The 144179-nt window shown below is 35.8% G+C and overlaps 4 protein-coding genes across 9 annotated transcripts; 1 reads left to right on the forward strand and 3 right to left on the reverse strand.

Moving 5' to 3' along the window:
* Positions 1 to 2329: 2329 nt before the first annotated feature.
* On the reverse strand, positions 2330 to 19677 carry LOC123563844 (dynein intermediate chain 3, ciliary-like). The gene is made up of 13 exons (XM_045356915.2): positions 19579 to 19677; positions 12551 to 12782; positions 11831 to 11992; positions 11363 to 11481; positions 10498 to 10640; positions 10065 to 10178; positions 9237 to 9499; positions 8734 to 8957; positions 7983 to 8118; positions 6931 to 7077; positions 6053 to 6157; positions 5027 to 5173; positions 2330 to 3279 (listed from the first exon to the last, which is right to left on the reverse strand). Exons 2-13 carry the CDS (start codon positions 12731 to 12733, stop codon positions 3220 to 3222), a joined length of 1803 nt encoding a protein of 600 aa, XP_045212850.1. The 5' UTR covers positions 12734 to 12782; positions 19579 to 19677; the 3' UTR covers positions 2330 to 3219.
* A 181-nt stretch (positions 19678 to 19858) lies between these two features.
* Positions 19859 to 94636, forward strand: LOC123563842 (AP-5 complex subunit zeta-1-like). The gene is made up of 19 exons (XM_045356908.2): positions 19859 to 19899; positions 25866 to 26003; positions 26649 to 26835; positions 27446 to 27486; positions 27900 to 27997; positions 29846 to 30013; positions 31931 to 32211; positions 35081 to 35486; positions 37362 to 37399; positions 38216 to 38378; positions 40934 to 41112; positions 85634 to 85923; positions 86527 to 86613; positions 86977 to 87099; positions 87630 to 87762; positions 88604 to 88792; positions 90123 to 90274; positions 92497 to 92544; positions 93834 to 94636. The coding sequence occupies exons 1-19, from the start codon at positions 19859 to 19861 to the stop codon at positions 93904 to 93906; spliced, it is 2835 nt and encodes a 944-aa protein (XP_045212843.2). The 3' UTR covers positions 93907 to 94636.
* LOC123563843 (uncharacterized) lies at positions 45161 to 76800 on the reverse strand. Of its 2 annotated transcripts, none has more exons than XM_045356913.2 (3): positions 76594 to 76800; positions 56788 to 57117; positions 45161 to 47134 (listed from the first exon to the last, which is right to left on the reverse strand). In XM_045356913.2, the coding sequence occupies exons 2-3, from the start codon at positions 57114 to 57116 to the stop codon at positions 45781 to 45783; spliced, it is 1683 nt and encodes a 560-aa protein (XP_045212848.2). In that variant the 5' UTR covers position 57117; positions 76594 to 76800; the 3' UTR covers positions 45161 to 45780. The 2 variants fall into 2 exon arrangements, with proteins under 2 accessions (XP_045212848.2, XP_045212849.2); XM_045356914.2 differs by lacking the exon at positions 76594 to 76800 and adding an exon at positions 60771 to 60918.
* Positions 94637 to 99522: 4886 nt separating the features above from the next.
* LOC123563839 (ADP-ribosylation factor-binding protein GGA1-like) lies at positions 99523 to 134228 on the reverse strand. 5 transcript variants are annotated; one of them, XM_053536464.1, is made up of 18 exons: positions 134081 to 134227; positions 121107 to 121267; positions 119709 to 119807; positions 118990 to 119148; positions 118510 to 118584; positions 117686 to 117766; positions 117309 to 117446; positions 116801 to 116885; positions 116204 to 116305; positions 115763 to 115777; positions 114284 to 114403; positions 110099 to 110214; positions 104839 to 105127; positions 104251 to 104389; positions 103502 to 103761; positions 102296 to 102459; positions 101392 to 101502; positions 99524 to 100542 (listed from the first exon to the last, which is right to left on the reverse strand). In XM_053536464.1, the coding sequence occupies exons 1-18, from the start codon at positions 134121 to 134123 to the stop codon at positions 100450 to 100452; spliced, it is 2250 nt and encodes a 749-aa protein (XP_053392439.1). In that variant the 5' UTR covers positions 134124 to 134227; the 3' UTR covers positions 99524 to 100449. The 5 variants fall into 5 exon arrangements, with proteins under 5 accessions (XP_053392441.1, XP_053392442.1, XP_053392439.1 ...); XM_053536466.1 differs by lacking the exon at positions 114284 to 114403 and having other exon boundaries at positions 99523 to 100542; XM_053536465.1 differs by lacking the exon at positions 115763 to 115777.
* Positions 134229 to 144179: the final 9951 nt, after the last annotated feature.

Below are 144179 nucleotides of genomic sequence, written 5' to 3' on the forward strand. Positions count from 1 at the left end.
CACGAGTGAAAATAACTTTTGGTGTTCACGAGTGAAATTACCGTGATATTACATCGATACCAACAATTTTTCTGTTTATTTTATGTCTAAAACTCTACTTTTGTTGTCTTTATTTCAATAAAATGTCGAAATCTGTGGGAAATTTTATCAGGAAGCATCGCAAAGATGATGTCATTTTAACGACGTCATCGTCATATTGTTTCTGGCTTTCAGTACGCTCGGTAAACTTTTTGACGTTAATCTGGGTATCAGATTTGATAATTTTCACTGAGTGGCCAGTGAGTTTATCAGGATATAATTCACCATTATATTTCGATAAACCACCGAAAAACATAAAATAAAATTACTAATAATTTATACATTTAATGAAGTTATTTACATTTGATGGGGACTTTCTGCATTTGTGAAGTAAATTCTGAAGATATATAATTTAGTGAAAGATTGGTATTTGATATCGAGTTAATCAATTTCAGTGTGATGTGTTTTTTGTGTTGAATATTAGTAGATGAAGAGCTGATGTATTAATATATTGTTTTCCAAGATTGTTTCAAAAGTTAAAATTTTATCATTATACAGAAAGACATTTTTAATATTAAATATCACATCCAAGTGAGGATGGCATGAAATTTGTTCACTTAACCCTTACCCTGCTATATTTCTATAATGGACTGGTCCATCTTCCAATTTGGACAGTGCCACTAATTACTCAAAGGGGTTTTCACTAAAAATTTACTGACTGAATAGCGAACAGTGCAGACCATGATCAGACTGCACGGATGTCAGGCTGATCTTGGTCTGCACTGGTCGCAAAGGCAGAATCATCTGCCGCCAGCAGGCTAAGGGTTAAGGGTGATATTCTGTTTCTCAGCTTGACAGTATTTGTGTAACTATTACTTGCATGTTATATTTAATGAATCATTTTCTGCAAATAGTTAAAAAGTTGTTTTTAGATGAACTAATATGTTTTTTTTTTAAAGTTACAACTAGTAGTCTGCATAGGCCACTCCTACAGAAGACTGTTATCAATTTTAGTGGGAATCCTCCAGGATTTCAAGGTACAGAAAATGTTCCAATTTCTATGGTTCTTTAGCATGGAAGATGTAAAGAACCTATAAATGGGACTCTTATCCCAATGTGAGTAATTTTTAGTTGGAAGGACGGGGACATGTACTTTCAGTCCTTGGTCAGTGTCACTGTGTCCACTCTTATCTGTGTCACTGCTTGTGATCTTTTAAAAGGACTTGACAGCAGATATATGTAGAAATGTTTGGAATTCCAGAAATACTTTTTATGCAGTGTGTCCTGGATGTTTCTGCCCATACTTTTTTACAGAACGTTGTTGCAAGTTGTTATTTCATAGTTTCGTGAAACAAATGATCTCTTTACCCTATTAATGAACTGAGTCGCAGAGGGAGAATGGTGTTAAAAGCAGAAGAATGTAACTTCCATTTATTATAAATTAAAGGTCACATCCAAAATATAAACTTGAATCATATGGATATGTAATATTTATAGCCTCCATGGCCGAGTTGTTACAGTCACTGATTTCAGTCCACTTCCATGTCACTGATGTGTGTTTGATAACTAGCTTGGGGTGAAGACTTCTTCATGTGAGGAAGTTATCTAGCTTGCTTATTGAAGGTCTGTTGTTCTACAGAGTTTCCTGCTTATGCCTGAAACAAAGCTGGGAGGGGCTCCATCAAATAAAGCTGAAAAAGTCGCCATATGAGCTACCGGTAAATTGTGTTTGTGTGACTACTGGATAACCAACAAAAATACTCTACAGAAATATTTTTCTGTTTTTAGTTTGTATGATGTTTTGACATTATTCTATCCCTTAAATTGATTTCTTTCTACTGTGATTGTTTTAACTGAAAGAGGACTTAACAAATTGTTCATGTATTTTAATATGGATATGTCAAATGTATAAATATGAGGTGTTCATATTTCATTATTGTATCTATAACTGACTATAGTATTTTGCCCCTTCAAGTTTTCAAGATTTGGTATAAAGATAATGACCAGACTTTCCTGCTGTCAAGAATTTTTGCATTGCATTTACTCATATTTCAAGAGAAAATGTTTATAATATTTGCAACTTTTTAAAAGTCCAAACTCTGGACATAATTACTGCTATAATCAAACTTGGAAGAGGTTTTACCTGTACAAAAGTATACATTCTGTGTATTTGGATGCTAGTGCACTATGAAAGTCACTGTGGATGTTGGACACACCTCACCTACAGTTCAAATTTTAAGATTGTGTCATATAATTTTCAATAAAATCAGGAAAGGCAACAGTGGACTTTAGACAAAAGTCAAAATGCAAGTTGTTATTTCAAAATTTCTTTATTTCACTTTTTTTTTTCAGTAAATATATTTGTAACAGTTGTAAACATATAACATCATAAGATGTTTATCACAATCTTCAAAGTAAAATAGCAAAAAATTATTTCATAAATTAGGAAAAATAAACAAGAAGGAAAAGTAAATTAAGATTTTGGTTCATGGGTTTTATACAGAATTAACTTTATGGAAACTAAATAAATCTCTTACATAATCCATAGAACAAATAAATGCTTAAATGAAAGCAGCCCATGCAATACCATGAATTGCATTCTGGGTAATTAAGTCATTTTTCTTTTTTCAAAAATGGTTAAGCTGCCTTTTTTTTTAGAGAACTAGCAAATAGAGACTCAGCTAAAGCTATCCTCCTTTTTGCCATAGGCATCATGCTTGCATTCTGTTGTTATAACTTGCAAATTCAATTCACGAAAACAGAACATTTTATTTAGAAAACTGAAAATTGCATTCCCTGCTCTACACCCCCCACCCCAACACTCCCTTCTGTCAAAATGGTAAGTAAAATGAGATGAAATTGGAATGAATGAGTAAATCACAGTGTTTTTGGTTAGGTGGACGATTCATACTGTATTTTAATGAAAATAGCAGATACAAATTCAGCAGTAAACACTATTTAATGAAAATAGCCAAACTCATTCTTGCAAGAAAAACAAGCCACACAAGCTTTCATCATTACAAGAAGATCCATTATTTAAAGTCCATGATTATCTCACTGAAGTGAACCTCCGTTGTCTTTCATATCAAACATAAGTCATGGTAAATGCTGAATTTCCTGGGTTTTTTTTGACTGAACAAAACACTGCTAGCACATGTTAAACAATGGTAACCAGTCACTGTTGCAAGTTTATTTCATGATTTATTTCTTCTCTCCTTCACCCGCTGCTTCTTGTTCCTGGTCCTCGGGTATTGGTGATTGCTGAAATAAATAGAAAATATTTTGAGCTTCATCTTTCAATTAAACAAAGATATTTCTATGTAAGAAATAGCAACTCTACAAGATAAGTTGTTATTTCTTACATAGAAATAGGCAGTAGCTGTAACATGCGTTAAATGTGCGTTAAATGTGCATTTTCCAGCTGCGTTCAATGAACGCTTGATGCCCCCGGTGGCATCCTTGTCGATACAAAGCAACCTAAGTCCAAAACAAGGTCAAGTTCAAGGTCAAACTGAGGTCAGGTGATGTCTGAAGATGAGGAATGGTCACAGGTTACATCTGCATTAGTATCAAGCCATTCTAGTTAGGGGTACTGATGCTAGATGAAACGGTCCCATTTGGTTAACCTTGCACGGACGGACAGGACAATCACTATATGCCTCCCGCATCAGTAGATGCCTGGAGCATAAAAATTAATCTGAAAGCATTGTCACGGCACTTGACCAATTCCTATAAATTCCTCCCCCCCCCATAAGAAACTTGTATCCTGTATTTCTGAGAACCAATTCTTTTATATTCAAGGATGATGACAAGCACAGAAGCATTTTTCCCCAAACTCATATTAAAGGGAAAAATAATTCTGATTTATTTTTTTAATGGATCCATATATATGACACATTAGCTTGTTATATTCCATGTATACTGTATGCCAAGTTGTTTGAATATCCATGCATGCATAAAAAAAAGTTACAGACTGGACAAGATAAATGTCCTAAAATCTTTGACTTCTAAGTTTGACCTTTACCTTTGAGCTAGCATCTAGGTCTTGTGTGTGATACATTGTCTTGTAATGGGAAGCAACTGTGCCAAGTAACTTCCTTGTTGAGTGAAACAGTTATAAAGAGGACACGGAACAGACCTTGTTTACTTTTATTATAGGGAACATTTGCACCAAGCAATATCAAAATCTCTTGATGGATGGTACATTTTGTAGTTAATGAGCAGACATGAAATAAACCCTGTGAGCCTTCGGTTTTCAAATGTGACCTTGACCACTGACCTAGGGGTCTTAAGACTAGAGTTCAACATTCCTATTAAGTTCCATGTCTGTAAGTCAAATATTTCTGGACATAGGTGTGACACAAATTTTAGGCCTTTAAGCATATTTTTGTCAAGGGCCATTAGTGTAGTCTTGCCATATATGAAATTCCAAACAACATCTCTAAACATCACAAGCTAAATGACATTCCTATAAAGTCTTGTGACTCCAGGTCAAATACTTTTTGAGATAAGAACAAAACATATTTTAAGTCCTTATCATAATGCACGTTTTCATCTAATTCAAGGGCCCCAACTCCAGTCTTACTGAGTGAAATCCAAAACAAAACCTTAGGTGCATAATCCCACATGTTGAGTAACAATCCTGTAACATGTGATGACTCTAGGTCAAATACCTTTTGAGATACAATACTCTAGAGAATACAAATACTATAGAGTATACTCAACAATACTCCACAATCTCTAGAGTATACTCTACAATGAGAGCGACAATCGTTTGATGGATGGACATCTATGCAAATGGATACACGTGCTGCTACCCTTTTGTTCTCTCTACTGGTCTTTTAGCCTCGTTACAGAAATTGAATTAATAGATTTACTGTTTACTGTCAGACGGAAGGATGAAGGCACATCTGAGTGTCCCAAATCTTGCCCCACTCAGATTTTTGCACAAAAAAGGTACCACTGTGGCACGTTATGGTTTAGAAGTATTCATCTAAGGATGTTATACCTTTCCAGGATCAGCCTTGTCCATTTCTGCATCCTTCTTTTTCTCTATGTTCTTTTTCTCTTGGTTGATTATAGACCAAAACTCGTCCTCAGCCTTCTGGTACAGATCTTCATCTCCCGCTAATGGTTCCTCACCTCCCTCCTCTTCCTACAGGTTATAAACAAAGATGATGCTAACAAACAGAGCTGATGCTAACATAATGAAGTTAACACGCAGAGCTGATGCTAACATAATGAAGTTAACATGCAGAGCTGATGCTAACATAATGAAGTTAACAAACAGAGCTGATGCTAACATGATGTTGCTAACAAGCAGAGCTGATGCTAACATGATGTTGCTAACAAGCAGAGCTGATGCTAACATACAGAGCTGATGCTAACATACAAAGCTGATGCTAACATGATGTTGCTAATAAACAGGGCTGATGCTAACAAGCAGAGCTGATGCTAACATACAGAGCTGATGCTTACATGATGTTGCTAACAAGCAGGGCTGCTGCTAACAGACAGAGCTGATGCTAACATGATGTTGCTAATAAACAAGGCTGTTGCTAATAAACAAGGCTGATGCTAATAAGCAGAGCTGATGCTAACATGATGTTGCTAATAAACAGGACCGATGCTAACAAGCACAGCTGATGCTAAAAAAAAAAGCTGATGCTTAATATTAAAGTAGAACTAAGCTCAAACTTCATTCTATTATTTTATCATTAGATATTAAATTTAAAACTCCATTTGTCAAAAACAGGCTTGTGCTGGTACAGAATCCAAGAAAGGTGAAAAGCCTGTCGTTAATAAGTGAAATACAGCCATAAGCTCAAACAAACATAAAGCTAGAACATCTGAATAATGCTTGCCAATAGAATGATTTTACATGACACAAATTCATTTTTCCAAAAAAGCTGTTTTTGAACAAAACACAATTTTTAACCTATAAAATGAAACGAGTTCACCCTACGTAATTGAAGGATTATTCTGTCATTAAACGACTTCTGTTCTGGACTGAATCAACAAAAAAATATCAAACCTTTTCTTTTCCTCCATCAGCTGAACTTTTTGCTCTTTCTTTCAATTTCATTTCTCTATGTCTAGCATCTAATATCTTTTCTCTTCTAGTTTCCCTTTCAAACATCTGAAAGTAACAGAGAATACACCATGCTTATATCAAAATGTGAAATCAGATCACTAGGCTAAACTTTTTTCCCCGTTTTTGAAACTGTAATCAGTTTGCGTAGATATATAGCCAACTTGTTTAACATATAGGACCAACTGTAACAATAATTTTGTTATTATAATAGCACTTTTGTGAATATTTATTTTCATTATCATGGAAGCGAATACAGCAAAACTAATCCTTTGCAAAAAGTTCTGATTTTATAGTACATATCAGTATCGACTGCTGCAGAAATCTGACCCTCAAAGATTCCAGTAGATCTAGTTTCCTTGGATCATGGATCCGTAAGTATGTTTAGTATTTTTCTGTCCTAAAGCAATAATCAATTGTTTTTATAATTAGTTATGCAACATGGGGCCATGACTAATAAAGCTAATTATAACTTGTTCTCAATATCTTGCAACTTCCTACCTACATTTATGAACAGGTGAGGTTTGAAACATCAATGACACGGGTGCTTATTAGAGTATGGACTATAATAAGACTATGTATAGTAGTTACTCTGTAGGGTGTAGAACTTGTGGCGAACTTAAAACTTCTTAAAAATGGGAAAACGAGTATGGGCGATAATTAGAATATTTACAGGAGAATTTTTGGTCCCAGCATAAAAACTTACTAAACCTGCCTCACATGCAGATTACTTAAATATAAGTTGTCTGTGTTCTTATTACCACTGACTCAAGAGTAGATAGCAGAATACTACAGTAATACTGCCGAAATGTCGTACTTACAGCAGTTACTAAGTTCTTTTCATTTCTCTGTAATGTATACAGACTATCTGAAAGTTCTAACAATGTTGTAGTTCCTGTGTGTGAGCCACACGCCACCAATCGTCCTTGTTCTTGTACACGTAAACTGTGCAGTGGTTCATCACACACCTGCAATCATAAAATTTGCTACATATATTGCTGTACATTCAGTTTTAATTTAAAATCTTTTGGGCCATTTTGAGAACATGTGAATGTTACAGAAATATTTTTTTGAGACTGGGGCATCTCTTTTTAATGTTAAAACTTCATCTATAAATGGTATGAAAAAATGACGTGACAATGGCGCATTCACATAGTTTCAAAACAGTATGTATTCCTTCTTAAAATTGAATACGAAAACTCCTGACTATAGAAAGCTTAAGGTTTAGGAGTATATCTTCAAAACATAGAAATATAAACGACAACATCTTTACCAACAATCTACCTGACCATTACATGTTCTGCCGTACTGTGCTGTACAATGGATACTTAATATTCTCAAAAAGTTGTCCCCCTTTAAAAAGAATACCATTTGTAAAGAAATAAAAATTAACAATTGCTGAAAACTACGTTCAACCTAGTTATGTGAAATTTTAGCACTGGGACATTATTGCAAATGCAGCGAAACGAAAATGTGTAACAGTTCTTTGAAAATGGTGTGTTTTTTTTTGTAATAATTAAAGGCGCTGAACTGTCCAAAAGTGTGGCCCATTTATGCAGCCCTTTTCAGGAATTCAATGTATATATCAGTCAATTGACAGTTGTTGTGTAGAGTAATATACATGTTTTTTATGCTGTTCAATTTTCATGTGAAACAACCTTTCCTTTCTATGATTTGGTGTTGTTTGAATTTTTTGATTTTTTAAAAAAATGTAAGGCTAAGTCTTAAAATGTTGAACATAGGGTCATAGACCACCAAAGGGGATTTTCTACAGACAGTGACTTTAGCTGTGGATTCTTACATGTCATACCGTCTACTGCTCCAATATTTGCATCTTTTTTAACAACCTTAAAATGGGGGAAAACAATCTTACCTGTAAACTGAGTGTTGGATCATTCTGTTTAAATATAATATCCCAGACATCCAAAGTACCGTCCATTTTGGTAATAAAGAACACGGAGGGTCGGATAGGACTCCAGCAACCATCTGTGAGATATGACTGATATTGTCTGAAATAAACATTTGAGCCATGCCATGAGAAGACCAACATAGTGGGTTTGCAACCAGCATGGATCCAGACCAGCCTGCGCATCCGCGCAGTCTGGTCAGGATCCATGCTGTTCGCTTTTAAAGCCTATTGAAATTGGAGAAACTGTTAGCAAACAGCATGGATCCTGACCAGACTGCGCGGATGCGCAGGCTGGTCTGGATCCATGCTGGTCGCAAACCCACTATGTTGGTTTTCCCATGGCACGGCTCATTTTAGGTTAATGAATCAACTTATTATACTGGCTCAAAATATCATTATTATATAAGAAAATCTTGTCATTTAAGTATCCATTGCTTTGTGAAACTATAAAGATTTTAAGGGTAAATTATATGTAAAACTTAATTTTTTTTTTTGAAAGTTTTATGGGCTAGTACTTCACAAAGAGAAAACTACATTTGTTTTTGAAAAAAATATCATTAAAGACATATTATTTTTCAAGCCTTCTACCCCTTCCCCAGTGACTTCTAGAAAGATGGATAACTTATATCCATATCCTGTAAAATAAATTTGAACTTCATGAAAAGCCCTATTACTGATTTGGTGAGTCAAAGTTGTAATTTTGAAACTTCCTTACTTTGTCCACATAATAGAAGATTCTCTGATATCTTCTGACCAGATTCTTGCCTTCCAGTCTCCCACACTGAGGAAATTTTTCGGGAAGAATGGATTTCTCTGTAGTGAGTATACGGGTCCAAGATGACCGGGGTAAATGGCAACAATTTTCTCCGCTGGTGTCTTAGCTTTTCTATTACATGACATCACTGTACCCTGCTCTGTACCAACCATGAATTTTGTTGGCTGAAATAAAACAGTTTATTGAATCATTAGATAATATTTTGACCAAACCTGATTGACTACACAGAATCAAGTAAAGATATAAGAATATACATAGAAAAGTAATCTATTTGCATTAGTACTCAACCATATATTCTAAAGCTTTTTGGCCTCAAATTAAATTTTTTGTAGATATCGCACTGATCAATACAAAGCTTTAATCACACCATATTTATAGATTTAACTAACATGACTAACAATATCAAACTCTTTTTAAAGAAGTTAGTAACAGAAATAATTTACCATAGTTGCTTCGTATTCTAATGCCATTGCTCCTTGTGCTTTAGTCATATCAAGTTTCTTTGTTGGATCTAAGATGAGCTTTTCAGTTGGTTCCCCCATTTTTCTGATATCCCACCAGAGTACCTGACCATCAGAGGAAGCTGAGAAACATTCGGTACCAGTCTTAGACTGGATCCACATTGCCTTGTATGCTGGGTCCCTGTGACTGTGCTCTATTGGTGACATTTCTACAGGCTGAGATCCCTTACGTACATCCCAGTAAGCTGTGAATAAAATAGATGTATATAAATAAGCTGTCATAAATTGTATAGAAAAACAAGACATACAGTCTTTCATTTTAGAAATACAGTGGCTGCAACCGATCTATAAAGCACAGATCAATGACCTCAAAACCATACATATTCTCTGAAGAAGGCATGTAGCTGTAACGTTCGAATATAAGTAAGTTGTAAATTGATTGCGTGTTTGTTTTTTTATCCACTATAATATTAAGTATTAGTTCAAACTTTAAAACTTTGAATTAAATTAAATGTTTTTTTTAATCTTAACATCTGCCTATTTATCTATCTAAACACCTTTTATTATGATTTGTTGGGTTTAAGAGCCACATGGACACAATTTAAGTCATGTGATGACTTTTCAAGCTTGATGGAGGAGGAAAATCTGCTAGTTCAATGCATGGTAAGCAACTGGTAAAACCATCAGCCTTTTGTAAGCCAGCTGGATGGCTTTCTCACACAAAAAGTTGGCGACCTTAACCATTCAGCCAAAGAGGTCCCTAAAAAACCTTTATAAAAAACAACTCCTATTAACAGAAATTAAAATTACCAATTTGTCCATTGTAACAGCCTCCTAGTAGAACATGTGAATCTTTGGGATTGTACTCGACACACACCAACGGAGATACTGGCTTCAATGTCATCTCTGGTTTGTTTGGGTTTTCTAAAAATAAGAATATGATATTATTAATTACTTATAAGTAAAGCAATAATTTACCATAGAGAATTCACCAAATTTCTGATTTTAAGAAGTTTAACACTTTATGTCATGCAATTTGTAAAGATGATACATTATTTGAAGTTAAATTCAAAAACACTCAGGGGAATATGAAAACTGGCATTCTAGATGTTTCTTTTGAAATGGTATTTCTGCTCACATATATGGACCTGAAATGGATCGTACTGCATTTACTTAATTGAAAAACATTATTTTCTGAAGTGGTTTTGCCAGACAAAATGATTGTAACAAATTAAGAACTTACCAACATCCCAGATGTATGAGTCCATGCTGGTATCTGGTGAAGATCCCTGAAACTCAAGATTACAATAGGCCACTGCCAGTTTTCTGGGACCATCTGGGAACCAGGATATATGTGTGGCTGTTCTTTTGATCTCATTGGGATCTCTGTAATAAAATGCAGATTTTGAGATAAACATTTTGTTTCTAACTTATTTATGAACATACAGTCTGCTTTCGTTTTAAAAATACCGTGACAGCAATGGTTCTATAAAGCACAAATCAATGACCTCAAAACCAATTACATATTCTCTGTGTCAAATGCATGAAATTCCATAAACTATAAGTCAGACATTTTGAAGACACAAAAGTCCCTTACATAATAGTTAAAAAATTGGGGTTTTTTTGCAAGCCTTCTATTTGCAACTTTGAGAAATATCTAAGAGATTCTGAATTATTATTTTGAATGGTTAGTTCCATATTTTGAAATAAATTTAAACAAGAATTTTTTACACATATTCATTTTGATTCATTTGCAACAATGTCAAAGAGCTCTCAAAATTGCAACAATTGCTTATCTTTACTTATGTTCAAATGGCATTAAAGGGGGACAACTTTTTAAGAAGATTTCAAGTATCCAGTCATATGTGACAGTACAGTAAAACTTATATCTATATAGACAATGTCTATTTACCAAATATTTCCGTGGTTTGGTGATACACTGCTAAACCTTAACTAGTACAAAATTACCAGCACTGGCCATTATTTCCAATAATTATTCCGACACAATCCCCCTACCCCACTGGAAATACACTGCAAGCCTCACTGATCATGATATCATTCATAAAATCCTTAGAAATCTATTTATATTCGCATCAACATAAACATACCTAAATACATTGATGGTTTTGGCTGATGGTGATTCTTCTACTTCATCCAAGTGAACGTGTTCAAAATATTCTTCATATATATCTATAGCATTATTTTGTTTTATACAGTGTTCCATTATCTGAAAGAGAAAGAAAATTTGAACAGCATGTAATGATAGCTCTAAGACTTGTGTTGTTACATCTGATCAAAGTCTAACCAAATTAAACAACAAAGTACCAATATACAAAATGTAAAGTACATATTATCATAATCTCATGTTTTTCTAGTAACTCTTTAAATCTCATTATTACAGAATAAACATAAATACATGTATTTAAAAATACAAGGTAGGTTAAATTAAACATAAACATTTTAAAGCAAACAGCTAAAGGTTGTATTAAATAGGATAAAATGAAAATCAAGGTGTTCTTCATAACCACTGCATCATTGTTTATAATAACAGGTCTATATGAAACACTTAAACATACCGTTCCAAGTTGGTGTATTGTGTTGACATACATTTCATCTTTCTCAACTTTCTTTCTGAATCTGGTGACCTGCTCCACTTCTTGTGGATTGATATCTTTAGGCCAGCCACCCTCTGTGTGGTTAATACCGCGAGAACCAGTTTCAAATCTCTCTGTATTGACCTAAAATACAAACAATGTATGTCATATGTTCATCACTTTAATAAAAGTCTTTCATAATGAACTGAAGTTACCGATTAATACTGAAACATTTACTTATCATACAGTGAAACACTGCTCCTTAAAGCGCCATATTGGCTCAAAAATCGGGAATGACTCCTGAGTGACTCCAGCAATTTGTTTTGTCACTGGCCATTTTACTAAATCTACATCTTGTACGCTCAAAAACTTTACTCATCCTCTTTGGACTTTGAGTGATTGGTGTTTTATTGTATATATATTTCCTGCAGTCTTTTTTGTTAACTTTAGACAACAAAAATTAAAAGATGAAATTGAATGTACCTGTCAAAATGATCAAATGAATTTTAATTTAAGCAAAAATAACTGTTCACCAAACTGAATAAAAAATCAAGTCTGAACATTGTAACAATGAATTCTTGAATTCTGAAAGTATATCAGTGTTAGTGTTCTTACATTTAATTTATAGTGAAACTACATGTTTAAAACTATGATCATGCAATCAAATTTTCAATGGTTAAGATTCCAATCAAATCTGCCCACCTCATGTTCTGACATTTCTTGGACACATTGTATTCCCGAGTCAACTGGATTCCTCTCAATAAAATTTTCTGCAAGGCTTGGATCTGGCAAAATATCAACATGCAATTCAGCTGATCGATCAGTGAAATTGCACTGCCGGCCAAACTCGGCCCTCTTCTTAGTGTATACATATACTATCTCCATTTTTGTTGCTGTTAAATGCTCTTTACAAAGTCATCAGAAATATCTCCGCCTGAAAGAAATGAAAGGTACTTTAAAGCTGACTTTGTTAAAAATAAAAAATTATAAAAGTAAATGTCTGTCCAAGAGGCAACATGCAGTAAATGTTACTATAAACACTGACTATCAGGGCTCAACAAATTCTTTGGAAGCAACTCCTCCTGCTACAATTTGTACTCATCCTACAATTCACTTAGAAAACTGTCTTTAGAGACAGCGTTTATTTTCTGTTAAAACCATTCATTCATACCTGTTCTGGACTACTGAGCTTCTAGCCAATGTGATCATGTGGGACCATAATGGAACAGGGCAAATTTTAAAGTTACGAACAACAAATTTACTTTTTAATAGGTTTTATAACAGTTTTAGTAAAAAAATTGCACTCGTCGTGACGAGTAATACTGCAAGTTCCAGCTGCATAGAGTCAATTTCTCAGATGAGTTGCCACTTGAGTTGTTGGACACTGTTTATATATGATTTACAGAGTATAAACAATAGAGAATGCACTTTATAATTAGCGTTTCTTGGAAGGTTACAATGCACTTGCGTAGCAAGCTGGGGTGTGGGATAAGGTGTGAGTGTGGGGACAGTACTCCCCAAACATATTCATCTAAAATTAAAGTTACCACTTATAAATTTTAAGACACAGATGTTTTAAACTACTATTATAGGCATCGCTAAAGTGCAAGAGCATTATACTCAAATGTAAAGTAACAACTGACATTCATTTGGGACATGTTTGTCAGTATTTAGCCTTTCTAAACTGACAATACAAAATATTTTGAAATTAGATCTGCTATGGAATAGATCTCCGAGGTTACCAATTTATATATAATGGGGAATTTTCTCAGAGGGTTGCAGGAAGAGTTGCAAGCAACTGCACCTATTGTACTAGCTGCTCTGTCCTTATTAGAGTCTCAGATCTGTTTTAATAAAGCTTTGAATTTAGTCATGGATATCAAACCTGCAAACAATGAAATTGTCATCCAGTTGATCCACACGAAACCAAATTATAGATATAAGGGTAGGGATAGAGTGCGAAATGGACTCCATTTCGCAAAATGGACTTTACGTCTACGAAATGGACTTTTATTTTCTTAACTGTGACTTTAATGAAAAAGTTATATGTATTTTCTTCCATAGACATGATAGATAATAGGTAAAACTAAATATTGATCACCTTTGAAAAATCATTTTTCTAATTTATAACCAAAATATTGCAATTTATCAAGACCGCGTCCTCCGCAAATTCTACAAAATGGACTTTTATTTTCTTAATTATGGGTTTAATTTTGATGAAATATATATTTTTATAAAACGATATGATAGATTAGAGGTAATACTAAATGTTGGTCACTTTTGATAATATATTTTTCTAATTTTTAACCAAAATATTACAATTTATTAAGACCACGTAGTCCGAAATGGACATTTTCGTGCCAAAATTCAACGAAATGGACTTTTATTTTCTTAATTGTGGGTTTAATTTTTAAGATTTTTGTATTTTCATAAGAAGATATGATAGGTTAAAGGTAAAACTAAATATTGGTCACCTTTGATAAATTATTTTTCTAACTTATAACCAAAATATTACAAGTTATTAAGGCCGCGTCCTCCGAAATGGACATTTTTGCGCCAAACTTCTACGAAATGGACTTTTATTTTTTTTAATTGTGGGTTTAATTTCTATGATTTTTATATTTTCATAAAAGGATAAGATAGGTAGAAGGTAATACTAAATATTGGTCACCTTTGATAAATTATTTTTCTGATTTATAACCAAAATATTACAAGTTATTAAGACCGCGTCCTCCGAAATGGACATTTTCGCGCCAAACTTCTACTTTTATTTTCTTAATTGTGACGTAAATATCACTGTTATCAGTATTTCCATAAGAAGATATGACAGGTAAGATTAAATGTTGGTCACTTTTGATAAAATATTTTTCTGATTTATAACCAAAATATTATACTTAATTAAGACCGCGCTAAAGTTCTGTGAAAAAAATTACGAAATGGACAATTATTTTCTTAACTCTGGTTTTAATTTCAATGATATTTAAGTTTTACTTGCCATTGGATAAAAAAAAATTCGAGGGAGGCGCTTCTTAAACAGTGGTCATTTTAATTTGTTAGTGGGCGGGATTGAATAAAGCCTTGAAAATTAATCCGTCATATCTTATAATAATAAACGTGTTAGGAGAATTGAATGGTACTGCATGTGAATATCGAATATTTCTTGTATAGATTTTTTTTTTCACAACTCGGAGGAATCTTATAAGTAAAATTATATTCCATACATCTACAAATTGATAACGTGTAATATTTAAGGACGATATATTTTGTAAACACATATCTCGAACGACAGTGCTAAATTACATATAATATTAACGTAACTAATAGGTAAAAAGGAACATTGTCTGTACTATTTGAATGTGTGTTCTTACTTTTTTTTCTCAACTATATATTGAGGAAATATATGATGTCGGTTACTAGGGTGATCAGTATAAGCTGCCTTGATACGGGGAGTACTTGAGGGCTTTAATAAAAATAAAATTTGTAGGGAAAATTAACCATTTTTCGCGTGAATACCCCTGGATTTAATGTGCCATGTCTTACAGCTAAAAGGATTGTCATTCAAAGACTAGATTAATGAATAAGTCCGTCCGCTTTGCTCAGTAGGGAGAGCGTTTGTCTAAACCCAAACAAACAAAGAATAATGAATAACACTTGTTGACAAATACGAAATAAGAATACACTTCTAAAAACAATAAATTAATCAACATGATAATTTTAATGGAAGCGATCAGATTATTTTTTTTTTCTCTTTTATATGTACAACAAAATAAAGAAATATATCATAGATATTCACTTGTTTGTTATTAATGGCACGTATAACAGGCGGACTATTTTTACTAATTCTTACCAATGAAAATTGAAAAGTGTTTGTAACTGGACGAAGACTATTTTGATTATAAATTCTATATATTTAACATACTAAACTCAATGTCTTCCGTGGCAGCGGGAAAGTTTTTTACGGCTAGCATTTTTATGATTGTTCATCTTCTGTTATGATTTTATTTAATTGGCATTTCTCAATTTTATAATTGTTGTTATTAAACTTACCTTTGACTGTTTTGATGTCGGAGTGAACAGACATCCATGCCGCTCTAATCAACGATAATTAGTAAGGTGACAATAGTAAAGATACACATGTGGTCATGCAAGAGGCACTAATAATATACACGTGCATGCACTGATTAGTAAGGTGTGATAATCCAATCATCGGGCAATTAACGCGAGAAAGGAAAAAGAAAAAGAAATAACTGCAGCAATTCAAATTAATAGTAGTTTTTATAATTACAATTAAATAAACTCTTTATGACTTGGAAAAACACCGTCGATAAATTTTGAAAGTATTTCTTTGTAACTTATAAGGGACATATCTATATCATAAAAAATAAAGTCATCATTTAAACTATCTAAACTGTTCCGTATAAAATACGAATATCATTGAAATTAAAACCACAAGAACACTATAATTTGTACAATATTTTGTAAAATAATTGTCCGTTTCATATGGTGTTATTGATATATGTGGGCTTTACAATATGAGAAGATAATCTGTGTTTTATTAAGGTAAAACCGATATATACTTGAAATTAAAACCAAACTTTACATTAAAAATATATTTTTGGCACACATTGCGTGATTCAACAAGAGCTGTCCGTAAGACAGCCAAGCTCGACTATTCGAAATATTGTCCCAGAAGCAGGAAAATATTACCCAAAAAGGTTAAATATCAAAAGAGTTTTAAGTTCAAAAGGGGGAATAATTTGACCAAAATGCATATCAGTTATGGGACTTGCTGCTATCAACTAGTTTTATAACCCCGAAGGCACATGTGAAGTTTCAATTCAATATCTGCATTAGTTTTGGAGATAGAAACTTGCATGTAAAACTTTAACCAGAATTTTCAAAGTCCAAAAGGGGGCATAATTTGCCCAAAATACATGCCAGAGTTATGGGACTTGATCCAGTGAGGTTAGTAATTGATCTAGAAAAAGTAAAAATAAGTTTCAAATCTATATGCCTTTTAGAAATAGCTGTATGTACTTGCACGCAAAACTTTAACCAGAATTTTCTAAGTCCAAAAGGGGGCATAATTTGGCCAAAATGAATGTCAGAGTTATGGGACTTGCTGCTATCAACTAGTTTTATAACCCCGAAGACACATGTGAAGTTTCAAATCAATATCTGCATTAGTTTTAGAGAGTAACTTGCATATAAAACTTTAACCAGAATTTTCTAAGTCTAAAAGGGGGCATAATTTGCTCAAAAAACATGTCAGAGTTATGGGTCTTGACCCAGTGAGGTTGGTAATTGATCTAGAAAAAGAAAAAGTAAGTTTCAAATCTATATGCCTTTTAGAAATAGCTGTATGTACTTGCACGCAAAACTTTAACCAGAATTTTCTAAGTCCAAAAGGGGGCATAATTTGGCCAAAATGAAAGTCAGAGTTATGGGACTTGCTGCTATCAACTAGTTTTCTAACCCCGAAGACACATGTGAAGTTTCAAATCAATATCTGCATTAGTTTTGGAGATAGTAACTTGCATGTAAAACTTTAACCAAAATTTTCTAAGTCCAAAAGGGGGCATAATTTGCTCAAAATACATGTCAGAGTTATGGGTCTTGACCCAGTGAGGTTGGTAATTGATCTAGAAAAAGAAAAAGTAAGTTTCAAATCTATATGCCTTTTAGAAATAGCTGTATGTACTTGCACGCAAAACTTTAACCAGAATTTTCTAAGTCCAAAAGGGGGCATAATTTGTAAAACTTTAACCAAAATTTTCTAAGTCCAAAAGGGGGCATAATTTGCTCAAAATACATGTCAGAGTTATGGGACTTGACCCAGAGAGGTTGGTAATTGACCTAGAAAAAGAAAAAATAAGTTTCAAAGCTATATGCCTTTAATTGATGGCTGTATGTACTTGCATGCAAAAACTTAACCAAGGTGTGACGCCGACGCCAGGGTGAGTAGAATAGCTAGACTATTCTTCGAATAGTCGAGCTAAAAATAATCAACGTATAGGGTTATTTTTTATGTTTCATATCTATTTCATGAATTACCAATATAATTGCAATTTAAGACTAGGGTTGACTATTGAGGCCAATTTTGACTATTGCAATACTATTGATATTGCTTAAAAACTATTGCGATACTATTCTATTGCAGGTTACTATTGCGATACTATTGCAATAGTTATCGACCATCATATTTTATACAGTAAAGCTACCAACTGGCATTGTTACACAGTGTAAGAGACGACACTGTTTATAATTGCTGTTAACACACATTGAGATGTTTGTATAACTGAAACGGACAGAAATAATTCTAACATTAAATATTTCTTGCCTTCCTTGGCTTTGGAACAATAAGTAAAACAATAAACCTATGCAAGGTATACTCAAACGAATCGGCCATTTTGTTGCGAATGTCAACATGTTTAATAACCCAAAGCATCGAAAAAGACGAAAATTAACGGATCGGATTAAGGTGTACCAGCACTAAATGAAGGGCCCTACCGAACAGTTTGCTGTATAATACAAGTAGCCTTCTTTCTCCATGTCCATAGTACATTTTCTCATCTAAAATTAACAGGTTATTTAAATATATTTAATCAAAGTTTCTAAGAAACTAAATTTATTAATTATCTCCCAGACTTCTCAGTCCTTTATGGTAGTTTAATTCCGTGAGGGTAATTATTGTAATGGAGACGTAAACATTTTCCGAGGCGCAAATGAAAGCTGGCTCTGTTTCTTGGTTTATAAATTTTAAATTATTTCTGTATATACTAAAATTTCAAAACTATCGAACCTATCGATTGTTGAAGGAACTATCGGCGATTGTTATTGGATCGTGACTTTTCTATCGATGCATGCTATCGGGTCACTTAGTATCGCAATGCATCGATAGTTCGATGTATCGTTACACCCCTATTTAAGACACAATGAAGAATATATAAGTCCATTTCGTAGAAGTGTGGCAGGAAATGTCCATTTCGCGAGGAGTGGTCGCAATAAATAGTAATATTCCATTGAAAAAATAGATCGACATATTATTAACAGAGTCAAACATGTAACTTAAACTCCAATCTATCATATCTGTTAAAGATAATACCGATATCATCAACATTAAAGTAACAGTAAAGAAAATACAAGTCCATTTCGTACAAGTTTGGCACGAAAATGTCCATTTCGTAAGACACGGTCTTACTTAATTGTATTATTTTGGTTATAAATAAGATAAATATATCATTTAAAATGACCAATGTGAAGGTCTATCTATTATTTGAAAAATATCTTCAAGAAATTTCATATATCCTTGAAATTAATGCCGCAATTAAAAAAAATAAAAGTCCATTTTGTATAAGATTTTGCATGAAAATGTCCATTTCGTAGGACGCGGTCTTGATAAAACGTAAATTTTCTTTTATTAACCTGACCAATATATCATCAAAAATAAACATCACGTAGGTTTAACTCCCCTCTATCATATTCATTTAAGAAAATACAGATATATTTGAAACTAAAGCCGTAATTTAGATAATAAAACTCCATTTCGTAGACGTAAAGTCCATTTCGCGAAATGGAGTCCATTTCGTACTCTATCCCTACCGTAGATATAACACACGATTTTAAGTAAACATCTATAAAATAAAATGTCATAAATGCTTGAAGTCCATCCTGCTAGTATTCTGAAATTGAAATAATCCGAAATAACTCTAAACAAACTGAAAATTTACCGTCTGAAAATTGTCAACTTTCTTGGAGACAGAATCAAATCGCTACCAGCGTTGCTAATAGAAACATTGAACAACGCATGCGCACTACCGATGTATTTCCGGTCCTGGAACTTCTAAACGAAATATTTCTTGATATAATTTAAGGGTATCTTTAAAAAATTTAATTATTCCAAATCTAAAACTAAAATCTTTTTTTTGGTAAAAATCACTACTTAAACTATAGTGGCAATAAACATTTCCCTTTAATCGGAAATTAATAAATTTCGTTTAATGGTAGAAAATGTCTCTCACCCTGATTGACAAATTACACACCCAGGCGAAGTAAAATTACTTGTCTTGCTTATAGATTGCATTGTCATTTGATATCAATAGTATAATCTGGAAGAATACATAGCCGACAATCTATAGAGTGTTTATAACCATAATACATATGTTTAATTTACAAAATATCAGCTTTGATATTCCCTAAAATTTCACTTCCTATATGCAAAAATAAAGGTCTTTCGGACATGTTTCATTCGGACGATTGAGTTTATCTGTTTTATAGAGACTAATATCTTGAGATTGGAGACTAAGATCGTATCTCACCGGCCATTGCATTATAATTAGTCTCTCTGTCTCTCTTTGCTTTAAATTATTTGCTGTTTTTAGGCAGTTGATACAGATTTTATAAGTTTGTTTGAATTAGGAAGTGTCTAGGGGTACGGATCAGTACCTGTAGAAGCTGATTCTTGAGATATAGATTTGTACCTCTAGACAAGCCTGTTAGGGGTTTTCTAGAGGTATGTACTTCCGTTTTTTTCTAGAGATTATGGGTTATTTACTAGTGATGGGCCGATTAGCGGATATAATCGATTGACGGCTAGAAAAGTCCAACCGATATCGATAATCTATTATGTTTTCTCAGAGTCGATAGCGGGAACGAATCTACACGGGTATGGATGAAGGTTTCCGAAGGGAAATACGGTGCGTGAGAATTTATGTTTACCTGGAAATATCCGAAATATGGACTACCTGCATACATAACGGATAAAACAGAAGTATGCCGACAATCAAACGTTAGTATTTCGTTTCAGTTATCCAATGAAAATGGATTTAACATCTTACAGTTAGACACAGCTGTTAACATGGCGGCGTCCTTAGCGTCAATAAAAGTGGGGCAAAATAAATTAGAGAAACTTTGATAAATTTTCGTATTTTACAACGGTATGCCCAAGGGAATTTATCTGTTGAAACTGGACACTAATGCCATTAGATTTCCGTGTCCATAATGTAATTTCAATGGAAAGAACTTTGGTGTTTTTATGCAGTTGCAGTTGTCATCGAGTTGTCATGATTTTTTTCTGCCGAAATTTCGTTTACCCAGTACCGCTGACCAGTGTACATATGGAAACAGATTAAACTCTGATTTTTATCTGATCATTTTTTACCAAGCTTCATGACATTGTTATATGCCATAGCAACAAGCAGTTGGAACATGGTGCTACTCAGTAGTGTCAGGCTATGGTAACCATTGTATGAAAATATTTATATTACTGAAAAATAACTGAATTCATTTAATGATTTTCTACAATCACTATTTTTGTCAGCCAGAGAAAGACTGAAATATCTGTACTTCCTTGCTGTATGCTAGATATGTTACAGGTACAGGTATACCAGTCAACTGTCACAAATGACAGCTATGAGTCTATGATACATGTACACCAGATTGCAATTTATTGTTGTTTCCCTGTCTGCAACTAATTAGTCATTACTAAACAAGTTTCTGTTTACCAGGAACCAGCTTTAAAACATCTGATTAATGGTAGTTCTTTATTTTTCAAAAGAGCATATGAATTTTAAGTAAAACAGTCATTTTAAAGACATGACTATCTGAATAAACAAGTATGAAAATAAATGACATTCAAACGATTATTTTTCCGATACATCGCATCGGTTTGCTAACCGATTCCAACCGATAATCGGTTGGAGTTTTCCAACCGATGTCCCATCACTATTATTTACATTTCAGATTTTGTGAAAATGAAATAACAGGATTTATCATTTATCATCAGTATTCACCGTAAACTTGGATCTAAATGGTTTACAGATACTAACGTTCACCCGCTTGGTTACATTTTCTCGAAACATAAATGACCAAGGAACACCAAATAAATCACAAGGATTCGAACTGGCAGAATTTAAAGATTAAACAAAATAATGATAAATTATGTTGTGAAAAAAAAACTTAATTTTTAATAATTAACCCTTAGGGTATTTATGTTTTCCACGCATATGCATGGTAGCCATTACGGGATACAAGGGATGTTTTCACAGACAGTTTCTTTTACTTAATGTTTGTTAATTGATTATTATGTCTCCCCACCTCTGGGGGAGACATATTGTTTTTGCCCTGTCCGTCCGTCTGTCCGTACATCACACTTCATTTCCGATCAATAACCGGAGAACCATTTGATCTAGAACCTTCAAACTTCATAGGGTTGTAGGGCTGCTGGAGTAGACGACCCCTATTGTTTTTGGGGTCACTCCATCAAAGGTCAAGGTCACAGGGGCCTGAACATTGAAAACAATTTCCGATCAATAACTAGGAACCACTTGACCCAGAATGTTGAAACTTCATAGGATGATTGGTCATGTAAAGTAGATGACCCCTATTGTTTTTGGGATCACTCTGTTAAAGGTCAAGGTCACAGGGGCCTGAACATTGAAAACCATTTCCGATCAATAACTTGAGCAGTGCTAGCCCTGGCCATTATAAATTAATAGCCACTTTTTTTTTCAGGGAAAAAATTATTAGACAAACTTGGCGCGCGAGTAATTCGCATGCGCTTTCGCATTTCAATGGAAAACATAAAACAGGGTATTTATAACTTTTTTTTTTTTCACGAAAAACTTAAACACATTTTATTTTTCAGTTATCATTTTTCATGTTTATCATAGGCTTTGAATAGTCATACATTTATGCATATCTTCAGTTGTTTGTATTCAGATGTCACTGAAAATACCATTTTAGTATGTGACATGACCCATTGTGAATTCTTGTCAAGAATGATCATTACTTTTTGTGACGAAAGTCAGGGCTTTAATGCTAGGCTAAGATTTTAGGGAGAAGTCACTACTCCCTCAGCTAAGATTAGGGAAAAGGGGAGAGATTTTAGGGAGAAGTGACGAGATTTTAGGGAAAATGTGGAAATATTTTAACGCCCTGACATGCAAGTTGAAAAAGGAACTAAATATTAGGGGTGCGTACCGGTTCTCGATATGTATCGAATACCGGTATTCAGGGTTTGATTGATACATCGGATCGAACGTTCCTGTATCGATCAAAATATCGATCAAAAGCTAACTACATGGTAAATGGCCTCATTACCGTAGATACCTATGTATAATGCGCAGTTTTACTCCCGGGACCACCCCCGAATGGTGTGTGCGCAGATTATACACAGGTATAGACGATTTTCCAACTTCAAAACAAGTTTGTTTCTGGGTAAAGGGAAACTACTCTCCGCGCTAACTGTCACCACTAAAATCTAAGATTGCCGTTATGTTCCGTAAAAGATCAAATGGTTTAATTTTCTTTCAAACAAAATTAATTTCATATAAATTTATAAAAATTTTGATTAAAGAAATATTAATAAATCACAAAATTTATGATACTAATGAAAGATCGAGTATTATCTTTAACCGAAATCAAACTGTGAACAACAAAATTGACAGAGGTGACATGCTAATTGCCGGTAATTACTAGCTATTTGATCGTAACAAAAAACTATCACACCTTTTGTTATAGGTTTGAATTGAGAAGCTCATGTCATTTTGAATGATACCATTCCGAAATATTGAATCAGCTGCTAGTTATTTCCTCAAAATAGTTAATTAAAAAAGGTAAAACAACAAAACATGCTTGCCTCTGTTTCCTAAAGAAAAATGTATCAGAGTCCTGTGATTTTGTCTCAGAATAGACCAACCTTAAAAGTGATAAATCAATACTAGTAATAAAGTTCATATTGCATTACTATAATGGTCTTGTACTCTGTTATTATTCTGTTAGAAAATATCATATGATATATCGAATATCGATCATTTTGTATCAATACAAATATCGTATCGATCATTTTGACCGATACGCACCCCTACTAAATATGCTTAATATAATGTTACTATTTTTATTATTTCCTGTCTTTGTTTATGTCTATTGATTTAAAGTAAATAACAAATTCACTCAAAATGATTCTGTTTTCTTATCCTTGTAAACCTTGTGAATTTAATGTGATTTACTTGAAACTGCAAATTAAAGTTTTTTTTTCACTCTTGCAATGATTGCCCAAACCAAGAAAACCCTCTGAATATAAATACAGTTTAAAAAAGTTAATTCCATATCAGCAAAAAATAAATCAACTCCCAGTACTCAAAGTCACAGTCACTTTTAATAACAGGTGTGTATTGATGCTTGTTCTCAATTAGATACATGTCAATAGCAGTGAAATCACTATTACAACACATGGAATAGGTCTTCTTTGATCTGTGGGTGTCGGCACACATTAAAAGAAATAGTTGTCAAACAGGTTAAACCCAGTTTCTGGTGGCAGGTGTCAAAAATTTGGGTAAATTTAACTAAATTAAGTTACGTTATTTAAGTCACAGAAATTGTCAGTGATAATATTATGCTTCTAAAGTCTTAGTTTTGAAAAATACGAGTAAAATTAAATGGATTAAAGGAAATTACTGAGCCAGTCAAGGTAAGATACTTTCTAAAGGTCAAAAAAGAATGTGTAAGCTAATGTAATGTAAATCCCTACTGTTAATTTGTGCTTGTCCGCGGACAAGCGGAATGCAAAAACGCACTTGTTATTCGCCATCTAAAAGTCTCGAGTCAGTTTTAGGAATTCCACATCTGAAGGAATTATGTTTAATTAATTTGTTTGTTTAGTAATTAATGACGATTAAATGATCAAGGAGAAAGTGATGATAATTGTTGCTTTAAACTTCTGTACGATCAATAGTGCACACATGCGGATCAATTAGTGAAGTACCTCGTACGCATGTTGGCGATAAACAAATCAATTAAGCGTGTCACCGTTTAGAAGGGGTAATTATGCCTCTGGGCAAATACGCTTCCTGCTACCGACTTCGCATGTTTTTGTCGATAAAACTACGTATGTTCCAACAATTTTTTTAAATATTTTTTTTTGTAGCATTTTTATAAATTAATCGTCATTTTCTATTGCCAAAAATTGCGTTTTAATCGACACTTTAATAAAATAATCACCATTTGGCGATAATGTCGATTGGCAGCGCGAGCACTGACTTGAGTACCACTTGACCCAGAATGTTGAAACTTCATAGGATGATTGTACATGCAAAGTAGATGACCCCTATTGATTTTGGGGTCACTCTGTTAAAGGTCAAGGTCTCAGGGGCCTGAACATTGAAAACCATTTCCGGTCAGTAACTTGAGAACCACTTGACCCAGAATGTTGAAACTTAATAGTATGATTGATCATACAGAGTAGATGACCCCTATCGATTTTGGGATCACTCTATTAAAGGTCAAGGTCACAGGGGCCTGAACATGGAAAACCGCTTCCGATCAGTAACTTGAGAACCACTCGTCCCAGAATGTTGAAACTTTATAGGATGATTGGTCATGCAGAGTAAATGACCCCTATTGTTTTTGGGGTCACTCCGTTTAAGGTCAAGGTCACAGGGGCCTGAACATTGATAACCATTTCCGATCAATAACTTCAGAATCTCTTGATCCAGAATGTTGAAACTTCATACTATACTTCACACAATGCTTCCCCGTCATCAAACCGACTGAAATAACTAAGTAAGACAACTTTTGATTGAAATTTATTCAAATTAGAGCCTTTTTTTACTAAGAAAATTTGGTTAGGGTTTTTGATGCAATTTGGATTAAGTTTTGTATGCAAATAACTATCAGTCTGTGTTCTAGTAATGATTCCACGTATTCAATTGAAACTTCACACAGTGTTTCCCAACCATCAAACCTACTGAAATAGTCCAGTAAGATAACTCTTGGTGTAATTCAATTCAAATTATGGCCAATTATTGAACTTTTGTTTAAGTTTTGCATGCAACTAAGCGTCAGGTTGTGACATCTTGATATTAAACTACCACATAATAATTATATTGATTGAAACTTCACTTAAAACATATTTCTCTTCCAATACTAGTATATTCATAACTAAGAGAACTTTTAGTAGAATTAAGTCAAATTATGGCCATAATTTTTGGACCATTATTAGTAATCTAAATGTTTGCAGAAAGGCCTCACCGGAAGATGTTGGAAAGATCACTTCAGGCTTGTTGGACGTCTTCCATGTTCCAGACAAGTCAGCGGAAAGCTTGGCACTTCTTAGACAGCTCTACTTTATTCTTCAAGCAAAAGATGCTGATTCGAGGTACTTAGTGAAAACTAACATACTGCTTCCAGTATGTACTGTGAAATCATAAATATTCGTGGGGGACTAATTTTTATGGATTTCGTGGTTGAGTCAGTCCACGAAATTTAATCCCAATGAACAATTTAATTCCTATTTGTTTCGAATTTATATCCCCACGAAATTGCCGTTTTTACCAAAACCACGAAATTTCATGCCCACGAAATTAAATGATTTCACAGTATTTGAATGAAAATAAGGTTCGAAATCGATCATCTGTTGTAGATATCTGTTTTTCACAGACTCAAATGGTGCCATGCTTTTATTGTTGTTTCATGTAATACTATGCCACTGGTTGTAGATGCAGATGGGAATGTCTGGTTGGAGGTACAGTAACTGTTTTGGCAGTTACAACTTCAGAACATGACCCCTAGGTTGAGTGGTTGGCACCTTAACCAAAACAGCTGCTCCTCCTGTCTACAGAATTGATATGTTTAATTGTTACTCTTAGGGAGATAATGTTTACCAGTGCAAGTTACAGTGTCATTAAATCTGTTGTTCCGAATTACCTGTTACATCCAAAATATGGAGTGAAATAATTTGCTAAGTACGGTGTATCTTTACCTTGCTAGTAGCTAATTGATATGACTATCTTTTTTGTTTTAGCATGCCAAAACAGCTGATAATTAGAATGATTGAGTCTGTGGTTGGTACAGAGAAAGGGAAAATCAAAGAATGCTTACTGTGTCAGAGGATTCTACAAGAGTTACTTCCCCTCAGCAGTGACTATGACTCACATACAGCAAAGATGATGGAGAAAATTCCAAGCGTTTTACATTTACAGATATTTAAGGTAATTTGCAGAATTTTGATATCACAGAATCTTTAAAACCATAAACATATTAAAAGTTTGAGATGATAAAACTTATAATAAGATCAGACAGAGAAATACTTGTGTATAGGGTCACTTGATGCAAAAAAAAGAGTATGTAGGTAATTTATGTTTCTATCCATTTTCTTTTCAGATTAGCTCACCTGAGCATGAAGTGCTTGTGGTGACCTTTTAGGATCAGTGAGTGACTGTCCTCTGTCTGTCAATCGTCCACAATTTCTTTAAAAAAGCAACATTTTCTCCTAAACCACAAAGCAGATTGAAACCAGATTTGACAGGAATGTTCCTTGGGTTGTCCTGTTTCAAATTCATTAAAATCTAGATCATCCATGAAAAATTCTTGTTTGTATGGCATCCAAAAGGAAAAACTTCAAAATGTCATGTTTGTGTAATGCAATACATATTTGTATGGTTAACTGTTTAATGTTAATATATTAACATGAGGTCTCAGTAACCGTTGAAGGAAATGGAAATTTGTAATTTAAAGTAACTGTAATACTGGTATCCCTAGATTTATGGCAGGATGAACCACTTTTTATTATTTTTTACAATAAAATCCATTTCTTTTCAGGATGTTGGGTGTATTTCAAAGCTGATCAACAATGCCATAAGGTATTATAATTGCATTATTGTTATATTTAATATAGCGGACCGGTAATGGTAGATTATGTATTCTCTGGATGCAATTTTGGCATTCTCCGGGTTTTTTTTGTACGGAAATCCATGTGCAATTTACGTCCAAGAATGCCTAATTGCATAACAAGAGTATGTAATCATAAGGGATTACTGGCCTAGTGTCTAGAGTTATTTAATTAGTATAAACTAATACCTTAAGTTGTTAATTGAGAACATTTAATTTCTATGAGTAACTTCCTCACTTTATTTTGAATTCTCTCAGGTATTTTATTTAAAATAGCTCAACTGTCAGAGTAAAGCATCTTCCAGAGTATTGGACCTATATATTTTAATGGTTCCAATGAAGTGAAATATTTTTACCTAGCTTGGATAATCTGTTTGTTTTTCAGATGGCTTCAGACACAAGACTTGGAATTTGAAGTGCAGCGTAAAGCTTTTACATTCCTCATTGGTGTATCCATTCTACATTCCGAGCAGCTTGTTTCAGGTAATTCCTCATTGGTTTGTCCATTCTACAGTCCGAGCAGCTTGTTTCAGGTAATTCCTTATTGTTGTGTCTAGTCTACATTTGGAACAGCTTGTTTCAGGTAATTCCTCATTGGTGTGTCCATTCTACAGTCCGAGCAGCTTGTTTCAGGTAATTTCTTATTGTTGTGTCCAGTCTACATTCGGAACAGCTTGTTTCAGGTAATTCCTCATTGGTGTGTCCATTCTACAGTCCGAGCAGCTTGTTTTAGATAATTCCTTAATGGTGTGTCCAGTCCACATTCAGAACAGCTTGTTTTAGGTAATTCCTTATTGTTGTGTCCAGTCTACATTCAGAACAGCTTGTTTCAGGTAATTCCTCATTGGTATGTCCATCTACATTCAGAACAGCTTGTTTGAGGTAATTCCTTAACATTTTGTCCATTCTACATTCAGAACAGCTTGTTTTAGGTAATTCCTTATCGGTTTGTCCATTCTACATTCAGAACAGCTTGTTTCAGGTGATTCCTTATCGGTTTGTCCATTCTACATTCAGAACAGCTTGTTCCAGGTAATTCGTCATTGGTGTGTCCAGTCTACATTCGGAGCAGCTTGTTTCAGGTAATTCCTTATTGGTTTGTCCATTCTACATTCAGAACAGCTTGTTCCAGGTAATTTGTCATTGGTGTGTCCAGTCTACATTCGGAGCAGCTTGTTTCAGGTGATTCCTTATAGGTTTGTCCATTCTACATTCAGAACAGCTTGTTTCAGGTAATTCCTTATCGGTTTGTCCATTCTACATTCAGAACAGCTTGTTCCAGGTAATTCGTCATTGGTGTGTCCAGTCTACATTCGGAGCAGCTTGTTTCAGGTGATTCCTTATAGGTTTGTCCATTCTACATTCAGAACAGCTTGTTTCAGGTGATTCCTTATCGGTTTGTCCGTTCTACATTCAGAACAGCTTGTTTCAGGTGATTCCTTATAGGTTTGTCCATTCTACATTCAGAACAGCTTGTTCCAGGTAATTCGTCATTGGTGTGTCCAGTCTACATTCGGAGCAGCTTGTTTCAAGTAATTCCTTATCGGTTTGTCCATTCTACATTCAGAACAGCTTGTTTCAGGTAATTTGTCATTGGTGTGTCCAGTCTACATTCGGAGCAGCTTGTTTCAGGTGATTCCTTATAGGTTTGTCCATTCTACATTCAGAACAGCTTGTTTCACGTAATTCCTTATCGGTTTGTCCATTCTACATTCAGAACAGCTTGTTCCAGGTAATTCGTCATTGGTGTGTCCAGTCTACATTCGGAGCAGCTTGTTTCAGGTGATTCCTTATAGGTTTGTCCATTCTACATTCAGAACAGCTTGTTTCAGCTAATTCCTTATCGGTTTGTCCATTCTACATTCAGAACAGCTTGTTTCAGCTAATTCCTTATCGGTTTGTCCGTTCTACATTCAGAACAGCTTGTTTCAGGTGATTCCTTATAGGTTTGTCCATTCTACATTCAGAACAGCTTGTTCCAGGTAATTCCTTATCGGTTTGTCCATTCTACATTCAGAACAGCTTGTTTCAGGTAATACCTTATTGGTTTGTCCCCTTTTCTTGTGAAAGATTGCTTTAACTTACCTTTAAAACCCTAAAAATTATCTTAACCATAGCTAGTTTCATTACCTGCAAGACTTACTTGTGTGTATTTAGAAAGTGTTAAGGTCTTTTAAGCTTTTCTTTAGTCTTCAAATTAAGCCAGAATGTGGCAACTTTTAAGTGACATGCTTTTTAATCCTGAACTTATATTTAATATTTACATTCCAGTATTGGTGAACACTTTCTTGAGTAATATATATTATGTAATCTTAATATCAAACATTGTAGGAAAAGTTAAGAGTGTGAATGACAGACTGGGTAGTTGGTTGATGGATGCCAGTCTGTTTCAAGCCCCAAACCCATACTCCTCGAACCCCTTCAGGAAGGACCAAAACAACATGGTGACTGAGGTGGATGGGGCGCCTAGCAACAACTTCTTCACAGTTCTCAGCATTGGTAAGTGGAGATCTTTTATTAATGATATTACATCAAACACTCAAGTCGATGAAAATCATGTTCTGAAAATAATTATGTCTTGCACACCTCTATGGTGGGAGTCATATTGATTTACTCCTTTCTACCCGTCCATCTGTCCGTCCATGTGTCTGTCTGTCACAAATCTTGTCCGCACTCTAAGTCGAACATTTCTCGTGATCTTTACAAAACTTGAACAAAATGTGTTTGTCAATAAGTCCTTGGCCAAGTTCGATAACTAGCCAAAATGACCTAGGCATTTCGGATTTATGGCCCTTTAATTACCTTAAATCGCTAAAAATCTCTGTCAGTATCTGCACTTAAGTCATTGGTATATCTTGTCCGCACTCTTAATTCGAACATTTCTCATGTGATCTTTGTCAAACTTGAACAATATTCTTTTGCCAGTAAGTCCTCAGCCAAGTTCGATAACTAGCCAAATCGGCTCTGGCACTTTGGAATTATGGCCCTTGAATTACCAAAAATCGCTAGAAATCGCTGCCAGTATCCGCACTTTAAGTCATGTATGCATGGTTGATGCCAGTATCCGCACTTTAAGTCATAGGTGCATGGTTGATGCCAGTATCCGCACTTTAAGTCATTGGTGCATGGTTGATGCCAGTATCCGCACTTTAAGTCATAGGTGCATGGTTGATGCCAGTATCCGCACTTTAAGTCATAGGTGCATGGTTGATGCCAGTATCTGCACTCTAAGTCATTGGTGCATGGTTGATGCCAGTATCCGCACTTTAAGTCATTGGTGCATGGTTGATGCCAGTATCTGCACTCTAAGTCATTGGTGCATGGTTGATGCCAGTATCCGCACTTTAAGTCATTGGTGCATGGTTGATGCCAGTATCTGCACTCTAAGTCATTGGTGCATGGTTGATGCCAGTATCTGCACTCTAAGTCATAGGTGCATGGTTGATGCCAGTATCCGCACTTTAAGTCATAGGTGCATGGTTGATGCCAGTATCTGCACTCTAAGTCATTGGTGCATGGTTGATGCCAGTATACGCACTCTAAGTCATTGGTGCATGGTTGATGCCAGTATCCGCACTTTAAGTCATAGGTGCATGGTTGATGCCAGTATCCGCACTTTAAGTCATAGGTGCATGGTTGATGCCAGTATCTGCACTCTAAGTCATAGGTGCATGGTTGATGCCAGTATCTGCACTCTAAGTCATTGGTGCATGGTTTACTCAGATACATAACTATTCAGATGATTAGGCAGTTGTTGGGAGACATACGCTTTTCTTAAAAGCAGCTCTAGTTAAGTAGAAAATTGATGGCTCATGATGGAAAAAAGAGACGCAGTCTATTGTGGAATCATTTAATTTTGTAGGCATGAGATTTTGTGGTTTAGGTCAAAACAGCTGTTTTGCTGGGATATAAATTCATGGGTTTCAACTTTTGAACATAAAAGGAATGGGAATTTTACTTGTTTGGATTTAATTCTGTAGACTGACTTAACTGCGAAATCCACAAAAATTAGTCCCCCATGAATATTCATGATTTCACAGAATATTAAACACCACTTGTTATATGAGCCGTGCCATGAGAAAACCAACATAGTGGCTTTGTGACCAGCATGGATCCAGACCAGCTTGCGCATCCGCACAGTCTGGTCAAGATCCAATCTGTTCGCTAACAGTTTCTCTAATTTCAATAGGCTTTGAAAGCGAACAGTATGGATCCTGACCAGGCTGCACGGATGTGCAGGCTGGTCTGGATCCATGCTGGTCGCAAAGCCACTATGTTGGTTTTCTCATGGCGTGGCTCATATCACCTTCGGTAGGCTAAAATTATAAGTTTTATCATTACAAGGTTTTGGCATAACAGTTGACTTTAACAACATTTGTGTACATTGTATATAAACCTGTTATTCTCTCTATTCAGGCCAGTACTACACAGATGACCAGCTGGCCAACATATTTTGTTTCTCCATGCTATATCAGTGGATACAGCACAGCTATGATTCGCTGTCCATGCAAGAACCAGCAATGTTAGAGGAAGGAATCCAGTCTGAACTAGAAGTTAGTGGAGGATTTGAGTTGTCTCAGCCAAGGTCAATTGATGCAAGGTCGAACACAAGTTCAAGGTCAGGTTCACCAACAAAACGTCCAGTATCTATGTCGGCAACGATGGGCTGGGTTTCAAGTCCTAAAGCAATTTCTGAGGTATGTGAACATAAGTATATTTTAGCAAACATGAATAATTGATCTCATTAACTTAAAAGAATAAAAACAAACTGACCATTGGTATGCATATGTAGCTGATTTGAAATCTGGATGAGTCATAGACTTATAAATGGCAAATATTCAGTTTTGCTGGGATGCCTGTGGCAGTAGAATGCACATTTCTGCAAAGTTTTGTGAAAATCCATACTAGTTTAGCAATGACAGAGCCTAAAGATAATTTTACATTTTAACCACTATCATGCCGGACACGACTGAGTCTGCCTTTCGCGACCAGTAGATCATGATCTGCACTGTATGCCGTTCAGTCCATATCTTTTTAGTAAGCACCCCTTTCAGCAGTTAATGGTACTGTCCAAATTGAAAGATGGACAGTTCATTATAGAATTTTAGTGGGGTAAGGGTTAAAATCTAAGAAAATACATAATTTCATTATGAGGCCAGGTGAATGTTTTCTGTGATGATCTGACAAAAGACAAAATATCTTACTAAATGTTTTATCTTTCATAAAATACTAATTCATCATAGTATGACTTACAATGGTTGCCGATGAAAGCAAGGATTCACTTTAACCCTTAGCCTGCTGCGGGCGAATTTAACAGCCTTTGCAAACAGCTTGGAACCAGATCAGACGCCGATTAAATCGGCGTCTGATCAGGTTCCAAGCTGTTTGCTACTCTGACAGTATTTCTTCCAATTTTGGAGCAAATTGAATGAACTTTACAATTTTAGCAGACGACATTTCCAGCAGACGACAATTTATCTAGCATGCTAAAGGTTAAGATACTTTCTTTCATATAGCAGTCACACGGGCAGAGCACCTATGTATTTAACAGAACTGCTTACAGAGTATGTTTCTAGTAGACAAGGTTTGACATCGTCAGAAAATTCTGAATGTCCTTATGTTGTTCCATACAACAAGTGCAAAACATTTAATGATAGAAGTTTCTGTACTTTCGGTCCAAAACTGTGGAATGAACTGCAGTTAGCATTACGCAAAAGTAAATCACTTGATACATTCAAACAAAATCTTAAGACACTGTATTTTATAGACTTCATGGCATTGTTTTAAATTTTTTGATAATTGTTTTATATGCGATAACATCAGGTGTTAGTTTTTATGTCTCCCACCACACAGTGGTGTGAGAGACATATTGATTTACTTCTGTCTGTGTGTGTGTGTCTGTGTCTGTCTGTCACAAATCTTGTCCGCACTTAAATCGAACATTTCTCATCTGATCTTCACCAGACTTGAACAAAATGTGTTTGCCAATAAGACCTCGGCCAGGTTCGATAACTAGCCAAATAGGCCCAGACACTTAAGAATTATGGCCCTTGAAACTTGTTAGCTCATCTGATTTTTTGAAAAAAAATGATGAGTTATTGTCATCACTTGAGCGGTTGTCGGCGTCGGCGTCGGCGTCGGCGTTGCCTGGTTAAGTTTTATGTTTAGGTCAGCTTTTCTCCTAAACTATCAAAGCTATTGCTTTGAAACTTGGAATACTTGTTCACCATCATAAGCTGACCCTGTATAGCAAGCAACATAACTCCATCTTGCTTTTTGCAAGATTTATGGCCCCTTTTGTACTTAGAAAATATCAGATTTCTTGGTTAAGTTTTATGTTTAGGTCAACTTTTCTCCTAAACTATCAAAGCTATTGCTTTGAAACTTGGAATACTTGTTCACCATCATAAGCAGACCCTGTACATCAAGAAACATAACTCCATCTTGCTTTTTGCAAGATTTATTGCCCCTTTTGGACTTAGAAAATCAGTTTTCTTGGTTAAGTTTTATGTTTAGGTCAGCTTTTATCCTAAACTATCAAAGCTATTGCTTTAAAACTTGCAACACTTGTTCACCATCATAAGTTGACCCTGTACAGCAAGAACCATAACTCCATCCTGCTTTTTGCAAGATTTATGGCCCCTTTTGGACTTAGAAAATATCAGATTTCTTGGTTAAGTTTTATGTTTAGGTCAACTTTTTCTCTTAAACTATCTAAGCTATTGCTTTGAAACTTGCAACACTTGTTCACCATCATAAGCTGACCCTGTACAGCAAGCAACATAACTCCATCCTGCTTTTTGCAATAATTATTGCCCCTTTTAGACTTAGAAAATCATTTTCTTGGTTGAGTATTATGTTTAAGTCAACTTTTCTCATAAACTATCAAAGCTATTGCTTTAAAACTTGCAATAGTTTTTCACCATCATAAGTGGACACTGTACATCAAGAAACATAACTTTATTCTGCTTTTTGCAAGAATGATGGCCCTTTTTAGACTTAGAAAATCATGGGTAGGACAATATTTCTAATACACAAAAAAAATCAGATGAGCGTCAGCACCCGCAAGGCGGTGCTCTTGTTTTTGATAATCAAAGCACTCAAAGTCTGATAAGGCAGTTGAGATCTTGGTGCATGGTTGACTCATATACTACTATTCAGATGATTAGGCAATTGTGGGAGACATGCGCTTTTCTCAAAAGCATCTCTAGTTAAATTTTTGTGAGTTTTTACATTTCATCATTTATATTTTCAAGGTTTGTTAAAAATACAACTCCATTGATTTTGTCATTGTATAGATATAGTTGTTTAATCAAATTAATCAGTTTCAGTTTCAGATCAGTTTACATACAGAGAATGAGTTAGTGCTAAAACAGAATATACATGTATACAGGTCAAAAGAGCAAAAATATGGGTTTTTTTTCGCCCTGAAAATAATGCAAATACAATGTATAAAAATGGTATGTTTACCTGTTTTTATCTATAGGTTAACTGACTGTCATATTTATAACTGAAAGTCTGTTTAGGAACTTAATAGTTCTTTCTTAAATAATCATTTTGTTTCAGAAACAAGCTGTTCAGAGGGCATCTTCAGTTGGTCCGGTAAAACAATCCTCATGGGTGCCAAGGGTGCCGACTCCTTCTAGTCAGTCATCAAGGGAGTCAACCCCAGTTGGTTCACTGGGCTCCCTATCTTCAGCAGGACCAATGAGTCCAGAAATAGAACAAAGGGAAAGAACTTTTTCAGATTCTCAGAAATCTTCGGCATCAGATTTATCAAGACCAATATCTCCTACAAAGTCTCACAGATCTGTTACACCGTCTACTGTTTTGCGAGCAATTTCCTCGGCTTCTTCAATAGAGGGAAGCTTTTCAGCACAGGATGGACCGTATGTGATAAAGAAAGTTTTTGAGTCGTTGGTTGGAAGGACAATAGACTACTGTTTCAGATTACTGGACCAGTGTGATAGAAGTAAGGGCATTTCATTGAAAATTTGGCTTGGTAATATGGGAGGCTTTTTTAATCAGTGTCTAAGGGTGATAGAAATTTCAGGTAATGGTCTTATGATTTGTAACATCTATGATTATGTGGTCTTAAGTAATTTTTAGGTACCAAATTATTTACAAGGAAGAGAACTCAAATGATTGTTTTGTCATTTATGATACTGCTTACAGGTACATGTATGTTGTCAACATACCATCAGCATTTCTAGTTGGACTACTTGGAATTGTCCGAGTTGGTATCCATACCACATAAGTGGGTGGGAGCAAGATTCTCAAAAACAATGACGCAGAATGCTTTTAAACTAAATACATGCCTTTAGCATCATGAGATAACCTAAAAAAAGACAAATTACACAACTCTAGCTTAAATTTTTGTAGAAAACATGCACCTTTTCAACTTAGCAATTTCGGTGGAAGTTTTGTATGTAAGCAGGTGTCTCAGAAACAACCTTATCAAATGCTTTCAGACTCACACAAGTCTGTGGCATTACATGACCTCATGAGGACAAGTGACATTACTTTACAGGTCTCACATTTTGTCAAAATTATGCCCCATTTTTAGCTCCACTATTCGGAGAAAAGGGGGGCTATTCTACTCGCCCCGGCGTCGGTGTCGGCGTTGGCGTCTGAGTTGGCATGAACCTTCTTGGTTAAAGTTTTTTGGCAACCTTTGTTTTTCTGTCATATCTTTGTTACTACTGCTTATATCTTACTGTAACTTCACATAAACATTGTCCAGCATACAAACAAAGTATGTGCAGGGGCTGGGCCCATTATACATAAGGTCAAGGTCACCAAGGTGTTATACTTAGGTTATTTTTAAGGTTAATTTCCTGGGGCTGGGCCCATTATACCCGAGGTTTAGGTCACAAAGTTGTTATACTTGGAATTATTGTCATGTTAAATTTTTTCGAAAGCTTTGTTTATAGACATATCTTTGGTACTTTAAAAGATAATGACTTGAAATTAAACATGTTTCTTTATAATCATCATCTGCATGTGTGGTTACAATCCCCATAACTCTAATTGATTGTATTTTTTACAGAGTTATGCCCCTTTCATACTTTAAGTTTTTTGGCAATCTTCGCTTTCTGGATATAACTTTAGTAAAATATAAGATAAAGACTGGAAACTTAAAATGTATCTTTATCATCATCATCTGTATGTGTGGTAACAATCCCCATAACTCTGATTTGTATTTTTGACCAAATTATGCCCCTTTCATACTTAAATTTTTTGACAAACTTCGTTTTCTTGACATAACTTTGGTACTATATAAGATAATGACTTGAAACTCAAAACATATCTTAACCATCATCATCTGCATGTGTGGTAACAATCTTAATAACTCTAATTTGTGTTCTTAACAGAATTATGCCCCATGGTGTATCTTCCTTTTAAACTAGAAGTCTCTTATTGAGACATATATTCATTTTACTGTCAAATCGCCAAATAGTGGAGCACGCTGTCTTATTGACAGCTCTTGTAACATACACACTTTGTTGAAAATTTTGCATTAACTTGGGGTTTCTCGGGGACTGTTGGACAGAATGTGTTCCAACTCGTCACAAGTTCTTGGCATTATGAAATGAATGCTTTGAACAAGGTTTCATAACTGACTTACATTTTACATAATTTTTCCCCTCAGTTAGATTTGGTTAAAAGTTTGTAAGCTAGAAATTTGTGTAGAATGGTTTTAAGTAGTTTGACAGCTTATGTTATACTTCCTGACAACTGAAGAATGTACATACTGGCCAGTTGTGAGATGTACATGATTGTATTTATTTGGAATTCTGGCATACTTTGTTTATAAAATTTTGATGTTAATTTTTTATCATTTTAGAACCGAAGAATTCATCAGATGCTGATCTACAAAATGCTGTAAGTGTTGAACATTTCATTTATATTTCATGGCTATAAGTATACTACTAAATATTCTTAATTTCATTAAGATTTGAATTACATGGGGGACATAATTATGTGGCCATGTGGTCACTGACACTAAATCACCTGCCCCTCACTGCTTTGGGTTCAAAACCTCACTTAGGATGTAGAACTCTTTCATGTGAGAAATCTGTTCAGCTTGCTTATGAAAAGTTGGTGTTCTTCAGAAAAAAAGGAAAAAAAGGAAAAAACCTGTACATGGTTGACATGAACTTTAAAATAGAATTAAATTTTAATGATTGATGATATGAAAACTACATGACATTACATCCATTTTATATGCATTTATTTTCAGTGTATAGTAATTCAAATTTTGGTAGATTGTCATTTGTGCATTGTAATTGCATTCATTTATTTGTTGCTGAAGTATTTTATTGAATGAAGATTTTATGTAAAACTAGATGTGACATTCATGAACATTTATCTGTCCAAAGTGTGTAATTTAGTGACTATGACTTCTTTCTTACGCCATTTTTGGCTTAAATGTATGAGCCGCGCCATGAGAAAACCAACATAGTGGCTTTGCAACCAGCATGGATCCAGACAGCCTGCGCGTCCGTGCAGTCTGGTCAGGATCCAAACTGTTTGCTTTCAAAGCCTATTGCAGTTAGAGAAACCGTTAGCAAACAACATGGATCCTGACCAGACTGCGCGGATGCGCAGGCTGGTCTGGATCCATGCTAGTCGCAAAGCCACTATGTTGGTTTTCTCATGGCATGGCTCAAATATATATAGATAATTATGTATTTCAAGTGTTTGCTAGAAACAGTCAAGCTGCTAGACCTAATATGTAAAATAGACAAAGGACAGATTCCAAAGACTTTCCGGGAACTGAAGCGACTGGTTACCATGACAACACATGATAACAATAATCCCAGATTACTCATTGTGGTCCTACAATTTCTCCTGAACCATAGTAAGTACAGTTTATGGAGAATGCACTATTTTCATCAGTAACTGTTAAATTACTATAAATGTACTTACTATATTATAGTCATTGATATTTGTGGGGGACTAAATTAAATTTTCATGGATTTTTAGCTCACCTGGTGAGCTTTTGTGACCGCTCAATGTCCGTCGTGTGTCATGTGTCCGTCAACATTTTCTAAAAAAAAAATTTCTTGAAAACCACTGGGCAGAATTACACCAAACTTCACAGGAATAATCCTTGGGTGGCCCCCTTTCAAAATTTTTCAAAGAATTGAATTCCATGCCGAACTCTGGTTGCCATGGCAACCAAAAGGAAAAATTAAAAAAATCTTCTTGTCCAAAACCACAGGGCCTAGGGCTTTGATATCTGGTGTGTAGCATCATCTAGTGGTCCTCTACCAAAATTATTCAAATTATCCCCCTAGGGTCAAATATGGCCCCGCCCCGGGGGTCACATGGTTTATATAGACTTACATAGGGAAAACTTTGAAAATCTTCTTGTACAAAACCACTTGGCCTAGGGCTTTGATATTTGGTATGTAGCATCATCTAGTGGTCCTCTACCAAGATTTTTCAAATTATCCCCCCTAGGGTCAAATATGGCCCCGCCCTGTGGGTCCCAAGTTTTACATAGACTTGTTTAGGAAAAAAGTTTAAAATCTTGTCATAAACCACAACACTTAGACCTCTGATATTTGGTTTGTAGCATTGTCTTATGGTCCTCAACCAAAATTGTTCAAATTGTACCCCTGGGATGAAAAGAGGCCCTGCCCTGGGGGTCCAAAGTTTTATATAGACTTATATAGGAAAAAACTTTAAAAATCTTCTTGTCTGAAACCATACGACCTAGGCTTTTGATATTTGTAATGTTGCATTGTCTAGAAGTCATTTACCAAAATTGTTCAAATTATGCCTCTGGGGTTAAAAGAAGCCCCGCCCTGGGGTCACTTAGTTTTTATGAGTTATATAGGAAAAAATACTTAAGAAATAATTTGATCCTATTTCCAAGACTGTTTAATTATTATTACCTGATGACCTTAAGTAATATGATGTCACTCAACTGTGACCTTGACCTACTGACCTACTTTCTTGTTTTTTAAGATACAGCCTTGAAATTTTGATTACATACACAGTTTTGCATACCAGTCGTAAAACTGAATTCCATTGACCATGAATATGACCTACTGACTTTCTTAATATTTTATCATCAGTTTGACATTTGAAACATGTAGCTCATATTACTCAGGTGAGTGATCCAGGGTCATCATGACCCTCTTGTATGTTTGTGTCAGTTCACAAAATTAAATCCCAACAAACAAGAACAATTTCCAAACTTTTATATTGATAAATGGAAATACATAAATTTCTATCCCAATGAAATTAGGACTGGGATGATTACAAAGTTTTGAAACCGGATAATCACATGAAATCCAATCAAACCGGTTAATCGGCCTCCAGTATGAAAGTACTCCTTTCTTCTCTGACGACCTCATCTAGGTACTTTGGCAGCAGACTTCAAATTCATTAGGCACTTACAGACTGTATTGTTTGTTAGCTGTCATAAGTCAAATTTTGCTGAATTTTATCATTCAGCTTTGTTAAAATATCACGACACGCAAATCGGGGACTACTCTTGTGAAAATAAAGGGGTTTCGCCCACTAATCAAATCGGATCCAATTAACCAAGTAATCATCCCAGCCCTAAATGAAAAAGACTTTTTGAGTAAAACCACAAAATTTACATGCATTTACATCGAAATCATGTTTCTTCTTGAATGTTTATCATGTATGAAATAGGTCTTATATTTCTTCAGGATTTCCCACTTGAATGATTATAGGAAGTGTTAAGGATTTCTGATATATTTGATTTAAAAAGCTAAACTTTTTACCAACTCTGCTTGTGAGTATTTAAAGCAAGAATCACTTATGTGAGGCCTCTGTTGATGAGCAGTCAGGGTCGCTAACTTCTTTGAATTACATGACTCTCATGCCCGTCTGCTTAGCTCAGTAGGGAGAGCATTGGTCTATGGATCATGGGGTCGCGAGTTTGATCCCAGGGCAGGGCGTATGTTCCCCGTGATGATTTGATAAAAGACACTGTGTCTGGAACCATTCGTCCTCCACCTGTGATAATTCATGTGGGGATGTGGGCAGTTACTTGCGGAGAACAGGTTTGAACTGGTACAGAATTCAGGAACACTGGTTAGGTTAACTGCCCACCGTTACATGACTGAAATACTGTTGAAAAACGGTGTTAAACCCAAAACAAACAAACAAACATGCCTCGCACCTCATTTGATTTGAACTCTGCTTGGAGCATCATACGAAGAAGCCATCAAGTTGGCTTGCTGAACACTATTGTGTCTACCAAAATGGTGTATGTGCCAAATTTATGCCCCGATCGGCACAGTGTCATATATATTGTGTCTTTTGCCATCATTAAAAGCTAGAAATATGACTTTATGTATCAGTGTGACTTAAATTCAACAAAACAAACAGACTGATCACTCATGTATTTTCTTTGAACTTTATTGATATCAGGTAAAGCAGTAGCATATGATCCCAGCGAAGAACTGAAGGTGCTGTTTCATCGTGTTCTAGCACATAACCTCAACACTGCCAGTGTGTGCTTCAACATTATCATGTTTATTCTGGACAACCTGGAGACACTGACACATGAGCACAACATTATGTCTGCTTACTTCCCAAACATATTTAAGGTGAGTTTACATGAGCACAACAGCATGACTACTTATTTTGCTAATATATTTAAGGTGAGTTTGCATGAGCACCACATTATGTCTACTTACTTCCCTAACCTATTTAAGTTGAGTTCACATGAGCACAACAGCATGACTACTTATTTTGCGCCCCCATGAGTGGTGGGGGCATATAGATTTGGTCTTGTCCGTGCGTCCGTCCAAAGTTCGTGATGTGCCTAGCTCAAAAAGTATTTGATATAAATTGATGAAACCTTGCATGAGTCTTTATCATGATATGAACTTCGCACCTCCTATTTTTTATCTGGCCCTGCCCCCCTATTTCCAGAGTTATGGCCCCTGAAATAGTCAAAAAAGTGCACATTTTCACCTTGTGACACGCCTAGCTCAAAAAGTATTTGATATAGATTCATGAAACCTTGCATGAGTCTTAATCATGATATGATCTTGTGCACCTCCTATTTTTGATCTGGGTCCGCCCCCTATTTCTCCAGAGTTATGGCCCCTGAAATAGCCAAAAATGTACATTTTCACCTTGTGACGCGCCTAGCTTAAAAAGTATTTAATATAAATTTATTAAACCTTGCATAAGTCTTTATCATGAATGAACTTGCGCACCTCCTATTTTTCATCTAGGTCTGCCCCCTATTTTCAGAGTTATGGCCCCTGAAATAGTCAAAAATGCACATTATCACCTTGTGACGCGTCCAACTCAAAAAGTCTTACATATAAATTGATTAAGCCTTGCATGAGTCTTTATCTAGACATGAACTTGCACACCTCCTATTTTTGTCTGCCTCCGCCCCATATTTTCAGAGTTATGGCCCCTGAAATAGTTAAAAATGCACATTTTCACCTTGTGACACACCTAGCTCAAAAAGTATTTGATATAAATGGATGAAAACTTGCATGAGTCTTTATTGTGATATAAACATGCACACCTCTTTTTTTGGCTGGCTCCACCCCTTATTTTTAAAAGTTATGGCCCCTGAAATAGTCAAAAATGTACACGTTCGCCTAATTATGTGCCTAGCCTAGTATTTGATGTAAATTCATGAAACCTTGCTTGAGTCTTTATCTAGATGTGACCTTGCACACTTGGCATTCTTCTTGAGAATCTTAGCACTTATTACAGAGTTATGGCTCTTGAAATAGCCAAAATAAAGGATTTTTTGTTTGTGATGCTCATAGCTCAAAAAGTATATGGCCTAGAATAATGAATCCTTTTCATAAAATGTTTGTTGAGGCTATAGCCCCCTTAAGACTGAAAACATTTGAATTATTGCCCCTTATTTGTGACAAATGTACCAGTGGGGGCACACCCTGTGTCCTACAGACACATTCTAGTTTTGCAAACATTTAAGGTGAGTTTGCATGAGCACAACATTATGTCTGCTTACTTCCCTAACATATTTTGATTTTGCAACCATTTGCCTCAGATCTGCTGCACAATCTTATAACATTCCTCAGTTATTTTGTCAAGCTCTTCAAGAGTGTATTTGAACTCAGTGCTGTTGATGGTGTGTCCAGATATATCAGGTATGTAGTCAGAGCCGCTGGAGCCAAAATTACAAATACCTTTAAACAACTTTTCATGAACTGCTTGAAGGATCTTCATTAAAGTTGGTCTATGGCATCATTATAAGGTCCTCGCTCAATTTTGTGCAAATGGAGGCAGTTCCTTTTAAGGGGCAACTAGAAGTAAAAATAGACATGCCTTTAAAAGGCTTCTTCTCATGAACCACTTATTGGATCTTCATCAAATTTGATCTATAGCATCATTATAAGGTCCTCTCCCAAATTTGTTCAAATGGGGCCACTTTACCCCTTTTAGGGGCAACTAGAACTAAAGATATAAATGCCTCTATGAAACGCTGAATGGATTTCATAAAATTTGACCTGTAGCATTATTATAAGGTCCTCTCCCAATTTTATTCAAATGGGAGCACTTGGCCGCTTGAGCCAAAATTAGAAATACCTTTAAACGATTTCTACTCATGAACCACTTGAAGGATCTTTATCAAAGTTGGTTTGTGGCATTTTTATAAGGTCCTCTCCCAATTTTGTTCAAATGGGGATACTTGACCCCTTTTAAGGTCCACTAGAACTAAAAAAGAAATGACTTTAAAAGACTTCTACTCATGAATCGCTTGATGGATCTTCATCAGACTTGGTCTGTTGAGCATCAGTATAAGTTCCTCTCCCAAATTTGTACAAATGGGGGCAGTTGGCGCCTCTTTTAGGGGCCACTAGAACAAAAATTTAAATGCCTTCAAAAGACTTCTTCTCATGAAATGCTTGATAGACCTTCATCAAACTTAATTTGTAGCATTTCAATTGGGGACACATGGCCCCATTTAGTGGTTGTTAGTGCTAAAACTAGGAATACCTTTAAACAACTTCTAATAAATGGCTCGATGGATTTTCATCAGACTTGGTTTTTAGGATTATTAAGGTCCTCTTTCAAATTTGCAAATGGGGGCAGTTGGCCCCTTTTAGGGCTAAAAGTAAAAATACATTTTTACGAATACTTATTGTGAACCACTCAGTGGATCTTCATCAGACCTGGTCTGTGGCATCAATATAAGATCCAATATAAGGTCCTCTAATGAATTTGTTCAGTTTGGGGTGTTTGGCCCCTTTTAAGGTCAGATGGTTAAGGTCCTCTTCAGGTGAGTGACTTAGGCCCAAATTTTATGTTTCACATACCAACTTTTTTTGGCATTTTTTCCCTAAACCTGTGCTACCAGTTGATTTACTATTATGAAATAGTGTTACCACTTGATTCACTACCACAAACCAGTGTTTTATACAAGTTCATTTCTACCACAAATCAGTGTTACCGGTTCATTTCTACCACAAACTAGTGTTACCAGTTCATTTCTACCACAAAGCAGTGTTTTATACCAGTTCAATTCTACCACAAACCAGTGTTACCATTTCATTTCTACCACAAACCAGTTGATTTACTGTAACACACCTGAGTTTTGTACTGGTCAATTTACTACCACAGACAAGTGTTACCAGTTGATTTACTGCCACTGAAGCTGGTAATTAATACCAGTTGAATGCACTGAAAGTTTGTCTTGATATCTGTAGGATAGGAGGCACTGACAAAGAAGTTTTAAAGTATTTCTGCATTTGTCATATTACAGTTGTAATAGAGACTGTTGTGGAGACCTGGGTAAAGCAAGTCCCTTTACATAATAGTGTCTGCTTACCTTTTCTGATAAATCTTATTATATTGTTGGCTACAAGTAGATTTTACACCCTTCAAAACTTCAGAATTACATTTTGACACATACAGCTTTACTGTGTGAATAGGTTGCAGTTGTCTAAATTTTATGTCTCAGGAGTTTGAAATAAAGATTCTAACATGGCTCAATTTGATTGCCAGTTAAAAAAGAAGAATTTCAAGCACTGTATATTTGGCTATTAACAATGGTTGACACAAGGACCAGTAAGAGACATTAGGATGTCAGTTATGATGTCAAATTGCTGCATGATGTCCAGTTCTTTTCTATTCAGATAAATGAAGTACAGCATAATTTTTTTCAAAATATTTCAGTGAACATGTAAGAATGAAAATAATCAAGGCCTTCTTGTGGTTTGTCATCTAATTTATTACATTTCATCATTCAGATGCATAGATATTAAACCTCTGGTGGTTCAATTCATGCATATCTGAACTGTGATAAATTAGACAACAAAGCACTTGGAGGCCAGGTTTATTTGTTGAATGAACCCTTTCAAATATTGCTTTATATTGAAATGTTGCAGTAAATTTAAGATTTAAGATTTTGCTTGGTTGCATTCTGTGTTCTTATAGATTTTATTAACTATCACAGCAGCAATCTTTAATTGCCATGTGGTGACTATAAAAGGTCTCCCTGTACTTGGATTCAGTGTTGTTATATTTTCTGGTCCTTCTGGATCAGGCGTAAAAAAAAATTGTTTGTTCCTGGTATCTTAACCTACCCTAAATTTTTGGCTCGACCCTAAATGTTTTTATGGCCTTGGAGAATATTTTTTTCAACTTTTTAAAATTGCACTTTTTCTGCTTTAAACATGGTCAGTTATGTTAGAAGTCAACTTACTGATGCTTTAAAGGCATAACCCCCTTATTTGTATTCATTTTTTGACTCAAAAATAATTTCCGAAAGTCTCAATAAAAAAACAAATCCAAAAAAAAAAAAAAAAAAATTCTGACTTACCTACCTTAATTTTTTTAGCATGTTACTGGAAACAAAGAAATTTTTTTTGGCCTAATTTAACTTGTACTGAAAGCGGATATAAGTTTATGTGAAATACTGTTTAATACATCAATTAACCCTTAGCCTGCTGGCGGCAGATGATTCTGCCTTTGCGACCAGTGCAGACCAATATCAGCCTGCACATCTGTGCAGTCTGATCATGGTCTGCACAGTTCGCTATTCAGTCAGTAAATTTTCAGTGAAAACCCCTTTGAATAATAAGTAGTACTGTCCAAATTGAAAGATGGACCAGTCCATTATAGAAAAATAGCAGGGTAAGGGTTAATGAATAGTAACGTTTTATTAATCAAAGTCAACAGCATGAATAGTGCCAATCAAACATGTATATACATTCCTTTGTAAAAGTCTCTCAGACTCTGTGATATACTTTTTTGATACAACAAAATTGTTTTTATCAACCCAGGCCAACAACATGTATAGTATCAGACATATGGCATGTTGTGATTATACAGTGTTTGTTACTATCATAACACAGACTGATAGGTTTCTTCAAGCCGGCATCTGCAGCTATCAACTCTCCAAGACATTTCCCATCACTGCTGAACATCACAATATTGTTGGAGTTATATCCGCAAAGAAACACGGTTCCATCATCAGATACACAGAGACCGCAGCTGCCTTTCAGTCTTTTATCTCGTAGTTCCATCATAACTGTAGCATCCTTGTTTATACAGATGGCACCATCACTCCAATCTGTAACGATTATGTTATTACCACTTGCAGTCATATGTTGAGTCACTGAATTAAATATCACCTTGTCATTCTGATCTTTGTCAATAGATTTAATAAGTGTTCCTGTAGTATTGTACACGTTAACACCATCACCTGTAGATATCCATAACTCTTCAGCATATAAGGCCATTCCGTGCAAGTTCCCACCTACAATTGTTATACATCTCGTTTTTGACAAGGTCGAGCCAACAGATATAAACAGAATTTTGCCGTTGTACAATTTCACAGCTACTTGACTCTTACCAATACAACAGATGGCCGTTGGTATAGCATCTAGGCCAAAATGGTCCTTCATACTGTAGTTCAAGTCCAGTCTTTTAACTTTGTTATTACTGAAGTCAGTCAACAAGATCGTACCATCAGGAAGCTGGCAAACATCAGATATTACGCACGTTGATTTGTCATTTGCCATTCTCACATTTACCTCTTTCTTCGATTTCATTTTGTATTGTATTGGTTTGGATGGTTTCTTCTCTTCAGCCTCTGTTCGCACTTCTCCAAAAGTATTTGCGCTCATCACGGAAGTTATTAAATCTGTGTTTTCTGTGAAACAGACTGACTTTGTACCATTCGACTCAACATCAGCATGTAACTTGTTGGCTTCAGTTACAGTCTTCTTCATCAGTTTCATCTGAATGAACTGTTGAACTGCGTCCATACCAGCAACTGACTGCAGTTGCTCAGAAGTTTTCTTCAGGTTTTGTATCATGTTAGTAGATACGCTGATTTCCGACTCAATTTCTCCATTTATCTTGGCATAACTTTTGTCTAAAGATTCAGATGTCTCCCTTTTTAGTTTTCTGATATGTTCTATCAATCGTATTTTATCTTTCTCAAGCTTCTCTTCAATCTTGTTTCTTTGCTCTTCAAGAGATGTTTTATTCTTCTGTTGTTTAATGATCAGAGCCATAATGCGATCTGTTGCATTTCTAGTTTCATCTAACACGCGATTAATTTCAGTTTGATTAACACATGATTTTGGCTCGTCTTCTATTCTGATTACTCCCTCACATGATCTAAAGCAACACAAAACTAACAATATCATTTATGTAATGTTACAATTTTAAAATTACTTCTTTCCTTAGAATAGCACAATTAAACAATTTCGTCTTTATTGACTAAAATAGATATATTTTCGATATTGGTTGTGTTCAATTTATGGCAGTATTATTTGCCAGTGTCGTTTATCCGCACCTATATTCAACAGCTTCTCTAACTCCATAATTAAAAATCAAAGGAAAAGCTTGTTAACACTCTAGAGGCCACATTTTTTACCCTATCTTCATGAAACTTGTTTAGAATGTTTATCTTGATCTTTAGACCAAGTTTGAATCTGGGTCATGTTGGGCCAAAAATTAGGTCACTAGGCCAGATCAAAGGAAAATCTTGTTGACACTCTAGAGACCACATTTTAAGTTTGAAACTCATGAGAATTAATCAGAATGTTTGTCTTGATGACCTCTGGGTCAATTTCAGATCTGGGTCATGTTGGGTCAAAAACTAGGTCACTCAGTCAAATTAAAGGAAAAGCTTGTTAACACTGTAGAAGCCACATTTTTGACTGTATCATCATGAAACTTGGTCAAAATGTTTATCTTGATGATCTTTAGGCCAGGTTTGAATCTGGGTCATGTCAGGTCAGAAACTAGGTCACTAGGCAAGATCAAAGGAAAATCTTGTTAACACTCTGGAGATCACATTTTAAGTTTGAAATTCATGAGATTTGGTCAGAATGTTTGTCTTGATGATTTCTAGGTCAAGATTGAATTTTGGTCATATGGGGTCAAAAACTAGGTCACCCAGTCAAATCAAAGGAAAAGTTTGTTATCACTCTAGAGGCCACATTTATGAGTGTTTATCTTGATGACCTCTAGGCCAAGTTCGAATCTAGGTCATGTGGAGTCAAAAACTAGGTCACCCAGTCAAATCAAAGAAAAAACTTGTTAACACTCTAAGAGGCCATATTTATGACCCTATCTTTATGGAACTTGGTCAAAATGTTTATCTTGACGATCTTTAGGCCAAGTTCCAATCTGGGTCATGTGGGGTCAAAAACTAGGACACTAGGTCAGATCAAAGGAAAAGCTTGTTAGTCCCCTTCTGGTTGAAAACCAGTTTCGGGGAAGATAGGAATGCGCTTTTCCGTCATTCTGTCATTCCGTCATCCATCGTCCGCAATTCCGTGTCCGGTCCATAACTCTTTTATCCATGAAGGGATTTTAATATTACTTGGCATAAATGTTCCCCATGATGAGACGACGTGTCATGCGCAAAACCCGGCCCCTAGCTTAAAGGTCAAGGTCACAATTGGAGGTCAGAGGTCAACAGGGCTTTTTTCCCGTCCAGTCCATAACTCTCCCATCCATGAAGGGATTTTAATTTCACTTGGCACAATTGTACCTCATAATAAGATGATGTGTCATGCACAACTTTCAGACCCCTAGCTCAAAGGTCAAGGTCACACTTAGCAGTCAAATGTTAACATGGCATGAACAGGGTCCGTTTTGTGTCCGGTCCATAACTCTTTCATCCATGAAGGGATTTTAATATTACTTGGCACAGATGTTCCCCATGATAAGACGATGTGTCGTGCGCAAAACCCGCACCCCTACCTCAAAGGTCAAGGTCACAATTGGAGGTCAACGGTCAACAAGACTTTTTAGCTCGACTATTCATAGAATAGTAGGGCTATTGGACTCGCCCATGCGTCAGCGTCCGCATCGGCGTCCGCGTCCCGATTTGGTTAAGTTTTTGTATGTAAGCTGGTATCTCAGCAACCACTTGTGGGAATGGATTGAAACTTCACACACTTATTCACTGTGATAAATTGACTTACACTGCACAGGTTCCATAACTCTGTTTTGCTTTTTTACAAAATTATGCCCCTTTTTTGACTTAGAAATTTTGGGTTAAGGTTTTGTATGTAAGCTGGTATCTCAGTAACCACTTGTGGGAATAGATTGAAACTTCACACACTTATTTACTGTGATAAACTGACTTACATTGCACAGGTTCCAAAACTCTGTTTTGCTTTTTTACAAAATTATGCCCCTTTTTCGACTTAGAATTTTTTGGTCAAGGTTTTGTATGTAAGCTGGTATCTCAGTACTCACTAATTGGAATGGATTGAAACTTCACACACTTGTTCACTGTCATGATCTGACATGCACAAAGCAGGTCCCATAACTTTATTTCACTTTTTTACAAAATTATTCCCCTTTTTCAACATAGAATTTTTTGGTTAAGGTTTTGTATGTAAGCTGGTATCTCAGTACTCACTAATTGGAATGGATTGAAACTTCACACACTTGTTCACTGTCATGATCTGACATGCACAAAGCAGGTCCCATAACTTTATTTCACTTTTTTACAAAATTATTCCCCTTTTTCAACATAGAAATTTTTGGTTAAGTTTTTGTATGTAAGATGGTATCTCAGTACCCACTAATGGGAATGAATTGAAACTTCACACACTTGTCCACTGTCATGAACTGATAAGCACTATGCAGGTTCCATAACCCTATTTTGCTTTTTTACTAAATTATGCCCCTTCTTCGACTTTCGTATTTATTCAATCTACAAGGCTGTTGGATAGTCGAGCGTTGCTGTCCTCCGACAGCTCTTGTTTCCTGTCCGGTCCATAACTCTGTCATTCATTAAGGGATTTCAATATTACTTTGCACAGATGTTTCCTATGATGAGACCACATGTCATGCGCAAATCCCAGAGCCCTTGCTCAAAGGTCAAGGTCACCATGGGGGGTCAAATGTCAATAGGGCTTTTTTCCTGTCCGGTCCATAACTCTGCCATCCATGAAGTGATTTTGATATTACTTTGCACAAATGTTCCCCATGATGAGGCAACATGTCATACACACCACCCGGACCCCTAGCTCAAAGGTCAAGGTCACAGTTGGAGGCCAAAGGTCAATAGGGTTTTTTTCCTGTCCGGTCCAGAACTCTGTCATCCATCAAGGGATTACAATATTACTTTGCATAAATGTTCCCCATGTTGAGACGACGTGTCATGCACAACACCCAGAACCCTAGCTTAAAGGTCAAGGTCACACTTTGAGATCAAAGGTCAATAGGATTTTTTTCCTGTCCGGTCTATAACTTTGTCATGCAAAACAAGATTTAAATATCAGTTGGCACAAACATTTCCCTGGATGAAACAACATGTTGTGTGCAAAGCCCCGGCTCTAGGTCTAAGGTCAAGGTCATACTTAGAGGTCAGAGGTCAAATTCAAGAATGACTTTGTCTGGAGCATTTCTTCTTTATGCATGGAGGGATTTTAATGTAACTTGGCACAAATGTTCACCACTATGAGGCACAATTTTTTTAGAATTATGTAACTCACCACCATGAGAAGAATTGTCTTGCGCCAGAACCAGGTCCCTAGGTCCAAGGTCAAGGTCATACTTAGAGGTTAAAGGTCAAATTCAAGAATGACTTTGTCGGGAGCATTACTTCTTCATGCATGGAGGGATTTTGTTGTAACTTGGCACAAATGTTCATCACTATGAGGCACAATTTTTTTTAGAATTATGTCCCTTTGTTTTACTATAAATAGATTATATTGTAACTTTTTTATTTCTGGCCGTAGGGAGATATCGAGACCACTTTTCTGTGGTACAACATGCATGGTACATACTTATATTTTATAGATTTTCTTTTTGTTGTTACTATAAATACTTTTATGATAACTTTTTAGCTCACCTGAGCACAAAGTGCTCAAAGGTGAGCTTTAGTGATCGCCCTGTGTCCGTCGTCCGTCCGTCCGTCCGTCCGTCGTCAACAATTTGACTGTTAACACTCTAGAGGTCACATTTTTGGCCCAATCTTAATGAAACTTGGTCAGAATGTTACCCTCAATAAAATCTTGGACGAGTTCTATATTGGGTCATCTGGGATCAAAAACTAGGTCATCAGGTCAAATCAAAGGAAAAGCTTGTTAACACTCTAGAGGTCACATTTTTGGCCCAATCTTAATGAAACTTGGTCAGAATGTTACCCTCAATAAAATCTTGGACGAGTTCGATATTGGGTCATCTGGGGTCAAAAACTAAGTCACCAGGTCAAATCAAAGGAAAAGCTTGTTAACACTCTAGAGGTCACAATTTTGGCCCAATCTTAATGAAACTTGACCAGAATGTTAATCTTGATGATCTTAAGGTCCAGTTTGAATCTGGGTCATGTAGGATCAAAAACTAGGTCACCAGGTCAAATCAAAGGAAAAGCTAGTTTACACTGTAGAGGCCACATTTATGACCATATCATAATGAAACTTGGTCAGAATGTTAATCTTGATGATCTTAAGGCTAAGTATAAATCTGGGTCAGGTGGGGTCAAAAACTAGGTCACTAGGTCAGATCAAAGGAAAAGCTTGTTAACACTGTAGAGGCCATATTTATGACTGTATCTTCATGAAACTTAGTCAGAACGTTAAACTTGATGATCTTTAGGGCAAGTTTGAATCTGGGTCATGTCGGAACAAAAACTAGGTCACCAGGTCAAATCAAAGGAAAAGCTAGTTAACACTTTAGAGGCCACATTTATGACCATATCTTAATGAAACTTTGTCAGAATGTTAATCTTGATGATCTTTAGGTCAAGTTTAAATCAGTCGGGTTGGGGTCAGTTGGGGTCAAAAACTAGGTCACTAGGTCATATCAAAGGAAAACCTTGTTAACACTCTAGAGGCCACATTTATGACTGTATATTCATGAAACTTAGTCAGAATGTTAAACTTGATGATCTTTAGGTCAAGTTCGAATCTGGGTCATGTCGGGTCAAAAACTAGGTCACGGGGTCAAATCAAAGGAATGGCTAGTTAACACTTTAGAGGCCACATTTATGACCATATCTTAATGAAACTTGGTCAGAATGTGAATCTTAATGATCTTTAGGTCTGTAGGTCAGGTGAGCGATACAGGGCCTTCATGGCCCTCTTGTTGTATAATTGGCCAAAAAAAATTCCAAATGTAAAAACTGTATGTTTTTATATATGCAAATTTTAATCCAAGTGCTTTGTTATACACCCGAAGGGACGTATTATGTTATGGTCTGTGCGTGCGTCCGTCCGTTAGCAGTTTCGTGTCCGCTCTGTAACTCTTGAACCCCTTAAAGGATTTCAAAGAAACTTGACTCAAATGTTCACCACACCGAGACGACGTGCAGAGCGCATGTTTTGGATGTCTCATTTCAAGGTCAAGGTCACAGGGGTCAAAGGTCATATGAGTGTGTTTCGTGTCCACTCTGTAACTCTTGAACTGCTTGAAGGATTTCAAAGAAACTTGGCACAAATGTTCACCACACTGAGACGACATGCAGAGCATTTGTTTCAAATGACTAGCTTCAAGGTCAAGGTCACACTTAGGAGTGAAAGGTCATATATGACTTTGCTGTGTCCGCTCTGTAACTCTTTAACTGCTTGAAGGATTTCAAAGAAACTTCGCACAAATGTTCACCACACTGAGGCGACATGCAGAGTGCATGTTTTGGATGACTCGCTTCAAGGTCAAGGTCACACTTAGGGGTCAGAGGTCATATATGACTTTGCTTTGTGTATATTGCTATGCATTGCAGTGCTCTTGTTTTTATTTGGCAGATCCCTTTTTGTTCTCTTACAATAATTTTTTTATACGCCCGTTTGAAAAACGGGACGTATTATGGGAACGCCCCTGGCGGGCGGGCGGCGTCCACAGACTTTGTCCAGAGCATATCTTCTACATGCATGGAGGGATTTTGATGAAACTTGGCACAGTTGTTCACCATCATGAGACAGAGTGTCGTGCGCAAGAACCAGGTCCCTAGGTCTAAGGTCAAGGTCACACTTAGAGGTTAAAGGTCAAATTCAAAAATGACTTTGTCTGGAGCAAATCTTCTACATGCATGGAGGGATTTTGATGAAACTTGGCACAGTTGTTCACCATCATGAGAGGGAGTGTCATGCGCAAGAACCAGGTCCCTAGGTCTAAGGTCAAGGTCACACTTAGAGGTCAAAGGATACAAGAATGAAAACTTTGTCCGGAGCATTTCTTCTTCATGCATAGAGGGATTTTGATATAACTTGGCACAAATGTTCACCACCATGAGACGAAGTGTCATGCGCAAGAAGCAGGTCCCTAGGTCTAAGGTCAAGGTCACACTTAGAGGCCAAAGGTCAGATACAAGAATGATTTTGTTTGAAGCATTTCTTCTTCATGCATGGAGGGATTTTGATGTAACTTGGCACAACTATACACCATCATGAGACGAAGTGTCATGCACATTTCCTTTCTTTAGAATTACTTCCCTTTGTTGTTACTATTAATAGCTTATATTGTAACTTTTTCATTACTAGTCGCAGGTCCCTAGGTCTAAGGTCAAGGTCACACTTAGAGGTCAAAGGTCAAATTCAAGAATGACTGTCCGGAGCATATCTTCTTCATGCATGGAGGGATTTTGATGAAAGTTGGCACAATTGTTCATCATCATGAGATGGAGTGTCATGCGCAAAAACCAGGTCCATAGGTCTAAGGTCAAGGTCACACTTAGAGGTCAAAGGATACAAGAAAGAAAACTTTGTCCAGAGCATATCTTTTTCATGCATGGAGGGATTTTGATATAACTTGGCACAAATGTTCACCACCACGAGATGGAGTGTCATGCGCAAGAACCAGGTCCCTTGGTCTAAGGTCAAGGTCACACTTAGAGGTCAACGGATACAAGAATGAAAACCTTGTCCGGAGCATTTCTTCTTCATGCATAGAGGGATTTTGATATAACTTGGCACAAATGTTCACCACCACGAGACGGAGTGTCATGCGCAAAAACCAGGTCCCTAGGACTAAGGTCAAGGTCACAGAGGCCAAAGGTCAGATACAAGAATGACTTTGTCCGAAGCATTTCTTCTTCATGCATGGAGGGATTTTGATGTAACTTGGCACAATTATACACCATCATGAAACGAAGTGTCATGCGCAGTTCCCTTCTTTAGAATTACTTCACTTTGTTGTTACTATAAATAGCCTATATTGTAAGTTTTTCATTACTAGTCGTAGGGAAAAATCGAGACCACTTTTCTGTAGTACAACATGCATGCTACATCCAATTTTGAGGAGTATTTTGACCAATCTCTACCTGATAAAGATTTTTATTGTGGACTTAACTTAAGATTAACTTCCATTAGTTGTTACTATAAATAACTTATATTGTAACTTTTTTATAATTGACCCTAGGAAAAAAACAAGACCACTTTTCTTTGGTACAACATAGATGTTACTTTCCAATTTTAGGTGTATTTTAAGGTATCTCTACCTGGTAAGGAGTTTTTTGTGGACTTAGAAAAACAAAAGACTTACAATGATTACTAAACAACCACAAAATTAAAATTCCATTTGCAAATACAGGTGCTAGATTAAAGAAATTTGCTGTGACGGGGTATATTGTGACATTCTGGCACTCTTGTTGTTGTTCCTGTCCTTTGGGCTTCAACAGTCAAGTTCTTTAAATTTTGCTCCCATCCTCTGATGTAACCTTTCAGGCATATATTGCCCCGCTTGGCGGCGCTCTTGTTATATTATATTGTATATATAGTACAATATTGTTTATACATCATTGACAGATATCAGTTCATTATGTTATACTGCAGTAGAGAAAATTAGGTGCCTTCCAGTAGGGGACTTTGTATTGCATGGCAGTACTTCATTCACTTGTTAACACTCTAGGGGCCACATTTTTTATTTAATCTTCATAAAACTTGGTCAGAATGTTTGGTATCATGAAGTCTTTTATGATTTTGACTCTGGGTCATGTAGGGTCAAAAACTAGGTCACTTAGTACAATGAAAGAAAAAGCTTGTTAATACTCTAGAGGCCACTTTTTTGCTCCAATCTCGAAACTTTGTCAGAATGTTTGTTTTCATGAAATCACGGATGAGTTTTAATCTGGGCCATCCGAGGTCAAAAACTAGGTCGCTAGGTCAAATGAAAGAAAATGCTTGTTTACACTTTGGCCACATTTTTGGTCCAATCTTAATGATAATTCATCAGAATATTTGTCTCCATTAAATTTCGGACAGGTTAAAAATTAGGTCCGGTTAGGTAAAAAACTAGGTTACTAGGCCAAATGGAAGAAAAAAAACACTAGAGGCCACATTTTTGCTTTAATCTTCATGAAACTTGGTTAGAATGTTTATCTCCTTGAAAACTCAGACGATTTTGAAACTGGGTCATGTGATGTCAAAAACTGGGTCATTAGGTCAGACATGTTTGCTATGGTGTGTTACTCTGGTGAGTGACCTAGGGCCTTCATGGCCCTCTTGTTTACCCTTCATTACCCAGATTCGAAATCATACAGGACTTCATAATACAAAACAGTCTGACCAAGTTTTATGACGATTGAATAAAAAATGTGGCCCCTAGAGCGTAAACAAGCCTTTTCTTTGATTTGACCTGGTGACCTAGTTTTTGACCCCACGTGACCCAGATAAATACTTACTTGAGATTTCATAGAGACAAACATTCTGACCAAGTTTCATGCACATCAGATGAAAAATGCAACCCCTATTGAATACACAAAGTTTTTCTTAGATTTGACCAGGTGACCTAGTTTTTTTACCCAAAATGATCCATATTCTAACTTTAACTGGGTTTAATTAGGACAAACATTCTGACCAATTCTCATGAGTTTCAAACTTAAAATGTGGTCTCTAGAATGTAAACAAGATTTTCCTTTGATCTGGCCTAGTGACCTTGTTTTTGAACCCAAATGACCCAGATTCAAACCTAAAGATCATTAAGATAAACATTTTGACAAAGTTTCATGAAGATAGGATCATAAAATGTGGCCTCTAGAGTGTTAACAAGCTTTTCCTTTAATTTGACCGGGTGAACTAGTTTTTGACCCCACACGACCCAGATTCAAACTTGACCTACAGGTCATCAATACAAAACATTCTGACCATTTCTCATGAGTTTCAAACTTAAAGTGTGGAGTGTTAACAAGATTTTCCTTTGATCTAGCTGAGTGACCTAGTTTTTGACCCCACATTACCCATTTTAGAACTTGGCCTAGAGGTCATCAAGATAAACCGTTTGACAAAGTTTCATGAAGATAGAATCATAAATATGGCCTTTAGAGTGTTAACAAGTTTTTCCTTTGATTTGAGTGGGTGACCTAGTTCTTAACCCAACATAACACAGATTCAAACCTGGCCTTTAGATCATCAAGATAAACATTCTGACCAAGTCTCATGAAGATAGGGTCATATATGTGGCCTCTGGAGTGTTAACAAGATTTTCCTTTTGATCTGGCCTACTGACCAAGTTTTATAAAGATTGGATTACAGCTGTGGTCTCTAGAGTGTTAACAAGGTATTAAATGTTGACGCACGACGCCAGACAATGACTGGTCACAATAGCTCACCTTGAGCACTTCATGCTCTGGTCAGCTAAAAAAACAAACAAACAAATAAAAGAACAAGTGTGGAGTTTGAATAGTTAAGTACCAGTATATGTTTGGAGTTTTAAAGCTTTAAGTATGTCTGGAGTTTTAAATAAATATGCACAGAACAGTAGATTCTACCGAATCACTCTGAAAAGAGGTCTAGTTTGAACTGTCAGAAAGTGTAACAGCACAGCTATACATTTAAATTTACTTTAAAAATACAATATAGGGAAGTTACCTATGTTCTGTGGCTATACACATGACACAGTAGACCATATCGTGTGTTCCACAATACATTTCAATATCTTGGTCCGGATGGTAATAGCATTTCGTCTTAGCAATCAAAGGACCCTGTTTGGCATCATCCCTGTCAAGAAGTTTATGTGCTCGGGTTGCCTTTTGCCGACCATGATGCCTGGTGCACGTTGTACAGAGATATTCTTGACATTCAGGGCAATATTTGAAAGCTTCTTCTCTGATATTGTCTTCTCCGCAAGGTGTGCAAGGGAACTCAATGTCCACATCAGAACCATCTTTTAATGATGGTAAGTCACCCCTTTCAGCCATTCTGCAGATATTTTAAAATTAGGATTATATACCGTGTAATTCAAAATTTATTTTAGCAAGCTAATTTATTTCATTATATGTTATTTGTATCAGGAGGCAGTTCGGAGTACGGTTATTTATCAAAAATGCATCTAGTACGACTTAGCATTGTGAAGAAGGCTATTAACTTATCGAGTAACGTAATACATGACTATGTTGTTGATATTTGCAGAGAAAATATAATTTGCAGACCAAATTATCAAAAAGAAAAAGAACTTATAATTATATCGCTTAATTAACAACAGTTACTTTTATAACTACAATGACTGCCAGAATTTAAACATAACTTGAACATGAAGCTTAAACACAAGTGTTTTGTAAACATTAAATTGTGTTGTCATCAAGAAAGTAATGTAGAAGTTACTGATAAGTACGTACATGCTACCTTGTCAGAATTGTCAGTTTTGTCACAAAATTAATTAAAAAAAGATACAAGTATAAATTTTGAAATACACTTCCTTTATGACTCTAATGATTTAAATCGCATGCTAATATTGAACATGTAATAGAAGTTGTTTGTAAACATGTAAAAAAGCATACACCCTGTGATGGCATGTCCCGTTTACAGTCCCAAGATCACTATGACCTTGACCTTAGACCTACTGATACCCAAAACATGAGGGATCATTTACTGACCAAATGCAATCATTTTATGAAGTAGATGGACTGTACACAAAAGCGTTTTATAGTTATTGAGCTGAAACCATTTTCACTTTCAAAGGCAGAGTGACACTGACATTTGACATTCTGCCTAAAACAAAAAATAGACAAAAAGATCACTTGCCACTCATCGATGTGGGTTTGAGCCTCACTCGGGGCATTGAATTCTTCCTGTGAGGAAGCCATTCAGCTGGTTAACACTCTAAGTCCACAGTTTAAAAAATTGGTCAGAATGTTTGTCTTGATTACGTCTAGGTCAAGTTTGAGTCTGGGTCATGTGGGGTCAAAAACTAGGTCACCCAGTCAGATCAAAGGAAAAACTTATTAACATTCTAGAGGCCACAGTTGTGACGCTACATTTATGAAACTTGGTCAGAATGTTTGTCGTGATGATCTCTGTGTCAAGTTTGAAACTGGGTCATGTGTGGTCAAAAACTTGATCAGTAGTTCAGATCAACTCTGGTGAGTGATATAGGGCCATCAGGCACCTTGTTAGCTCACCAGAGCTCAAGGTGAGCTTTTGTGATCGCCCTGTGTCCGTTGTCGTCAACAATTTGACTGTTAACACTCTAGAGGTCACAGTTTTGGCCCAATTTTAATGAAACTTGGCCAGAATGTTACCCTCAATAAAATCTTGGAAGAGATTTATGACAATACTTCTATGAAACTTGGTCAGAATGTTAATCTTGATGATATTTAGGCCAAGTTCGAATCTGGGTCATCTAAGATCAGAAACTAGGTAACCGGGTCAAATCAAAGGAAAAGCTTCTTAACACTCTTAGAGGCCACATTTATAACCCTATCTTCATAGAAACTTGGCCAGAATGTTTATGTTCATGACCTTTAGGCCAAGTTTGAATCTGGGTTATGTGGGGTCAAAAACTAGGTAACCAGGTCAAATCAAAGGAAAAGCTTAACAATCTAGTGGCCACATTTATGACTCTATCTTCATGAAACCTGGTCAGAATATTTATCTTGATGATCTCTGGGCCAGGTTTGAATCTTGATCATGTGGGGTCAAAAACTAGGTCACTAAGCCAGATCAAAGGAAAATCTTGTTAACACTCTGTAGACCACATTTTAAGTTTGAAACTCATGAGAATTAGTCAAAATGTTTGTCTTGATGACCTCTAAATCAAGTTCGATTCTGGGTCATGTGGGTAAAAAAAACTAGGCCACCTAGTCAAATTAAAGGAAAAGCTTGTTAACACTCTAGAGGCCATATTTATGACCGTATCATCATGAAACTTGGCCAGAATGTTTATCTTGATGATCTTTAGGCCATCTTTGAATCTGGGCCAAGTGGGGTCAAAAACTTGGTCACTAGGCAAGATCAAAGGAATATCTTGTTAACACTCTAGAGACCACATTTTAAGTTTGAAACTCATGAGAATTGGTCAGAAAGTTTTTCTTGATGATTTCTAGGTCAAATTTGAATCTGGGTCATGTGGTGTCAAAAACTAGGTCACCCAGTCAAATTAAAGGAAAAGCTTGTTAACACCCTAGAGGCCACATTTACGACCCTATCTTCATGAAACTTGGTCAGAATGTTTATCTTGACGGCCTTTAGGCCAAGTTTAAATATGGATCATTTGGGGTCAAAAACTAAGTCACCTGATCAAATCAAAGGAAAAGCTTGTTAACATTCTAAGAGGCCATATTATGATCCTATCTTCCTGAAACTTGGTCAGGATGTTTATCTTGATGATCTTTAGGCCAGATTTGAATCTGGGTCATGTGGGGTCAAAAACTGGGGCACTAGGTCAGATCAAAGGAAAATATTGTTAACACTCTAGGGGCCACATCTTTGATTCAATCTTCATAAAACTTAGTCAGAATGTTTGGTATCATGAAGTCTTATATGATTTCAATTCTGGGTCATGTAGGGTAAAAAACTAGGTCACTTGGTACAATCAAAGGAAAAGCTTGTTTATACTCTAATCTGGGTCATGTGGGGTCAAAAACTAGGTCACTAGGTCAAATGAAAGAAAATGCTTGTTTACATTCAGGCATATTTTTGGTCCAATCTTAATGAAAATTTGTCAGAATATTTGTCTCCACGAATTTTGGGCTGGTTAAAAATTAGGTCCGGTTGGCAAAAAAACTAGGTTACTAGGTCAAATCAAAGAAAAAAAAACACTAGAGGCTACATTTTTGCTCCAATCTTCATGAATCTTAGAATCTTGAAAACTCATACGAGTTTGAAACTCGATCATGTGGTGTCAAAAACTGGGTCAGTGAGTCAAACACATTTGTTGTGGTGTGTTACTCTGGTGAGTGGCCTAGGGTCATCATGGCCCTCTTGTTTTTAAATTAGCACAGAAAAGAGAACCCCTTCTTAATTTTATAGGTAACACCCCTGCTTACTGTCAAGACTTTAAACAGAACAAAAATCTAGATCATACAATTTCAGTATGGTTTAAAAGTCTCTCATTTACTGTCCCCTAAAGAATAGAGTCAAAATTGTTGCTTTTAACCGTTTTTAAAATAATATCCAATAAAATAATTATTGCATGAAACTGAGAAAATGCCCAAGTATATTGATGAAGATTAATGAGATATTTATATTATACTATAAGTAGATCTAATTATGCATTGCTACAATGTCAATTTCGAACCTAGTTTCGATTTCAACTAAACTGGGTCAGAGGTTAATCATCGTTTAAAAACAAAACTATTCATAAATTATCATTATTGAACATTCCCGCCTTTGTTGATATAATGCAAAGTAGATTGTGTCTGAAATCAGTAGTCCTCCACCTCTGATACATGTGGGGAAGTTGGCAGTTACTTGCGGAGCGCAGGTTTATACTGGTACAGAACACTGGTTAGGTTAACTGCCCACCGTTACATGACTGAAATACTGTTGAAAAACGGCGTTAAACCCAAAACAAACAAACTAATACATATTAAACTAAAATAAAAAGGTTCAAACTAAAACAAAATTAAATATACCCTTTTCCGAACGTCTTTGTTCTTGTTTCGGTTTTAAGTAAACGGTGTAATGTGTGAAATATTCTACTTGTGTTATCCCATATTTAAAGACCTGCTCCAGTCCTACCTTTTAACCTTAAATTGTCACTGAAAAAGCATGAAAATCCTGAATGTGAACTATGAAATAAAGTGTGGCGTGTGGCCGTTAACTGTTACCTATTGTAATCATGGGTTGCATACACACAATTGAATTTGAATAGCCGCAGAGCAGGGCTTTAAGATAAACTCTGTGGTGAGTAGCCTGGACTGAATTGATAATTAATCTGTGTTCTCTAATCTCAGTTACCTCCAACTAGACAAAAAAAGAAACAGGAAAAGTAGGAAAAAGGTATACAAGTCGTAAAAAAAAATTGTTTCCGGTATCCCGACCTACAATTTTTGGCCCAACCCTAAATGTTTTTATGGCCTTGGAGAATACTTTTTTGAACTTTTTAACAAAAAGTTTAAAAACTGCACTTTTTATGCTTTAAACATGGTCAGTGATGTTAGAAATCAACTTACTGATGCTCTAAAGGCATAACCCCCTTATTATGCCCCCCTTCAAGATGACCCCTATTGATTTTGAGATCAGTAGGTCAAAGGTGAAGGTCACAGTGACCCAGAACAGTTGAACGCTTTCCGGATGATAACTCAAGAATGCTTGGGTCTAGGATCATGAAAGTTGATAGGGAGGTTGGTTATGACCAGCAGATAACCCTAATGATTTTGAGGCCAGTAGCTCAAAGTTCAAGGTCACAGTGACCAGGAACAGTTTAACGGTTTAAGGATGATAACTCAAGAACGCTTGAGCCTAGGATCACGAAAGTTGATAGGGAGGTTGATCATGACCAGCAGATGACCCCTATTGATTTTGAGGTCAGTAGGCCAAAGGTCAAGGACACAGGGACCTGGAACAGTAAAACCGTTTCCAGATGGTAACTTGAGAAAGCTTGGGTTTAGGACCAAGAATCTTAATAGGGAGGTTGATCATGACCAGCAGATGACCCCTATTGATTTTAAGGTCAGTAGGTCAAAGGTCAGGGTCACAGTGACCTGGAACAGTTAAAATGTGTCCAGACAATAACTTGAGAATGCTTTGGCCTAGGATCACGAAACTTAATAGGGAGGTTTATCATGACCAGCAGATGACCCCTATTGATTTTGAGGTCAATAGTCAAAGGTCAAGGTCACTTTCAGCGAGAACAGCGGAACTTTTGTGCACTGTGACCAAATAATTTCTGTTCCTTGTGCATTTACTGAAAGCATCAAGGGGGGCATTTTGTGTTCTACGAGCTCTTGTTTGTATTCATTTTTTTTTTGACAAAAAAATAATTTCCGAAAAGTCTCACTTAATAGAAAAAAATCAAAAAAAAAAAAAAAAATCCGACCTACCTACCCTAATTTTTAGCTCATCTGAGCATGTAGTGCTCAAGGTGAGCTTTTGTGATTGCCCTGTGTCATTTCTCCTCCATCATCAGTCGTCCGTTGTCAACAATTTTACTGTTAACACTGTAGAGGACACAATTTTGGCCCAATCTTAATGAAACTTAGTCAGAATGTTACCCTCAATAAAATCTTGGACGAATTAGATAATGGGTCATCTGGGGTCAAAACTAGGTCACCAGGTCAAATGAAAGGAAAAGCTTGTCACAGGGGTGTGGAATTCCTGTGTCCGACTTGTCCGACTCAGGACTTTTTGCCGGCGGACAAGTGCATTTTTTCATTCCACTTGTCCGCAGACAAGCATACATTTTCAGGTATAAATTGAGCAAAAAGCAAAAATAATTTAGTAACGCTGTTACTAGAAGTTAATGGAGGAGATAAAATAATCTTATCTACGAAATCCATGTTTTACCCACTGAGGGCCTCTTGATTGCTGCAGTTTTGGAAAACCATACATTTGTGTCTAAATACAGCATCTTTTTCCGTGCTCTGATTGGCTCTTGTTCTTAGTCTCGCGTAATTTTTGCACACGGTAAGGCCAGCATTTTTTAATTTTCTGGTTTACGGGAGCGCCGACCCTATTTTTTGACAAAACAAAATAAAAATAAAAGTCATTTTCAGTATTTTTATTTTCATTTTACCCGCCGACCGTCCGTAATTGCTGCTGCCAAAAATAAAAGTTTAACTGTATGGTAGAGGTTTTTAATCTAGATCAGTAGACGCATGAAAAATGGCAGCCTGCATGAATGTATTGCAGTTAGGAATTGATTTGGTTTTGCATTTATTTGAAACAATGGTCAGTCCCATCTTGTTGTATGGAAATGAAGTGTGGGGCTGTGAAGACCTTAGTGTTATATGCACTTTTCAGATGAAATTTCTAAAATTATTACTAAATGTTAAGAAATCTACGCCTAATAATATGGTACTTGGTGAGCTTGGTGTTTTACCATTAGATTCAGTTGTTAAGAGTAGGGTTTTGAATTACTGGAGTAGAATTGTGAACAGTAGAACAGAAAAAATCAATGTTATTATGTATAGGTTATTATACAGACTAGATTTTGAAAATGTATATTCATGTCCTTAGATAAAGTTTGTGAAAACGTCATTAGAACAATTAGGTTTTGCAGATTTTTGGATTAATCAGTCGGCTCCTAGCCCAAAATATTTTAGTACTATTATTAAGCAAAGAATCAAAGATCAGTTTATGCAGAAATGGAATGAGCAGTTGCAGTCATCTGGCAAATGTATTAACTACAGAATATTTAAAACAGATTTCACTTTTGAGAATTATTTTAATTTACTTCCAAGAGACTTGGCTTTATCATTTTGTCATTTTAGATGTCGTAACAATAAATTACCAGTAGAAAAAGGTGTAAGATATAATATTGATCTTAGTCAGAGAACTTGTCATTTGTGTAATAATAACTCTATAGGGGATGAATTCCATTATATTTTTGAGAATACGCAATATTGTATCTTTTCAAAAATTGTTTCAAAGCTCGGATAGGACTGTATTATTAAAACTTGCAATATTTCTTAAAAATGTTATGCAAAAGGTAAGGTAATATTACCACCTTCCATTAAATGTAACTTTACATTCAATTATTTTTACACATGTCTAGTCACGCTTAGATAGAATTATCATTTTGAATATGTTTGAACTGTCTTGGAACTGTTTTGTGGAAATTGTTATGGTATTATGCCATGCAGATGCCCTTATGGGCCTTGTATTAAAATAAACTAAACTGAAACTAAATAATTGTGTGAAATTAAATTGGAAAAATATACAAGATTACAGACAATAATCTTTGGAATGAGTTGGGAGAGATAACAAGTGTTGTAAACAAATTGGATCTGAGTAGAAATTACCGCACCTAAAGCTCAACATTAGGAGTAATCACCTACGAAAAAAGACCTTCAGTGCTTCACTATCAAAGCTGTCCAGATGTTGAAAAATCTGGCGTATCACATGTACAAGATTTGTTGTCTGTATATTATAATTGGACAACGATCGAATTCATGTGGGACTGTCAGAAAAATACCTCAATTGATAAAAAGGAAAGAAACCAAAGAAATGGCAAAATGGAAGAGCAAAAGTGAGTATCAACTTGCTAAACATATATTTTTTTACTTTGAAGTCTTGAGGGTTAGAGAAGAAAAACTAACTAATACCACAATTTTCAGTAGTTCTGTTAAAAAAAAAAAGTGCAATTTCAATGTAAAATGACATGTCCCTGCAAATGCTTGACAATTATGATAAATGTTATAAAAGATTCAAACTAGTCAAAATAATTGGACCGTCAGATAAACGGTTGTTTAATATTTGTGACGGGCAATCTAATCCAGTGGAGATATTGGCCATATATAAAAGATTATCTCAATATTTCCTACCATCAAATTCTAGCCAGGTACTAGAACTCAAAAGATAATTATGAAACATGAAACTCCGAGCAATATATTGTCATGTTCACTTAATAAAGTATACCAACAAAATCTGTAAGAAGACCCTTTGAAAGTATGTTTGGGACAAACATTCAGACACTGTATGCCACATGTGCCTTTGACACTGAGGAATACATAATGACATATCCAGTAATAAATGTTTTTTCGGACTCCTAACTTATTAATTCCAAGTCCCATCTCGGTGAAGAGTCTTATAAATCTCCGATAATGTTGTCAGAACATCGGCCGATAAGGTTGTTATTTTGTACACATTTTACTTTTTAGCTGAACCAAAATTCAGATTGTTTTGGCTTGTCGTACATTATAGGTGGCACTGACAGTCGGCAAAATATAAAACAATATTCAAGCCACTGAAACTTAACCAAAGAAATTTAATTTTAAAGCCAGTGTGCATAATATCAAAGAGCTATAAAAATAAATAGATTGGCAACTTAAAAGGCATATAGAGCAAATCTCGCCAACCTCCCGTGACAAAAAAACGAGATCTCGTTTACCGGAAGTGGCGCTTTCTCCACGCGCCATTTTGTATGCGAAAGCAATTATTCATCGGTAAAATAATTACCACCGTATGACCAAGCTTCTTCCGATGGCAAAAAAATGTGTACTTCGTGTCTTAAGACCATTTCAAATTAAACTAATTTTGTTTTAGAAACAAATGGTAACTCCATGCTCACTGATGTTTGTTTTTAGTAAGATAACACCGAATCACGCTCTGACACGAGCTCACGCGAGATTACAGCCAGTTGCCATTCTGTGTATTTTATACTTCTTTGATAATATTTATCAATTCGTAATTTTTCATTTCTAGTATGACAATGCCTGTCTTTTAAGATTTTAAGACTCCATCTCTAGCCAATCAATATGCATATATGCAGGATGCAGACCTAAAGTATAGTCATTGCATATCCCTATTTTAAAGCAGTTTTTATTCATGTTTAAATAATAAACATTATGCAGTGGTCTTATGATATGATAATGTCAGCTGTGGTATATGTATATTTAATAATGAAAAATGTTTCCACAAGTCTATTTTTACTTCAAAATAGATACATACAAAAACACAAATAGTGCATATCCTTGGTGACTTTGAAAATGGCATTATTCATACAAGCTACACATAAAGAAAACAACAGTATACTGAGATGATGAGATATAAACCAGTTCAGAATAGGTCATTTGTGAGTGTGTATGCCATTTAAGCTTGCAAGCTTTTGTTTTCTATAGTTTACAAAAAATAAAAAAATTGTATCCTTTTGCATGTTTTATTTTTATTAGCTCGACTATTCGAAGAATAAGTAGAGCTATCCTACTCATCACGGCGTCGGCGTCGGTGTCGGCGTTGGCGTCGGCGTCACACCCTGGTTAAGTTTTTCATACCAGTCCACATTTTGACAAAGTCTTTTGAGATAAAGCTTTGAAACTTTCAACACTTGTTTACCATCACCATGTCCAGTTATAGGCAAGAGTACATAACTCTGTCAAGCATTTTGACTGAATTATGGCCCCTTTTGACTTAGAAATCTTGGTTAAGTTTTTCGTACCAGTTCATATTTTGACAGAGTCTTTTGAGATAAAGCTTTGAAACTTTCAACACTTGTTTACCATCACCATGTCCAGTTATAGGCAAGAGTACATAACTCTGTCAAGCATTTTGACTGAATTATGGCCCATTTTGACTTAGAAATCTTGGTTAAGTTTTTCGTACCAGTTCATATTTTGACAAAGTCTTTTGAGATAAAGCTTTGAAACTTTCAACCAACACTTGTTAACCATCACCATGTCCAGTTGTAGGCAAGAGTAGATAACTCCATCAAGCATTTTGGTTGAATTATGGCCGCTTTTTGACTTAGAAATCTTGGTTAAGTTTTTCGTACCAGTCCACATTTTGACAAAGTCTTTTGAGATAAAGCTTTGAAACTTTCAACACTTGTTTACCATCACAATATCCAGTTGTAGGCAAGAGTACATAACTACATCAAACATTTTGACAGAATTATGGCCCCTTTTGACTTAGAAATCTTGGTTAAGTTTTTCGTACCAGTTTATATTTTGTGTAAAGTGTTTGACATATGGCTTTGAAACTTTTATATCTTGTTCAGTATAATAGTCTCTATCAATAGGCAAGAGTACGTAACTCTCACGTCTTTTTTGGCTGAATTATGGCCCTTTTTGAACTTGGAAACTGGTTCTGTTTTGTAAATGTCCATGTTTTGTCAAGACTATTTGACATATGGCTTTTAAACTTTAAACACCTGTTTATCATTATGATTTCCATCTCTAGGCAAGAGTACATAACTCTGACAACTATTTTGACTGAATTATGGCCCTTTTTGGACTTTCTAATTTGTTCAGTTTTTCTTACAAGTCAGCGTTTTGTCAAAACTATCTGAACTGTGGCTTTGAAACTTTTAACACTAGTTTATCAACATGATTTCCATCTGTAGGCAAGAGTACATAACTCTGTCAACTATTTTGACTGAATTATGGCCCTTTTTGGACTTGGAAATTAGTTAAATTTTTCATATAAGTCCATGTTTTGCCTAACATATAACTTAACATATTTGCCATCATGGTCACACATTGCCATTTAGTGCAAGACTAATCGAAATCCACAAATACAGGAACATTTTTTGTTTAATCCAATTTTTTGTTTAGTCTGAAAATCTATGGAGATATTTTGACCCCATTCTTCAATCAATTCTTCGAATAGTCGAGTGCGCTGTCATCCGACAGCTCTTGTTTATTTGGTCGACTGCTCAAAATTGGGACTTTTATTTTTATTTTTATTTGTCCCCCCCCCCGACCCTAATTTTTTGAAAAATCTCCCGTAAACCAGAAAATAAAAAAATGTTGCCCTAACTCTACGAATAGAAACTGGAAACGTAAACAATTTGCGCAGACATTTAGACAAATTCTTTAATAGAACGTTGGTCGCCGATAGTCGGGTTATAACAAAAATCAAAAGCACAGAGAGATTGCGAGTACGATTCAAAGCATTGGTCAGATTATTTAAGAGCTTCAGTTTGCTTCGCAGGGGCAATGTTTCAGCATGGCATTTTTGTATTACTGAATCCAGCCTCGTGGGTGCGACTTCAGCCTTGTATACAGGCAAGTGTTGATAGCTTTTTTTGTCACAGTTACAGTAATACACAGTATTATGTTTGCTTTTGTTTCTACCAGTAGATCATAAAAACAGTTGCCCGAAATAATGAATTATTAAGTGCATGTTGAAAAACCGGACAAGTGAATTTTGACTGCAGGCAAGTGGATTTTTATGTCTCACTTATGAAAAATATTGGGATTTCCACACCCCTGACTTGTTAACACTCTAGAGACCACATTTATGACAATATCTCTATGAAACTTGGTCAGAATGTTAATCTTGATGATATTTAGGCCAAATTCCAATCTGGGTCATGTGGGGTCAAAAACTAGGTCACCAGGTCAAAAAATCAAAGGAAAAGCTTGTTAACATTCTAGAGGTCACATTTATGACTATATTTTCATGAAACTTGATCAGAATGTTAATCTTGATGATCTTTAGGACAGATTTGAATTTGGGTCATTTGCGATCAAAAACTAGGTCACCAGGTCAAATCAAAGGAAAAGTTAGTTAACATTCTAGAGGCCACATTTATAACTGTATTTTTATGAAACTTGGTCAGAATGTTAAGGTAGTTCTGCATGTTTGATAAACCGGAAGTGATGGCGTAACGTCATTTATCCGGAAAACGTAGAGTAAAGCCTGGTTCCGGCGTACGGAAATAAAAATCATTTTATGAATTAATGCCAACCAGTGAGTAAATTTATTACTATGACATTGTTACTACATTTCTAAAGTTAAAACATGGTATTAAAACATCTGACAAATGAAATTATTCAAAACAATGTCTTAAAATAAGCGAAAAATGTGCGGTTTACTTTAATCGTGGTCAAATATCTCAACAATAAGCACACGGACCTATACATTTTATTTCACCACCTTATATGCCATATGTTTATTTACAACTGTGAGAAGTTTCATTAAAATCTACATTGCAGAACAATTTCTATTCCCGAAAATGTTATGAAAGTTATGATTTTCCCATAGACTCCTATTATAAAAAAATACGTGAGGTCCAAATTTTTCAAATCAGTCTAGCAAAAAATCAAGCACACGACCGTTTCCTTTTTATTTGCTGAATTGTCTTAGTATAGTCTGAAGTTTTGAAAAATCAGAGTTTAATCAAATTCTACATTGTAGAAAAAGTTTCGATTCAAACGTGCAGAACTACCTTAATCTTGATGATATTTAGGCCAAATTCCAATCTGGGTCATGTGGGGTCAAAAACTAGGTCACCAGGTCAAAAAATCAAAGGAAAAGCTTGTTAACATTCTAGAGGTCACAATTATGACTGTATTTTCATGAAACTTGATCAGAATGTTAATCTTGATGATCTTTAGGACAGGTTCGAATTTGGGTCATTTGCGATCAAAAACTAGGTCACCAGGTCAAATCAAAGGAAAAGTTAGTTAACATTCTAGAGGCCACATTTTTAACTGTATTTTTATGAAACTTGGTCAGAATGTTAATCTTGATGATCTTTAGGACAAGTTCAAATCTGGGTCAGGTGGGGTCAAATTCTATATCTCCAGGTCAAATCAGAGGAAAAGCTAGTTAACACTAAAGGGGCCACATTTATGATAATATCTCTATGAAACTTGGTCAGAATGTTAACCTTGATGATCTTTGAGTCAAGTTCGAATCTGAGTCATGTGGGATCAAAAACTAGATATTTAAACCAGGTCAAAGGAAAAGCTAGTTAACACTCTAGAGGCCACATTGATGTCCGTATCTTAATGAAACTTGGTCAGAATGTTAATCTTGATTATTTTTGGGTCAAGTTCAAATCTGGGTCATGTGGGCTCAAAAACTAGGCCACAAGGTCAAATCAAAGGAAAAGCTTGTTAACCCTAGGGGCCACATTTATGAAGATATCTCAATGAAACTTAGTCAGAATGTTAATCTTGATGGTCTTTAGGCCAAGTTTGAATCTGGGTCATGCGGGGTCAAAAACAAGGTCACCAGGTCAAATCAATTGAAAAGCTAGTTAACACTCTAGAGGCCACATTTATGGCCATATCTTAATGAAACTTAGTCAGAATGTTATTATTGATGATCTTTAGATCAAGTTCAAATCTGGGTCATGTGGGGTCAAAAACAAGGTCAATAGGTAAAATCAAAGGAAAAGCTAGTTAATTAACACTCTAGAGGCCACATTTATGACCATATCTGAATGAAACTTGGCCAGAATGTTAATCTTGATCTTTAGGTCAAGGTCCAATCTGGGTCATATGTGGACAAAATCTAGGTCACCAGTTCAAATAAAAAGGAAAGCTTGCAATTAGGTGAGTGATACAAGGCCTTCATGACCCTCTTGTTTTGAGCATGTTACCGGAAACAAAGAATTTTTTAAGGCCTCATGGAGTCCATTCAATATCTTTGTAATAGAGTTCCGCATAAGCCGGTGCTAGTGGGCGTGAGAGGTGTTGCACTTTCCATTACCTCTCATGAACAGACTCAATCAAACCAAGTCTGCATTCTATGCTTCCAAAATATCTTCTTATAGGTTTTATATGGTGGCCTATTTCTGCATACGATAACCAGATAAGTTTCGCGAAAATGTATCGAGTTTTCAAGAAAAACATAAAAAATTTCGCGAAAGCATATAAGCTTTCCGCGAAAACATAAAAGCTTTTCTCGAAAGGAACTACAAATATTAAGTGGATAAATTTGTGTTAGTGCCCACTTCTGCATAAAAAAACCAGATAAGTTTCGCGAAAATGGACCAAATTTTCATGAAAAACGGTGAGGTTTTCGTGAAAATAAAATATTATTTTCGCGAAAACATTTTATTTTCACGAAAACTTTACCTTTTTTCATGAAAGTTTAGTCCATTTTCGCGAAACTTATCTGGTTTCCCTATGCAGTAGTGGGCACTAACGCAATCTTTTTTCATTTAATATTTGCAGTTCTTTTCGTGAAAAGCTTTTATGTTTTCGTGAAAAAATTTCTGTTTTTCGTGAAATCTCGATACATTTTCGCGAAACTTATCTGGTCATCGTATGCAGAAATATGCCACCATAGTTTTATTAAAGTTAATTGTTGTACATACTATACAGTTTTCAATGTTTATGCCAGTACTGTGTTCTAAGTTCTGAGTATTCAAAGGACTTCGGACACTTTCTATATGAATTTGCCTACTCAGAGAGTGAAAAATAAACCACTAAGAAATAAGTATTTATTTATATATGCCATCAAAATACATATTTGAGATTATTTCTTAAAGTCAAATTTTCAATATTTGTTTCATAAAACGGTGATTTTTGTTTTAAATAGAATTACGTACCCTGTTACATAGATATAAAAAGTGTTTTGCTTTATACAACATTGTTCCCACCCGTGCATCAAAACCATATTTGGCCAGCATATGTAGATATTAATTATATACATTTTCTGTGACTATTATGTTGATGCAAGGGGTGGAACTGTACTTTTAAACAAAAACTATAACTACAGGGTGCTCCCAAATTTAAAGTAACCAATACTTTTTATATCCATTTTTAATAAATTGATAGGCACATATTTTTACATCTGTTTGTAACTCAGATACTATACAAATGTTCGAAAGGGTACACATAGGCATGTTATACATTTATAGTAGTGAGAGAAGCAAATACTGTGAATTCATTATTATTCGTCGGGTTAAATTTTCATTGGTTTATCCTGGTTGTTTTTTGCAGTAGATTGGCAAATATGTTATTTAACATACTTGCAACACACCAGGAAATCTTCTGCATGCCCCCCTCGCGACGCGCACGCCACTAGCGATGAGGATGTAATTTGTTTTCCATTTTGTTTTTATTACTTTTAGCTCACCTGTCACATAGTGACAAGGTGAGCTTTTGTGATCACCCTTCGTTCGTCGTCAGTCCGTCCGTCCGTCTCATGCGTGCATGCGTCCGTGCATCAACAATTTCTTGTCTGCACGATAGTGGTTTCATTTATGATTTTATTTTAACCAAACTTGCACACAACTTGTATCACCATAAGATCTCGGTTCCTTTCTTGAACTGGCCAGATCCCATCACACGTTCCAGAGTTATGGCCCCTGAAAGGGCCAAAGTTAGCTATTTTGACCTTGTCTGCACAATAGCAGCTTTATTTATAATTTGATTTTTACTAAACTGGCACACAACTTGTATCACCATAAGATCTTGGTTCCTTTCTTGAACTGGCCAGATTCCATTATGGGTTCCAGAGTTATGGCCCCTGAAAGGGCCAGAATTAGCTATTTTGACCTTGTCTGCACAATAGCAGCTTTATTTATGATTTTATTTTAACCAAACTTGCACACCACTTGTATCACCATATGATCTTGGTTCCTTTCTTGAACTGGCCAGATTTCATTATGGGTTCCAGAGTGATGGCCCCTGAAAGGGCCTAAATTAGCTATTTTGACCTTGTCTGCACAATAGCAGCTTCATTTATGATTTGAATTTAATCAAACTTGCACAAAACTTGTGTCACCATAAGATCTCTGTTCCTTTCTTGAACCGGCCAGATCCCATAATGGATTCCAGAGTTATGGCCCCTGAAAGGGCCAAAATTAGCTATTTTGACCTTGACTGCATAATAGCAGCTTCATTTATGATTTGATTTTAACCAAACTTGCACAAAACTTGTATCAACACAAGATCTTGGTTCCTTTCTTGAACTGGCCAGATTCCTTCATGGGTTCCAGAGTTATGGCCCCTTAAAGGTCCAAAATTGGCTATTTTGGCTTTTGCAGCCATATAGAGACTTCATGTATGGTTTTATTTGATACAAACTTCCAAAATATATTCAACAACAATAAATCTTGGATTCCATGACAAATCAGATCCATTTATAGGTTCCAGAGTTATTTTATATCTGATAACCTCCCCTGATTGTAATCAAAATGGATTTATATCAGTAAGTACTTATAGGACTTATTTGAAATTTCATTATTGTCATTAGTTGGACTGAGCCAATGAGAGTAGATAACTATGGACTGATTTTATGTCAAATTACCTCCCTTTATTTCAAATTGAAATGGGTATATCTCCGTAACTTATAGGACTATTTGAAATTTCATTATTGTCATTAGTTGGACTAAGCCAATCAGGGTAGTTAACTATGGACTGATTTTATGTCAAATTACCTCCCTTTATTTCAAATTAAAATGGGTATATCTCAATAACTAATGAAGATACTGATCTGAAATTTCATTTATGTCAACAGATTTATTTGGCAGATCCTTCTTTTGTTCACTTACAATAATTTTTTTTTTTTAATTACTTCCCTTTTACGTTACTAGAAATAGCTTATTTTTAGTAACTTTTTTATTATTGGCCGTAGGGAAAAACCGAGACCACTTTTCTGCGGTACAACATGGATGGTACCTCCAATTTTTAGGTGTATTTTGACATATCTGTACCTTGTAAGAATTTTTTTTTTCTTTTTGGTTAAATTTCTTCCCTTTGTTGTTCCTGTCCTTTGGACGTAGATATTTTTTCTGAGGACCTTCTTGTCCTCAAGTGCAATGATAACAGGTGAGAGATATAGGGCCACCATGGCCCTCTTGTTTATTTATATGATTTTAATCTTAAAATGTTATTTTTTTCCTTAAATAAACATATTTTGTCACTTTATTCGACTCAAATTCATATATTTCAAACTTCCGTAAAGTGATGACATTATATTTTTACAGAAATTAAACATTTAATTTTTTCAAGAAAATATACCCTGGCCTAGATAAAATAAGAAAAACATCTTGATAGGAACAGATAAAAACCAGTTTCTGCTGTAATAAGTTAACTACCACATTGGTTTATCATTGACTCGAAACAATTTGGGTATTGTTTAGATACTTAATGAGAATTGTGCCTTCAAAATGTAGGCTAGAAGCATATGATAGTGTCCGAAGTCCTTAGACATTTGCGAATTAATCTGATTCTGAAACTGACTTCAGGTATATTCTAGGGACTTTCTCAAAACATTAAATTAGTTTTGCGACAAGTTTTCACAGACTTGTTGTATGTCAACTAAGTTGAAATTGTTTCAGATGATACATCTTGGCCACTTATATAAATACCAGGACTGTCAGAATTGACCAATTATATGGTTTCATTTGTCCATGAAGTCTGGCAGGATGACAGGGTTTTATAATAGTCCCCTACTGGTTGAAAACCAGTTTTGGGGACTATAGGAATGCGCTTTTCCATCCATCCGTCATTCCGTCTGTCCACAATTTCATGTCTGGTCCATAACTCTGTCATCCATGAAGAGATTTTAATATATATTTTTTTTAATTGCAGAATTCTTCGCATATTCTGTTGAAGTATAGACTGGCTCCCGTCCCTATTGTTTGTTCTTATTTACATATATATGTTTATTCATTAAGAGGGAAGTATCTCCAGCAGGTTGTTTCTACATTGACTTTTTTTATTGCCCCTGGCTTCGAACATGTATGGTTCAGCCATCAGATAAAATGTGCTATTTTAGAGGCTAAAGATTTTCTTATTTTGCTTGCAGTATTTATATAAGAAAAATAACCATGCAGCCGGGGAGCCAGGCTAGTTGAAGTACTACAGATCCAGTACTATGGTGAATATGGTGAAGTAAAATATGTACTGTGTTGAAGAACATTAAAATTATATGGGAAAGTTGCAAAAATAATAAAACATGAGATGATTTTCAAGGTGAATGAACCAGAATTATCTGGTAACGTGCATTTTTAGCTCACCTGTCACAAAGTGACAAGGTGAGCTTTTGTGATCGCGCGGTGTCCGTCGTCCGTCGTCTGTCCGTCCGTCCGTGCGTGCGTCCGTAAACTTTTGCTTGTGACCACTCTAGAGGTCACATTTTTCATGGGATCTTTATGAAAGTTGGTCAGAAAGTTCATCTTGATGATATCTAGGTCAAGTTCAAAACTGGGTCACGTGCCTTCAAAAACTAGGTCAGTAGGTCTAAAAATAGAAAAACCTTGTGACCTCTCTAGAGGCCATATATTTCACAAGATCTTCATGAAACTTGGTCAGAATGTTCACCTTGATGATATCTAGGTCAAGTTCGAAACTGGGTCACGTGCCTTCAAAAACTAGGTCAGTAGGTCTAAAAATAGAAAAACCTTGTGACCTCTCTAGAGGCTATATATTTCACAAGATCTTTGTGAAAATTGGTCAGAACGTTCACCTTGATAATATCTAGGTCAAGTTCGAAACTGGGTCACGTGCCTTCAAAAACTAGGTCAGTAGTTCAAATAATAGAAAAACCTTGTGACCTCTCTAGAGGCCATATTTTTCATGGGATCTGTATGAAAGTTGGTCTGAATGTTCATCTTGAAAATATCTAGGTCAATTTTGAAACTGGGTCATGTGCGGTCAAAAACTAGGTCAGTAGGTCTAAAAATAGAAAAACCTTGTGACCTCTCTAGAGGCCATATATTTCATGAGATCTTCATGAAAATTGGTCAGAATGTTCACCTTGATGATATCTAGGTCAAGTTCGAAAGTGGGTCACGTGTGGTCAAAAACTAGGTCAGCAGGTCAAATAATAGAAAAACCTTGTGACCTCTCTAGAGGCCATATTTTTCATGGGATCTGTATGAAAATTGGTCTGAATGTTCATCTTGATGATATCTAGGTCAGGTTTGAAACTGGGTCACGTGCCTTCAAAAACTAGGTCAGTAGGTCAGATAATAGAAAAACCTTGTGACCTCTCTAAAGGCCATACTTTTCATGGGATCTGTATGAAAATTGGTCTGAATGTTCATCTTGATGATATCTAGGTCAAGTTCGAAACAGGGTCATGTGTGGTCAAAAACTAGGTCATTAGGTCTAAAAATAGAAAAACCTTGTGACCTCTCTAGAGACCATACTTGTGAATGGATCTCCATAATAATTGGTCAGAATGTTCACCTTGATGATATCTAGGTCAAGTTTGAAACTGGGTCACCCGCCATAAAAAACTAGGTCAGTAGGTCAAATAATAAAAAAACCTTGTGACCTCTCTAGAGGCCATACTTTTCATGAGATCTGTATGAAAGTTGGTCTGAATGTTCATCTTGATGATATCTAGGTCAAGTTTGAAACTGGGTCAACTGCGGTCAAAAACTAGGTCAGTAGGTCTAAAATTATTAAAATCTTTCGACCTCTGTAGAGACCATATTTTTCAATGGATCTTCATGAAAATTGGTCAGAATTTTTATCTTGAGAATATCTAGGTCAAGTTCAAAACTGGGTCACATGAGCTCAAAAACTAGGTCACTATGTCAAATAATAGAAAAAACGACATCATACCCAAAACTGGGTCATGTGGGAAGAGGTGAGCGATTCAGGACCATCATGGTCCTCTTGTTTGTAATCTTAGCTAGTTTTACCTCTTATGACAACTTTTATGAGAAGTGCCTGAGTTGGAATATACAGTGATGATGAAAAAGTGTTGCACATGTGCGTAGTAGTTGTGGGGTAGAGGGGGCAGGTGCTCCACACCCCTAGTGTCTGTGAATTAAACAGCTTTATACATTGTGAATACCATGCAATATGTTAATAAAATGTTTTGAGATTATCCCTAATAATACAGAAATGATATCGGATTAAGATCTCAGCATAATTCGCAAATGTCTATTAAGACATATTTTTAGCTATGTACATCCAACAAATACCTTAATGTATGAAATTCCTTTGCAAATTCACTTGTAAAATTAGAGGGTCCAATATCTTAAAAGATATTCTTAAATGCAAATTTGTCCTTCCCAACTACCAAGGATACATCTCCTAGGTGAATATTTTTAACTTGAAATAGTAAATTATAATAACAGGTATATAAACTCACCTGTGTTACTGTGTATAAATTTCCACACACTGCCAAAATTTTAAAGCGACTGAACAGTTAGATTTAACAAGTTTAGGGGTATATTATACTTCCTTTCATGAAATATAATTATATGCTTGACTGCCTTGTGTTTGTACCGGTTTGTTATTGACATATGAATATACTAATAAACTTTGATAATGTGGCAGTTGACCTCAATACAATCGCCACTGTTTATTTTCCAGTACAGGTAAATCCGATATTTGCTTTACTGTAATAGATCTATGATGGATTATCTTGGAACACCCCTGGACTTATTGGACTCAACTGCCACATTATCAGAGTTTATTAGTACTTAGGCAAAATAGAAAATTGTATGGTTTAGGTAATGGTCATATCACCCCCCCCCCCCCCCCCCCCCCCCCCCCAACCACCACCACCACCCCACACACACACACACACTCCCCCAACAAAAAAAGGACTTTGTAATGACGTAAGCAGAGATTTTTACTGTTCCTAAGGAATTTGGCTCCAAAGTACAAAAACATCTTTGTGAAGTTTACTTAATGTTAGGAAATAGTGACTGTATTATTGTACCTGGCTTAGGATTAAAGGCTCTTTGAAAGGGCTTGGTACACTTTCCTATACAAATTGGCCTAAAATAATGGGAAAAAATAAAATTCAGTATTTTGATAAACAAGTATGGCTGGTCATCTACAGTCGTGGTGAAAAGAATGTTACAAACATTATCAGTTGTGACGTCACTGATGACGTCATTTGTGCAGGAAAAGCTATATAACGCAAGAAAAACAGTGATATTTGGTATACAATTAAGAAACAAACGATATCCACAAAGGATAAACTTTTAATTTTTTACATGGTCATGTTGATCAATGAATATGTTTTAATATGTAACAAATTTTGTAAAGTTTACTGTTTGTGGATGACGAGTATTGTGCGAAGATTTGACCTCATATAAGCGTTCTCTGAACTTTTTAACAAGCTATATCTTTTCTTCAGGCCTTTAAAATCTTATTTATCTTAAAGAAATTTCCACTTGCTCTTTAAGAAAAATTATCTAAATAGTAAAATTATTTCAAATTCTTGACAATGCATTTATCGAATAATACTAAACAGTTGTTTTTATCAAACACCGATTCATTTAAAGGACTAGTGTCGGGAGTCATATTTATTTCCGAGGAGTAAAATTAATCTCAACAAGGAAAACATAATTTAAATACGTTTTTAGATCTAGTGCACTACACTTTATTGTGTCGCTTGATCTGAATACATGTATTTGTGATGTCCCATATAGGTAGACAGTAGTGTATACTAAGAATCTTTCACTGGTCGAAGGTGCCGATGGAATATCTGGCTTGAGGTTAACTGTTTAGGAGATAACGAGTCTTGGCCGAGTTACTGCGGAACAGTTACCCGAGAGCCAGATATTTTCATCTGCATCTTCAGCTAATAATAGATTCGTTCTCTTGCATACCGTATTCTTCAATCAACAGAAAAAATAAGATAAATTTTTATTAAACAAATATTTTCCTTTTAAGCACTTTATTATTATGGTAGTGTATGAATTTACGCATTCATTCATAAACTACAGCAGTCATGAGTAATCTTACACCCTAGGGTGTAAGACATATTATTCCATAACTGGCAAAAACATGGGAAAATCTTGTCTGGCAGGCAAGAAAATAACTTCAACAACGTACCAAATTAATTTCATAAAACGGATATTTTCAAGGTATTGAAACACGTATCTTTTAGAATAATATACCGTTAAGAGCTAACTTGTAGTTTTAATATATTAAACATGTTAAAGAATCAACAACTTAAAATTATTTTGAATCCATATTTTGCATCAATCTTTCCTTGATTCTGCTTATTCTTTCCATATAAATGCACACATGTATTTGCACTACAGCTCGTTCCACCCTCATCATCAAAAAAGAAGTATTATAATACCATATAGCCAGGCGGTACGACTCAGAAGAATTTGCAGCATGGACCAGTATTTCAACGAATGTACGTCACTTCTACAGAAAAATTTAAGCGAAAGAGGATACCCAATAAAACTGATAAAAAATCCATAAAGAAAGCAGCACAACTTAACAGAAATTCCCTCCTAGAAGCAAACACGGAAACACTACAAACAAAGAAAACGGTCCCGTTCATATATACCCACAATCCATTTATACCACCTATCGCTAGAATCCTAAAAAGATTTGAGTACTTACGACATGAAAATGAGACAACTAAGTTTATAAGAAATACCGCCCTTATAGCAGTACCAAGACATTGTTTAAACCTAAGAGCCTCGTTTGTCACATCAAACTTTAACATTAGCTAGTGGGAGTTACCCGTGTGGACAGGACTGTTACGTGCAAATTCATGACATGTAACACTGATTTCAAAAGTACCGTCACAGGCAGAACCTACAAAACCCATGGTCATCATAACTGCAAGTCTTAATTTACTATCTTTCTTAGAGCACTACTATAATATATCTTATCATATGCAAAATGTGCAAAATTCAATACGTAGGCCAAACCGGTAACACCCTTAGAGAACGACTTTATGGACACTTGGCAGACATGCGCACCAAAAATGACGTCAAGCCCATCTCCCGCCATTTTTCGCGTAATAACCATGACGTCAGGGTAACAGTTATCCAAACAACACTGAAAAACGCAAATATACGTTTGAGAACGGAGGAAACATGGATTTCTATGTTGAAAACAAAAACTCCGAATGGACTGAATCTGATTCAATAATGTACATAGCTAGGAAAGCTACAGAGACAGTTTTACAATCAACCGACATTACAGAAACTCCTAACAGCAAAAAGCAAAGAAAAGGCTCACCATATTGCAAGCTTTGTGACATTTGTGGTCTATTGTTCGACTCATCCAGCAAATTTTATAGACACTCCAAGAATCACAAAGATGAACCGTTAATAGAAGAAAACATACGATTTGAATGCACTTGGTGCAACAAAACTTTCAAAAGGAAAGAGTACTTAAGAAAACATGCTAAAAGAACATTCCATGTTCAAGATGAGACCAAATTGATTAAACTCTCCAGCAACAAAACACCCGAAAAGACACCTACAACGCATAAGATTCCACCTAAGAACCCTGTGTTCAAGATGGTGCCTGGGAAGAAAAAATGGCTCAAAACAACCCCAACGAACACACCCATAGAAAAATTGTTTTCAGGACTCTTAAGTCTGATATCACCATTACCATCATCACCAACCCCCGACTCACTGGACATTGACTTAAGATTTCCACCATTATACATAAACATGATTCCAGCAAGCAATTCCAGCAGCACAGAGACATTATGTGAAGACGAAACAGGCATGTACTCAGCAGAAAATGAACAAATAATCACTGTAAAGTATATTTTATGGAATATTCAAAAACAATAACTAGACTTCGTGAAAGTTTTATTCCAAAGTTACATTAACATGACATTCTGGCAACATTCCAATTTCTCACTATTTTTAGTAACGAATGTTACTATATTTAGAAACAATCGTCATACACGTGACGGCATATTTATGTACTTTAGCTATATAATTTGTTTATTTATTATCCTGATGAAGACTATTGATTAGTCAAAACTAGTAAATCATATATTAAATCGTTAAAAACTTTGTCGGTGTTTGACGTGTTGTCCCTCTTCTTGGTCTTTATTATTCTTTTCCATGTAAATGTACGTAATGTTGAGAACCATTCAACTTGCTAGTTGATTTTTACGGAATGTAATGTTTATAGTAAATATGAGAAACACATGTAAGACTATGGGTAATCATTTGTTAATTTTTTAATTGTAAAAATAAACAACTTTAGATCTTGATGCATGTTACTGTTTTTAGCTCATCTGAGCACAAAGTGCTCAAGGTGAGCTTTTGTGATCGGTGTCCGGCGTCAGGCGTCTTCCATCGTCATCAGTCGTCCGTCGTGAACAATTTGACTGTTAATACTCTAGAGGTCACAATTTTAGCCCAAGCTTAATGAAACTTGGTCAGAATGTTACCCTCAATAAAATCTTGGATGAGTTCGATATTGGGTCATCTGGCCTCAAAAACTAGGTCAACAGGTCAAATCAAAGGAAAAGCTTGTTAACACTCTAGAGGTCACAATTTTGGCCCAATCTTAATGAAACTTGGTCAGAATGTTACCCTCAATAAAATCTTGGACAAGTTGGATATTGGGTCATCTGGGGTCAAAAGCTAGGTCACCAGGTCAAATCAAAGGAAAAGCTTGTTAACACTGTAGAGGCCACATTTATGACTATATCTTGATGCAACTTGGTCAGAATGTTAACCTTGATGATCTTTAGGTCAAGTTTAAATCTGGGTCAGGTTGGGTCAAAAACTAGGTCACCAGGTCAAATCAAAGGAAAAGCTAGTCAACACTCTATAAGCCACATTTATGACTGTATCTTAATGAAAGTTGGTCAGAATGTCAATTTTGATGATCCTTAGGTCAGTTTTGAATCTGGGTCAGGTGGGGTCAAAAACTAGGTCACCGGGTCAAATCAAAAGAAAAGCTTGTTAACACTCTTGAGGCCACATTTATGACTATATCTTCATAAAACTTGGTCAGAATGTTAACCTTGATGATCTTTAGGTCAAGTTTACATCTGGGTCAGGTAGAATCAAAACTAGGTCACCAGGTTAAATCAAAGGAAAAGCTAGTTAACACTCTAGAGGTCACATTTATGACCATAACTTAATGAAATTTGGTCAGAATGTTAATCTTGAAGATCTATAAGTCAGATTTTCAATCTGGATCAGGTGGGGTCGAAAACAAGGTCACCAGGTCAAATCAAAGGTAACACTTGTTTACACTAGAGACCTAATTTTAAGTTTGAAACTCATGGGAATTAATCAGATTGTTTGTCTTGATGACCTCTATGTCAGGTTCAAATCTGGGTCATGTCGGATCAAAAAGTAGGTCACCCGGTCAAATCAAAGGTAAAGCTTGTTAACAATCTAGAGGTCAAATTTTTGCTGTATCTTAATAAAAACTTGGTCAGAATGTTAATCTTGATGATATTTAGGCCAAGTTTGAATCTGGGTCATGTGGGGTGAAAAACTAGGTCACCAGGTCAAATCAAATGTAAAGCTAGTTAACACTAAAAGCCACATTTATGACTGTATCTTAATGAAACTTGGTAAGAATGTTAATCTTGATGATATTTAGGCCAAGTTTGAATCTGGGTCATGTGGGGTGAAAAACTAGGTCACCAGGTCAAATCAAATGTAAAGCTAGTTAACACTGAAAGCCACATTTATGACTGTATCTTAATGAAACTTGGTCAGAATGTTAATCTTGATGATATTTAGGCCAAGTTTGAATCTGGGTCATGTGGGGTGAAAAACTAGGTCACCAGGTCAAATCAAATGTAAAGCTAGTTAACACTGAAAGCCACATTTATGACTGTATCTTAATGAAACTTGGTCAGAATGTTAATATTGATGATATTTAGGCCAAGTTTAAATCTGGGTCATGTGGGGTGAAAAACTAGGTCACCAGGTCAAATCAAATGTAAAGCTAGTTAACACTAAAAGCCACATTTATGACTGTATCTTAATGAAACTTGGTCAGAATGTTAATCTTGATGATATTCAGGCCAAGTTTGAATCTGGGTCAGGTGGGATCAAAAACTAGGTCACCAGGTCAAATCAAAGGAAAAGCTTGTTATCATTCTAGAGGCCACATTTATAACTGTATCTTCATAACACTTGGTCAGAATATTAATCTTGATGATCTTTAGGTCCACTTTAAATCTGGGTCAAGTGGGGTCAAAAACTAGGTCACCAGGTCAAATCAGAAGTAAAGCTTGTTAGCACTCTAGAAGCCACATTTATGACTATATCGTCACGCAGCTTGGTCAGAATGTTAATGTTGATGATCTTTAGGCCAAGTTAAAATCTGGGTTATGTGGGGTCAAAAACTAGGTCACTAGGTCAAATTAAAGGAAAAACTAGTTATTACTCTAGAGGCCACATTTATGACTATATCTTAATGAAACTTAGTCAGAATGTTAATCTTGATGATCTTTAGGTCAATAGGTCAGGTGAGCGATACAGGGCCTTCATGGCCCTCTTGTTCTTTTTTGTTTTGAAATACGCTTTCTCAAACATGTCTGTACATTTATGCCGACACGCAAATGCAGGTATGGTATAGTATAACTTTAGGTAACAGTACCCTTTTAAATTATCTAAGCATGGCAAACAGATATGTTAATAATAAATGATATATTGAGGAAAGAGATATTTATGCAGTGTATTTTCCTAACATAATCTAGATCTTAAAGATTATGTCAAGGAAAAACCAAATATTTTTGAAAGCTATGATTTTATCTTAAAAGGTAACCGAAACTAGTTATTTTTTACTCTGCATCAAACCATAAAAAGTTTTTACCTATGATGCTGGAGTACCAGCTGTTGTAAAACTTAGCCAGTATTCCTGGCCTAAGCAAAAACACATTTTACCACAAGTACGGAACTTCGCAACATGAATAAAGTGTATGTGTGTTGGGGATTTGTGTGTTGGGGTGGGGTGGGTGGGGATGGGCGGTGCAGATGACATCATTATTGTACATCATCTTTATATTCGTTATATACGTTGATCGAAACAAGAATATAACTTAATTTCTTTATTGTTATCTTATTATCCACTTTAATATTAGAATGTTACATGAATATATATCTAAAGGAACATAAACAAAATCTGAGATAAATTAGCTGCTTATAATTATCTAAAGATATGTGATATTTTGGCGGGAAAATAGAGCGTGCACTCCAAGTAGCTGTAAATTTCCAAGTTTAACAAAAATAAACCATTTATGTCAACTGTTCAGACTAAAATTTATAAAAAACACCATCTGTATATGCAAAATGCTATAGAAAGATGGAGGTGCGAAAAGTTGGACAATAATTATGTGTCTTCAATAATATTACAAGATTTCCAGTTTTGTAGTGTAAGGTCACAATTGATCCCTATGAGTTTCTTTTCTATGTCAAAACGCAACATTCTATTGTTTGGATTTTCCCATGATACTATACTGAGCTAAGTTCTTTTTTATGCCCCCGAAGGGAGGCATATAGTTTTTGAACCGTCTGTCAGTCTGTCCGCAATTTTCGTGTCCGGTCCATATCTTTGTCATCGATGGATGGATTTTCAAATAACTTGAATGTGTACCATAGTAAGACGACGTGTCGCGCGCAAGACCCAGGTCCGTAGCTCAAAGGTCAAGGTCACACTTAGACGTTAAAGGTTATTTTTCATGATAGTGCATTCATGTCCGGTCCATATCTTTGTCATCGATGGATGGATTTTCAGATAACTTGGCATGAATGTGTACCACAGTAAGATGACTTGTCGCGCGCAAGACCCAGGTCTGTAGCTCAAAGGTCAAGGTCACACTTAGACGTTAAAGGTCATTTTTCATGGTAGTGCATTTGTGTCCGGTCCATATCTTTGTCATTCATGCATGGATTTTAAAATTATTGGGCATGAATGTGTACCACAGTAAGACGACGTGTCGCGCGGAAGTCCCAGGTCCGTAGGTCAAAGATCCTAAACTTTAACATCGGCCATAACTATTCATTCAAAGTGCCATCTGGGGCATGTGTCATCCTATGGAGACAGCTCTTGTTTTCAACTGTGATCATGGTTAAACATCAGAGTTTGCATAAGTCCAGTACCCTTGCTGAAAATTCTTAGAAAACTTGAAGGTTTTAACCTTTCATTTTGTGTCCGCTCTGTATCTTCCAAACCCCTTGAAGCTTTTCATGATACTTGAGACAAATGATAACCTCATCAGGAGGATGAGGTGATATGAGTCAGCCATGTTGGCTCAAGTTCAAGGTAACAACTCAAAGTCAAAGGTTTGAGCCTTCCATTTTGTGTCCACTCAGTATCTCCTTAACCACTGGAAGGATTTTCATGAAACTTGAGTCAAATGATCACCTCATAAAGACGATGTGCAGAACTTATGTGTAAGCGGTGTTGACTCAAGGTCAAGGTCACAACTCAAGGTCAAATGTTTGAGCTGTCTATCTCCTAAACCCCTTGAGGGATTTTCATGAAACTTTGGTCAAATGATCAAATCATCAAGACGATGTGCAAAACTTATGAGTCAGTCATGTTGGCTCAAAGTCAAGGTCGCAACTCAGGGTCAAAGGTTTGGGCCTCCATTTTGTGTCCGCTGTGTATCTCCTAAACCCTTTGAAAGATTTTTATGAAACTTGATTCAAGTGATCACCTCATCAAGATGATGTGCAGAACTCGTGTCAGCTGTGTTGACTCAAGGTCAAATGTTTGAGCCCTGTATCTCCTAAACCCCTTGAGCGATTTTCATTAAACTTGAGTCAAATGATCACCTCATCAAGACGATGTGCAGAACTCAAGGTCACAACTAAAGGTCAATGGTTTGGGCCTTCCATTTTTTGTCTGCTCTGTATCTCCTTAACCCCTTGAAGTATTATTTCCTAATACATGGACTATAAAATATACTTAACAAAGTCTATACTTCCACCCAATACCATCAACCCTTTCACTAACCATAACAGCAATTTGGGAGCTGTCTTTCAGACCTTGTTAATGTAAGTTCTATTCTTTTGTCGGTGCGACGTTAAACCCAACAAAATAAATAAATTAATATTCTTTAAGATGTTAGCCTTTCCAGTGGAAAGTTAACTTGATCAGCTACTGACCAGTAGTTTAGAGGTCACAAATCCATTCCTTGGCTAGCAAGTCAAATGTTCTTTTAGATTAACCAAGTACATTTAAATCTGAAGTTTTTCTTACTTATTGTTTGGTGAAATTGTTAGTTACTCACGAAGAAGAAATCAGACTTAATATTAATGATAAGTATTGAACACTGTTGGGTTTACTAACAACAGTATAATGAAAAATTGTAAAAAAAAAACCAGCAGACAGATGTCTTAGACTTTTTTGAAGTCTGATTACTTTGTGGTCTTGGGAGTTAATTTATTTTGATCTCAGTAATTGACTATTGACTTTTTCAGTTGCAAGCCTGGCATCCTCACACATTTGTGTCTGACTTTGAGGACATTGTACCAGCTATGATGTCACAGGTGACATCACTAGAGGTCTTTCATGCACTCATTGACCTTCCATGTATGATCATTGCCTTGGAGATAATGAAGAAGACAAAGCACATGGATTTTACTGCAGTTCCTGTTGTGACTGATCTTGAACCTACAAGAGCCCTAGATGCATTTAAGAATGCAATGTTCCGCCCAATGTTTAACTTCTTCACTCGAGCTGAAGGAGGGCATGGTGATACTATAAATAGGTACTGTAATATTAGATAACTTTATGTGACCAAAATTTAACAAACTTAAAATGAGTCATTTATAACACAAGGTTTAGTTTTCATGCAAGCAGTAAATGTTCCCAGTTAAAGTCACTGAAATTTGATTGTTTGTGTGAACTATTTCTTGCAAAATATACACTAATGTGAAAATAGGGAAAATTTAATCCCTCGTAAAATCTGATTCTGCAGTAGTAACTAAAAAGAATAAAAAGGGTTGATGACTTATAAGGACCTTGCATTGGTTGTTTAAAATGATGGGAATACCCATTATATACATCAGATGTAGCAAATATTGTCAAAACCTGTATTCAGATACTTGTAATGGAGGAAAAAAGTTTGGATTTTTACATAACTGGCCAATCAGAAAGAACTAAGCCTTACCTTATTCCCAGAGATACATTTACCTTAATCCTAATACCCGGGTAAATTCCCTGTACTTTCTTTAATTGGTGGTCTCTGTTCTTGCATGGCTCTTTTTTATTCCTCAGCAGCAGGATGTTTCATTGTGGTAACAGAAATTGTACTATATTAGATTGAGGTTTTTGATCTTAAATGTTCACTGACACCTCTTTGTTATTTCAGACTGGATAAGTTCCACACTGCTATACAAGATATGATGGAACACCCTAGAGTATTGGTGTGTTACCAAGTTGTACCTGTTCTTCTCAGGTATGTGCTTGTTGAACTGGCATAAACAACTGTACATCTTTGTGTGTATCCATTTGATAGGTTATGTGAAATCTATTTCTCAAACTTCCACAGTTCATCAGTTACTGAAAATTTGCAGTACATGTCATAGTATGCTGGAAATCATTAATTTTTGTAGGGGGACTAATTTTGTGATTTCTGTAGTTACCATGGTTACATCAAATCCGGTAGAATTAAAACAGCTGAAGTTTTTCAGATGTCTGTCTGGATGTTGATTGTGTCTTTGTGACATGAAAACCAACAAAAACAAAAAAATGATTGTTATAGATGTTATAATTATGTGTAGCTGCTGTGCTTGTTTATAATTTCTATTATTGTTTATAGATGTTGGTTTGAAGTGATATATGAGGAGGGTGACCAGGACTTTGTACAGGAGTTATTACCAGTGTTGATAGAGAGGACTGGCTTACTGTATGGCATCCCTGAGTACCAGAAGGATGTTAAGAGGTAGATGTTCAATTACTCTGTAATTCTTAATACAGTAATAATGTTAACAAATGTGTTCTGTAATAGCAGTCTGCCTTGATGTCCAGATTCTGCAAAGCAGGGACAAATATGCTTGATTGGAGATCATTTATTTAGGTCAATGTGTTTATTTATAAAATAATCAAGATAAATTGCATGGTTTATTGTCTAATTTACCATGGTTTTGAGTTCAGATGTGCAGGAATATCCGATCTTTATGATGAACCATGTTAAACCAGACTATAAATCACAAGAAGGCATTGTTTATTTTCATTCTTACGTGAACATTCAATGATGCTGGTCTACAGAACACTGATATTTCAGAATGCTAGAATAGTATTAATGCATGTTTGTTTTCTGTTATAACATATGCAGAATCCCTTGGGATACGTTTTAGCTCTTTCCCACAGGATTCTGCAGGTGCTTTAATATGAAAAAGGATGCGTTATCCCTATATTATTTTACAACACACTGTAAACATGTTTTCATTGTGTGATACATAACTATTGTAGGATTATATCAGAGAATGTTATACTACTGTTGAAGAAGTATCCACAAGTTGTGTTGGTACAGAAGTCAGAGGTTATGGAGTATCTGTCCAGTACAAGGAATATCGATGGCAGGGAAAACTTCTTCTCACAACTGGTATAGTTTACCTCTCACTTCTGTAAAATAGTTACCCCCACACTGTTGAGACCTATTCTCAGTTTCAATTTTAGAACTATAGTTATAGTCATTAGGCAAGTCAAATTCGAACATGGAAATTAACGGCCTTCACAAGAATCACTGTTCTGTTGTTCCCTTTTTTTTCCATTGATTTGTTACCTTTTCATCCTGATTGAGTCTTCCTTTTAGGGGTTGAAGCTGACAGGAATATGATGTTCAGATGACTGTGCAAAATATACTGGTCTTCCTCCTAACCTTGAATAATTGGGAAAAAAATAAAGAAGATAGGAATTCCCTATGTATGATCAAACCTGTGATAGAGAAAACATTGAATGGCCAAAGTGGTCTTAAGTTGCGGGTGGTTTATATTTATAGGTTGAAATACACAGCAAATGGGAAATAATGCCTGTAATCTTTGGATTTTCTAATATCCTCTGTTCATGTGTCGCCTCCAGATGTCCGTATTTTAACTACTGTGAAATCATTTAAATTTGCTGACATGAAAGGACTGTTTTGCGTGGGCTTTAATTCGCACATTTTCAATTTTAGTAATGAAAAAATATAATTAGAAAATAATAATAGCGCGGTCTTAAATTTGCGCATCGGTCCTAGCGTGAAATATGCAAAAATTCGTCCTACGCGAATAAAAATGATTTCACAGTATATTTTAGTGGTTAGAAATTGAACTAAGCAATCTCTGACTATATAATCTAAAAAAAAGAAGCAGTTTACGTACAAGAAATGTGAAATGAGCCGCGCCATGGGAAAGCATCCGCTCAAATAATTTTTCAATTCATAAAAAAAATGAACTTCACTTCAGGTATGGGCGGTTGGAGAATACACATCTGCTACATACAGTGCTAACTGTACTGCGGAGACTGTAGGACAGATGTACGAGATGTTAGAATTACTCACATATGAAGTGATTAGTATCACGGGATCTGTGCCGGCCTCACAGGCTCCATACACTGTCAAACTGGTCTCTACACTCATGTCTGCTATGGCAAAGGTATGGTAATAGATAATTCAGGTTTACCAGCTAAAGGCGAATAAACAAATTTCTGTCAAGGCTTCTTTCTTATATTAATTCTTCAAAATCTTTTAAATTAGATTTCATTTTCCTAAAAGTTCTTGATTGTGACCACATTGCATGACTTTGAAGATTTTACCATTCAGAGGTGAAATCAATAGCAGCTTTTAATTATTGGTTTCTAAGATTCATTATAGTTGTGGGCCAGCACAATGATTAAGTAGTCCCTTACAAATAAGACTGAATTGTAATGATTGATATATGTTGTTTTTTTTACAATAAGAAGTCATTCTCATCAAATAGATGAACTACAGTTTATGACCTTTTGATTTAATATAAACTGATAGTAGTACATACAAAGTAATCATTTAATAGACTTGTGGTAATAATAAATTAACAGAAATGATCTTTTTCTGCTGGAAGTGATATTATATAAATATTGCATTCCTGAGAGGGTGATATGAAAAATGTTCACCGCGAGATACATGAATATTGACCGAGGCGCCAGCCGAGGTCTATATTCATATTTCGAGGGGTGAACACTTTTTCATATCACCCTCTCAGGAATGCAATATTTATTTTATTATACCGAAAGCTTATAAGGGTCAAAGCATTTACTGGGAAATTAACATAATAATTTATTTAACATTAAAAAGTAATTACTAACCAAATAATGAAGCCAGAATTAAAGAGTCTTTACTTGTTAGCACTCATAATTTGTGGCGACTTTGCAGTGTAATAAGACTTTTTTGATAGATTTAGTCGAGACGTTTACATATCGCTAACCCCTACATTTATTCTAATATTTCAACATTGCGTCAATCAGTAGCATTCGAAAAACGGCAATAACTTTCTTTTTTCTAAATTAAACATATGAAGTGTGAGCACTCGTTTTCTTATTCTTAGATCATTTCCAATCTTATTGTGGTAGTTTCGATTCAATATTTGATGAAAAAAATTCGGCCGTGTTCGCACATGCAAGAGCACCAGAAAAGGATAATTTAATCTTAACGTATAATTATATAAGCTGAAAATCTATCGACTCAGTTTAATCAATGCGAAAGTATCAATCTCTCAAGGGTGATATAAAAAAAAAAAATATCACATGCGCAGAAAAACAAACTAACGCTGTTGCGCATGTGATATGAAATAATGGATCATATCACCTGCGCAGAAATTGAAAACGATTTTGCGCATGTGATATAAAATCACTGGGGAATATGATATATTATTCAAGTTAAACTAATGGGAAATTTGCATTGGACATTTATGTGAGGTATAATAAAGTTTCTTATTATCTCATTTTCAGTTAGCGAGCAGATGCCAGGATTTGATACCTCGGGCCATTCTGTGTTTGACGAAGGTTGCTAAGCAACATAAATCTGACGTTTTGGACAAAGAGGAACAGGAAATACTTCTTACTAGAGCTCAGGAGCTCATTAACCTGTTAAAACTTCCAAAGTAAGTTAAATTATTCAAATCTATTATTCTACATTGATTTTAGAGACAGTTCTCTTATTTTTAGCTTGACTATATGAAGTACACATATATGGAGAGCTATCCTACTTGCCCGGCATCGGCATCGGCATCCCTCCCTCCATGTCCACACAATCTGATTCTCACTTTTTAATCCCCCGCCGTGGCGGAGGGATTATAGGAATGGTCTGCGTCCGTCCTTCCGTCCGTCTTTCCGTCCGTAACAAAATCATGTCCGGTCCATATCTCCTAAACCCCTTGAAGGATTTTCATGAAACTTGGGTCAAATGATCACCTCATCAAGACGATGTGCAGAACCCATGAGTCAGCCTTGTCGGTTCAAGGTCAAGGTCACAACTCAAGGTCAAAGGTTTGAGCCTGCCATTTTGTGTCCGCTCTGTATCTCCTAAACCCCTGGAAGGAATTTTATAAAACTTGGGTCAAATGATCACCTCATCAAGACGATGTGCAGAACCCTGGAGTCAGCCATGCAGGCTCAAGGTCAAGGTCACAACTCAAGGTCAAAGGTTTGAGCCTTCCATTTTGTGTCCGCTCTATATCTCTTAAACCCCTTGAAGGAATTTTATAAAACTTTGTTCAAATGATTACCTCATCAGAACGATGTGCAGAAATTATGAGTCAACCATGCCAGCTCAAGGTCAAGGTCACAACTAAGGGTCGAACGTTTGAGCCTTCCATTTGGTGTCCACTCTGTATCTCCTTAACCCCTTGAAGGATTTTCATCAAACTTGGGTCAAATGATCACCTCATCAAGACGACGTGCAGAATCGATGAATCAGTCATGCCGGCTCAAGGTCAAGGTCACAACTTAGGGTCAAAGGTTTGAGCCTTCCATTTTGTGTCCGCTCTATATCTCTTAAACCCCTTGAAAGATTTTCATCAAACTTGGGTCAAACGATCACCTCATCAAGGCGATGTGCAGAACTTATGAGTCAGCCATGTCGGCTCAAGGTCAAGGTCACAACTGAAGGTCAAAGGTTTGAGCCTTCCATTTTGTGTCCGCTCTATATCTCCTAAACCCCTTGAAGGAATTTTATAAAACTTTGTTCAAATGATTACCTCATCAGAACGATATGCAGAAATTATGAGTCAACCATGCCAGCTCAAGGTCAAGGTCACAACTAAGGGTCGAACGTTTGAGCCTTCCATTTGGTGTCCACTCTGTATCTCCTTAACCCCTTGAAGGATTTTCATCAAACTTGGGTCAAATGATCACCTCATCAAGAACTCATGAGTCAGCCATGTCAACTCAAGGTCAAGGTCACAACTGAAGGTCAAAGGTTTCAGCTCTGTATCTCCAAAACCCCTTGAAGGATTTTCATGAAACTTTGGTCAAATGATCACCTCATCAAGACGTTGTGCAGAATTCATGAGTCAGCCATGTCAGTTCAAGGTCAAGGTCACAGCTAAAATCAAAGGTTTACCCTTTCACTATCCATAGCAGTGGCAGGGGATTTAGCTGTCTTTCAGACTGCCTTGTTTTATTCAAATTTCAAATAGTTGCTCCATATTATTAGCCACATGATATGACACAATGTCATTGTGCATTACTTTAATTTACAGAAATTTTCCATGAATTATGTCCCTTTTACACTTATTTAATGTTTTGATACATTTCTCTATTTCTGTTATTACGAAATACATTTGACACATACCTAAACTATTGTCCAATGTCTTCATTTACATTAGAGTAATTAAACACTTCAGTGGCAACTCCAGCTTCTGATGTGCCCAGTTTCACTATCCAACATCGAAATAGTCGAGCACGCTGTCTCCTGTGACAGCTCTTGTGTGTTAACTAAGCTTGATAACTGCGTTCTGAACTTCTGGCCAGTATTGGTGTCTCAGTAATGCATACCCAGGAGTCAGATGCTCTTCCCCTGCATTACTGTGTCTCAAAGTAAAAAGGTCTCATGTCTTTCATTACCTTGGTACCCGTCACCATGTCCGTCAACACAACATGTAAAATCCATGTAATGTCAAGAAAAACTTTGTGCAGATTTTTGGGGGATCTGTGTTGTGTGGTATCATCCTGCAGTCTGCTAGTATAAATAATAGGTTTATAAACTACATTGTATATAGCAGTTCTTTCATAATTTCATAGATAAGATAATTTATGTACTTCTTCCATTTTGTGTCATATTTTTATGGAGACAAAAATGTAATTGTTTTTTGTTTTGTTATAGTTTTGCATCTGTGATACTGAATCCACCTTCAGACCTGGAAACAAGTAGGTATGTTGATTGGTAGATCACACAAAAGCCTTTCCTGGTCAGGATTTTTATTTTCATTTTCAGAAGTTATAATCATGCTGTCCTATGTTAAAAAATGACCATGTTTTAGATTAACAACGTACTAGAATAGTTGTTATCAAAGAACTTTAACTCTTAAGCTGATGTTTGCTCATAGTGTTGATTGTCTTGACAAATATATGTTGACTTTTAAAATGAAGTGAAATTGTATTATTTTCTGGACATTAATGTACAATTGACCTATTCTGTATCCTTGATTTCCTTTGATTTCTCTTTAATATCAGACAGTGTCATTGGTATAACTGTGTCTCCTACATATAGTGGGGGAGACAAATTGGTTTAGTGCTGTCTGTCTGCGCAACTCCTATGACACCATCAGGCGGATTTAAACATAACTTCAAAAGTGATTTTTGCCGAGCCTAGTTGTGAATGTCTAGCATTTTAAGATTCAGTGATTTTCAGTGGAGTTATGATCCTTGATTTATCAACTTCATGATGTTTTAGCCTCTTTACCTCAAAGGAATGATCTGTGCCAAGCCTAATTGTGCATATTTTCGGCATGTATCAGTTCATTGATATTAAGCTAGAGTTATGACCCTTGATTTGTTGTAAATTACAGTGCTTACACTACTTGACATATACCATTGGGCTGAAGTTAACCAAATCTCATCAGTGATCAGTGCCAAGCCTAGTTGTTTGTATCGTTGGATTGTTATGGTTCAGTGATTTTCACTGGGGCCATGGCCCTTAATTTATGTCATTTTACAATGTCTGCATGGTTAATGGTGGGAGACATGTTTTCAGTGAAAAACAGGCTCTAGTATATAATCCTATAGACCACCTCAGTGGTAATTGGAACTTTTTAAACTTTTAAAATATCTTCCAACCAGTTTCAGATATATCATCTCAACAATTTTGATAGTTTTTTTTTCTGTGTGTAGTTTTCAGTTATTTTGTACCTTGAAGTTTTGAAAAACAGCAATTATGCCTGTATTTGTTGCTGGATGCATATGAAAATTTCAGACACTCTTAGAAAAGATGCATGTTATTTCGAATTTTTTATGCCCCAAAATTTTGCACAGGGATTTTCCTATAGAAGTATTTTGGCGGTATGCAAGGTGTTTTAAATTACACAACATTCCTACTACTTACTCTGGAAATGTAGAATTGCATATAACTGATAGATGCAAAAATGAGTATGAAGCATTGAAAAAAAACTGATTCAATTGCAGATTAGAGAATAATTTTGATACCATACTTTTGTGTTACAGATGTCATCGTGATAGATCATCAATGTCAACCATTCTTAGAGCAACACACAGAATTGTGGCACCGACATTATAGCAGAATGGAATTGTGGCACCAACATTTTAGCTACACAGAATTGTGGCACCAACAACATTTTAGCTACACAGAATTGTGGCACCAACATTTTAGCTACACAGAATTGTGGCACCAACATTTTAGCTACACAGAATTGTGGCACCAACATTTTAGCTACACAGAATTGTGGCACCAACATTTTAGCTACACAGAATTGTGGCACCAACATTGTAGCAGAATGGAATTGTGGCACCAACATTTTAGCTACACAGAATTGTGACACCAACATTGTAGCAGCACAGAATTGTTGCACCAACATCCAGCAGTGTGGCCCTAACACTAAAGCAGCACAAAATTTCAACACAGTATTGTGACCATTTAAAAGAAACACTTCCGACATTATAGCAGGGTAACTGTATTAGTTTGGTTGGTTTGGTTGATCTCGCTCATGGATTTGTTTAAATCTAGTGTTCCTGAACTCTGGACAAGCTTCAACTTGTACCACAAGAACTAGAGGCTGTAGACACAGCGTCTATAGTCAAATTTTCATGGAAACATTGTTTTGTCCAGTGATCAAATATGTCACCTAATTTGATTCATAGTCTTGGTATCCACATACTAAGTTAACTAATACTGTTTTTCAAGTGAAGGGTATGTGCAATTTATTTTTTATAAAATCTGTTAAGAAGATAGATATAAAGCATATTTGATATGTTTGTAAGTTTATGTTTAAATAAATGAAATACATGTATCAATGAATTGCAGTTTTTCATTCGGCTTTTGGTTGTAAAGCAAGGATTTTTTTCACCAATCTAATCATTCTTCTGTTACTGATCCCTCCATTTCAATGGTCCAAGCACACTCTTAAATACTGATCCCAAAATGAGCCGTGCCATGAGAAAACCAACATAGTGGGATTGCGACCAGCATGGATCCAGACCAGCCTGCGCATCCACGCAGTCTGGTCAGAATCCATGCTGTTCGCTTTCAAAGCCTATAACAATTAGAGACTGCGCAGGCTGGTCTGGATCCATGCTGGTCGCAAACCCACTATGTTGGTTTTCCCATGGCATGGCTCATTAATAGTTTACCAATGAATGGATTAGTAGTTGGGTGAAGAAAAGAGTCACAACACTTGTCTTCAGAATAAATATAATTTGTTCATAACCATTATGATTATTTACCAGTCATTCAATAACATGTACACATTTTAATGTGAAAATACATTTACATAACATACATATACTCTGCATTTAAAATATATATACTTTACAGTGATGAACAATATAATATACAATACAACTGCCCTGGCAGTCCTTGGCAGTCAGTCAAGATTAAAACTGAATTGAAAGTCAATGAAATAACACCAAACACTAGTCTTTAAAAGAAAACTAAAATATCTAGAGTTCCAAACAAGTGGCAATAATCTTTTCCGACAATCTGGTAAAGGTGTGTATATCAGCTGAAACAACACTTACAGTATACACAATGAATAATGAGTAGATGGGAAAACTTCACTCTGGTAAAACCCATCATGATTTTCGTGAAAAAAAAAAACAACTCCAAAATGAGATTTATCATTTTTCTATGAACCAACTAGCATTTAACACATCTAAATTGTGCGTGATAGAAGTATTTACAGTAAAACAAATGTACTAGTTGCCGATGTTAAGCAGCCACATTATCGAGTACATTTAATATGTATCGCATGTAAATTAATGTCAATCAAACATCCACCTGCAGTTACGGCCAGTCTTACATATTTCCTTGACCAGTTGCTTAACATCTGTTCTCGTTAAAAGTTTGAGAGAGACAGAAGATGATGCAATATGCATTACTGTGTGGGTTTCTCAAAATGAATGTAAAAATAACAACTGAGGATTTCCAAGTTTAAAACTAGTGTCCCTAATGTATCTGCATTCCTTCTTGATTTTTTAAGGTGTCGTATAAATGTAACACTGTTGGTGACAAATGCCCCCGAAGCGTTCCCAAGAATGCTACAGTTGTCTGTACAAAAAAAAATACATCATTTTGTGACCTTGACCTTGACCCAAGAGACCAGGGTCATAAGCATGACACACCTCAATATGGTTAACATTTGTGTCAAATTATTTTCAAATCCCTTGATAAATGGCAGAGTTATTGACCAGACAAGAAACACCTTTGACTTCTTAGTGTGACCTAGACCTTGGAGCTAGGGGTCTATCTCTTGAGAACGACACGTCATCTTAATATAGGGAACATTTATGCCAAGTAATTTCAAAATCCCTTCATGGATGGCAGTTATGGACTGAACACACAAAACAGACCCTGTTAACCTTTAACCTCTAAGTGTGACCTTGACCTTAGAGCTAGGGGTCTAGATCCCTTATGATGGCTGAGTTACAGCCCAGACAAGAATTTACAGACAGACAGATAGTGCAATTTTAATATGCTTGCCTTCGGGGGCATAAAAACTTAAATCTGTTAATAATTTTAACCTTGCCTATTGCACACCCCAACATCTACACTAACATCTTAAATAGAAATGTAACCATTATATACAACCACGAACCCCTAGTTCATACCTTTAGAAAAATAATGGTAACAATCAATTCAGTATGTTCCAACCTTAGTGGTCACTTCTGTTCTCAACCATTAAATTTCCTTCACCTGCAGCTACAATGTCATTCGCCCATGATACGCTCACTAGATTCATAGGGGAAAAAAACATGTGCTTCTGCAGTTTAGTACAGGCTAGCATCTATCAAACTTCTACACTTGATGAAGTGATAAAAAAAATTAATGACACTGGTGTAACAGCCCTAGTTTTTCATCCAGGAAAAACCCAAAAGGCTAACTGATTAACCAGTAAATTATGCAACGTAAAGACTGAAACATTCTTTAATGTATCAATTCCATTATTAAATCAAAGCACTGTATTTCATTTGTAACTGTACATACTTACTTTTCCTATCTGTCTACCCATACAAAACAACATTATGCAATATTTTTGGAAGATGAGAGGAACCAAACACTGACAACACTTTCACAAAAGTTACCGGCTCATGATTTGTTTTCTGGAAGGATGCCAATTTTAATATGAAAAAGACTAATATAGGTATATGATTTTAAGCAACATGACCCTGGTTAGTGAAAGGCATTATATTTATGCACAAACAGAAATTAGTAAATATTATGACAAACACAAATATACTAACAGTTAAACATTTTACAAACATTCATGAGTGAACATTGAAAATAAGTTACATCTGGATGTACGACATATGTAAAACAAAATGGAAAATGTTTAACCTTTAGCCTGCTAGCAGCAAGTGATTCTGCCTTTGCGGCCAGTGCAGACAAAGATCAGCCTGCACTTGTGTGCAGGCTGATCATGGTCTGTACTGTTTGCTATTCAGTCAGTAAATTTTCAGTGAACACCCCTTCAAATAATAAATCGTATTGTCAAAACTGAATGCTGGACCAGTCCATTTTAGAAATTTAGCAGGCTAAAGGTTGAAGAGATTTCTGTTCAAGCATTGCAAATTCTCCGCGTGAGTCCTTGACATTGCACAGTCAAAACTGTCTGTAAAGACCACATCTGTGAAATGAAAAATTATTTTTTATTTAAGAATAATGTATGGAAAAACTGTGTTTTAACGTTATTAATACACAAAAAGAAGTTATACGTTTGCGAATAACTTCACGAGGGTGTAGCCCAAGTGAATTATTCTGGCGACATGTAACCAATTTTAAGTGTATTAATTTAAGTAAAACATGATTTTGCTATATATTATTTCGATTCTAATATGCCCTTAATCTAAAACAGTATAATTATAAAGTATAGTAGCATTGTCGTCATCGCGCATAAACATGACATCATTTTAGCACAAGCTTATCTTAACAGAAACAAGCATATTAGAATTATGGTTAAATGGGAAGAGAAAATAGTGTGATCTTTATAGGAAGGTTTTATAACTGGTCGTTTATTTGGAGGAGGTCTTTATCACAGGTGTGACTGTATGTGAATAAATGTAATCTTTTAAAGCAACTCTCACAAATTCTTGGTAAAATATAATAAATCATTTTTTTTTCAATCTGTTTGTAGACATACAAAGCATGCAAAGTACACATGTATAGTACAAAAGCATCATTTTTAACAAAGTAAAGTGCCTGTGATTAATAAAATCAAAACACAAAAAAGAAAATTTAAAGCAAGCTTTATTTTTCTATTGGGTATTTCAACTTTTTCTTCTAAACAGTGGTAAAATTATAAAAATATTCAAATTTCCATCAAATGTGTAATCAACTATTAAACTTGAATGCAATATTATCTCTACAGGATACCATGTAGTGTAGAAATACCACCTAAACAATTAAAATGAGATGAAACTAATGTCAATCTAGTTTTTAACATTATTTTTTTAAAACATGGATAATCATGTGCAGAACTGTTTTCGAAGGTAGTACTTTTTGATTAAAACATCTATTCTGTGTGTTTTTTTTTCATGTGCAGGATCCTGAGGGATGTCAGGGCGAGGGAACCTATTTATCCCGAGAGATGTAGCAAATGTTTAAACATGACAGACTTAATATATTAATGTGATACTAGCATAAAACATTAGGAAGTTAAAAAAGTCAGCTTTTTGTCTACATATTTTCTTGCAGCCATCTCTTACCACAGTAGTGTTATTATAATTACATCTAGATTATTTAAAGCCGACAGTCCTGTTAAAAAGTCAGCATCCATCGTCAAATTTCTCCTTAACCACTGAATTCATACAATATATTTTAATAGCACATGAGTGTGACCATCTCCATGAACATGTTTTACTTCTCATAGAATACCCCCAAAAGGTGACCAAAATATCAGAACAGCATACAAAAATCAAGTGCACAAAATATAAACATTGACAAAATGGTATTTCACTTCTACAAGAATCTGATTTAACCTCATTTGTTGAATATGACGTACTGCATCTCATTCTTCATGGATGAATATACCTTGAACAAATCCACATCTTTTACCACAAGAAGTGGAGCACACACATCCATTCACAGTGAGATAATAGATATTTTACAAAAATTATGTTTTTGTCGACAGAAGCTATAATGTATGATAAATATTTTAAGAATTATAATGGTAAATACCTCTGGTTAAACAAAATTCCCTTTAAAGGGATACGCAGGTAGCATTGTTGACGAAAAATTAATATTCTTGAAATTAACCCTTATCATGCTGGACACGACTGATTCTGCCTTTGAGACCAGTGCAGATCATGATCAGCCTGCATCTGTGCAGTCAGATCATAATCTGCACTGTTCGCCATTCATTCAGTATCTTTTACCAGTTAATGGTACTGTCCAAACTGGAAGATGGACAAGTTCATTATAGAAATTTAGCAGGGTAAGGGTTAACATAGAAATGACCGACATGCTTAGTTAAAATAGATCAGCTCTTCCATTGACAAAGCAGATACACATTTTTTATGCTTCTGACAACCTGCCCTATATACCAGGTTAGAAAAACAACTGAAAATTACTATAAAATGACATAATATGAGCCGTGCCATGAGAAAACCAACATAGTGGGTTTGCGACCAGCATGGATCCAAACCAGTCTGCGCATCCGCGCAGTCTGGTCAGGATCCATGCTGTTTGCTTTTAAAGCCTATTGGAATTGGAGAAACTGTTAGCGAACAGCATGGATCCTGACCAGACTGCGCGGATGCGCAGGCTGGTCTGGATCCATGCTGGTCGCAAACCCACTATGTTGGTTTTCTCATGGCATGGCTCATATTAGGATTTAAGAGTTTGGCATTCAGATGCTTTTCTGGACGACCTGTCACCTTTTCACAATTTACATAATGCCATACAGCGAATCACATTGCAAAATTTAATTCAATAAACAGCCTCTGTCTGTCTCCTTTAAGTGAGTTAAAGTATTATAAATAAATTATGGAGCTATGACTTAAAAACACCCGAGTATCCCTTTAACAGCTAGTTCCTAAAAAGTGACTTTTTGGTTCTTCGTGTGCTATCATTTTTGAATGAATGCGTAAATTCATACGTTACTATAACAAAATAGCACCTTAAAACCTTTGTTTTTCTTTATATCTTCTACAAATTGAAGAATAAGGCATGCAAGAAAAAGAATCAATCACTGGCTGTGGGTAAAGATGGGAATATCCAGCACTCGGGTAACTGTTTAGGCGGTAACTCGGCAGGAGCCTCGTTATCGCCTAAACAGTTACACGAGAGCCAGATATTCCCATCTTTATCTGCAAACAGTGAAAGATTCTTATAATATTTCTACATTGGACCGGGTTAAAAGCCTACCCAAAAACTTCAATCCTATTACCATAACAAAAAACTTATTATATTGAATTGAAGAGTTTGACTTTGTCACACTTCCATATGCTGATTTTCATCAGCACAAATGAAAAACCATTATTCCATCATTTTCAATGAAGACTGGTTTTATTTCTTCATTCCTTGTATCACAGCTGGTTTCACACAATCATCTTATCACATATTTAAGAACATATTCCTTCCACTGTCATTAAGTAGTTATCCTGTCCCTCATTGTACTGTAAAACTATCAATGTCTCCAACATCCGTATGTGTCTCATTGTTTATGGAGTAAGAAATCTTGAATTTTAACCTTATCTTTTCCTGAAAAATAATAGTTTTTCATATTAGTAAGAAATTCTACAAGAGAAATCAGGGTCTTATTTAATGGACTGGACTCCAATTTTAAACATGAATATTTAACCGATTCTGAGCACAACTTAAAAATTGACTGCTGGCAAGGATGCATTGAAAATGGCCTCTGAACACAGTTCTTCAACTTCAAAACCAGTATTTTATCAACTGCTACAGAAGGACACATTTAAGTGAATTTGTGCTGTTGATTTTTAACAACTTTACAAGAACTTCCACCAGGCTGATCAGGATCCATGCTGTTCGCTTTCAGAGCCTATTGCAATTAGAGAAACCGTTAGCGAACAGCATGGGTCCTGACCAGACTGCGCAGGCTGGTCTGGATCCATGCTGGTCGCAAAGCCACTACTGTAAAATCATTTAATTTCTCGGGCATGAAATTTCGTGGTTTTGTTTAAAACAGCAATTTCGTGGGGATATGAATTCGTGGATTTCAACTTCTGAACATAAAATGAATCGGAATTTTACTTGTTCGTTGGGATTAAATTTCTAGGTTGACTCAACACGAAATCCACGAAAATTAGTCCCCAACGAATATTATTGATTTCACAGTATGTTGGTTTTCTCATGGTGCGGCTCATTTATTTATTTAACCATTGACAAGTGGCACAGAAAGGGATTCTTCAGCACTCGGCCTAATTCGCTGTACAGTGCAACAGTTCAAACTGCTGTAGATCGATAAAATTTGCAAGGAAATATTACACACTTTATATCATTAACAGATTATCTTTAAAAATTCAGTTAATATCTGACTATGAACAAGACCTTTTTTTCACAAGCAAAGACTGCAAAGTATATTACCTTTTGTGGATTAGCTATAAGCATTACTTGAGTTATGGCTGAAGGAGGGAGTATAGGATTAAATGCTGGTAAATCTGTGGCTGACGGAGGCTGTAACTTTACTTTCATTACCTGAAAACACATTATTAATCACTAAATGCCGGTAAATCTATGGCTGACGGAGGCTGTAACTTTACTTTCATTACCTGAAAACACACTACTATTAAAAGCTGGTAAACCTGTGGCTGACGGATGCTGTAACTTTACTTTCATTACCTGAAAACACTCTACAAATTATTAAATGCTGGTAAACCTGTGCTGGACGGAGCCTGTAACTTTACTTTCATTACCTGAAAACACATTACAAATTATAAAATGCTGGTAAACCTGTGGTGGCCGGAGGCTGTAACTTTACTTTCATTACCTGAAAACACATTACAAATTATTAAATGCTGGTAAACCTGTGGCAGATGAAGGCTGTAACTTTACTTTCATTACCTGAAAACATATTATAAAATATCAAATTTTTGACGGAGGCTGTAACTTTACCTTCATTAACTGAAAATTCATTATTAATCTGGTAATTAAAAACACTTGATCCTTAATAAGTATCATAACAGTTACTACTTTTCTTTTTTCTTTAAAATATTACTAGATCCATTTAATTTACATAAAATGACCTTTGTTTAAAACCATATTATATTATAACAATTCTTATTTAGTTTGTAACAATTGGCAACCTTGGTATTTAGCCTAGAAGTTTAAAACGAGTAGTTTCCCTTTACCAAAATAGCAGAAAATGTCAAACTTCTTTTGAAGTTGGGAAATAGACTAAACCTGTGTATAACGCATCTATAAGGGGTTGTCCAAGGACTAAAAAGCTGTGCGCATTTTTCAGAAATTTACGGTAGATATGTGTACTTGCCTTTGGGACTGCAGCCTGGAATATAAAGGCTTTTACAGGGGATGTGTTTGTACTGAGAACTGAAATAACCATCACTATAACATCTTCTCGTGGACGGTCCTTCGCTACATGTATTAAAACTTTCAGTCCATTCTTGTCATAGGCACTCACTGGTGGAGCTGAGCCTGAAATATAATGGTGACTGGTGACTGATTAGAATGATGTTTAGGTATTAATAAGATGATGAAATATTTTTTGGAACCATATACTTTTACACATGATAGCCACATTAACAATAACTAGTATCTGTACACTGAAAAATTCCCATTTCATTTTGTCAGTAATGGCAACATGCAATTTTCATTCAATAACGTTTTCTCCACCTGCAATTTCTGCATTTCTTAGTAGGTATGGACACTCATATGAATGAATGAGCTATATAAACGCCAGAAGGAAGTCAAAACAGCACAACAGAATACTGTAAAATCATTAATATTCATGGGTGACTGAGATTTTCATGGTTGCATCAAACCTTGAAATAAATCCCAACAAATGAGTAAAACTTTTTTCATGTTCGAAGGCAAAATCCATGATTTTATATCCCCACACAATAGCAGCTGGGCCAATGAAATTAAAGGATTTCACTGAACACACAGAGTTGCTGATTTTCATTACCAGTCCTCTATCTTGATTAAACAAATCAATGCAATATCCTACTGAGATTCTTTCTTGCATTATTAACAAGTATGCTTATTATTGGCAACATAACCCAAGATTTTTCTGCTCTATTTCAAACAGATACTACAAGTAAGATATATCAACTGTCACTTTTAATCGCTTGTTCTCTGAATGTCAATGAAATATCTCCAAAACAAAATCAAATACAACTCCTCTTGTCATACCACTGCCCAACCTCATTCTGCCATAGTTTTTACTTCTTGGAAACAGATACAAACAATAAGATTGTATTTACTTGTAATATATGAAATATCTAAACAGAAAAAAATGGTAATTAACCCTTAGCCTGCTGGCGGCAAGTGATTCTACCTTTGCAACCAGTGCAGACCAAGATGTGCAGGCTGATCATGGTCTGCACTGTTCGCCATTCAGTCAGTATCTTTTTTTTGGTAAGCACCCCTTTTTAACAGTCAATGGTACTGTCCAAATTGAAAGATGGACAAATCTATTATAGATATTTAGCAGGGTATGGGTTAAGAATGTATTTACCTGGCTGTATGGATTCTAAAGCAACAAACACATCTGTAAGTGGTTTAACCTCAGTTGTTTTTGGTGTAGCTGGTGATGATCCCAGTAGAGTTGTGTCCCCTGACCCAGATACCATGGCAACGGGTGGAGGATGAGTTGCCATAGCAACAGTTGGTTGAGATGGTACAGGGGTGGTCTGCAGGATTTGAGATGGTATGGGTGTGGTCTGTGCCATCTGACCAGATGCCAATTGGTTTAACGGAATTTTTCCTGGCTTTTGACTGTAACAGATATTTAATACAGACATGTGTAAACCTTTTTGTAGAACGTTTTCAGTGATAAACAGGAAATATCAATACATTGCATTTTAAAGTTCCAAATGGCTTTTAATTTTATGTTAAAAATGGATGAAACAGCTTTCCAAATAAATTTTATGTGTAATTACATGGTTAGAAATGCGCTAATTTTCATACCGCACATGAACGTTTACAGTTTGAGACGTAAAGGGAGGTAATCAAAAACAGCATATTCAAATTAAACTTTCTATTATGTTCATCAGAATTCAAATCTTTGATAAATATTAGAGAAAAGAATTATCAGAAATATGATTTAACAAGAAATTAATACAATTTATGTTCATATTTATTTATTTATTTATTTGGGTTTTACGACGCACCAACACAGTATAGGTTAATAACAGCCACATTTTAAACAAAGGCATTATGAGCCTTTAGAATGCTAATGGTGATTTGAGAATCCTGAGCACTTACGTCTGATTAAAAGAGTAGTTGGCTGTATTTTTTGTCAGATTTTGTTGCATAAGTGACTGGCCGAGAGCATTCAAATCATCCAATGCTTTCCCTTGTGACTCTGACACCTTCTGCATTGGCTTCGTATCAAACACAGACCCTGAAAAAAAAAAACAGAATTCTCTCCATTATCAATAAATACAAGCTGTTGGCAAGGTCAGCTCATAGGACTGTTCAAGTAATAGACAACAGTTGATGTAACAAGAAAATTAGACAACAGCTGATGTAATAGGAACATTTTTAGACAAACTGTTGACATAATAGGAAATTTATAGACAACAGTTTGGCGTAATAGGAAAATTACTGACAATAGCTGACGTAACTGGAAAGTTCCATGCCCATGAATTTACTGCCTCAACAGTATCAAATCTTGACATCATGAAAATTTGTGAGAATTTCAAAATGGATGATTGCCATTCAGTCTTCCCAAGATAAATTTTATACAATAAATTCCTTTTTTTTTCTAGTGTACTTGTAAAACAACAGCTTAATAACAAGAAATTAAAATTAATACAGTGTGCAATTCTGAGTCTGATACAAATGTACTACCTTGAGTTGCTGGCATCTGAGGTTGTTTTTGCGGCATGGACCCAACCACACCACTGGCTACAGGCTGTAGTGATGGTTGGCTGAAACCCATAGTTGGTTGACCCTGGTTTAAGCCCATTACTGGTTGACCTTGGTTTAAGCTCATAGTAGGTTGACCTTGGTTTAAGCCAATGTGACCTGCAGGATGACTAAAACCCATACTGCTACTGGCTACTGGTGCAGCTACCATGTTGGTCATTGCAGACACAGGCTGGTTCATAGCAAAAGCATTGGGTGGAAATACAGCTGCCTGAAAACAAGTTAAAATATTGTAAAAATGCACAGAAATACAGGCCTGGAGCCTGTGTATAATTTAAAATAGCGTAAAACTGTAAAGAAATACAGGGGCCTGTGAACAAATGAAATACTCTATAACTTTAGAGAAATACAGAGGCCTGTGAACAAATTAAAATAGTGTTAAACTGTTTAGAAATACATGGATCTGTGAACAATTTAAGATAGTGTAAAACTGTACAGAAATACAGGGAGTGTGAACAATTTAAGATAGTGTGAAAATGTATAGAAATATAGGGACCTGTGAATAAATTAAAATAATGTAAAACTGTATAGAAATTCAGAGGTCTGTGAAAAAGTTTAGTAAGTGTAAAACTTTACAGAAATACCAGTCATGTGAACAATTTAAATAAATACAGAGACCAGTGAAAAAAACAAGGAGCTGCGTTCAATAAACGCTCGATGCCCCCGGTGGCATCCTTCTCGATACAAAGCAACCTAAGTCCAAAACGAGGTAAAGTTCAAGGTCAAACTGAGGTCAGGTGATGTGTGAAGATGAGGAATGGTCACAAATTACATCTGCATTAGTATCAAGTCATTCTAGTAAAGGGTACTGATGCTAGACAAAATGGTCCCATTTGGTTAACCAAGAGATGGCCCATATAAAGCAACCTAAGTCCAAAATGAGGTCAAGGTCAAGGTCAAACTGAGGATGAGGAATGGTCACAGATTACATCTGCATTAGTATCAAGTCATTCTAGTAAGGGGTATTGATGCTAGACGAAACGGTCCCATTTGGTTAACCAAGAGATGGCCCATATAAAGCAACCTAAGTCCAAAATGAGGTCAAGGTCAAGGTCAAACTGTGGTCAGGTGATGTGTGAAGATGAGGAATGGTCACAGGTTACATCTGCATTAGTATCAAGTCATTCTAGTAAGGGGTATTGATGCTAGATGAAACGGTCCCATTTGGTTAACCGGACGGACAGACGAACGAACGAACGAAGGGCAGACGGACAGGACAATCACTATATGCCTCCCGCATCAGTAGATGCCTGGGGCATAAAAATATTGTAAAACTAGAAATACAGGGACTTGTGAACAAATCAAAACTATATACCGTTAATCTGTATAGAAATACAGGGCCTCTGAACAAGTCAATTCATAGCTGTATCTACAATAACTTAATACTTTCATGCACAACCATCCATCTTTCTATTACTGTTGGTTTGATATGAATGGAGAACAAAAGTAACAAAGTACAATGCCCTGTGAAAAATCCTCAGATTGGTAATACTTACTGAAAATTAATGTATCTGCTCAACAAATGCTGATCATAGCAAAATCGAACAGTCAAATCTTATACTGTAAAATCATTTAATTTCGTGGGCACAAAATTTCGCGGTTTTGGTCAAAACGGCAATTTCGTGGAGATATGAATTCGTGGATTTCAACTTTTGAACATAACATGAAGAGGAATTTTACTTGTTCGTTGGGATAAAATTTCGTGGATTGACTCAACAACAAAATCCACGAAAATTAGTCCCCCACGAATATTAATGAATTCACAGTATAGGACGACCATGTTAAGAAGAACCAAAAGGAGGTCTTTCCCTGAAATGGTCTTCATTCATATGTTAAAATATGCTTAAACTGAAAATAAAAACTTGGAAGCTTTTACAGCTGAGTTTGATTATCCAGTGATGTTTAGCACAAGTTTGATTGTATAATGCTTGATATAGAACACATGAAAAATTCATTATTCTCTGTATCTTATTTGATTGCTACTACACAAATTTTTAACAGTATTTCACTTAACTAAGGACAGCCTGTAACCTGTAAATGTTCCTCAGTTAGATATCAATACAAACTTATTCTCGACAGCCAATTGACATCTTCCTTGCACGAAACAGAGGTAGAAGCCAAACTACAATTTCTTGGGCTTTTTTTATGCTTAATATTATCATTCTCACAAAGGAATATAGTTCTGTCCCAACACTGATAACCTCCCCTAATGGAACATTTATTACTGTGGTCATGTGTAATAATCATGTGACTATAGAAATAATCTGACTGTTGCAAAGAAACAGAAATATACTGTACAAGATTTTTTTATGTTATCAGCTCATAACTTTGGCCTTATTTTTTCTAGAAATACTCAAAACTATGCTAAAAACTAAAATCTCGCCTCCGCCTCCAAGACAACAATCCCTACAGTAACAAGAGCTCGTAGAACACGAAATGCCCCCCTTGATGCATTCAGTATTTGCACAAGGAACAAAAATTATTTGGTCACTGTACATAAAAGTTCTACTGTTCTGGGCAAATGTGACCTTGACCTTTGACCTACTGACCTTAAAATAAACAGAGGTCATCAGCTGGTGATGATCAACTTTCCTATAAGGTTTCGTGATCCTAGGCCCAAGCGTTCTCAAGTTATATTCCGGAAATGGTTTAACTGTTCCGGGTCACTGTGACCTTGACTTTTGGCCTACTGACCTCAAAATCAATAAGGGTCATCTGCTGGTCATGATCAACCTGACAACCTCCATATATTACTTTCATGATCCTAGGCCCAAGTTATCATCCTGAAATGGTTTAACTGTTCTGGGTCACTGTGACCTTGACCTACTGACCTCAACATCAATTGTGGTAATCTGCTGATCATTATCAACCTCCCTATCAAGTTTCGTTATCCTAGGCCTAAGCGTTCTAAAGTTATCGTCCAGAAACCATTTAACTGTTCCGAAACTATTTGGTCACTGTGACCTTGACCTTTGACCTACTGACCTCAAAATCAATAGGGGTCATCTGCTGGTCATGACCAACCTCCCTATCAATTTTCACGATCCTAGGCCGAAGTGTTCTTGAGTTATCATTCAGAAACCGTTTAAATGTTCAGGGTCACTGTGACCTTGACCTTTGACCTACTGGCCTAAAAATCAATAGGGGTCATCTGCTGGTCATGAACAACCTCCCTGTCAACTTCCATGATCCTAGGCCAAAGCATTTTTGAGTTATCATCAGGAAACCATTTAACTGTTCCATGTCACTGTGACTTTGAGCTTTGACCTATCGATCTCAAAATCAATAGGGGTCATCTGCTGGTCATGACCAATCTTTCTGTCAATTTTCATGACCCTAGGCTTAAGCATTCTTGATTTATCATCCGGATACCGTTTAACTGTTCTGAGTCACTGTGACCTTGACCTTTAACCTACTATCTCAAAATCAATAGGGGTCATCTGCTGGTTATGACCAATCTCCCTATTAACTTTCATGATCCTAGGCCCAAGCGTTCTTGAGTTATAATCCGGAAATGGATTGGTCTACATACACACCGACCAACTGATAGACCGACAGACAGACCAACTGACATCTGCAAAACAATATACTCCTCCTTCTTCGAAGGGAGGCATAATAACATTTGCAAGATAAACATTAACAAGAGGGCCATGAAGGCCCTGTATCGCTCACCTGACATATTGACCTAAAGATCATAAAGATTAACATTCTGACCAAGTTTCATTAAGATATGGTCATAAATGTGGCCTCTAAAGTGTAAACTAGCTTTTCCTTTGATTTGACCTAGTGACCTAGTTTTTGACCCGACATGACCCAGATTCAAATTGGACCTTGAGATCATCAAGGTTACCATTCTGACCAAGTCTCATGAAGATAGGGTCATAAATGTGGCCTCTACACTGTTAACAAGCTTTTCCTTTGATTTGACCTGGTAACCTAATTTTTCACCCCACCTGACCCAGATCTGAACATGACCTATAGAGCATCAAGATTAACATTCTAAGTTTCATTAAGATATGGTCATAAATGTGGCCTCTACAGTGTAAACTTGCTTTTCCTTTGATTTGACCTGGTGACCTAGTTTTTGATCCTACATAACCCAGATTCAAACTGGCCCTTGAGATCATCAAGATTACCATTCTGTCCAAGTTTCATGAAGACACAGTCATAAATGTGGCCTCTACAGTGTTAACAAGCTTTTCCTTTGATTTGACCCGGTGACCCAGTTTTTGACCCGACATGATCCAGGTTCGAACTGACCTACAAATCATCAAGATTAACATTCTGACTAAGTTTCATGAAGATACAGTCATAAATCTGGCCTCTAGAGTGTTAACAAGCTTTATCTTTGATTTGACCTAGTGACCTAGTTTTTGACCCCACCTGACCCACATTTGAACTTAACCTATAGAGCCTCAAGATTAATATTCTGACCAAGTTTCATTAAGATATGGTCATAAATGAGGCCTCTACAGTGTAAACAAGCTTTTCCTTTGATTTGACCTGGTGACCTAGTTTTTGATCCTACATGACCCACATTCAAACTGCACCTTGAGATCATTAAGATTAACATTCTGACCAAGTTTCAGGAAGATACAGTCATAAATGTGGCCTCTACAGTGTTAACAAACTTTTCCTTTAATTTGACCTGGTGACCTAGTTTTTGACCCAAGATGACCCAATATCAAACTCGTCCAAGACTTTATTAAGGGTAACATTCTGACCAAGTTTCACTAAGATCCGGCCAAAATTGTGACCTTTAGAGTGTTAACAAGCGTTTCCTTTGATTTGACATGGTGACCCTGTTTTTGAACCCAGATGACCCAATGTCGAACTCGTCCAAGATTTTATTGAAGGTTACATTCTGACCAAGTTTCATTAAGACTGGGCCAAAATTGTGACCTCTAGAGTGTTAACAAACTTTTCCTTTGGTTTGACCTGGTGACCTAGTTTTTGATTCCAGATGACCCAATATCAAACTCGTCCAAGATTTTATTGAGGGTAACATTCTGACCAAGTTTCATTAAGATTGGCTCAAAATTGTGACCTCTAGAGTGTTAACAGTCAAATTGTTGACGCCGACGACAAACGACAACGGACACAGGGCGATCACAAAAGCTCACCTTTGAGCACTTCGTGCTCAGGTGAGCTAAAAAGGAGATGAACAACAAGAAGAATTTACCTGCTGAGATGTGGAGGAAGCTGACGGTGCAAAGATTTCATCAAGATCAGACAGAAGACTGTCAGCGTCAGTACTGTTAGTCTGGGTACCAGGTGTGGCAGGTGGAGATTTCAAACCTAAATATTTCATATCATCAAAATTAGTAAAACTCAAATATAGAGAACAAAAGGGATTCCCAATTTACTAGGAGAGACAAATGTAAACCATAGCAAATTTCTCAGAACATATAAATCCTTATGCAGCTTAAATATAACCAAACTTACTTATACATGTGTTAAACTTCAAACTTAAGACTCAAATATTTCATAAATAAATAAATATCAACACTGCCTCAAAATGTATATACAATACTAATTTTTCCTGTCACATTTATTTAAGGATTTAATAAACCCCAGACTTACTTGCCATGAATTTGCACATTGTAGATATTTATTGTGTATTACAATTCATGCTTTTGTTTTATAATTCCACAAGTTTTGTTTTTATGTGTGTACTCTTATAGCCAAAATCAGCTAACATATAACCCTGGCAAATATTACCTAATTCACAGAATACATTTTTTTTTTCTAAATATTTAGCAATGTCCAGTTAATGTTTTAAGAGAATTATAGTATGTACAGAAAAATTTCTTCCACTGTAGTATGCACTTTATATTGCGTAACTAACACAGTAAATAATTTTCTGTTTAATTTTCAGACTGCAAAAGAATTTTCTCTTACTGTAATTACTTTGTGTATAATTCTCACTTATAATATTTAACAAATCAAAATACTATCAATATTTTGAAAACTATGAAATAAATCTGCTAACAAGCCTTTTTAACATATTAATATTCATAATTCATACCAGGTATGACTTACATAAATTAATCCCTTTAACATATTGCTGCCAGTTCAGACACATGTTTCTTTGCATTTTATACTTTAAGTTAACCTTTTTAAACACTTCAAGGTTAACATTCAGGATAAACACTGGCTTCAAAATGCAACTTCAAAGTATGGCCATGTCTTTAAGGTAGTTCTGCACGTTTGATTAACCGGCAGTGATGGCGTAACGCCATTTATCCAGAAAACGCAGAATAAAGCCTGGATTCGGCGTACAGAAATGTAAATTAGTTAATGAATTAAATTAATAATGGCAACCTGTGAGTAAATTTATTAAAATGGCACTGTCACTATCTTTGTAAAGTTAAGATATTATATCAAAACATCTGACACGTTAAATAATTCAAAATAATGTCTTAAAAATAGCTTGAAATGTTCGGTTCACTTTAATCATGGTTAAATATCTCAAAAATAAGCAAAGTTAACGGACCTATACATTTTATTTCACCACATTGTAGGCCATTATGTTAACCTATGACTGTGAGAAGTTTCATTAAAATCTACATTTTTAAATCAGTCTAGCAAAAAATCAAACACACCACCTTATCCTTTTTATTTGCTAAATGTTTTAAGTATATTTTGAAGTTTTGAAAAATCGGAGTTTAATCAAATTCTATATTGTAGAAAATATTTCGAACGAAACATGCAGAACTACCTTACACCAAACATCTAATACTTCAATCACAATGTTATTGACTTGCTAACAGGCACTTTTTTTCACTTTTAAGCATCTCATCAAAGCTGAACAATGTATTATCAGATACTTTCGTGTGACTTTTAAAAGCAAGTTAAATGCAAATTATTCCAGCTAAAGTAACTAAAAACAGACTTTTTTCGGGAAAAAATCAAAATCAATTATGCAAAATTAAGGAAAAATTTGTCCCTTTTGTCCCTAAAAAATATTTCTATTTTGCATAAGCTATAGAAAATACAAATTGATCTAGTTTTCTTTTCCACATATTAAACAAAGTGTAACTGAATGAAATGATTTTTTGTGATGGTGGTGGTAGGTGGTGGGGCGGGTGTAAATGTCACACTATTTCAAGTCATGCAGCAACTTTCAAGCTATTGATGGTTGAGGAAAATCTGAGGTGCCCCTTCGTGCATTATTGCAGGCATGGGTGGGCACCTCGGTAGAACAACCGACTTCTATCAGCCAGCTGGATGGCTCCTCACGTGAAATTATGTATTGTGTAATATGTTGAAGGTTCTAGTGAAATAAGCTCTGCTGGATACATATAAGCAGTGCAGGATTTTCTTTACTGTCAGGAAAGTTTTTTTTTTCAATAATAGCTTCATAAATTTCATAGGTAAATTAAGGTAAGTATGATTTAGTTCTTGAAGTTAACCAAAGACGTCTTCAAGGTCAAAAAGTTGTATTTGCATGTACAATTCCAGAGAACTGTCCGAGGATAGCAACAGTTGACTATTCAAAAGCCTTCTCACAAGAATAGGTTACATGAATGCATATATCGACATAAATTATACAAAGTACAAAAGGAGAAACAATTTTGCTTCAGGTAGTTCTACAGATTCATATAATGTTTCCTTCAATACAGAATTCCACATTTTTTAAAAAACATAAAGATTCATTAAGATCATTCAGCCAATAGAAAAGATAAGATTGTGTGCCTGAGATTTTTCAACACTGATTTGAACAAGAGCTGTCTGTAAGACAGCACGCTCGACCTTTCTCAGTGCTTGACTCTGAATTAGAGCTTTGCCAGTAAAAACTTTATAAAACTAGAGCTGCTTCTGAGAAAAGCGCATGACTCCCACAACTGCCTAATCATCTAAATAGCAAGTCAGTCTTTATATACTGTTTACTCACTACAAATATACCTTTGAAGAGTATAAAGGCTGATTTTGGGTAATTCAAGGGCCATAATTCTGAAGTGCCTGGGGCGACTTGGCTAGTTAATGAACTTGGTCGAGGAGTTATGGTCAAACACAACTATATCTGACTTTATCATAATTGTGGCCACTAGAGTGTTAACAAGCTTTCCCTGTAATTTGAGTGGTGACCTTGTTTTTGACCCCACATGACCCAGTTTCGAACTTGGCCTACGAACCATCAAGATAAACATTCTTACCAAGTTTCATGAAGATAGGAACAAAAATATGGCCTCTAGAGTGTTAACAAGTTTTTCCTTTGATTTGAGCAGGTGACCTAGTTTTTGACCCCACAGGACCCAGTTTTGAACATGGCATAGGAATCATCAAGATATATATTCTGACCAAGTTTCATGAAGATAGGATCATAAATGTGGCCTGAAAAGTGTTTACAAGCTTTTCCTTTGATTTGACCTGGTAACCAAGTTTTTGACCCCCATATAACTCAAGTTTTGAAGCTGGCATAGGATTCATCAAGATAAACATTCTGGCCAAGTCACATGAAGATAGGGTCATAAATGTGGCCTCTAGGGTGTTTACAAGCTTTTCCTTTGATTTGACCTGGTAACCAAGTTTTTGACCCCCATATAACTCAAGTTTTGAAGCTGGCAAAGGAATCATCAAGATAAACATTCTGGCCAAGTCTCATGAAGATAGGGTCATAAATGTGGCCTCTAGGGTGTTAACAAGCTTTTCCTTTGATTTGATCTGGTGACCTAGTTTTTGACAATACATGACCCAGTTTCTATCTTGCCCTAGATATCATCAAGATAAACATTCTGTGCAAGTTTGTATCAAATCAAAGCATAAATGAAACCTCTATATAGTTGAAAGGGCTAAAATAGAAAATTTTGCCCCTTTAAGGGGCAGTGACTCTAGAACCCATGATGGAATCTAGCCGGTTATCGAAAGGAACCGAGATCTTATTGTGTGTAATTGTGGTTAAAATCGAAAGTAAAATGTCACTTCTATTGTGTTCCCAAGGTAAAAATTAACAAATTTTGGCACTTTCAGGGATCAATCAAGGGCCGTAACTCCAGAACCTATAATTGGACCCGACAGATTCATCATGGAATCCAAGATCTACTGCTGTTAAAGATATTTTGCAAGTTTCTATCAAATCAAATCATAAATGAAGTCTCTATATGGCTGATTAAAATCGATTGCAAAATGTGGTCTCTATCATGTTCACAAGAAATTGTGGACGGCCACCGCCAATGGACAAGGGCGATGACAAAAACTCACCCGAAGCACTTTGTGCTCAGGTGAGCTAAAAACTGAACCAGCTCGAACATGTAGGCCAATAAAAGGTCCAGTGCAATAGCTCAACCTATTCTTTCAAGTCAGGCTAAAAAGAAACTTATAAAATACCCTGAAACTGTATACAAAACACAAATGGTAGTGTTACCTAAGGAAAGCATTTCATCATCTAGAAATGATGAAGCTGTGCTGCTGGGCTGGTTATTGCTGTGAGTGCTAGGGGCAGGTTGGAACTGATCAAGGTTCAAATCTACCAGGGAACTATCACCTGTACATAAATGGTTACACATAATAATTTGTTTAATGGCTCTTAATGATTTAAAATCCTGAAAATAAAAATGGCAATCTGCTACATGTAAACAATTCTAAATGGTTTCAAAATCCTAAAAGGAGGTACCATGCATAGGTGAAGGCAAGTGACATTGAATACTGTGAAATGATTTCATTTTGTGCACTGTTTTGTTAATAATTCAAGGTTTTCAACTTTTGAATACAAAAGGAGTTTGACAATTATTCTGTTAATTTGGATTTAATTTTGTTGATTGACGCAACCACAAAATCCACAAAAATTATTTCCCCACAAATGAGCTGCGCCATGAGAAAACCAACATAGTGCGTTTGCGACCAGCATGGATCCAGACCAGCTAGCGCATACGCACAGTCTGGTCAGGATCCATGCTGTTCGCTCTCAAGGCCTATTGCAATTAGAGAAACTGTTAGCGAACAGCATTAATCCTGACAAGACTGCGCGGATGCACAGACTGGTCTGGATCCATGTTGGTTACAAACGCACTATGTTGGTTTTCTCATGGCATGGCTCAAATATTAATGTAATGATAACACAGTAGTGCTTTTAGTCACACAGGTAAAGAGAACATATACTTTGCAATGAGACACCGAGTCCATCATCTGCAATGTTATCTCAAAGCTCTGATATTTTTGCAGTTTAACTCATCTTTAAGGTAGTGAATCCATAATGATGAATTGACGGTAATTTTTGTCTGATTATGTTTTTGCCGTATGTGATTTCGACACTCCATGGCTGCTCCAGAAACCACTGCCCTTATTAGAAACATTTACGGTCGAAGAATGCAGAAATAATAGAACAATATTAGAAATTGCTGAATGTCATTATGGAAGCACTACCTTAAATATTTTGTTATCTAAAAGCTCGTCCTTCTAATAACATATTGAAAATTACAAAACAAGATATACCGATCTCCTTAAAATAGTTAATAGCTCCGGAACTACAGAAATATAGAACTGAAATATCTATCATAATTTGAGCCGCACCATGAGAAACCAACATAGTACATTTGCGCCCAGCATGGATTCAGACCAGCCTGCGCATCTGCGTAGTCTTATCAGGATTCATGCTGTCGCTAACAGTTTCTCTTATTATTGCAACAGGCCTTGAAAGCGAACAGCATGGATCTTGACCAGACTGCGTGGATGTGCAGGATGGTCCGGATCCATGCTGGTCGCAAATGCACTATGTTGGTTTTATCATGGCGAGGCTCATTCATACTACTGTAGATATATTTCCCTCTTATAAGGGACAGAAAATTATAAGCATGATTATATATAAGGTTGTGATAGGAAATGATTTTGTATTTTAGTGGATTACCTTTCAAAAAGTCTTCTGAAAAATTAAACAAACAAAAAATGTAAGATTGCTAATGAAATACTGTAGATTGGGTAATATTTGTGATGGATTTATTTTTGTTTATATTAGAAAATAATGTCAACTCAACAATTCAAAGTATTTATGAATATTAATCTGCATCAGGTCTTAGAACACAAAAACTCATGTTTTGCAAATTCTTAATACCAGAAATAAGGTTGCTAACCATCAAATCATTTAAAAAAGCATATGCAAATATTATCCAATCTACAGTAGCCAGACTTCATTCAGATACTAACATAGTATTTTGAAATACTGAGAAAACGAAGTAATACTTCTGCAGACATGACTCTAAAACTTATTCTGGATATACCTTTCATGCAAATTTCATGGATAATATGTAAATGTAGTTGTGTATGATAACTGAGACGTAGAAATATTTACCTCTCGAGTTTTCTGTTTGTCCATTCTGTGTGATACCTTCAACAACCTTCTTGTACTGTGACATAGTAAGAGCCACTTCATCATTGGCTTTCAGTATTGTATCTGAAAGAATGAAATAACTTCATTATCTTAATATACAAAATGTAGAATATTCAATTTGGTAAAACATACGAAATAAAATTTCCAATGGTCAACCTAGAAGTTAGAACATAGGTCCTAGCACTACACTGCTTACTGGGAGTTTATTTAACTAAATAATTTGAATTATATATACATTCAACATTCAAGATTATTACAGATAGTTTCAAATTACAAAACGAGCACTGCAGTATAAGGGTTTGAGAGCCAGAGGTCAAAAGCAGGTCAAAAACTCAACAGGGTTTACAAAGTAAAGTGCACAAAGATCTTGTAAACTTCTTTTTTCACAGCAGTGTTAAACCATACATTGCCATAATTTGCTTGTTAACCTTTACCTCTTTTTCAAAGAAAAATCCTGTAAAATAATGAAACGTCCGAGAATTTCTTGCAGTTCAACAGTTTAACAATATACAAACTTCTCTAAACAGTCATACTGCTACAAAATAAACAGCTACATACTAAGTCCATCAGTGTCGGACTCTTCTGTCTCACTGGCCAGACGAAACAGCTTTGGCCGCAATTTCTCTAGGGAATCATACAACTCCTGAAAATATAAACAAATATATACAGTACCAGAAAGAAACCAAATGATTTTATTGTTTCTTATAACAATGATGTCAATAATTTGACACACAGTTTGATTAAATCTTTGCAAAAGGGGATACATCAAGCAATTTGGTGTCAGAATTTAGAGTTCACTTGCTGTAAAGAGAAAAACTTTTAAAACTCTATTAACAAAAAAAATCAATGTGGAAATCTGTAAGTACTACAAATAATGCTGGTTTTATTTTATAATTCCAAAAGTGTGTCAGATACAGTGTACCTTTACTTTAAGACTGTTGGGATACAATTTCAGTAAAAATCTTTTTTATGATCCACATTAAGTGAAAATAACACCTTTTAATTTTCTTGTATTTTTAAATTGATGTTCTAAAATGTATAAAGGAAAGTTTAAACAAAACCAAACCTTCATCATTTCTTTCTCAGACTCTGTTGTTGATTGAGGGTTGTAATGGTTCACCATTTCATTTAACAGTTTAGAATTTGCATGAATTGTTTCCAGCTCATTGATTCTCCGTGATACTTTCTCCATTCTTTCTGTGTCCTGAAATACAGTTACATATAATTAGAGCCATGCATCGCAAAGTAGGCCCGAAACAAAAAAGAAACTGTAACGGAAAAATATAGCAGACAGGTATAAAACTAACACTGAAGACCAGTCTCAGAATGCAAGCTTGCCATTGGTCAATTTAAATACTGAGCTAAGAAGGATGAATTGAGACTGGTCACATAACTCGAGCTTTATAACCTTGTACCCTGGCTTCCATTATCTAAAATATATACCTGTTTGACCATGTTCTTGATAAGCCTGTTTGCTGCCTGCAGATCTTCTGGGTTCTTACTCTTCAATAATTTTGCTAAGGTCTGAAATAACGATATGTCACAGTTATAAGTAACAAACATAATAATTAAGTTTTAGTACTAATATCATCATCTATGTCTCAATTATTTCAAAAAGCATTATATCTATCTCAAGTATCACTGTTCTAATTTTTTTGGCTACCCCTAAGTCAATCACAAGACAGAGCTAATACACTACTAAAACTAGCGAACACAGTAAAATTGTAACAGACTTTCATAGACAATTTATAAAGCATTTAATATTATTGAAATCTGCCATAAGTTCCCTTTATAATCAACTCCTCCAAAAAAAGGTAGCTAGCCATTTCAGACAGACGATGCTCCAGTTCTAGAAGCTTCCCTTGACTTCTGTTAAAGATCTAACATATCCAAGTGAGCCACGCCATGAGAAAACCAACATAGTGTGTTTGCAACCAGCATGGATGCATCCGCGCAGTCTGGTCAGGATCCATGCTGTTCACTAACGGTGTCTCTAATTGCAATAGGCTTTGAGAGTGAACAGCATGGATCCTGACCAGACTGCACGGATGCCCAGGCTGGTCTGGATCCATGCTGGTCGCAAACGCACTATGTTGGTTTTCTTATGGGGCGGCTCAATTGTTTTCAGCCATAAGACTGAACCACACTTTGTAAGTATCCAAACTGGCACTGCTACAACCATATACAACTATGCATGTTCAATGTACTTCTACAGGTCATATACACTGACAGTATCTAGCTTTAAGACAACAGACTATAGTGAATACCTTTGCCTTTTCTTCATCTTCAAAGGTAGCTCTTCTGTCCTCCTCAGGAACGGGTTTTGGTAAATCAAGTGATTCCTGAAAGTAATTTAAATTTATCTCTATTTTTATTTTCTAATGAAATCATATATCATTACCCTGATCACATTATCAAAGCCTACTATAAGCTTATCAATTTTGGACTACATCCACAAATGAGATCTCCATTGGTTACAATGAGATTTAGCGAGTTTTTCATTTTTCATTCTATGTTCTTATGAGAGTTTCTTTGAACTGAAGTACCTACATGTATTTATCTTACAATTAATCTTGACTTTGAACAATTAAATTTAAGTAGAAGGCAGCATGATCTGCACTGTTCGCTATTCATTCAGTAAATTTTCAGTGAAAACCCCTTCAAATAATAAATGGTATTGCCCAAATTGAATGATGGACCAGTCCATCTTTGAAATTCAGCAAGCTAAGGGTTAATATACTGCATACCTTATCCATATAGACTGGATCTTCCTTCACAATACCCTGCTGTTTTAACATCTGGTAGGCTTCAGCCACCTTTGGTTCATGGGGTAAACCTTTATGCCAACAATACATTAATTCTATACATTTCTTTTTCACTTTCTCTGTAGTTTTGGATCCCAAATACTGCAAATGGATGATAAGTAGAAATATTAAGCTTAATAGAATAGCTTAGATGGTGAATTATGCCAGTATATCACATCCTTTCATCTCATTATGCAGTTCTTTTGGCTAATCTAAGCAGCTTCAAATGACATAATCTTCACAGATTGCTTTATCTTTCTTCACCGTGTTTTACTGTAACTATAAACATAGATTTCAATATAGCTTGTTTGATTTTAGCATTAAAACATACATGTACTGGCCACATTCAGTTCATATTCGTATGATGACTTTCAGGCTTTTTTTGATGCAGGAAGACCACTAGTGCCCCTCTGTCATCTCTGGCATGTACAGGCACCAGTGTAGAACCATCAATCATGCACATGCCAGCTGGATGGTTCCCTCATATGAAAATGCCACCCCTGTCCATGTTTGAACCCACAGCAGTGAGAGGGTGTATATATGTCAACTGACCCTTTATCACTCAGCCTGAGGCCCCTACATTTAACATTTCATGAACTACATATAAGAACTGCTTGAAATGAAATTACAGTATATAAAACAAAATATGTTTCTGTACCTACCTTTGGAGATATAACTTTTATAATTTCATTGAGGAATCTAAACTTCCCAACTTCTTGATGAAAACGTTTCCCACAATTCTTCACACATGACTCAAGAGTCTAAAAATGTCCAAATTATAAATAAACTGAAATTGTTATATAAACAAGATTACATTTTTGTAAAAACTAGTCAGCGGCATGTATTAAACTACTGTTCAGCATAACCAAGACTGAAAGATCTGTGTTTATAACCTATATCTGAACAGTATTGGAAATACCTACTTTTTTGCAGATCTACCTGATTTTATTTTGAATTGTGATTTAACGTACTGCACCGAAAACCATGATAGTATATGGCCACTTTCCGTTTTAATGTGAGGAAGACCCAGGTCCCTCCTGGCATTATTTCATTACGAGCGGGCACCTGGGTAGAACCACCGACCTTCCGTAAGCCAGCTGTATGGCTTCCTCACATGAAGAATTCAATGCCCCGAGTGAGGCTTGAACCCACACTGATGAGGGGCAAGTGATTTGAAGTCAGCGACCTTAACCACTCGGCCACGGAGGCCCCCTATCCTGATTTAGATTTAAAATGAACTTTAATGACTTGTAACGGTACCATTGCAAAAACTTTCATTTAGATAGTCTCTTTGGTTTAATTGTGATAGGTTAGCTGGTTCTCTCCATGGCACTTGAATGCTCATGTCTTTTTCATTCTTTTCGAACAAAAATCCTTTTCTAATACAACCTGTCAAGACAGGCCAGAATAAACTAGTTTAACAGAGTCCTGTATGTGATAAACATTATACAGCATGCGTTACATTGAGCCGTGCCATGAGAAAACCAACATAGTGGGTTTGCGACCAGCATGGATCCAGACCAGCCTGCGCATCCGCGCAGTCTGGTCAGGATCCATGCTGTTCGTTTTCAAAGCCTATTGGAATTAGAGAAACTGTTAGCGAACAGCATGGATCCTGACCAGACTGCGCGGATGCACAGGCTGGTCTGGATCCATGCTGGTCGCAAACCCACTATGTTGGTTTTCCCATGGCACGGCTCACATTTGTACTAGTACTGTTTCAGACAATTGCTACGATCACTTACACACTTACATACTTGAAACCTACAGTCAAACTCTGTTCACTCAAACTTGATGGGACCAGCAAAATTTGTTCAAATTATTGACAATTCAAGCCACTGAATAAAATACATTAAATAGGGATATTGCTGAGACCTAACAAGATGTTCAAGGGAAATGTGGTGTTCGATTTATCTGAGTTCCAACAAACAAAGTTTGACTGTATATTGGATGCCCCATAGTTCCAGGCACATGGCAGGACTACATAAATTTTGTATATGATGTAACACTTGAATCACATTTTGGCATAAATACTCATGAAAACATCATGTACAACTTACCGTTAGAGCATATAAGGACTCTCTCTCGATAGGGGACTGGATTTTATGAGCTAGAAGTCGGACAGCATACTGAGGACCCTCTAGTTCTTTGTTCACTTGATCAACAAACTTGGAGATGGCCTCCCAGTCCTCTTCACGTATAGCAGGATTTGTAGCTGCATCTGAAAAATATTGTTTTAGTTTAGTTTTAACATTACAAATATCGACTGAAGATAAATTTCTTGCCACTTTAGATGAAAATGCTTAAACCATGCCTGATTTCTGGACATCTGGCCATTAGCCGAGGTTTGAAAGAAGATTATGAAGACAGGTTCAACATAGCCCTGCCTCAAAAAGCCATTTTCATCCATCAAAGGGTTGTCAAAATTCCCAAGACAAACCTCTGATTTATTTCTTTCATTTATTTGGTGAGAATGCACACTCGTAATTACTACTGGGAGTGGTTTCAGCCAATCAATGTTCGCCATTATTTGGCATGCCAAATTGAAACTTCAAACATATAAGCAAGGTACATTGTACTTGCTAACAATGGATAAAGGTGATATTCCATGATTGCAATTAATTCTTCTAATTAAATGTTGAGAAATTAACCTCAAGAACTAATTTTTCCTCGTAAGTTGGTACAAATATTGGAAAGGATGCAGTCACACTTTTCACGGACGATTTTGATTGGTTTGCTACGATTTGTCACAAAACGTTGATGACTGGCTGAAACCTTTTCACCTGTAATGCAACCAAACCACAAATATCGGGGAAATGTGCAGAGGATTAACTAGAGAACCATGGTAGACTTCTGGTATGCAAGAATGCAAAATGTTTGTTATTGTCAGAAACACAGGCGTACGTTGACCTCTACAGTTTGTTTCTTTGTTTTGGGTTTAACGCCGTTTTTCAACAGTATTTCAGTCATGTAACGACTGGCAGTTAACCTAACCAGAGTTCCTGGATCCTGTACCAGTACAAACCTGTTCTCCGCAAGTAACTGCCAACTTCCCCACATAAATCAGAGGTGTCCACAGTTTGTGTCATGTGGCATGACTGTATACTAAGCTTGATGACATAATATCTCAACTTATGTCACAGACTAGTTCCAGAGGTTTCATAGGATTTATTAAGATAAGTAATTATAATAGCAACAAGAGTCATGATGACAGATTTCTGGACTTCTGATCATTTTATCGAGCCTTTAAAAGGCAAACTCTACTTTGACTGATTAAGAACTGGAATCTATATCTTTGAGTCAAATTATTGGAACCCAAATTGCAACCCAAATCTCAGAAATATCTTAGTCAAGATTACACAAGTCTAAATACTTAAGTCACGATTACTGGAATCCAATTCTCTGAGCAAAATTACAGGAATTCGAATATCTGCGTCAAGATTACTGGAATTCAAATTTAATGTTAAGATTGCAAAAATCTAAACATCTGAGTTACTGGAATCCAAACATCTCTATCAAGATTACTTTCAATATGCTCTGTTTCTTCACCATGTAAATAAAATGTCACCATGTTGTCAAGACAAGTATTACTAAGTGATAGCCTATTAACATTATTTCAACAGCCAGAGCTCTAGGCATAATGAAAATAAGAGGAAAAAAAAGTTATAATACAATTGTTTTGAATGTCACACAGTAACTTTCCAGTTTCAGAAGGGAGGTTTTGAACCAATATGTGTGAGGGTCAAGTGATTTGAGCCGTGCCATGAGAAAACCAACATAGTGGGTGTGCGACCAGCATGGATCCAGACCAGCCTGCGCATCCGCGCAGTCTGGTCAGGATCCATGCTGTTCGCTAACAGTTTCTTCAATTCCAATAGGCTTTAAAAGCGAACAGCATGGAGCCTGACCAGACTGCGCGGATGCGCAGGCTGGTCTGGATCCATGCTGGTCGCAAACCCACTATGTTGGTTTTCTCATGGCACGGCTCATTTGATGACAGTGACATTAACCACTTAGCCACAGAGAGCCCCATTATTCATATTTGTGATATTTGAAACAACTGATGGCATATTATATCAATCTAGAATTCAAAAGTTGTTAAACAAAAGCTTTAAGTACTTAATTCCTTTCTCAAGCTGACTTGTAAAGAAATAGGAAAGAAACTTTTATGAACAAAAAAAGACTTGTTTATTAATCAAATAAAACAAAGGAAAAATTATAATCTGTATTTAGAAATTCTAAAAATAGAGCAGGACATCACATAATACATGTACAGTTAAACAGGAAGTTACACACTTAATTCAAACGGTAGTAAGTTTTGACTGAAAACAGGTCCGTACTGTACACTAGCAAATACTATTTTAAACAAGAGCACCGCCTTGCGGGTGCTGACGCTCATCTGATTTTTTTTGTATAATAGAAATATTGTCCTACCCATGATTTTCTAAGTCTAAAAAGGGCCATCACTCTTGCAAAAAGCAGGATAGAGTTATGTTTCTTGATGTACAGTGTCCACTTATGATGGTGAAAAACTGTTGCAAGTTTTAAAGCAATAGCTTTGATAGTTTATGAGAAAAGTTGACTTAAACATAATATTCAACCAAGAAAATGATTTTTCTAAGTCCAAAAGGGGCAATAATTATTGCAAAAAGCAGGATGGAATTATGTTGCTTGCTGTACAGGGTCAGCTTATGATGGTGAACAAGTGTTGCAAGTTTCAAAGCAATAGCTTTGATAGTTTAAGAGAAAAAGTTGACCTAAACATAAACCTTAACCAAGAAATCTGATATTTTCTAAGTCCAAAAGGGGCCATAAATCTTGCAAAAAGCAGGATGGAGTTATGTTTCTTGCTGTACAGGGTCAGCTATGAGGTGAACAAGTGTTGCAAGTTTTAAAGAAATAGCTTTGATAGTTTAGGATAAAAGCTGACCTAACATAAATTTTAACCAAGAAAACTGATTTTCTAAGTCCAAAAGGGGCATAATTCTTGCAAAAAGCAGGATGGAGTTATGTTTCTGATGTACAGGTCTGCTTATGATGTGAACAAGTATTCCAAGTTTTCAAAGCAAAAGCTTGATAGTTTAGGAGAAAAGTTGACCTAAACAATAAAACTTAACCAAGAAATCTGATATTTTCTAAGTACAAAAGGGGCCATAAATCTTGCAAAAAGCAAGATGGAGTTATGTTTCTTGCTATACAGGGTCAGCTTATGATGGTAAACAAGTATTCCAAGTTTCAAAGCAATAGCTTTGATAGTTTAGGAGAAAAGCTGACCTAAACATAAAACTTAACCAGGCAACGCCGACGCAGACGCCGACGCCGACGCCGACGCCGACGCCGACAACCGCTCAAGTGATGACAATAACTCATCATTTTTTTTCAAAAAATCAGATGAGCTAAAAAAGATGTATTTTTACCTGGTTTGATTAATTTAATTTAACCCTTAGCCTGCTGGTGGCAAGTGATTCTGCCTTTGCGACCTGTGCAGACCATGATCAGGTCTGAACTTTAGCTATTCAGTCATTTTCTTTTTGGTAAGCACCCCTTTTAACAGTTAATGGTACTGTCCAAATTGAAAGATGGACAAGTTCATTTAATATAGAAATTCAGCAGGGTAAGAGTTAAACAAGAGCTCGTAGAACATAAAATGCCCACCTTGATGTATCCAGTAATTGCACAAGGAACAGAAATTATTTGGTCACTGCACATAAATGTTCTACTGCTCTGGGTCAATGTGACCTTAACCTTTGACCTATTGACCTCAAAATCAATAGGAGTCATATGCTGGTCATGATCAACCTCCCTACTAAGTTTCGTGATCCTAGGCCAAAGTGTTCTCAAGTTATCGTCCGGAAATGGTTTAACTGTACCAGGTCAATGTGACATTGGCCTTTATCCTACTGATCTCAAAATCAGTAGGAGTCATCTGCTGGTCATGACCATCCTCCCTATCAACTTTCATGATCCTAGGCCTAAGCGTTCTTGAGTTATCATCTGGAAACCATTTAACTGTTCCGGGTCACTGTGACATTGACCTTTGACCTACTGATATCAAAATCAATAGGGGTCATCTGCTGGTCATGATCAACCTCCTTGTCAACTTTCATGATCCTAGGCCCAAGCCTTCTTGAGTTATCATCCAGAAACTGTTGAACTGTTCTGGGTCACTGTGACCTTGACCTTTGACTTACTGACCTCAAAATCAATAGGGGTCATCTGCTGGTCATGAACAACCTCCCTATCAACTTTCATGATCCTAGGCCCAAGCATTCTTTAGTTATCATCCAAAAACCATTTAACTGTTCCGTGTTACTGTGACCTTTGACCTACTGGTCTTAAAATCAATAGAGGTCATCTGCTGGTCATGACCAACCTCCCTATCAACTTTCATGATCCTAGGCCCAAGTGGTCTTGAGTTATCATTCGGAAACCGTTAAACTGTTCCGGGTCACTGTGACAATGACCTTTGACCTACTGATCTCAAAATCAATAGGTGTCATCTGCTGGTTATGACCAATCTCCCTATAAACTTTCATGATCCTAGGCCAAAGCGTTCTCGAGTTAGCATCTGGAAACGGATTGGTCTACATACCGACTGACCGACAACATCTGCAAAAACAAAGAGGACCATGATGGTCCTGAATCGCTCACCTGTCCCCACATGACCCAGTTTTGAACTGAGTATGACGTCGTTTTTTCTATTATCTGACACAGTGACCTAGTTTTTGAGCTCATGTGACCCAGTTTTGAACTTGACCTAGATATCACCAAGATAAAAATTCTGACCAATTTTCATGAAGATCCATTGAAAACTAGAAAATGCTTTTGTAAAAAAGCGCATGTCTCCCCTAATGCAAAGTCCTATAGGCAAGAAGTCAATAGGGGTCAGGAGCGAAAGTCAAAGAGACACTGATGGTTGGCTGCAATATGGATCATCTACTTGGCATGTCCAGTCATCCCGCTAAATTTCGACACTCTTGGCCTAGTGGTTCTCAAGTCACTGTTCAGGCTCCTTGGACCTTGACCTTTGATCAAGTGACCTCAAAATAAATAGGGGTCATCTACTCTGCATGTCCAATATCCTATTAAGTTCCAACATTGTAGGTCAAGTGGTTCTCAAGTTATTTCCAAAAAATGATTTTACATGAACAGGCCACTGTGACCTTGACTTTTAATAGACTGACCCCAAAATCAATAGGGGTCATCTACTCTGCATGTTCAATCATCCTATGAAGTTTCAACATTCTGGGTCAAGTGGTTCTCAAGTTATTGATCGGAACTGGTTATCAATGTTCAGGCCCCTGTGACCTTGACTTTTAACAGAGTGACCCAAAAAACTATAGGGGTCATTTACTCTGCATGAACAATCATCCTATAAAGTTTCAACATTCTGGGTCGAGAGGTTCTCAAGTAATTGATTGGAAATGGTTTTCCATGTTCAGGCCCCTGTGGCCTTGACCTTTAACAGAGTGACCCTAAAATCGTTAGGGGTCATCTACCCTGCATGACCAATCATCCTATGAAGTTTTATCATTCTGAGTCAAGTGGTTCTCAAGTTACTGACCGGAAATGGTTTTCAATGTTCAGGCCCCTGTGACCTTGACCTTTCACAGAGTGACCCCAAAATCGTTAGGGGTCATCTACTCTGCATTACCAATCATCCTATTAAGTTTCAACATTCTGGGTCAAGTGGTTATCAAGTTACTGACCGGAAATGGTTTTCAATGTTCAGGCCCCTGTGACCTTGACCTTTAATGGAGTGACCCCAAAATCGATAGGGGTCATCTACTTTGCATGTACAATCATCCTATGAAGTTTCAACATTCTGGGTCAAGTGGTTCTCTAGTTATTGATCGGAAATGGTTTTCAATGTTCAGGCCCCTGTGACCTTGACCTTTGATGCAGTGACCCCAAAATCAATAGGGGTCATCTACTCTTCATGACCAATCATCCTATGAATTTCAACATTCTGGGTCAAGTGGTTCTCTAGTTATTGATCGGAAATGGTTTTCAATGTTCAGGCCCCTGTGACCTTGACCTTTGACGGAGTGACCCCAAAATCAGTAGGGGTCATCTACTCTTCATGACCAATCATCCTATGAAGTTCCAACATTCTGGGTCAAGTGGTTCTCTAGTTATTGATCGGAAATGGTTTTCAATGTTCAGGCCCCTGTGACCTTGACCTTTGACGGAGTGACCCAAAAAACAATATGGGTCGTCTACTCCAGCAGCCCTACAATCCTATGAAGTTTGAAGGTTCTAGGTCAAATGGTTCTCCAGTTATTGCTCAGAAATAAAGTGTGACGTACGGACGGAAGGACGGACAGACAGGGCAAAAACAGTATGTCTTCTGGGGGAGACATAAATATGGCCTCTAGAGAGGTCACAAGGTTTTTTATATTATTTGACCTAATGACCTAGATTTTGAAGGCACGTGGCCCAGTTTATAACTTGACCTAGATATCATCAAGATGAACATTCTTACCAATTTTCATGAAGATCTCATGAAAAATATGGCCTCTAGAGAGGTCACAAGGTTTTTCTATTTTTATATCTACTGACCTAGTTTTTGACCGCATGTGACCCAGTTTCGAACTTTACCTTGATATCATCAAGGTGAACATTCAGACCAATTTTCATGAAGATCCATTGAAAAATATGGCCTCTAGAGAGGTCAAAAGGTTTTTCTATTTTTAGACCTACTGACCTAGTTTTTGATCGCTGTTGAGCCAGTTTCGAACTTGAACTAGATATCATCAAGATGAACATTCAGACCAACTTTCATACAGATCCCATGAAAAATATGGCCTCTAGAGAGGTCACAATGTTTTCTTATTATTTGACCTACTGACTTAGTTTTTGATGGCACGTTACCCAGTTTCGAACTTGACCTAGATATCACCAAGCTGAACATCCTGACCAATTTTCATGAAGATCCATTCAAAAGTATGGCCTCTAGAGAGGTCACAAGGTTTTTCTATTTTTAGACCTACTGACCTAGTTTTTGACCGCAGTTGACCCAGTTTCGAACCTGACCTAGATATCATCAAGATGAACATTCACACCAACTTTCATACAGATCCCATGAAAAATATGGCCTCTAGAGAGGTCACAAGGTTTTTTTAATTATTTGACCTACTGACCTACTTTTTGAAGGCACGTGACCCACTTTCAAACTTGACCTAGATATCATCAAGCTGAACATTCTCACTAACTTTCATGAAGATCCATTGAAAAGTCTGGCCTCTAGAGAGGTCACAAAGTTTTTCTATTTTTAGACCTACTGACCTAGTTTTGGACCGCACATGACCCGGTTTCGAACTTGACCTAGATATCATCAAGATGAACATTCAGACCAACTTTCATAAAGATCCCATGAAAAATGTGACCTCTAGAGTGGTCACAAGCAAAAGTTTACGGACGAACGGACGATGGATGCTGCGCGATCACAAAAGCTCACCTTGTCACTTTGTGACATGTGAGCTAACAATATACCCCTCCTTCTTCGAAGGGGGGCATAATTAACTAGTTTATTTCAGGCTGACTGTGCGCATTCCTGATTGTAACAATCACAAGTAGGGTAACTGAGAGACAGGAAACCAGATTCTCTTTTAACCATTAATGCTGAGAGGCAAGCATGGCAGATATTACAACCAATTTTCTCTTCTTTGTAAAAATGTTGTTATTGACACTCAAATATGTAACCTTTAGTCTGCTCACGGCAAATGATTCTGCCTTTGCCACCAGTGCAGACCATGGTCTGTCTGCACGGATGTGCAGGCTGAACGCTATTTAGTCAGTAAATTTTCAGTGAACACCCCTTCATATTATCAATGGTTCTGCCCGAACTGAATGATGGACCAGTCAAATTTGGAAATTTATCAGGGTAAAGGTTAACCATGTTCTTCCAGACTTATTTATAGACTTAGCATCACATGATCATTTCAGTCAAAATTCCATGTGAATGTTACAGTTTGAGTCATGTTAGGTGAACCTTTCTTTCAAAACCTAAACCTGAGAAACTCCAAATGAATACACTGTTCCGTGCTGATTGATTTATTGTAAAATAAACTGCTGATAACAGATTAATGAGTGTATCGAACCCTTGAATGAATTATATTCTAAATTCAGCAGAAAAACAAGAGCTGTCACTACTGGTGACAAATGCCACCCGAAGTAGGCCCAAGAATGCCACAGTTGTATGTGCAAAAAAATCACATGTCATGCTGTGACCTTGGCCTAAGAGGCCTTGGTCAAAAGCATGACACATCTTCTCAATATGGTTAACATTTGTGTCAAATCATTTTCAAATCCCTTGATAAATGGCAGAGTTATGGACCAGACAAGAAACACATTTGACTTCTAAGTATGACCTTGACCTTGGAGCTAGGGGTCTGGGTCTTGTGAATGACACCTTATCTCATTATAGGGAACATTTATGCCAAGTAATTTCAAAATCCCTTCATCAATGGCAGAGCTATGGACCGGACAAGAAACAGACCATGTTAACCTTTGACCTCTAAGTGTGACCTTGACCTAAGAGCTAGGGGTCTGGGTCTTGCTCATGACACGTCGTCTCATTATGAGGAAATTTATGCCAAGTAATTTCAAAATCCCTTAATGAATGTCAGAGTTATGGACCGGACACAAAACATACCCTGTTAACCTTTGACTTCGAAGTGTGACCTTGACCTTGGAGCAAGGGGTGTGGGTCTTGCGCAATACACATCATCTCATTATGTTAAACATTTATGCCAAGTTGTTTCAAAATCCCTTCATGGATGGCAGAGTTATGGACCGGACAGGAAACAGACTATGTTAGCCTTTGACCTCTAAGTGCAACCTTGGCCTTGGAGCTAGTGGTCTGGGTCTTGCGCATGACACATCGTCTCATTATGGTGAACATTTATGCCAAGTTATTTCAAAATCCCTTTATGAATGGAAGAGTTACAGCCCGGACAAGAATTTACCGTACGCACAGACTCACGGACAGTGCGATTTTAATATTATGCCCACCTTCGGGGCATAATAAACAAGAGCACCGCCTTGCAGTTGCTGACGCTCATCTGATTTTTTTGTATAATAGAAATATTGTCCTACCCATGACTGAGTCTAAAAAGGGCCATCATTCTTGCAAAAAGCAGGATAGAGTTATGTTTCTTGATGTACAGCGTCCGCTTATGATGGTGAAAAACTGTTGTAAGTTTTAAAGCAATAGCTTTGATAGTTTATGAGAAAAGCTGACTTAAACATAATACTCAACCAAGTAAACTGATTTTTAAGTCCAAAAGGGGCAATAATTATTGCAAAAAAGCAGGATGGAGTTATGTTTCTTGCTGTACAGGGTCAGCTTATGATGGTGAACAAGTGTTGCAAGTTTCAAAGCAATAGCTTTGATAGTTCAAGAGGAAAAGTTGACCTAAACATAAAACTTAACCAAGAAATCTGATATTTTCTAAGTCCAAAAGGGGCCATAAATCTTGCAAAAAGCATGATGGAGTTATATTTCTTGCTGTACAGGGTCAGCTAATGATGGTGAACAAGTGTTGCAAGTTTCAAAACAATATGTTGGATAGTTTAGGAGAAAAGCTGACTTAAACATAAAACTTAACCAAGAAATCAGATTTTCTAAGTCCAAAAGGGGCCATAATTCTTGCAAAAAGCAGAATGGAGTTATGTTCCTTGCTGCACTGGGTCAGCTTATGATGGTGAACAACAAGTTTCAAGTTTTCAAGTTTCAAAGCAATATCTTTGATAGTTTAGGAAAAACCCTGACCTAAACATAAAACTTAACCAAGAAATCTGATATTTTCTAAGTCCAAAAGGGGCCATAATTCTTGCAAAAAGCAGGATGGAGTTATGTTTCTTGGTGTACAGGGTCAGCTTATGATGGTGAACAAGTGTTACAAGTTTCAAAGCAATACCTTTGATAGCTTAGGAGAAAAGCTGACCTAAACATAAAACTTAACCAGGCAACGCCGACGCCGACCAAGTGATGACAATAACTCATCATTTTTTTTCAAAAAATCAGATGAGCTAAAAAGAATTACCGGTAGTCATAATAATATGCACTATTTATTTTATTGTTTAACAAGATATAAGGATAATCGGCACGGAACTGATTGTTTGATAATCAATTAACCATCATTAGTAAAGGAAATTGTTTGTGAAATCGTCCCTTGTATCTCGCATTGGTTACCATATGTGTGGAAAACATAAATACCCTAATTATTATTAAAAACTTATTACTAAAAAAGAGGGTTTATTTTCACAAGATAATTTAACATTATTTTTTAATCTTTTATCATTTTTCTGCCAGTTTTAATCCTCCTGATTTATTTGATGTTCCTTGGTTATTTATGTTTCAAAAGAAAATGTAACCAATCGGGTGAATGCTAGTAGCTTTTCATTTAGATCCAAGTTTAAGGTGAATACTGATTAAGTCTTATTTGTTTTGGTTTTTTTCAACATCATTTGAAATGTAAATAACCCTTAATTTAATCGCAGGAAAAATGGAGCTTCATACCCCTAGAAAATCCCTATGAGGCTTGTCTAGATGTACGGATCCATACCTCTAGAATCAGATTCTAGAGGTACAGATCCGTACTGCCTGGATGAAATTTAATATTTTTCAGCTGACCTACTGGCCTCCATTGGTATTGTTATTGTTTTCGTCTGGACTTACCAGAATGAGGCTCCAGTGGGGATCGACCCCTTGTGTCAAATTATGTAGGGAATAACTCAAGTTTCGTGAAATAATAACATATAAAATTTTCTGCTTTATTCTCACAAAGTACATGAATTTGCTGGGTGTGCGAAACCACGTACAGTGCAAAAACGGGTACATTGACTCTACAAACTAGAGCTATCACTGAAGGTGATGAATGTACCCCCACACAGTACATTGCAATCTGACGCAAACAAGATTGCATAATTATGTTGACTGTATGTATAAAGACTCTATGTATATAGTATATTAACAAAAAACAAAGTCCCATAACTCTGCAGAATATTTATCTAAAAAAACGTAACATGCACCATGCACAAGAAGGATTGGTACTGATCAGTTATCTTATGTGAAGTTTCATTAAATTGTGTGCAAGGGTTCAGTAGATTAGTCGGACACAAGATTGCATATGCAGACTGTATGTGTATAAACATGTAGTATCGTAAAAAAATCAAAGTCCCGTAGCTCTGCAATTTTTTTTCTGAAAGAACCTAGCATGCACCATGCACAACTTCTGTTGTCACTGATAACTTGTGTGAAGTTTCATTAAATTGTGTCAAGGAGATGAGGAGAGTTGGTGCGCACAAGACTGTGTCTATGTATATAGTATAGTAACAAAAAACAAAGTCCCATAACTCTGCAAAAAAAATTCTAAAAGAACTGAACATGCATCATGCACAACTACTGTTGTTACTGTAGTGATCACTTTTGTGAAGTTTCATTAAACTGTGTCAAGGGGATGAGGAGAGTTGGTGCGCACAAGACTGTGTCAGACGTGCCACCAAAATGAAGGAGGGGGCCATTTCTTTTGTTGTATAGGGGGTCTATTGTTAGTTTAGTTTAAACATAGTTTATTTCAAACAAAATTGCAATATTTACAATTCATGATACATGGTACATAAGATAATGCCTGAAAAAGGATCAGAGCCGAAAGCAACAGCTTATAGAGGTCTTCTCCTACAGAAACATATTGTTGTAGGTACAGTACGGCAGTGTTTATGATCTTATCTAAAATATTATCTTTAAGCAATATAATATAATATAATCTATTGTTAACGGATTCTCCTTTCTTTTGTTCTCTTTACAGTTAGATGGCCCTCTCTTTTCTTTAAGTCTTAAGATTATAGAGACAGACAACCTGAAACCAGTATACCCCCTCTGCTCACCCCTACCCCACCTCCACGTTACAACTTTGCTGACAATAAATTACGGTGCTGATAAACTGATACTGAACTACAAATCATACTAGTTAAACAAGATTCCAACGTCAAATCCTCTTCCCTGGTCGCCATTTTGTAAAAATCACGAGACTATCAAGAAGTTCGTCCTCGTCTGCATCTTGAGAACTTGCAGTAATAAGGTCATAAATAAAGTCTGCAAGAAGAGGGGCTTAAAAACTTTAAAGGACCTAGTCTTTACAACAGATCGAGCCCAAAATCATCCTACAGGTAGTCTGACCAGCATATTATGACTTTTTTGGATTTTGTAAATGCAGATAGGCTTAGAGGGATGACAACTATAAAATATCAAATCATAAAATAAGTCGTCCCAAAGAGCTATAAAAATAAAGAGATCGGCAACTTTAAAAGCATATAGAGCAAATCTTGCCAACATCACGTGACAACTGAATGAGATCTTGTTTACTGGAAGTGACGCGTTCTCCACGCGCCATTTTGTATGCGAAAGCAATTATTTATCAGTAAATTAATTATCACCATATGACCACGCTTCTTCTGATGGTAAGAAACGTGTACTCTGTGTCTTAAGACTATTTCACATTAAACTAATGTTGTTTTAGAAGCTAACATGTATTTTAAATGTAGTTTTAAAGGTACAAATTGTAACTCCATTCTCGCCAATGTTTGTTTTTACTAAGATAACGCCGATTCACACTCTAACACGAGATCACATGAGATTACAGACAGTTGCCATTCTGTGTATTTCATACTTCTTTGGTCATCCCAACAAGCCAACAGGCCAGCTATAAGGCTAAATGGACCCCTACTGCACTAGTCAGTGCCTTTATCATCTACATCTACATCTACCACCCCATCGTCCCTTAATCAACGACTGTCTTTTGGTGCAATCGGTAAGTCGATGCAGCTATGTCATAAAAATTTTATGAAATAAAGTTGTCTTGCTGGCTGGTGGGTGGGGTATCGCAAATAAATTGAATTTTTACAAATAACTCAGAGCCAATTTAAAATCAGTATACCTGAAGGCAAAAATAACAAAACATAAACCTTTATTGAATATTTGACAATAAATTACGGTGCTGATAAACTGTTACTGAACTACAAATCATACTTAAACAAGATTCCAACGTCAAATCCTCTTCCTTGGTCGCCATTTTGTAAAAATCACGAGACTATCGAGAAATATCGTCGTCGTCTGCACTTGTTGGGTGTTCGAACAAAACATAAGTATAGGCTTACTTTGTGGAGTTTCGGCTTGAAATATTCACCTAAAATGTTTTCAGTGAAAAAGATCCATTTATGAACGTTTTTCAAAGCTAGCTACAATTTGTTGCGTTATTTCTAAAATACTGTAACTAGCTTTTTGATAGTTCTGGGAAATGACGTTTAAAGATTTGAGTGTCAATAACTTTACACTACTTGAACCAAAATTTAGCCTGTTTATGTTAGTTCTACAAGGCCACAAATTTACCATCATACCGAGGTCATTAAGACGTATAACTAATGACACAAACATCTCAGTTTTACCAAAAATGGAGGAATTAATGCAACGAATTATAGGCCTAACCAAAGAACTATAAAATACATTATTTTTATAGCTCTTTGGCCTAACCGTGAATTAAAAAGTACAAACAATGCTAAATGTTTAAGTGTAGGACTTCAGCTGGAAATCGCAGTTACAAAATGTATCAAACAAGGCAAACAATACCCTAAAATACATATTTATTATTTATACATATTCCTATTTTATGTTCGCATAGATCATACGAAAACCCGTACCTACTAGAATATATATAGGAACCTTAACTTTCATATTCCCTTCTCTTGCACATAGTACCACATGAACTTACTTTTCCTAGAACTACAAGACTCTGGAAAAACCTACCCCTTCAAGTAAAATCCAGCGGTTTCGTAATTCATAGTGAGTTCTGGAGTAGCATGGAATTACTGATGTTCTAACCTGAAATGAATACTTTTATCATCACTAATCTTGTGTTTTTGATTGGCGGCTTAATCATCAAAATGTCCCTCAGAAAGTCGCCTCCCAGTCACGAAAGCCTCTTCCCCTACCCCCAACCCCCGCCAACATTCCCCAAAAAAGTTTAAGAAATAGCGATGGATAATATTGTGTTACAACGAAGCGTCTGTATCACGGGGGAGGAAGTGTTACACGAAGGATGGAATTCTTCTGATAACCTGTCATGTTTTCTTCTGATAACTGTTACGGAGTTCCTGGAAAACGTTACAGAGTTCTTCTGATATCTGTATGACAAAACAAGGAATCGGCCGGCAAAATGGTAATTATCAATCTTTATAAAGAGAGAATGGGAAGTAAAACTAAAGTTTGATGATCAAGGTTGCTTAATGTTTTGTGCTATGCGTTAGAAAAAACTGTTAAGAGTAATAATCAGCGCCACTTCTTTGAAATCAAGACATTTTGAGTAAAATATCGAAATTGTTTGCTTATTCATACATATTTATCTACTCATTCACGTTCTTCATCCTCCCCACACGCAATAGCCTAATTTTAGTGCAAGGATGCAAACATAAACCACTATCTAACAATTTTATGCCCGATTTTTCAAATGTTACGGAGTTCAGGTGATAACTCTGAAGATGTCACAAAGTTCTTATGATAACTTTTGTTACTGCCAGGGTGTTTCTTGAGCTATGTTAAGATACTTTTTAGCTAATTTTATTATTAAGAAAGGGTGTTAATCATGTTGTAGTGTAAGATTTTTATCCAAGGTACAGTATTATGGTTATATGATGTATGGTATGTGTGTTTTTGAGTTCAAATGATAACGTTTTAGTGTTATATTTTTAATTCGAACTAGATGTTACTTTTAACGGGACTGTGTACGCTCATAATGATGATCTAGCTAACTATTCCTCTAACTTTAAATATTTCCCAGTAAACTCAAAATGCACTTCTGTTCATCTTATAGCATTTTGGCAAATGCAAAGGTCGTTTTTGGTGAAGGATTGATATAGATAGCACTTTAAAATTCACATTAATATGCATTATGATATTCTTTAAGACAAATAGCATATGCATGTATGAGGATGACAAGCCCCTTTTTGGTACTCAGTATTCAGCGCATTAAAAATTATATGCATTCTGTAAGATGCTATGACAATACCAATTAAGTTTTATCGCAGAATTTAAGCCAGTCACATTTGACTTCACCCTCTGTGTAATATCGCATTGTGACTGTATTCTTTCCGCGTCTACTTATAAAATTCTACTATATGAAGGATTAGAAGAATTATGATGGTAAAGTTATAATTATGTTACTGATAATATATAGCATTATTATTATCATTATTACATTATTTATGCAAAACTATTGATATGAATACAACTGTATACATAGTATGCGAAAGCGTTCGGATTAAGGTCTATAACTTTATGAAAATGGTCATGCGATAAACATTAACTAAATCGCACACACAATTATACTTGATAAATTACATGTATATTGTCATGTACATTTGAAGCTATAATTTTGGTGTGTTTTAGTACAATTTTTGTCGCCGTTTACGTATTAGTTATTGTACGACTTTTATTGATTATGGAGTATAATCTACTGTCACGTGACAAATTATGGTCCCTAATCAACAGATATCATACAATAACAATTTTTATTTAGAATCATTTCCTTCTTGTCATAACATGGTCACGCATGAAAAGACGCTGATAGAACGAACAATACAATTTACTGCATTTATTACCTATTTTCGTATTTTACTATATATATGTCATTATACTGAACATAGTTTTAAACTTTACAAAAAACTCATATCATACATTATATAACCACAATACTGTGCCTTGGATAAATATCTTACATTAGAACACGATTAACACCCTTTCTAAATAATAAAATTAGCTAAAAAGTATCTTAACTTAGCTCAAGAAACACCCTTGCAGTAACAAAAGTTATCGTAGGAATTCTGTGACATCTTCAGAGTTATCACCTGAACTCCGTAACATTTGAAAAATCGGGCATAAAATTGTTAGGTAGTAGTTTATGTCTGCAGTTTTGCACTAAAATTAGGCTATTGCGTGTGTTGATGATTAAGAACGTGAATGAGTAGGTTAATATGTATGAATAAGCAAACGATTTCGATATTTTACTCAAAATGTCTTGATTTCAAAGAAGTGGCGCTGATTATTAGACTAAACAGTTTTTTTCTGGCGCATAGCACAAAACATCAGGCAACCTTGATCATCAGACTTTAGTTTTACACCCCATTCTCTCTTTTTAAAGATTGATAATTACCATTTCGTCGACCGATTCCTTGTTTTGTCATACAGATATCAGAAGAACTCTGTAACGTTTTCCAGGAACTCCGTAACAGTTATCAGAAGAAAACATGACAGGTTATCAGAAGAACTCCATCCTTCGTGTAACACTTTCTCCCCCCGTGTGTATGATATAATTCCACAGCCATGATATAAAAAACCTACTGAGCCACGGGGTGCACGTGCCGAATGAGTTATTTCGCACGTGTGCTTGAAGTTGGTGGTGTTATTACCATAGAACATTTCTGTCTTGTACTGTGTGGATTTCTAAGAAAGAAAACGAATATGACGCTTCAAAAGCAAGCAAACACAGTCGTACAGAACGGTATATCAATTATATACCCTTTTAATACGTTTTGCACGGATGGCCACCGCATCCCAGCTTTCTTTCTAGACAATTCGACCGTGCCTTAGAATTAAACAATAGCTGGAGCAATGATATTTCTATCTTCTTCCCAGACAATAGTGACCAAACATTATCAGGAAATACAAACATTGTGTAATTTTATTCGAGGTAATGACAGGCAAAACTGAAATGTGTACAATTCTAACCAATATTTTGACTGAATGTGGGTCTTGTTGTTACAGAGCGTTGATTTTACCATGAAACTATGTTAAAATCTAAATATAAATGATTTTTGGACACAATTTGAGATAGTAATTCTAATATTTCAAATCAATTTGCAAGAATGTCAGGGGTCTGACTGGAATCGTTCTTAAGTGTAGAAGTAAAATTAAAGGGGTTTTATAGACTAATGGGCATGATTAAGGCTTTATCTCCCTTGTTTATTTATTTCCACTAGAACAACACTTGTAAGGTTAAACTGGCCATCAGGCTAACTTCCTGTGTCAGTGTTCAGATGTTTGGATGCCTTCAATAAAAATGAGAATACCTGGACGACACTGAGTAATTGATAGGGATTAGAGATCTGGGAGTTTACATGATTAAATGTACTTGCTATTTTCTATCGTTTCAGTTGTTTTTATTATTATTTCCTTATTCGTTTGCAATAAAATAAAAGGTCTAACATGGTTCGATTAGATTGCCAGGAAATTAAAAATGAAGTTCAAGCTCTGTATATTCTGCGATAAACAACGGTTGACGCGCGGACCGGTAAGGAGATTCAATTCTTTGGGTTCATTAAGTTTTTTATAGAACCAAAGATAAAAAAAAAATCAAGCCAAACAATTGATAGTAAGAAAAAGAACACTTAATGAGCCGAAAGGAATTTAATTTTGAAATAGGAGTGACCTCTTCTGGAGATTTACTCAGGGTTCATGTCTTTTTTTGATAAAACCAAATGCGGACATTAAAAAGGAAAGAACCTCATGGTCAAAATATAGAAAACTGAAAGGGGAAAGACCATTCGTATCCATAAGATATACTACCTGTTAATTCAGAGTTGGTTGTCCATTTCGTCTGCCTATTCCATCTGAAGACGTTGTCAGGTACTAGTAATTAAGAGAACAAGCTTGCTTAATTGATTGATTGGTTAAAAGAGTTGTAAATAATGTTGCTACATTTGTAGAGGTGTTCATCATGAAACAGAATTGCAAACCATGAGCAAAGGTGCAGAAGGAAGAAGACACAGGATCTGTATGTTTTTAATTTGTTTTTATAATATCATTTTTAGGTACTGCAATTTTAAATTAAATAACTTGAAACACAATGTAATGATGAAATGAATACAGCAACACACACTAATAATATTCAGTGTTTTCTGTTGTTGTTTTTTTAAAATATTTATATACAGTACAATTAGCGCGGAACCTTCATTTGAACACCCGTCGCCGCGATTCAGATTTGCGTGTTCGTTTTTTTCTGCCCCGCGCGACGGGTGTTCATTTACAATATTTCAGGTGTTCAGCGTGTCCAAGTGCCGGAGGCACTGACCATCGCCCGTTGCGATGGTTGAACGCGAGGGTCCCTGGTGTGCGGCCGCGAGGGACCATGGCGTTCAATATTTTTGTTTAAAATAATTTGTACACACATTTGTCTATTTAAAAATTAATATTTTATGAATTAGTACGTAATATAATGGCAGAAATTCGGGTTCTCTTTTTAACAATTGTTTTTTTCATTTTCAGGTGTTAGCCAAGGTTACTGAAGTGTACAAATGTAATCGGTTTCATTGTTCGTTTTTCTTGTTTTATGAAAAATGTACTAACAATCAAGTTACAATTAACACAAATTGTTTTTGCTAATACAGATTACATGTTTACATGTTCTTTTAATTACCCTGTTTGCCAGTTTTCAGTTATTAAAACATAGTTGGTAAGTATCCTTATTATACCTAAACCTTTACATTACTGTAAATCAAATTAAGATAATAATGTTTGCGTGTTCGTTACGTGTTGATAATTTGATAATTAACTGCTCTGTTTGCTGAAGACATACAGTAACTGAAAATTTCATATATATGATAATGACATACTGTGAAAAAAATAATCTTATATCTGATGCACAGTTTGGTTTTAGAAAAGGTAAATCGACAGTTGATGCATTGTTTATTCTGTTAACTTTAGTTCAGAAGTATATCAATGAAAACAAACGCCTTTATTGTGTCTTTATTGATTTTAAAAAGTGCTTTGATAGTATATATAGAAATGCTCTTTGGTTAAAGTTGTATAAGAGTGGAATTAGAGGTAAAATGCTCCGCATTGTAAAAGATATGTATGAAAATATCAAGTCTTGTGTTAGATTGTGTAGTACCTACTCAGATTTCTTCGAATATGCAGTTGGCTTGAGACAAGGGGAGGTAATTTCACCCATATTATTTTCCCTCTTTGTAGAAGACCTTGAATTATTTCTTCAACAAAATATAAGTTGTGGTCTCACTATAGATGATAGTGTACTTATTTTACTTCTGTTTGCAGATGATATGGTTATTTTAGGTAATTCTCCTGAAGAATTGAATCAAACTTTAGATTTATTAAATAATTATTGTAAAAAATGGAGTTTGGAAGTAAATACCGATAAAACAAAAGTTGTGGTATTTAGAAAACGGGGTGGTTTATTGCCAAATGAGGAATTTTATTACAACGGTAGTAAACTTGAAATTTTGAATGATTTTAATTATTTGGGTACTATATTCAACTATACAGGTAGCTTTGTACTTAACCAAGAGCACCTTGTTGGAAAAGCATTAAAGGCCTTAAATTTATTACTTGTTAATTGCAATAAATACCAGTTAAAACCTAAACTTTTGTGTCAGTTGTTTGATTCATTCGTTGGATCTATTTTAAGTTACGCATCAGAAATATGGGGGTTTAGCAAATCAAAGGAAATTGAGAGAATACATTTAAAATTCTGTAAAAGGATATTAAAGGTTAAGACAACTACATGTACAAATGCCGTATATGGGGAACTTGCACGATATCCCCTTTATATTATGAGATGCGTTAAGATTATTAAATATTGGTTTAAATTAGTAAACACTGATAACATAATATTGCAGCATGTATATAGACTTGCATATAATGACTGTTTCGTTGGTAAGATTAACTGGTTGTCAAAGGTTAAAAAACTATTATCGGATTATGGTTTTACGTATGTTTGGGAATCACCCGATACTGTATGTGATAAGAAATTTGTTTCATATTTTAAACAACGTGTGATTGATTGCTTTGTCCAAGGCTGGTATGTTGGCAAGCAAAATAGTTCTGTTTTAGAATTATACAATAATGTTAAATGTGTTTTTGAGTATGAAAACTACTTGGACATCTTATCTAGTAATCTAAGAAGTTATTTAACCAAAATAAGGCTGTCCTCTCACTCTCTGAGAATTCAAACAGGCCGGTATGGTATAATGAGAAGCGAGAGATTTCAGCGTTATTGTATATATTGTGATAAGCATGACAATGAGGACGAATATCATTTCATTTTGATTTGCCCATGTTACTCTGATTTGAGATAATTGTATATTAAGAAATATGACTATATTAGACCGAGCATGTTTAAATTCATTGAACTATTAAGAACTGATAAGAAAGCAATTTAATCAAACTTAGCAAAATATATTAAACACGCTATGACTTTGAGAACATCTGTTACTTATATATAGCAGCCCATCCTCTCAGAAGTTTAGAGCAATATTATTATAATTATAATCTACACTTGTTGAAATGTGACTTTATTATATGTATTGTATTTGTAAATTTGTTTTATGATGATGTGCCTGTGGTACAAGTCAAATAAAATATCTGTTCTGTTCTGTTCTGTTCTGATAATAAGTGTCAAATTCGAACAGCTGGATTTTTCAAAGTGAACGGAGAGGTATGTACATTTCATATAAGCTTATAGATTTATATGTTCATTATTTTCAAATGATTGTAAAATCACAGTATATTATCACATGTTTGAACATCGCGGGAGTTTAATTAAGTCATTCCTTAAAACTGATGAACATATTTACTTGTTTAAAACAATAAAAAATGCATAAAATGAAATAGAAACTTTGTCAGTTTCAGTATAAAATCGAAATATATTTCACCCGTGAACAACATATTTTACATTTTCTTTCGTGTCTGCTCCACTCGTGAAACTGCTGCCTTTATATGTTCACTCGATGAAATATATTTCTATCTTTTACTAAAACTGACGAATTTTCTATTTCATTTTATGCATTTTTAACAGTTTTAAACAAGCAAATATGCTCATCAGTTTTAAGGAATGACTTGATTACACTCCCGTGATGTCAAACACGAAATGCGTGTGTGTGTGTTGCCACCATTGATTTGCGTGACTATATGTAATGTTTACTTTAAATTCTTTATTTATCTCATGTTTTTGTAATGTATACAAACTGAGAAATTGTTGTATTAACTTGGAAACTTGGTTTTAAGGAATGACTTAATTACACTCCTGCGACGTCAAACATGTGATAATATACTATGATTTTACAATCATTTGAAAATTATGCATTTTAATAGTTTTTACTATTATATATTTATACATTTTGCAAGGACTTAAAGTAATAAAGTTTTGACGTCGATGTCGTTTATAGTATATGTGACGTTAGTCAAATTGAGTTGTTTAATATATAGAAAAAGAAAGCAGAATGTTTATTGTTTGGACAGAAAAAAGATAACATGTGATAAAATAAGCACTAAATTTTGTAATTTCAATTGCACTATTCCTCCAGGTTTTCTATATAAACAGTGGTAAATCACAATTTGGACATGTAATGACTTATCAAAACTGAATTCATAAAATGATCGATTTCTTGATAAAATCATTTTTTATTTTCATTTATTATCGTGTCGTATAAAAGAATGAAAGAAATAAAACAAAGAGTCGTTAGCATACTCGTTTTATTTAGAAGCGTTGTTTCTTTTCACACGCATGTGGTAGTAACCACTTTTGTAATATATATACATGTACACAATTCAAATTGCGGAAAAACAATCTTATTCTATCTTTAGTGATATATTCCTATATTCTTTGTAAGTCTCTATACACAAATTCATTTTTAAAAATAAACAAAAATCAGATTATTGGCCGTCAGAAGCGTTGTATACGAAAAAGTAGTATTTTAGAAAAACACAGAATTAAAAAATTTGCTGAGAACTTATCTATATCTAAACCAGTTAATTTTTATATGATTCTATAAAGGAACCTCAACGCTTCGATATATGTAAAAGAACGAGTAAATATTTATGGCAATGAATAATGTAATTGTTCAATATTACGTGCTATAAATGGTCGAATATCTAATTGCACATGTTTTTTTCTGTTTTCCTATGTGCCACGAAAAAAAAAACTATTTTAATTTTGGCAATACAGAAAATATTAATTTCTGTCAATTTGGTTTTTCAAAGTGTCATTGAAATCCTAAACTTTAGTATGAAAACTTGATCAAAACTGAATATAATATTATCAAGCTGAGTGTTAATATCATAATGTTTAATGTAACACATAGAACACAAACAAAACAACAACAACATAATCGGTTGATCCACTATGTAGCAACATGATCATGTTTAACCGCCTGGTAATTCACGAGTTAAGATGTGTGAATGACTATTTGGAATAACCACGTTAATAACTTTTCTGCTAGTGACAAAATCAAACCATGCTGAATTTACACTACGTAAAACCAATGATTACACATTGAAAAATACTAGTAGACCGTTTTATCTCCGATTTGTACAATAAAGTACTGTTCTTGACAAGAAATATTCGTACTGAATTACACTGCCTCTGCGTAGTCTACACCTGGTCCAATGTTCAGTTCCTTCATGTTCTGTCTATATTCTTGTGTTTTGATTAAATCAGAGAAATAATTGAAACTTAAGCCTTCAGACCGTTCTCCAAACAGTTTATTTGGTACGTCACCAGTAGCTTTACCGTTCATTTCTATGCAGACAAGAGCCACTTTGTAGATATGGTCTATATAGCGGTTGCAAAGCTCGACAGTCATTGTCCCGTACCAGAAGTCCACTATGGCATCTATAAGATCATCCTTGGTTCGTGGCTCGGCTTTGGCAACGGAACGCTTAAGCTGATTCCAAACCATATCTATCGGATTCAAGTCTGGACTTTCTGTTAAAATACAAATAATACTCGAAGGAGTACTTTACAATACATACACGTGCACGTGTCATAGTTTGCAACTATTTGACATTATCATCAACTAAACCACGTGAAACACGCATCATACCTTATATGCAAAGGAATATTTTTTATTACTATTACTTATCAAGAAAGGCAGTGGCTAGAGAACCGGAATCGGTTTCATAGACAGTGAACTTATTCGTTCGATTTTATAAAAGGCAGTGGCTACGATTACGGTACCGTTATCCTAGCTTCCGGTTCTAGGATTACTGAATTCCGCATTTCAAGACAACCCTGGGAGGATAGGCTAGAATTATGGAAGTATTTAAGAGGCATCAGATATAT

The sequence above is a fragment of the Mercenaria mercenaria genome, chromosome 2 (assembly GCF_021730395.1).
Source record: "Mercenaria mercenaria strain notata chromosome 2, MADL_Memer_1, whole genome shotgun sequence".
NCBI lineage: Eukaryota > Metazoa > Mollusca > Bivalvia > Venerida > Veneridae > Mercenaria > Mercenaria mercenaria.

What these genes read in the sequence shown, in the direction of transcription:
- LOC123563839 (XM_053536464.1), bottom strand. Translation starts at nt 134,123, where the DNA reads ATGGCGACCAAGGAAGAGGATTTGACGTTGGAATCTTGTTTAA. An exon ending in GACGTTGGAATCTTGTTTAA is followed by an intron (nt 121,268 to 134,080) that starts GTATGATTTGTA and finishes AATATTTTTCAG; the next exon opens with ATGCAGCTACAAATCCTGCT. An exon ending in TAAAAGTTATATCTCCAAAG is followed by an intron (nt 119,149 to 119,708) that starts GTAGGTACAGAA and finishes ATCCATTTGCAG; the next exon opens with TATTTGGGATCCAAAACTAC.
- LOC123563844 (XM_045356915.2), bottom strand. Translation starts at nt 12,733, where the DNA reads ATGGAGATAGTATATGTATACACTAAGAAGAGGGCCGAGTTTGGCCGG. An exon ending in AAGAAATGTCAGAACATGAG is followed by an intron (nt 11,993 to 12,550) that starts GTGGGCAGATTT and finishes TTTGTATTTTAG; the next exon opens with GTCAATACAGAGAGATTTGA. An exon ending in TCTTCTATTATGTGGACAAA is followed by an intron (nt 8,119 to 8,733) that starts GTAAGGAAGTTT and finishes TGTTTATTTCAG; the next exon opens with ACAATATCAGTCATATCTCA.
- LOC123563843 (XM_045356913.2), bottom strand. Translation starts at nt 57,116, where the DNA reads ATGGCTGAAAGGGGTGACTTACCATCATTAAAAGATGGTTCTGATGTG. An exon ending in TGTATAGCCACAGAACATAG is followed by an intron (nt 47,135 to 56,787) that starts GTAACTTCCCTA and finishes GTGTTGCTTTAG; the next exon opens with ATCATGTGAGGGAGTAATCA.
- LOC123563842 (XM_045356908.2), top strand. Translation starts at nt 19,859, where the DNA reads ATGTCTCTCACCCTGATTGACAAATTACACACCCAGGCGAA. An exon ending in GTCCTAAAGCAATTTCTGAG is followed by an intron (nt 32,212 to 35,080) that starts GTATGTGAACAT and finishes ATTTTGTTTCAG; the next exon opens with AAACAAGCTGTTCAGAGGGC. An exon ending in TCATGTCTGCTATGGCAAAG is followed by an intron (nt 88,793 to 90,122) that starts GTATGGTAATAG and finishes TCTCATTTTCAG; the next exon opens with TTAGCGAGCAGATGCCAGGA.